The 144,179-nt window shown below is 40.4% G+C and overlaps 8 protein-coding genes and 3 non-coding genes across 20 annotated transcripts; 7 read left to right on the top strand and 4 right to left on the bottom strand.

Annotated features, from left to right (window-relative positions):
• Positions 1-42,677: 42,677 nt before the first annotated feature.
• Positions 42,678-48,915, bottom strand: arf2a (ADP-ribosylation factor 2a). Its single transcript, XM_038704189.1, has 5 exons — positions 48,789-48,915; positions 45,510-45,664; positions 45,259-45,369; positions 45,019-45,143; positions 42,678-44,675 (listed from the first exon to the last, which is right to left on the bottom strand). Exons 2-5 carry the CDS (start codon positions 45,652-45,654, stop codon positions 44,514-44,516), a joined length of 543 nt encoding a protein of 180 aa, XP_038560117.1. The 5' UTR covers positions 45,655-45,664; positions 48,789-48,915; the 3' UTR covers positions 42,678-44,513.
• Positions 48,916-50,956: 2,041 nt separating this feature from the next.
• wnt9b (wingless-type MMTV integration site family, member 9B) lies at positions 50,957-57,258 on the top strand. The gene is made up of 4 exons (XM_038704133.1): positions 50,957-51,113; positions 51,643-51,896; positions 53,624-53,889; positions 55,223-57,258. Exons 1-4 carry the CDS (start codon positions 51,028-51,030, stop codon positions 55,682-55,684), a joined length of 1,068 nt encoding a protein of 355 aa, XP_038560061.1. The 5' UTR covers positions 50,957-51,027; the 3' UTR covers positions 55,685-57,258.
• Positions 57,259-66,272: 9,014 nt separating this feature from the next.
• On the top strand, positions 66,273-69,944 carry gosr2 (golgi SNAP receptor complex member 2). The gene is made up of 6 exons (XM_038704168.1): positions 66,273-66,460; positions 66,712-66,776; positions 67,327-67,435; positions 67,978-68,110; positions 68,377-68,517; positions 69,027-69,944. The coding sequence occupies exons 1-6, from the start codon at positions 66,432-66,434 to the stop codon at positions 69,186-69,188; spliced, it is 639 nt and encodes a 212-aa protein (XP_038560096.1). The 5' UTR covers positions 66,273-66,431; the 3' UTR covers positions 69,189-69,944.
• A 645-nt stretch (positions 69,945-70,589) lies between these two features.
• gpatch8 (G patch domain containing 8) lies at positions 70,590-99,776 on the bottom strand. 8 transcript variants are annotated; one of them, XM_038704011.1, is made up of 10 exons: positions 99,623-99,667; positions 95,277-95,354; positions 91,163-91,181; positions 88,066-88,138; positions 83,423-83,464; positions 80,286-80,353; positions 77,521-77,607; positions 77,193-77,336; positions 76,921-77,051; positions 70,590-75,670 (listed from the first exon to the last, which is right to left on the bottom strand). In XM_038704011.1, the coding sequence occupies exons 6-10, from the start codon at positions 80,310-80,312 to the stop codon at positions 71,821-71,823; spliced, it is 4,239 nt and encodes a 1,412-aa protein (XP_038559939.1). In that variant the 5' UTR covers positions 80,313-80,353; positions 83,423-83,464; positions 88,066-88,138; positions 91,163-91,181; positions 95,277-95,354; positions 99,623-99,667; the 3' UTR covers positions 70,590-71,820. The 8 variants fall into 8 exon arrangements, with proteins under 8 accessions (XP_038559939.1, XP_038559930.1, XP_038559911.1 ...); XM_038704002.1 differs by adding an exon at positions 94,299-94,334 and having other exon boundaries at positions 80,286-83,464; positions 99,623-99,658; XM_038703983.1 differs by lacking the exon at positions 83,423-83,464 and adding an exon at positions 94,299-94,334 and having other exon boundaries at positions 99,623-99,658.
• Positions 99,777-104,533: 4,757 nt separating this feature from the next.
• Positions 104,534-117,245, top strand: map3k14a (mitogen-activated protein kinase kinase kinase 14a). 3 transcript variants are annotated; one of them, XM_038704065.1, is made up of 17 exons: positions 108,194-108,329; positions 108,511-108,543; positions 109,750-110,019; positions 110,103-110,184; positions 110,389-110,611; positions 110,950-111,318; positions 111,414-111,548; positions 111,637-111,766; positions 112,263-112,391; positions 113,589-113,693; positions 113,792-113,949; positions 114,046-114,196; positions 114,769-115,089; positions 115,172-115,281; positions 116,031-116,169; positions 116,277-116,377; positions 116,509-117,245. In XM_038704065.1, the coding sequence occupies exons 3-17, from the start codon at positions 109,764-109,766 to the stop codon at positions 116,668-116,670; spliced, it is 2,571 nt and encodes an 856-aa protein (XP_038559993.1). In that variant the 5' UTR covers positions 108,194-108,329; positions 108,511-108,543; positions 109,750-109,763; the 3' UTR covers positions 116,671-117,245. The 3 variants fall into 3 exon arrangements, with proteins under 3 accessions (XP_038559984.1, XP_038559975.1, XP_038559993.1); XM_038704056.1 differs by lacking the exons at positions 108,194-108,329; positions 108,511-108,543 and adding an exon at positions 104,534-104,645; XM_038704047.1 differs by lacking the exon at positions 108,511-108,543 and having other exon boundaries at positions 108,173-108,329.
• Positions 117,246-118,020: 775 nt separating this feature from the next.
• Positions 118,021-121,096, bottom strand: baxa (BCL2 associated X, apoptosis regulator a). The gene is made up of 6 exons (XM_038704178.1): positions 121,001-121,096; positions 120,263-120,311; positions 120,014-120,172; positions 119,765-119,900; positions 119,527-119,631; positions 118,021-119,408 (listed from the first exon to the last, which is right to left on the bottom strand). The coding sequence occupies exons 1-6, from the start codon at positions 121,029-121,031 to the stop codon at positions 119,304-119,306; spliced, it is 585 nt and encodes a 194-aa protein (XP_038560106.1). The 5' UTR covers positions 121,032-121,096; the 3' UTR covers positions 118,021-119,303.
• Positions 121,097-123,374: 2,278 nt separating this feature from the next.
• Positions 123,375-125,896, top strand: rps11 (ribosomal protein S11). Its single transcript, XM_038704201.1, has 5 exons — positions 123,375-123,458; positions 123,925-124,065; positions 124,281-124,356; positions 125,111-125,240; positions 125,636-125,896. The coding sequence occupies exons 1-5, from the start codon at positions 123,444-123,446 to the stop codon at positions 125,757-125,759; spliced, it is 486 nt and encodes a 161-aa protein (XP_038560129.1). The 5' UTR covers positions 123,375-123,443; the 3' UTR covers positions 125,760-125,896.
• On the top strand, positions 124,130-124,213 carry LOC119896643. Its single transcript, XR_005443261.1, has one exon. It is a non-coding gene; the product is annotated as a small nucleolar RNA SNORD35 (small nucleolar RNA).
• On the top strand, positions 124,884-124,967 carry LOC119896644. Its single transcript, XR_005443262.1, has one exon. It is a non-coding gene; the product is annotated as a small nucleolar RNA SNORD35 (small nucleolar RNA).
• On the top strand, positions 125,466-125,549 carry LOC119896645. Its single transcript, XR_005443263.1, has one exon. It is a non-coding gene; the product is annotated as a small nucleolar RNA SNORD35 (small nucleolar RNA).
• A 5,838-nt stretch (positions 125,897-131,734) lies between the features above and the next one.
• LOC119892056 (complement C1q-like protein 2) lies at positions 131,735-132,693 on the bottom strand. The gene is made up of 3 exons (XM_038704143.1): positions 132,395-132,693; positions 132,159-132,293; positions 131,735-132,067 (listed from the first exon to the last, which is right to left on the bottom strand). The coding sequence occupies exons 1-3, from the start codon at positions 132,648-132,650 to the stop codon at positions 131,781-131,783; spliced, it is 678 nt and encodes a 225-aa protein (XP_038560071.1). The 5' UTR covers positions 132,651-132,693; the 3' UTR covers positions 131,735-131,780.
• Positions 132,694-144,179: the final 11,486 nt, after the last annotated feature.

Here is a 144,179-nt window from a genome sequence, read left to right as displayed (position 1 = left end):
ACAAACCACTCCGAGATTCAGACTTCAGTGTGACAGGGTCTTAAAATTCAGATATCAGGGACTGATAGTAGGCTGGTCGATGAAGGCAAAGATGTGTTGAAACACCTAGAGTGTGCGAGAGTGACTGGTGTCTAGCTATGGGCTAAGTAAGCGGAGATCAGCCTACTGCCTAGAATTGCTCCCACACTGCAGCTAATTAACGCTGCCTTGTTTCAGTTCAACAACCTCCAAAGCTACTGTCTTCAACTGGGGCATTCTGTGAGGAGACAGCGAGAGAGAGAGAGAGAGAGACTGCAATGACAACACAGCAAAAACAAGTGTGACCTTTTGGGCCAGATCTCATTTTGACATGGCACGTAAACAGTTTGTCCCACACAGAGATACAGAGTTGGTGGAAGAGGGATAAAGCTAGTATCTCTGTGTGAGAGGGTGACTGTGGAAAAAAGCACCTGTCTCATTATACCCCGCCTTGGCTGCACAGGGCAACTCTCTACCCCGCAGGGCCGAGCTATGCTGCAGATAAGAGGAAGCCAGAAGAAACCGTTGAGCCGATAAGAACTGGTTTTAGAAAACGCAGACACTGACAAAATGGAAGGAATGAAAGAAGAAGAGCTTGACAGAAGTGCAAGGAGAAAGAGAGTTAAGAGAGCCAAGAGAGAGGATGGATGGATTCGCTGAGTAAATGGCTGTGAGCTAATCATGATGCTAACAGTAATGGATAGGCAGGGCTGTCCAGATTGTCTCATTTAAGGACACTTGAGTATCGTTTAGGTAATCTCTCTGACGCACTCACAATGGATGGGAGTCATGGAGACAAGGCAAATAGTTTTTCTTATGTGACGTAAAAAGTTGCAAGACAAAAACTTCCACCTTTGTGTTGAACTATTCTCTACAGTAGTAGTCAAAACGCCTGACCTTTGGTCTGCACCCGGATAGCTGACAATGTGAGAATGTGAAAAAGGTATAGAAATACTGAAGCCTCCATCCATCTCTGGGTGGGCTGGCCTAGAGTGAAGGCAGCAAACGAAATCAAAAGAAACTCAAAATGTGTTTCCTGAGTTTTGCCCTACTTTGATCCTCAGCTGGAGGCAGACCACCAGAATGAACATCAGTGACTTTCAACAACCTTCACTGAGATTTTCACACATATACTATCCACACACACAAAAACACCATTAGTATTGCCTTGGGTATGGTCCTTTAAATTCTGCTACACTCTTAAGCCGAGGACTGCTCCATGTCAGCACTTGCTTCTTTTGTTTCTGGTATCCCAGTCTCTCAATGACTTTGTCCCTCTTCTATGTTTTCCACTAATGTATTTTTTTATCTCTCCTCATCCCAGACAACATCTAGGTTTTGGATATACCCTCCTTCCCTCAGCACCTCTCAGAGGATCCCTCAGAGGTGTTGTTGACTGTACTGTGGCCCACACTGCAGTAATCCAGTATTATTAGGCGGCTATAACTCAGTTTTATGTGATCAGGAGCCCCACAGCCCTGGCTGCTGCACCTCTTGACAAACGACCCAAGTCAGATGTAGCATCAATGATTCAGCCACACTGAGAGACTGTGATGAGACAACTTTTTCAACCTTTTGTATTTCAGATTTTTTCCAGGCTGGGTGTTGAATATGCGTCAGTCAGTGTTCGTCGCTGTGTGGGTGAGTTTCTCCATCAGTGAAGAGTTGGTGCTGCAGAGTAACATTAACATTAAATGTGATCAGTCCGCCAGGATTTCAAAACAGACAGCAGAGCCATGTTGGGATGTTAGCTTTTTAAAATGCTACAATGTAAGACAGCAAGTGACTCCCAGTGCTGTCTGTTTATTCTGCTCTCACAGTGGGAAATTCCAAATACCTTTTCCTCTCACTTAACTAAGGGCTTCTGCAATGGCAAAAGAAGCAAGACATTCGAATGCTGCTAGTCATTGTTCGCTCCTGTATTAAGCCACAGGTAAAAAGGTCTTGGTTTTTGTTTATTAGCATTTCCTAGCCTCATGAACCTTCTCTAAGAGGTAAAACAAACAGCAGCTGTTAGGAGATTTGGAAAAAATGCAATGTACTAATACCATTTATAAACAACTGAAGCACATTATTTGATCCTGGATGCAGCATTGAGAGAATCAGTCTGTTTGTTGAAGGAGAGCAGCCTCAGAGTCTCCCTATTTGCTTCAGTTCGTCATTTTAAAAGAAGCTACGGGTTTGAACGAGTCTTAAGGAGAGACTTGTCATGATATTCTGCAGTGGGAAGAATAGTTAACTAACTGACACACAAAATATTATCTGTGCTTTATATTATCAAGGATTTGATTGATTCAGTTTTTATCAACTTTCACCAAAGACTGCCCTTTTATGCCACCACACAAACAAAATGTGTTGCAAGTTTCCTATTGCAAGAGGACTCACCACCACCACAGTTTACAATAAAGGAGGTCCCCTTGCAAGGTTGAAAAAACTATTCCACTAATAGAAAGTGAAAAGGGGGGGGGGGGAATACAAATGAGCTGCTGATTATACAACAGAGTCGCTCTAAGTAAGTGAAAAACAAACTGTTAAACTAAGAGTGTTTGCACAGCAAATGGCATTTTAAAAAGACTATTTTCACAGAGTTTTGTATGTAAAAATATACCCCATAGAAAATAGCAATTGTTACATAGGCTTCCAAATATAAACAGGGCTTTACATTAATCATGTTGCTGTATACGTCAGCAGTTCTGTGAAGCTGCCCTCACAAGGTCTATCCATCAATCCTCCGTCCCTGATGACCGACCAGTTCTATGAAGAAGAGGAGGGCAGTCTTCATCCTTCAAAAACCCACTAAACGCTTGAATAGGGATGGTCGCCCAGATAGAGCTGTCATTGTGTTATTACAGCGTAGATGAATGAAAGCATCTCTTTGCAGTTTACTGAGAGAGTTGAATTATCCATATTTGTCACAAATCCTGCACAAAACCCCAAAGATGCATTAAGGTTTATTAATTATGTGGATTTTGTTCAACAAAGGACTAAAAACACTCATCCAAATTAGCATCAATGAAGTAAAAAAAAAAAAAAAAAAAGGAGCGCAGTGTTCTGTGACGTCCTAAGCAGCTTTTTAGAGAGTGCAGGTTGGCCCCCGGCACAGTGGACGAATTAGCATTCAGCACTGGAGAACACAAAGACTCAGTCAGGTCTGAAGGAGATCCAAAGAGAGTGGGCCGGCTCTTTCAACAGCAAGCTGGACAGGACTGTGTGACATATCGATCGGCTATTGGCTACGCAGTACTGCACTGTGGGCTCCATCACCATCATGGCTACACTCTGTCACTCCCTCTTTTCAGCTGTTAATTTGTGGTACTCTGGATGTTAACATTCTGGCCTATACTCTGGCAGCCATCACATTCAAGAGGGGACCACTACATCAAACCAACGCTATGACTACAGGAATTTTAACTACAGAAGGGGGGGCTCTTCCATACTATATGTTGTTACCCTCCATCCACCTCTCCTGCTCTGTTATAATGTCATACTTACAACAAAAATCATCCTTGCCTTAGCCTACACCCTGATATTGCTGCACTATAGTATTAATATGTCCAGAGAGGGAAATTATGAGCGCTTCCCATTTAAGAGGCTTTTCGGCTTCAGCAAGCAGCTTTTTCACTGTTCTACTCAGCCTTATCAGAGCAAATTCAGACGTCCTTGCAAAAAAAAAAAAACAAGGTTCTGCTGACAATAACACACCAGAAGACATTTTTACATTGTAAAAGTGAAGTTTCTGTTCGGTCTTTGTCTGTGCAGATGTTGACTTGGATGAACTGTGCGCAGAGAAAAAGAATGTATCAGTAATGAATCCACTAATTGGCGATGTAATTGGTTGCAGTTAGAGACATCTGAATCAAACAGTAAGTTAAAATATTAGCAGTAATGAGCTGTAAAAATGTAGAATACCATATAAAAGAGGATCAAGGTTGCCACAGGGGGACAAGGGAAGGGAAGTGTCAAGATAATATAGGGGAAAATATAAAAAGGGGCATTAAACTGAACTACCACTTCTGTAGTTTGTACAAAAGCATTTCTCATTCTATTTGTCTATGAGGGCAGAAATGTGTGTTTTATAGAGGTTATTAGAGGGTTGCGCTCTCTGCTCAAACAGACAGCCCCGGGCCTACTGGGGGCCCTTGATGAAATTTAATTTGGGCTCTTCATTCCTGGCTCTGTGTCAACCATCAACACACCCACTACAGTGCATCTACAAAACATGAGTCAGTTTCACTAAAACAAAGGTTGGCTATCAAGCCAAAAAATAACACTGGAATAGGCGATGACAACAAGCAAAGTTTTTGTTCAAAAATGTCTGATTTGACCGCTGTAAAATGAGACCCGTTTTTAAATTCATTTAATCTTGTACGCCCAATTTGTTATTTTGATCAGCACAGCCTGATCTATGATTAATTTAGCTGTAACGCATTCAGCTCCTTAATCATATTTCTTTATCAATGGCTTAATGATAACCTTCAAAACTGGCATAGTGTTGAACATATCAGCATAGCATCAACATCAGGTAGTCAAAAAGGACAAGGCAAATTCAACCGCAGTTGTAACAAACCTAAACCCTGCTGACTCCAGGTGACAACAGAATTTTCCTCTTAACTAAAATAAACTCAAATCAGATACTTAAAACTTTACTTAAACTAATGGAGAAACATGTGTTTTACAATTTCATCCATGTCATCATTGTTGTAGTTTGCATACATTCATTATGCACATTTAGGTAGAAGACTGTCCTCCCGAGAAGATCGACAGCATTAGTTGTTTTGACAAATGCTCAAAACGACATTCAGTATGTTTTTACATTCAAACAAGTGACATAACCAGGAGCAAAAGAGGAAGTAAGGTGAAGTTAGCAATAAAATCCCCGCATAGGCATGAGTTGAGGGTGGACGGATGGGACAACAAAATATCGGACTTTAACACAGGCGAAGTGCTGTTGGTTTCCAACTGAACTTTTTTTTAATACATAATCGGGCTGGGGTGTCTCATCAATGCCACTAATTTGCATAATGTGCACACGCATTTCAGTCCGTTTTCTTGCCATACACTGATGCAAAAATACCTCTGCCAGTGATTATCGTACAACATATTAAATAAATCCATGTCGTAACCATTTTAGGTTTTTACTTTTCAAGTACTTAAGTAAAAATACTGATTCTCCAGTTCAGCGAAAGGGTTGACATATAGTATTTGAATTTATCTACGTGTCTATGTGTCACAGCAATCCTTTTGAATTTGAGGTCCAGTATTTTTCGGATCCCACATCTGACAGATAGGGTCTGTTATTAGCAGTGACTGGGAAATTGAACAAGTTTTATAATATGCCATTATTATCATAATTCACCTGTGTGAAAATATTAATAAGACATGCTTTTATATTTATTTTGGATAAATTAACGGTTATATTACTTGAGTACAAACAAACGATAACGTCCCGCCAATGGTGGCATCAGATCAGGAAAGGCTTCTCTGTTTCACTCCAGAGGGCAAGGACAAACTACACATTGTCTTTTAATTTGGAGGGCCTGTTGTTAGGCAGAGGTCCTCCAAATACCAGAAAAGGGTAGTGAAAAAAAAACAGAGTAAGAAATTTGATTCAGCTATACTACATGCAACCAGATGAGGGAAAGTCACAGTTTTGAAAAACAGCATCAATACCATTTATTCAGCATCTCTGAATGATACATGGAGTATCTATGTGTATTGGTGTGGACTGGCAGGTTAGGTCTGCTGTTGCAGAAAGCCATGAGGGTGGGAGGAGAGTCTGTCTCTTGAGCTGGTGGCTGGCTGAAAGTACAGCCATCTGGGAGAGAAATCTGCATACCCTCACTGCAGTAGAGTGCAGTTTGCAATTAAGAACTAACAAAAAGTTTTTCAGATTTCAGTGCTGCAGTTTTTTCTGTAACAAAATGGGCTCGATCCAAAACACAACAATCTTCTACAGGATAAAATGTCTGCTGTTTTCACTGCAGCCTTAATAGTGCCCTCCGATGACTACAGAGTCAGAGGTTAGAGGTTCACACGATCTTTGCTTTTACATTACCGTTGTACTATGAATTTGGCAGGCCAATAGAAAGGGAAGGGTTAAAAGCCAAATATTATTATTACTACTGCTGTCAAGTTGCTTAACCTACTTGTTCCAGATGCCATGGTAGACCACTGTAAACTGATTTATAGTTAATGTTCCCTGGGGAGCAATGTTTTTATGTGTGGGCCCCCATTTTGTTTGCTCTTGTACATGTGCACCAGGACGCATATACACATGCAAGCAGACAATGTGATACACATTCCAGCCATTGGTTTCACACTATTTCAGTGATCAGCAACAAACTGCTGAACTGCTAGGTCAAAGTCCAGCTGCATTATCCTTGTTGCATTTCCTGTCATCTCTCCACTGTTGGTAACAAAGGCTTAAAAGTACTCAAAAATCTACTTTTAAAAGTAGACCAGTTACATTAATCAAGTCATGGTGGGCCAGCAATCCCTGGCCTTCTCTTACCTTACATAAATCAGTGCATTCCTAATCAACACCTCTGTTGCAGGAAGTATTAAACACTAGCTTTATAGTGTATTTCTACACACACACACACACACACACACACACACACACACACTGTTGCAAAAAAAAACATACATCACAGATGTAACTAGGGTTTTGATTTCTTAAGAGTCCTTTAATGGATCTCAGATCTGTTGTGTCCCTGGGGATATATACCGATACTGTCGTAGCTACAAATAAGTTCAAGTACAATGATCATGATTTTTTGATGTTTAAGTGTTATGAACGAAGTGAACAAAATAATTTTATACAGATACACAACTGAAGCCTTATTTCAGCAAAGCAAACTCCACTGTTAACAGGTGGGTCCAGAACAAGTTATCCTGGCTTCTGACTAGGGGGATCTGTGGATTTATTACTTTAAGTCTGACCAAGCCAAGAGGAACTCCCATCCTTTACCTAAAACCCTGCATTCAGCCTTAGCCTAGCCCTGGAATCAAGATAATCATTTGAACTCCTTAAGCCTAACCACCCATACAGTGTCTTCAGTTTAATAGGGGCATCAGTGTTTTCAGTATGATGGTAAATGGTGTTTGACTTGTAAAACAAACCCCATGTTCCTGTTCCAAACTGAAACAACAAAAGGATATTACCTGTGATTTTTTCTGTTTCACAGAACAAAGCCCTAGAAAACCTTTGAAAATGAACTCCATTGTGCCTTGACATTAGCCATCAGATTTCAAAGCAGATTTTAGGATGTTTCATCAGTTTGAATCATTCAATGACAGCACAAAGAATTGTTACTTTCTTACACTGAATGCCTTTAAGACCACAATAAGTTTGCAAAAAGGTCATGTTTTCGTACCTTACTGCTATCATGACACTTTAACATGAGCAAATCTCTAGGAGCTTAAGTTTCATCATCCTTTGGCCATCTAGATCTTCAGTGAGTCAGATTTAATGAACTCCAATCAAATGCTGCTATCTATCCTGGTTAATACTCCCTGTCGAGAGTCCTCATCTGTCTCCAACACCATTGGTCTCCATGGGATTCGGCTGAACCCCGATAGGCTCGCAAATCTGACTGATTATCAAACAGGAATCCGATCCCCAGGTTGCTGCAGAGAAGATATTGCCATGGTGCTGACACCCAAGACATTCATGCACGTGATGAGGGCATCCTCAAGGATATGGAAGTACACAACAGCAGCGTGTGTCTACGTGAGAGTGTGTTTTCACCTGGAACACTAAAGCAGGTATAATCAACTCCCAATTCTTCAGGTCACAGGAAAGACTTGACATTTGCTTTGTTTGTCAGTTCTACCTGACTGCACATTAGTGTCACTGGCAGAACAAATTAGGGAGCATGCCGAGTGTGCCGAGTGTTAATAATGACTGAGCGGGGGAAATAGGCAGGGTAAAAAGACGAGACATTTAATATGGTTGGTAAGAGATGGAAAAGGAATCAAAAGAAATATTTATAAATGTGAACGTGACCGATTTAAGAAATTAAAAAAAGGATGAAGATGTGAACGGTGAGGGAAAGAACTGAGGGAAAACAGAGAGGCTAGGTCTGAGCGCGACCCCTGTCATCTGTTGACAGTCCAGAAATAGAGTGGGGTTGGGTGCCCTTGTCATCTCAACGTCACAACGTTGACAGCCCATGTAGTGAACCACACAATATAGGCTATTAGAGTGAGAATTGGACAAATGAGAGCCTGCACTTACTAAACCCAAGAAGACCCAGTTGCAACAGTCCTAAACGAAAGAAAACCAAGAAATCATACACTCCTCGCCTTACAGACTCCCCTGGCTCAGAGCTGTGATCTTATTATGTGTGTGCATGTCTGCATCTATTCCTCTACTTTCAGGGATGTCTGAGTGTGAATGTGTCAAAAGGAGGCAGGACCAGACACCCATGGAGGGGGGGGACGTCCGATCCTGTTGCCTTGCCTGACAGAGAACAGGACAAAAGCACTCCCTCCTCTTCCTCTCAATCAACCCCTCCTCTCCACCCTCCAAACACTTTCCAGCTATTGGCCTTTCCTTTTTGTGTGTCTGAGTGGTGATAATGGCAGGCTGTCCGTCACGCAAGGTCTGACCCAGATTCACTCGGTGAGTGGGGTGATGGGGATATCTCAGCTTTTCACCCATGGGACCCATCTTTCCCAATCAGAACTGCTTTCAAGACTAGGTTCAGCAGGAGAGAGCAAAGCCAAAGGCACAGTATAGGCAGCATCTTCAGCCTGTACCACTGCAGGGAAAAAGTGACTGGAGTGCGATGCAAACCAGCAGCAACCAGCTCATTAGGCTGGTAACTCACGGTAGGGTACTGACTTATTAATGGCCAGCTCCACGGAATAAAGGCTACTGAGACGTAGTTAACTTGGCTACTGGTGTGTGCCGGGCAAAAAACACTGAACTTTGTAGTCCGCAGTCAAATGTGATCCTGGATCAAAAATGCCAACCTCTATGCCAATCAGAGAGAATCTCCCGTGGCCCTGCGCACACTTGCTGCAAAGATACAGTTACAAAGGAAGGCAATGCTCTGAGACAAGGCCATGGGGAAGAAGGATACATGGAAAAAACAAGACTAAAATATATTACCACTATAGGCTGTAATGCTTATTACACACCGGTGGAGAAAATGGTTGAATGGAAATTGGAAAAATGGAGACTATGTTTAGATCCACTAGTAGGGTGAACAAATGTAACATTTGATGAGGGGTGGCGCCGGAAGAAAAGGCCTTATTGTTATGTGAATAAAGAGGTGTTGTTCACTGGCATACATAAATAAAACACAGCATCCTGTCAGGCTCAGCTCTTCATTGTTAGACTTCGACCAACTTTTGTGAGTCTAAACTCTACTGTCAGGTGCACTGATGCTAACACTATCGTATAAGTACATGTATGTATAAATACATTAAAGACCAATGAGTGCACTAGAAGCACTGCATTTTATCTTAATATCCCATCAATTCAGATCAATCTCTTACTGCATCATGCCACAACGTCCTGTTTCAACAGGAAATACATCAAGTTAAGAAGCTAAATAGGCTATGCCATTTATTTTGGCATTGGATGTTAACAGCTGGTTGGCCAAAATCACTAGAATTCATCCTCTGGGGCCAATAAATGTCTGTACTAATGTCATAGCAATCCATCCAATACATGTAGAGATATTTCAATCTGGACCAAAGTGCTGGACTGACTAACCAACTGACATTGCCATCCTGACAATCACGCCGCCAGCATGGCTAAAATGGTGGAAGGAAAGAGAGACAGTTATCTGAGAAGTGACCCTGATACAATATCTCACCATCACATGGCCACTTAACAGGGATTAACAGTTTAGTTATTAGGAGCAATGCAGGAAATAAGGAGTAAGGAGTGTGTAGGTGATGAAGAAGATTAGTGCTCAGAAAGACAAAAATTGATTGAAAGATGCCATGTCTACTCATAATTGGGGAGTTCTTAGTTTACAGAACCATGTTTATTTGAACCTCAGACATCATATATGTAATGGCAGACAAAGTTATGCAGGTAATTTAATACAGATTAGCAAAGCTAAATTTGCATCTGAGAAAACGCATTGATGGACAAACAACAAACATTTAAAAAATTACAAAATGCAGCTGCAGAGATGGGTATTGTCATGTAGAATACCAATTACAAGTACATTTTATCTAAAAAAGATCTGAGAAGAAAGATCACCAAGACAGATTCCCATATTTTTTATTCCTTAAAGAACTGAAGCCCCACCATCTTGAAGTAAGGTCCAACATCACTACACCTACAGTAAATGATTTGTTTTAGGATTTAGTCTGTTGTCAAAGCAGAGGAAGGTCCTCCTTCTTAATGGAATTCATATTGTGCTAGTAGTTGCCATTGTTTTGTCCATCTCCTGTAGTGTGCCACACACAATTGTATTTACAAACCATTACCAACCACAGGCCCTATCACTATGTACAGTAGAATTTATTCAAAACTAATATAATGCTTTTGTTCGCTTCTTTAAAAAAAAGTAATAATAGGTTTTTATGATGGAGGACAGGTCTCTCTCTCTCGCTCAGTTCGAATGCTCTCTGCCACGGAGGTACAGCCGTCCTCTCTCTCTTTCTCCCCCTCTCTGTGTCCTTCATATGTCCTTGCGTGACAGTGCAACTGCAGTGTGCTCCACTGTTTCTGTGGGAGGTATCTCTGGGATCCCAGTGTGTGGGAGAGGACTTCTGCTTGGCTCCCCATTTATCTGTCGCTTATCTCAATCATGCACACTCCTGCCATCCCTCCCACTGTCTCCCAATCTCTTGCTCTATGCTGTCACACGCAGCAAAATATCACTCTTTCATTTAGCTCTGCACTGCTTCACTTTGTTTTTCGAACAAAGGACATTCTGTCACCCAGATGATGACTGACAGGGAATTGAGGCATTTGTTACCTTAATTCCTCTCAAATCCTTTTGAAAATGAATCTTAGCTGCACTGAGAACAGGCCACAGCTACATTTGATGCCTTGGCATTGCTTTGTCATGTCACAAAAAGGATGAGTTTTAATATCACTGTGAAAGTGCTACCATCTAAGAGGCAGGCAGGTTAATGTGAGAAACCCTGTTTCCACTCTCAGGGTATCCCCTCTCATCAACTCATTCAGCTACACTTACAATGAAAATTATTTAATTTTAAATATGATGATGTTGATGATATAAGCTGCTAAAAGTGCAAGGCAAAATTCTGCTGCTCAAATCATCAAGGTTGATAATCATGATTAATAATTGTCATAATCACCATCTAACAAAATAATCATGACTCTCTCACACACACACAAACACGTGCACACACACATACACACCCTGACTTTCTTCATCACAGCTCATAGCTGCAGAGAATTTCTCCTGATTGAGAGTACTATAGTGCCAGAGCTAATTAACAGTGTTTGATTGTCTTGCCGCAGAGGTGGAAGTCATTACCATCATATTTCCCTGTATATGCAGAATATAGTGGTTAAAAGCTCTAGCAGCTGTTCCCTATGTGAATGCACTATATGTGAGCTATTGACATCTATATTCCAATCATGTTGAAAAAGTGTGGCATCAGCGCTGTAGCTGATCATAAGAAGACTGGTTGGAGAGAGGAACTGACATTTGTTCCTGACATTTAGATTTTCCTTTCTACCTGCTTATGACAGTTTTCACATTTATTATTATAATAGTAGAACGAGATACAATAGTTTCCTTACAATCGCTTCTCATTTATCAACCAGATATCTGACTCTTTACTTGAGCCAGTGTTTTTTTTTTTCCATTAACTTCAAAGTCTTTTCATCCAATGGGATGGAGCTGGCTAATTAGCCTCCCAGCCTGTACAATCCGGGCCTTTGAAAGGGAGGGAGGTAGACAGTGACTTTAAAGGGAAAGGAGGAAAACAGGAAGTTGTACATCCCTTTCCCTTTCCTTCTCTGATGATCAATCACAGCTCGGATTTCTACAGTATCTCCTCCGTTCGCCCCTACTCCAGCCTCAAACTCCTCTCGTGGACATGAAATGAGCTCCATAGCATACGCTGAAAAGCTGCCAGAACATAAAAGACCACACATGCGCGCACACACACACACACACACACACACACAGGTACGAATGCAAAGAGAATCCAAAAGCAAAAACTGTTTCACACTGCTGTGTGAAATGTTCTCTTAGGCTCCACTTGGCAGACAAAGTAGGCCTAAATGATTTATGAGAGGCAACAAAGCTGCCAAGCCAGTTGTTTGTTTTAGATAAATGCTACACAAAGCAGAAACTAACAACCTGATGATGGCAAAGAAAGAAAGATGAAAGTTTCTGGCCCTCAAAAGAAGCACCTATTTTTCCTGAGCTCCACAAAGCTGTAGGCTATGCAAACCTCAGTGCAGACAGAGGTTTCTGTAATGTAAGTGCAAAAGATTTAAAAATGGTCAATCAATCAAAATCAATCAACAGAAGTGATTTATGTCGAATTTTAAGTGGGATGAATCCCTGGTTACCTCCTTCAGCAAGATCCCTGTGTCCTCGCACCAACACCTGGCCGACTGCCCGCCCATCAGATATGAACACCTGGAAGTCCTCACCAAACATCCCCTCCCCCTGCTCTGCCAACAAACACTCTCTATCCATCCGTTCAACCTGCATAGCTTTACTCAGCTCAGCACGGCTAACTGAGTGATGCATCCCAGTAGTGTACTGTACTGTAATCTACTGTACAACACTATTTTCTCCCACAGCAACATCACGCATCAGTGATTATGTTTATAAGAGACACAAAAGTTAGAATATAGCAGAGGCCTAAATAGGATGACTTACAGGTTATACAGTGAACACACACAATAGGAGAGCTTCACTGACAGCACCTCTCACTCTTTTTCACACACACACACACGTTACTATTCAACATCTGCACTCTTCATCAGAAGCATGCTTATTCACAGTCAGGATTGGAGACGAGCGCTCGGGGCTGCAGAAGCACTTCCCTTCTCCTTGCCTCTGCACTCTCCATGTCTTTCTTTCTCTCTCCCCCCCTTGATCTCCCTCTTTCCATCTTTCTCAGTCTGAAAGGTTTCTGTGAAAGGCCCGAGATGAAAGGCTGCCCTCAATGGGAGCGTGATTGCAGAGACAGCGCTAGCGGCCCAAGGTGCTACCAGAAATGCTCACTCAGAGTCGCTCCACCCTACAAAGATGCGCGCTGCCATTGTCCACAGTTTGTGCATGTGCAACATCAGAGAGATGTTGCACATGCACAGTTTTATTACACAGATTTATTTTCCAGCAGCATGCAGACAGTATTTGTGCACAGGAAATCACAAAAGTATGAACGTCATGCCATATGGAGATGATGTAATGTGCAATGGCACACACCGGAGAAACACAATGAGATACATACCAACCACGCACAAGCAGTAAAATGTAGATATACACCTACTGCATAATACCTGGTGCTGTTATTGTCAATGTAATTAGTTTCAGCATATTCACACAAACACACTGTCAAGCATGCACACGCATTCTAAGAGATACACAAATACAACTTTTTTCTTATAATGAACCGCTTTTCTAATCTGCTAATCTACTAGCAAAATGCCTCGGGACTGGTGCAGAGAGCAGCCAGTAGGACACAAACGTCTGCTTACGTAAAGTTGAGTCCTTGGAGAGGAAGCAGGACAAACCAGACAATGGCCACTTGACTGACAAAACTGCCAAGAGGATTAGATTTTTTAGTCTGACAATGGCCAGAACTCCAGACAACAAAAATCTATATCCACCTCTCTCTGTGGCGAGTGGAAATGTTAACTTTTGTGGGCGAAATCCACAAGAAAAGCAGATTTTGAAATCAATGCGGAGCACACTGTGATCTATGTCTGTACAGCTGGCCTGCAGCTGTCAAGAGTTCAGATACTGCACAGTGTGTTTGGTACTTTGGCACAGGATTGATCATGACAGGCTTACCACAGATAACAAACAAATCATATAAATCAGGAACATTCACTTCACTGTGACTTTCACATCGGACGCTTACATCGGTGGATGTGGTAACTGTAACAAGTAGCTTTTTCAGCCACACATGGTCTCAACCAATCAGAGACGGATACTTTACAAGTGGTTCTCCTCAAGCTCATGTGAGCAGTCCAGTTCTGGATTTTCTGTGAGATATTAAAGATAAAAACTGAAATGTAGAGTGCCCCAGTAGCTCACCATATGGAGAGCGCACTAGGTATCAAGGCTAAATCTTTACCACTGTGGCCTGGGTACGAGTCATTCCCCATCTCTCTCCTGCTTTTACCATCTCTCTCTACTATCACCTTTAAATACAGCAGAAACGCCCAAAAAATAATAAAAACAACAAATATCTAAAATGTAATGATATCCTGCAGTCATATAACAGAACCGCACGGCAGCACAGAGAGTCCATGATATGTCTCGGTTATATTAATAGTGCACCCTTGTTTGTTCCATAATAAGCAAGGCTGCAGATCGATAATGCAGAGTGATGTTGCTGTAATATAACTACAAACTTACTTCTTCCAGCGTCAGGATGAATACAAAACACTGAAATGTACCAAAGATGCTACAGTGAAGTGATTCAATCCATCGGACTGCAATGAATTGACCGGCGTGCCAGATTCACAGCACATGTGTTTCTGTCATGAGACATGAGTTGTAGAGTGTAGTGAATTAGATTTCCAGAAGTGAGAGAGAAACGAGTACTCCAACACAACATGGCTACAGCAAAAGACTGTTGTCAAAAGTACAGAGGGACAATTGCTCCTCTTAATCCCAAAGATAACATGCAAACACACAGACACACATACATAACCCCTGAACCTATTCATATATTTGAGACGAAACAGAGGATTTTAAGCCCGGTTCTGCCAAATGCCTCTCTTATCTCCTATCCACCACAAATTGCCTCTTTTTTAGCTTCTGTCCAATTAAAGTGATTATGTGTCAGAAAAGGAAGCGTAATGTGATGATTATGATAATGACAGTGAAAACCAGACGTGACACTTTGTGGATGAGGCACAGGTGCAAAGCTAGACCCAGGCAGTTATATCCCATGCGGAGGATTTAGCACGCAAGAGCCAGGAATATGTTGCCGTATGGGGCAAAGAGTCATGAGATAAAGCTGACCCGTGAACTCCCAGAGACAGTAATACACACCCGATGTAAAGAGGAGATACAGGTGTGACAGCCCAATAGCTCTTAATTGCTCTTAGGCTGATTTACAACTGAAGCTGTGGGAACTGGCACCAGCGGCGTCCATTTAAGTGGTCTGCAGGGTTTGAACAGTACATGATATTTATTATGATAGTTGACCAATGTGATATTCATTTAAGCAAAACTAAGAAAGTTTGAAAGAGAGTGAACCTTACCAATGGAGCATCTGATAAAATCCACTGCTGTGGTCTTACATCACTTAATATAAAATGTCATTTCAAAATTCCTATCAAAATTTCTTAGAGCCCCAATGTGACATCTTGACGTTGCTTGTTAAATTCAACCAACAGTTTTAAACAGACCTTGAGTTATACTGTATTATTTAGGCTTATATATGCCGATATATATATATTTGAGATTTTCTAAAATCTGCTCAAGTATTTATTTATTTATTTTTTTACCTAAACACATAACATGCACAAACAGTTTTGACAGAAGAACCCCCCCCAGAAAAACTGTAACTACGATATTTTCTGAGTGGAACATTTTACATTTGAACAATTTGTCAGTGTCCTCTGGTGGACAATCTATGTCATGGTGACACTGTTTGCAAATTAATATAGATGTCATTTCTGTACTGCAATTTGTTGTCACTAATCAGGTGACATATACACAGATACGATATATCAGCAATAAATCAGAAATCACACCAGACATCAGACAGGGCTGAATGACAGGTCGGGCTATAGTCTTAAACCTGGTGATTATAAAGTGATAGTTATCGAATATGCTCATGGATGGAACCGGCAAATGTCCATCATATTGAATGATAAATGAGTAATTGATTATCAAAACATATCTATCAGTAAATGAAAACAGATTTCACAGGGCTCTATCCATGGTCTGGTCATCCAGTATGTGAATGTAGTACAACTGTAGCAAGCTCCATCTGGAGGTAATAACTTTAGCGGTAAAAATGTCACAGAAGAACGGAGATGGACACAAACCTAAATAGGCAAAAATTTGTGTGCCATGTCTAGGATGACACCACAGATCAACGACAAGCCTGCTCTGCGACACTAGTAGTGGCAGGGGTCTACCACCTCACCTGAAAAAAAAATCCTAGGGGAAACACTACCTTTGTAATAATATATGTATGTAGTTTGTTCACCAATGAGCATTGACAGGGATTATAAAATAAGATATGCCTTTATTAATCCACTGTAAGGGAAATTCATAAGGGATTACAAAAAATGTTTGATTGTGTAATTAAAACATTGACCAATATATCGTTATATAACTATAATGTTGACATCAGTCTCTGCCTCAAATAATTATCAAGCTCTCCTAGACATATATTCACTACAAATTTAGAGTGACATAAATGATTCAAAATACAACCCTGAAGCATCACTTTTGTCACAGAGAAAATCACAGTGCCTCGCTGATTTCCTTACAGGAAATATAGCACTGTATATAAACAGTGTGTTGCCTGCTTGCACATACTGCTACCTACATTCTCCGTCTTGCAGTACTGAGGTTTTTTATCTTGGTTATACCAGTAAATAGCACATTCTATGTACACTTGGCTCTAATTTCGATTCAAGTAACTGTATCAACAGCCATTTTAAACTCTTTTAGTCCACTGCTGAATTTTCACATTTTCAAACTGTTTAACATACATGGATTTCGAAGACGTTCTGGAATCAATCAATGGGATCTTTTCTTCACCATTTAAAGACACTGCAGAGATTTCAGTGCATCCTGCTGCTCAGGTGGAAAGTCCTGCAGGGCCAGTGGGCTCCAGACTATGACATAAGTACGGCCAACATTCAGAGGGGGTCATGTCAGGTGGGCGACACTCAGAGATAGGGCATTTTTGTGATGTATGAATAGGCTGGACCAGAGTGAGGATGTGGAAAAGGAACAAAGGGCCACAACAAAGCCCAGCGTGTCCCTGAACTCCTGCGTCAAACACCCACCAAGTGCAGAGGAAAGAGAAATCAATACCAACCCATGCTATGCCCAGGCAGCATCAGGTATACTCAGCCGTGAAGACGAAACAAGAAAAGGGGAGGGGGGGGGGGGGAGAGCGCAAAGGAAGAGATGAGGATAGGAAGAAAGCGATGAGGCACATTATGAAGGCCAACACTGCTCCATATTGTTATTAGACAGCTCCCTAGCCTGCCTTCACTGCACAATACTGATGTTCTTTCCACCCATGACCTTCTTAGATCTTGTTGCGCTCTCTTCCAAAACAACTCATCTTTTGTAGAGCGTCTTCAGAAATGATTAATCTATTTCAATTTGCTCTTCATATTGCTTTCAATCATGTATGCATTGTGCAAGTGTCAGAAATTACCATAACAACACACAAAGTTAGAAAGGTTAAATTAAGTCTGGAAGAAATAGGAAATTAAGAACTTGCTGCACCAGTTGGCATTTTCCATGTAGCTTCTGTTCGGAATCTGAGATGTGCAGGTGACCAACATCCCTGAGGGCTGAGTGACACCTAAAGGGCACAGCTTGGCTTCTTCCAGACATCTGCAGCATGTCTCATTAGTATTCAGCTATGAATCATTCAAACACAGCCGGCTGTCATTATCAGCAGAAGAAGGGGACTCACACACACACACACACACACACACACTCACACTTGGGGGCACAAAAAAAAAACTATACCAGAAAATGCTCAGGCACAAATCTGCACAGATATGGAGGGAAAGGGTATACCAGTGCTGAAACAAGTCATTCTGCAGAAAATTATTCGTAAAGTCATTTAAAAATGCTTAACAATCACTGGTTCCAGCTTATCCAATGTGAGGATTTGCTGCTTTCCCCCATTTTATATAACTGTAAATTGAACATCTTTGGGTGTTGAACTGTTGGTTGGACAAAAGAGTCTGAAGATATCACCTGAAATTGTGATTTTCACTACACATTGTAGACTCAGATATGGACCAACCAAAAGATACATTTGAAAATCCCAAATATATTTATTTTGGAAGAAAAAGAAGTGCAGCAAATGATCCCACACGAGAATCTAAAACCATCATGTTTAGCATTTTGGTAAAAAAATTAATTGGCTGTTTGATTCATTGACTAATCTTTGCAGCCCTTGCCTTCAGACATCTTGTTTTATCCAACCAAAACCAAATAATATTTACTTTACTGTCACTGAAGGCTAAGAAAACCAGCAAATATAGTTACATTATGGAACCAAAGAATACTGGGATTGAAAAAATATCACAATAGTAGTCAATTAATTTTCTGTCAACTGACTAATCAATTATTTGACTAATCGTTGCAGCTGTAGCTGCTGCCCTAGTATATGCCGAATAAGACTTTTACAGAGTCAGACAGTAACACACTGGAGTGCAATGAAGAAACATTGAAGAAACACACATAAAAAGATGTTTATCTGCATGCACAAGGTGAGACCTCTCTCCTACAGATCTGCATTTGCATGCTGTGCAACAACTGTTTGTGGTTAGCGTGCTTACACACCAAGCCAGACCAGACTACTAATGCAGGAAAGATCAACTTCAAATAAAGATCCTTGTCTCCATCTCTCTTCGCCTCTCTCTGTGGGTTTGTCAGAATGCACATGCTCAGTGGAGATGCAGAACTACAATAAGGCACAACTTTGTGTTCTTGGCATTTCATCGGCATACTTGACATTGACCGTCTATAGCACTGTGCTGCCAATAGACGGCCAATGATAACTCACTGCAATTTGAAAGCTAACACTGGGTAGACACAAAGCAATAAAGAGAAGTCCATAGTGGCTTCAGCAACCTTTTTCTGGCATTTTTCACAGCTGAGAAACAGAATGTCTTAAGGAAACCAGTAAAATACAAACTTCCCCCAGAGCACACGATGCATTAATAATTCTGCAGAAGCTTTGTTTCTAGTGAGTGTCAGTGAAACTTGTGAATGCTGAAGAATATGAGGGATTAATGATAGTAAAACAAGTTGATGCCCTGACGCTGACTGCATAACGTGCCAGGCATCATATACGGACAGAGAAGCAATCTTGCAGGGAATGAATACAAATAAATACATAGTAATCTTCATAAAACTTATCTCTGGCACCACCCACCCAGCACCACCCACATTTAGAAATGACATTCCTGCATTGACGGATTACTGAATGGGCCAACCGGACATAGGCCAAGGGACCTGCAAAGCGTCTCTGAGAGAGATGCAAAACATCCACAAAAGGGACACAAAATCAACACATCCATCCATCCATCCATTGTCAACCGCTTATCCTGCGTACAGGGGGCTGGAGCCAATCCCAGCTGACATCGGGCGAAAGGCGGGGTACACCCTGGACAGGTCTCCAATTCATCGCAGGGCCACACATAGACAAACAACCACTCACATCCACACCTAAGGGCAATTTTGGAGACACCAATTAACCTAGCCTTCATGTCTTTGGATGGTGGGAGGAAGCCGGAGCACCCGGAGAGAACCCACATGGACACGGGGAGAACATGCAACCTGTTGCTGTGAGGCGACAGTGCTAACTACTGCGCCACCCCAAAATCAACACAAAGAGATACAAAACAACTAAAGCCCAGCTGATAGATCAGCTGATAATAGCTCATTGCAGATATGTTGGTATGAGATGGGTATTATTAGACGCAAAACATCCACAAAGAAATGTTAAGAGTCACAAAATGCCTACTAAGAAACACAAAACGCCTAAAAAGAGACTTTTCACAAAAAACAACTAAGAGAGACCACAATGAGAAGCAAACAACCACAGGTGACACAGCTTGCTCTTGTCTAGGACGTAGGTCTTTTTACATGCTGTGTCCAGAGGTCCGTTGTATTCCTAGCAATATTTAACTCAATGAACAAATATCATAGAGGTGGAATGACAGGCAGCAACCCATCTGTGTACGCTCCTCCATCTCCAGAGCATCTGTTTGGCAGTGGGAGGGAGTGGGCCGGGCTGGATAAGCCCCGCTGCCAAGCTTCTCACTGCAGCTCTGCAGCCGTCAGTACAACATTCCCGCTGCCATGTAGAAGGTGGAACTGATGTTTTACTGTGATGGCCCTTTGGCATCCTGGAGTGCCAAGAGGAAGGAGAGAAAGCAGGACAAATAGCCAGTGCCCAGTTCCTGGCCAAGCAAAAACACATTTGCCAAATCAACATGAGCCTGAAGGAGCCACACCTACCTCTCTGCAGAGAGGAAAATAAAAGAGCTGAAGAAACACTAAAATCTTGCATTAGAACTAACTATAAAACAACAAAATAAAGGGAGGCAAGTACACATGCATTAAACATATAAACATGCACATGGGTTTCCACCAACACAGACAAAGATTGTAAAGTCAGGACTGCAGCACTTTGTTTCCAAACACTTGGAAGATCGGTTGCTTGATGTATGGCTGGCTGATACAGCATGCATGCACAATGAGGTTAATGCATCAGTGTGAAAGAACTGGTAAGTGGGGTCATTAGAGATATGCACACATTTATCACACCAGAGATAGCATGAACCTACAATGTGAGAGAGAGTTAAGGTGTGTTTTAGGGTACAAACTTAAGCAAATGCACAGGAAAAGTGACTGCAGAGTTTAAGAGCTAAGTAGCCAAGATGGCAGCCGTTGGGGGTGACAAGTGTCCAGCATTACGCACTCAACCTTTTGACCATTATGAGTACAACATCCAGGTACTGAGTGCAACTGTCAGTGTGACTGGATTTATGCACTCAAAAAAAACAAGTGTTAACTTATGTGTAAGTTATACTTATGTGTATGTGCAATGGTATGTTGATTCACTGTCTAAAACAGAGTGTTTTTTTAATGTACTGAGCATCTAGCATTTACAAAGCGTTTAACCCCAGAGCTTCCCTTCTTATTATCACGTTACCCCTCGCTGCTGGTCTGCCTTCTCTCCATACCTCCACAGCCTCAACAAGAGACTCTGTGAGTCTCTTGTTTCCTAGTAACTGTGGGAGGAATGTAGGGCTTTGTGATCGGATGTGCTTTTCTAATCAGTCAGTTGTGTGCATGCATGCATTGATTTCCAAATTATTACATATGAATGTATTGAATTATACCGTATTATATTCAGAAGTGTTACTAATATTTTGAACACAGAATTAATATCAATAAGGACAGACTAAATATTAGAAACTCCATTCAGTATAATGCAATTCAGTTCAACAGCACCACAAACTACATCCTCCAAAATGTCTGTAAAGTTGATTCAACATCTTTCTAAACAAAAACAAAAACTGATTACAACGCAGTATTGTTGTATTAGGATGCATTGTTGATAAACTGGCAACCTGTTTAATTAATTTTGCCATTTTGTAAAACAAATCTGCCAAACATTCCCTGGTTCCAGATTCTCAAATGTGAGGACTACATAATTGTAACTTCAGTCTTTGGACTGTTGGTTGGACAAAACAAGCAATGTTGGGCTCTGGGATTCAATAATTAATAAAAACAACAACAATAAAAGCCACTGATTATTAAAATAATCATTAGTTGCAGCTATAGAAAATGTTATAACACAAAATAAACAGAAACTAAACTCAAACAAAGCATCCATAGCATGACAACCTTCAGACGTCCTTGTTATAACCGACAGGCTGAGCTCAGGCTTTGGCAGTCATTACCTCTGCGTGCAGTCCTCACAGAGCTCTAGTTATTGAACAAGGTCAAACATTGGAAGGCAACTCCTTGCTGCTGAAATGATGACCACTGTGTGACTCACCACCACCAGCAACAATATCCAGGCAAACACATCCAGTTATACTCGGCACAGCCATTTTCCTCCCCCTTTCTCACCCACTACTCACTACAGTCAGAAAGCCAATCCTGACACTTTCTCTGCTCATAATCTAAGAAAATATCAGCACAGTGTTGTCCAGCCTGTCGTGCATTTCTTGCACACTGGCCATGTTTCAGAAATGCCAATGTCATCCACTATGTTAGAGCCCGTGCTTTCCCATTAATGCCTTGAAGTGCGGAGATGGATGCCACCCAGGTAATCCATCAGGAGACACAAACACACGCAGCATTAGCTGAACCAGAGGGATACAGGTCTGTCTCAGAGGAAAACAGGGCTGACCTTTTCATACTCACTGCTCTAATAGTTTATGGCAGTGGGTTTGGGCTCATCTGTGGATTTCACATGCAATGTTTATGGCAGCAGTGGTTACAGAAAATCCATCTTTTAAGCTCGGCTGGACTGCCGTAAAATGCAAGTCCATATCTGCTTCCCAGCCGGTTACAAGTCATTACATGTATATTAGTGGGCGATAAAGTGGGAATTGGTTTCCTTGTCAGGAAGGTAGCTCCTAGTGGGGAAAATGAGGAAGGAAATGAAAAGTAATCCACAAGGTTGCAGCAGGACACAGCCTTTCTTACTGCAGAGACTTGCAATGGCATGAAGAAGTGCAGCACCGAACACACACATACACACACAAACAAGGATATGGACCTACTGAAATGCATGAGTGATTTAAGAGATTCAGACTCTTACACAACTGACAGTACAGGTGATGGAGGTTTAAATGTTGACTGGGATCGAGCAAAGATGGAAATCTAAATTGCAGCCGAGCCCCGAGGCAGAGCAGGCATATTTGATGCTTCAATTCGCAAAGTGAGCAAGCTAAATCTCTCATTACAGTTTGATAAATCAACCTTTGGTATGGACGCAGTGTCAAGCAGAGAACAGGGGCAAAGAGGGAGATAGTGTAGGAGTGTATTGAGACAGAGACCAGAATGAGATGGGATATTTGGATCCAGTCAGGAGCAGAAGGAGGCTAATCTGCCCGAAATCATCAGAGCCTGCGCTGCCTGCTTTGTATTCCTGCCTGGGCATCTCGGGAATGAAAATCAGAAGTGATGGGAGGACGTAGGAGGAAACAGTTTGTGTGAGAAGAAAGAAGACCATTACTGCTTCTTCTAGCACCTCACTTACACCGCCATCCTCATTTCCTCTAATTCGTTCCCTTTTTTCCTTTCTCTCTTTCTTCTGGGGAAGTTTTAGGGAACAACTGTTTCCCTCTTTCAGGTTTCTCAGTTGCTTCACACTTAAATGTTACACAGATGCCAGAAATGAGTCTTTAGCCCAGAGGTGTCTGAAATGTAAGCTAAATGAGGTTGTCCCTAATATGAAATACACTCCAACCGACACTCAGGAGTCTACACGTTCATTAGTGATTCACCTCAACTCTCTCTGAACCTGTTTAAGCATTCACCTGACATTAAATGTTTAATAATAACCACAGAAACATGTCCACGTAACAAAACACAACCTTGCGGGAAAGAGAACAGTGCAACATGATCTGCATCTCCTATGTTTAGACTACTGCTGTCCCATGCAGAGAGGAAGCAGATGTATTTGGATCTGACACTGTGTGCCCCATTTCTACTGAATATTAAAAGCAGAGTGTCACGCTGCTATTTCAGGTACGACAAAACACCAGGTGAGGCTCAAATGGATGACTTCTTTGTTCCACAAAAAGAGATACCATTTAGTTCTAGAGGTGCACATGTTGCCTCCTTTCTTTTTGCATTCTACATTGGACAAATGATTTTAATAAACTGGAACAGGAACAAATTATGTTATACGTTCCATAACGACAAATACAAATGAGCAGCCTTTTTAATCTCAAAACAAGCCCAAAACCTTTCATAACTACACTTCTGGATACACTCAGTGCCCACTTTTTACAGGTATACCTGTAAAATCTAAGGCAATCTATATGGTAATCTATAACTATATGTCTGTTACTGAGACTGTAGTATGCAGTGGTGTTGAACGGAACTGCATTAGATTAAGAGGTGTGTCTGATATTTTGCCCACAACAATTACAAACAAGAGGGGAGAAGAATATTAGAAAAAAAGATTTCAATATAATGCAGTTCAGTACAACACCACCACTAACTACGACCTCAACAATAAAGATCTAATTGAATTAACAAAAATTGAACATTAAAATCCAGGCAGTGTGCCTAAAGAGATCCTAATATTGCCTTGGGGTTGTATTTAATTTCCCCGTCTTTACGGATGTGTGTGTGAATGAAGACAAAGCAACAGAGAAGGCAACTGATTTTTGACTGACTTGACAACTCAAAGGCTTACTTGCAATAAATAAACACAGTGATGATTGCTGTAACGTGGCTGAGGTAAAAAAAATATATATATATACACACACACACACACACACACACACACACACACACACATCACCATTAGCAACACTGTGTTAAACAAGTGTTCAACATTTTGGGAAATGTGTTTACAAGAGTTAAATGATAAGATTGATCCAACTGTCACGTCTCTGCAGTAAAGATTTAGCTGGAATCAGCAGCCGGTTAGCATAGCTTAGCCTAAGGTAGGCAGAGTTACCTTTGGACAGAGCGAGGAAACCAGTTTCCCCTTGTTTTTTAGTCTCAGTGCTAAGCTAATTTAATGGGCTGCTTTTACCTTTGAGATATGAAGGTGGCATTGATCTCTTTCTGAGCATGAAAGAAAATCAGAGCATTTCCAAAACGTCAGACCATTCCTTCAAACCACCCACATCAAGCAAAATGATTGAATTGATGATTAAAATATGATTAATATTGATTTTGGCCCCAATGGCTAAAAGTCAGATGATTCGGTTATCTCCAGTTGAGAGCCTGCATTTTGTACAGCATCCAGTGAGCTCGTGTTGGAAACATCTGTTTATTTAATTACAACAAAAATAAACTGAAAACAAAATTTACATGCACACACCCACTCTTGCAGCACAATGATCGGCAGGTTTTATAAGTTGATGTCTAAATCAGCCAAAGTACACTGTGTAAGATGTCACTATCCTGAAAATACTGATAGGCTGGGTGGGAGGGAGAGGAGAGACTTACCTATTTTACCAAAATGAAAATGCTGTCATCTACTGTGAAGTCCGTATTTCAACTTAAAATTAAAAACTATTTTCTATTGAACTGGTTTCAATTCACATTTAAGCTGAAAAACTGTTTTTAAAAAGTGTCCATTAATCACTGCAAAAGTAAACCTACTGCCTTCTGCCTACCACATTTGAATATTTACCTCATTAGCTACTTCATTTTCACAATTTGATCTGCACTGTACCAACTGTCATTAAAGCAGAAAATAGATGCTGCCATCAAATACTGTCTTGAAGTATTGCAATTACTGGCAAGGTACAATCTAACCAGCTAATAAACTTTCAAATATCCAACAAATGGAAGTTGAATTTCTGAATCCGTAATATGCCAAGATGTGTTATCTCATTATATGACAAGTTTATATGCAATGACCTTTTACATACATACAAAACCACCTACATATACGGACCTTTTCTTCTTCTTTCTCCTGCAGCAGCACAAAGTAGCTCTGTACCACTCGGCCTCTCAAACAGTCAGCAGAAAGCTACTTTTGATTTAGGGTCCATTTTGTTATGTCTCGCTACGGAACTCCTTAAAACACAACAAGTTGTTTTTATGACTCACAGGCTGGAGCTTTCAAGGAGCTTGAGACTGTGATCACTGTGGACCAACTAGAGCTATGTGAGCAGGGAAAAACTAGAGGATAATGAAGTAAATATTGGTCTCCTGGACCCACAGTGCAATCGCTTCAGGATCATGTTATACAAGCTGCTGTGGAGTCGTTTTACTGTAATTTTCGGCCCTTTTTGGAATCTAACCAACCAACTGCAGCCACCTCAGTTGTTTAAGCGAAGGATGACTTGAAGTTATACCATCTAACTTGATTTGTGTACTAACACAAACATTACCAGCCGACAGGAAGTGATTGTTCCTGATTGTAATAGACATCAGTTTGAGGAAAGGCTTTATTCATGTTTTAGTAAGTTGAAAGCTGCCATATAAATACTCTTCTAACATGTTTTTGTGTGAGAAGAACAACAGTATCCACCATTTCAGCAAGTACCCAAAAAAACAGCATATGTAATGTAACGTTCACGTGACAAAGCCCACTAGGATCATAATAACTATGACAGGAGCAAAGGAGGGAGCCATGTGACTTTACGTTAAGAAGGTTGGGGTGGATGGATGGGTCAACAAGACATCGTACTTAAACTGCTGTTTGTTTCCAGATTCCAACTGACAGTCAACATTTTTTTTTTTCCATAACCACGATCGTTCCCTTACCTTAACAAAGTACTTCATCATATGGCTGGTCGATATATTGGCATAATGAGGTATATATTAGATATCATTTCAAAAGAGATATCAAATTAGACAATACCGCTCCAATATAGTTTGATGCTGAATTAATTAATATGTTTACGTAATGTCCTTTCAGCGTTTGCTCCCTTACCACGCAGCCCCGCCCCTCCCTCTGCATCTGCACACAGCCGTCTACTCATAATTGTACATTGTAGCATTTATCAGAGAAAAATAGAGTGATTATGTTACAACTCGCGACACGGTGGATTTTTTACAAGAGCGGACCAGGTAAAGCGAAGGTGAACACACCAGCCAGATGTCATTCGTTAGCTACCATGTTGGTTTTGTTTTGATAGGCTAAGTCGTTAACACACCTCCTCAACGTGCAGCGCAGCTGCTGCTGTGAACAGAATCGCGCATAAAAAACCCCAGAAGACAAAGTTCTGTTTTTTCAGCGACTTTATACAACATAGCTTACTACTGATGGAGAAAGTCACCGGAGCATATATACAGGGAGAAAGAGACCGTAAGAAGCGGGGCACGCTGACGTGTTTGCAGCAGAGGTACGTTAGGTCTGAGTGTGAAGAGAACTGAAGGAGGCGGATTCAATAAGTGAGTGACACTTAAGATGGAGAATGAAGTATAATTAAAACTGTGAAATATGAAAATAGCTAAGTTACTACAAATAGTAAAAACATGGCTGCTAAAACTGCTGCTAATCAGTAATGTATCCAAGCATGACGTTTTTGCCTTACTATTTTAGATACATAAGTGGGAAAAATAACTTTTACATTAACATTTAACAGAGTGACCAGTGTGCTTCTAGAAAACAGAACATTATAGGACTTCCTAGCAACTGTAACTGCTCAGTATCCCTCTTTTCAATTTTCTCTGAAAAGGTCAACATTAAATTAAACTAGACTTGAATGTTTCCTCATTCTATCAGAGGCCACAAAATACAGTTCTACTGATTTTATTATAATTCATACATCCATCGGTCATAACAAGAATCTATGTGAATGGCTCGGATTATTCAGCCCATTTTGCACAGATATCAAACTCTGCCCTGCACACAAGTGTGGCAAGGAAACAAAGACTTTTGATAAATGCATGAAGTATTTAAATTCAATCATTAATGACCTTGAGAACTAACTAGTGTGCTTAATACCATGGCTGTGAGTGGCTCATCATATTGGCCACAAACCCAGGGAGTAAAAAGCACAAACCAATCGCAAAGAGTTAGATTTTTGACTTGCAACCTCAGTTGACATTAAAAATTCCCTCCTAAGTACAAAACTGGAAAAGTGCAAAAACAAAGAAAACTCTTGAATGAGATGAGAAACTGTCCGAGCTCCGAGGTTTTTCACCGAATAATTATTGAAGCATGCCTTAATCAATTTACTCCTTAAATCCAAAGATGTTGCATGTATATGATCACTCCACTGTACAGAACGTAAAGTACATATTTGCACACATGCATGCTGGTGCACATATGTGACAAGGACACTGCATGAAACTAACCTAACATAAGGACCAGCTTGCTGGTTTGAACAGAGAAGTCTGGCATTTTCCCACCCATCTCCCATCATTATGTGCTCAGCCCCTTTTATGCACTCGAGGTTGTGCCCCAGAATGTGTGCAGTCTGTATATCATGTTAATATTTTGTTTAGCACATTTACTTCAATATCAGTACAACTCTGGCAACGCTATTCCCAGCAGGGTCAATTACTTCGGAAATGCCCTCAAAACATGCAGCTCCTCTGCCATAAAACATTGCATCATCATCAGCCAATCACAAGGTGGCATTCATGGGGCTTTGTGTGGCACAGACCTAGGGAATAAGCAGGTGCATAAGTAAAAAAACAATGACTCCACAAACATACTGAGAGCCAGATGACTGCTTGCTGCTATAACAGATGCTTATAAGCTTTGAACTGAGTTTTTGGTCTTAGATAAACATTCATACCAAAAACTCTTATTACTAGCGATCTGATCAGCAGTCAAATAGACTTCAACAAAGCCAAGTATATAACGTGGTTTAATTGAGGTTGTGTCCTTGCATGTTAGATAAATAGCTGACGGGACCGTAATGACATGACCCTCTACAGCCCACCTGTCTATTGCTGCCAATATTGTCCTCTGAAACAAAAAGATGGTAAACAGACCAGCAGAGCTCAGCTGGTTTCAAAACAAAATCTATTATCCTATATTATCTGCTTTTTTTTCATTAATGCCATCTTTGTGCAGCTTATATTAGCTCTGTACTATGACGTAAATACGAATTTATTTCAGACTGAAATATAACGGAACTAAACAAAGTTAAAGTCTATCCTCCACCATCCATTTTCCTACAGCCACATTTATTGTGTCATGTTGCCGACATGTCAGTGCAAATGTCAAGACAAAATCCTCCTATATCAGAGAAAATACAGAAGGGTATTATGGCCAAGAGGTCATAAGATTACCTCATACTTTCAGTCTTAGGCCAAATGGTACTGGATACACTATGTTAACATACAAATACATCCTATTATTTTTACATTTATGCCATGTTTATGTCTTTGCCAGTATTTTCCTTTCATACAGTAACATTGCTTCAGCATGTAGTATAACAACATCTCAGTCACTGCCAGCCCCTCCTAGACACCGTTCTGGCTTTGCCTCGCTAGAGAGGATCAGCAGATAGACAGACGTGTGTTGACATAAACCTCAGCTGAACATACTAGGTATAACATAGAGGCATAAAGCTACCAGGATCTGCTGTCTTTACACAATGGCAACATCACGATAAGCATTAGCTCTCCGGCAGGCTAATACTGGACTTAATGCTTGACTCTGCTTAATCTATTCTTTACGGTTTAGTCTAGCAGTGTGAACTGGTACATCTCTAATGGGCTTATAAAGATGCTTATATACAAACACATGCTGATATAGTTGAGGTGACAGGCAGTGGTGGAGCAGTGACTAACAAGTGTAAATTATATACTTTACTGACCATATTGGTAAAACAAAGCTGATGTGTCAATTTGCTGGCTTGCTGGTGGCCTGAATGCACAGCTCAAACGTTAGCATGGTTTGTGGCAGAAGTCTTTGGCTGCATTAACTTAAATTAGTACCTCAAATTGCCACCAACAGCAATGGCAATCCTAAATACAATCCAGCTAGACATCGTTTGATTCAGCACATTAAAAACTGTTGTGAAAAAGAAATTTGTTGCTTTAACATTCAGCTGACTCAATTCGTTTTTAGAAAAAAAAAAAAGAAAAGAAAAAAAAAAAGACACCCATGGCTTAGTGTTCAGCCTAATCCATGTCAATCCCTCTAAAATAGATACTGACTACAGACAGAACTCCAAGGACAAGTTTTACAGTCATAAAGCAAAAAATCCAATAGACACACAGACATCTGGCAGGTGCAAAATGTCTCATGACACCGTAGGTTTTGTCTGCCATCACCTAAGCCTCAAATTTCCTCTGCGTTAGAAGTTTCAAATATCAACTTGGAGAAATGAGAAATGAAACTTTCCAAAGGTCATCCAGCCAAAAACTGACCAGACAAGGTGAGGGTGTCAATATTCTACACCAAACACATCTGAGAAGAAGCTCACACTTTACTATTCAACAGCTGAGCCCTTGCAATCATCCAAGTAATGACCCACCGCAAGACCTTACCATCGCAACTTACCTGTCCATCTACGCAACAACCCCTTTTTTGTCTTTTGTTCTTTAAAACTTCCACTCATTCTTTCCCCGTCTTTCATTTCTGCTATCTTTTGTCTTTATCCCCTTCTCCCCACTAGCTACCACACTGTCCCTGGGGGAGAGGCAAGCAAAGGATGAAGAGGAGGGGAATAGGAAAGGAGGGAGAAATAAGTGAGGGAGAATGACGAGTTAGAGAGGAAAAAGAAGGTGGATGAATTCCCAGAGCTGTGCTGTGCTGCCCTTTTCTCTGAAAAGTGAGCATTTGCACCTTCGCCCTCTTCTGCCCTCTTTATTTCTTGGCATCTTGAATACTTTTGCTCTGTTGCCCATCAGAAAAGCCTTTCACTCCCAGGAATTGAGTTGTTTTAACATGCCAGCTGTATTTCCCTCAATTCTTTATTACTTTAACCCCCACACCCTTTGCGCTCTTTTCATATGGTTTGTCTCTACATTTTACCCTCCCTCTTCCTGAAACACAGGTTTCAGACATGGACACAGATGAAAATCTACAGTATTCTGCATGCAGATATATACACACATACACATCTAGAGGCAAATATGCCCACCTCTCATCAGGTATCAGAGACCTTCAGTTCATTTTCAAGCATAGCATTTTCAGGCTGCAAAGCTTTCAACTGGTAATTTACCAAAGGTATTGTAAAAGAAAGTCAAATAGAGATTTAAAAAAGCCTGGAGAGAAAAATTAAGAGAGCTAGAAGCCCGAAGGGAATAGAGAGAGCATCACATGAAGGAGTTGACCCACCCAATCATCTATTTACAATACCATCCCCCATTCACTCAAAGCAAAGCTGCCTAGCCCCCTCATTAAGCTATCTTCACATGCACCAATTCTTATATTTGTTGTATCAATATCTGTATTAAGACTAACATCTTATTGTCTTTCACACACACACACCCCTAGGAGAGCTTCACTTCCAAGAGGTCATCCATCAGTTGCAACCACCACTCCAACACACACACACACACACACACACACACTTTGCACTCAACTACACACGACAAAAATCTCTCTTACTAGTCACCTCCTTCTCTCTTTCACACCACACACACACAGACTCACACCCACCGGGCACCACCTGCTTCAGTGATTGTACTTCTGCTCTACACTAGCCCCCTCCCATTTTTCACTGCTCCCACAAATGGTGCCTCCACCCAGTGTTTCCAGCTCCTCCAGCACCTCATCCTCGTATTCAACATCTCTGCAAGCCTCTCCCGAGGCGCCTCACTTCTAACCTACTACCCATTAACTCATGCTACCTTACAGCATCACTTTCCTCAAGCGATGCCATGCTCCACAACCCTCAGCCCAACCCCCATCCTTTGCTTTCACAGAGTGTGACAGGAGGGCAGCCAGCTGGTTGGAAAGCACAACATGCAGAATCAAAAGATACCTGCAACACAAGTATGCATGGAGATAGGGTTGACATGCCTTGGGATGGTGCATTGCCCATGCTGCGACACGGACCGCTGCAGCTGAAAGTGATCGCGTTTCCTGTTCCCCCTCCTCTTTTTTCCTCTCTCCTCCTCCCTCCTCCTGTCGCTTGCTTTCCGTTCTTCACTAAGCGCTGAGTCTCTCCTTCCTTGTGCCGGTCCCAGCGCTCCTATTCGCTCCTCTCCTTCTACCGTCCTCCTTCCCTTTGTTTCGCTCTAGCTTTCTCTTCCCTCCGCTGGAACCTCCTTCGCGAGATGGCTGTGGTCCACCAGCGGTGCTCCTGACAGCACTGCGCGTGTGTGACTGCGAGCACGTGTGTGTGTGTGAGAGGGAGAGCCTAAGTGTGTGTTTGTGTGTGTGTGTGTGTGTGAGAGTGAGTGAGTGAGTGAGTGAGTGAGTGAGAGAGAGGGGGGTTTACTCTTCAGCAGTATGAACCCTGGGAGACTGTGCATGCCGGTGCAGGGATGCTCAGCACACAGCTAAGAATGAAGCACAAATTTTTCTCATGATAAATTCACACTCCCTCACCCACTCTCTCTCACTTGCTCGCTTCATTCCTTATTTCCTCCCCATTACACATTATACTCTCTCTCTCACTCGCTCTCTTAAAGATACAGGCAGCACGCTGCATTGCTACACGCCTAGGGCGCATCTCATGATATGGTAATAAAGGGGAGTCCAGGGACATGGTCCTGTGTGGGGCTCAGCAGCTGAGCTAGCAGGGGGGACGAGTGGAAAAATGCTTGAAGCATCTACTGTACCAGGAATGGGGGAGGGTGGTGCTGGTGATGCGAGGAAGAGAGCGAGTAAGTGTAAGGGAGGGACAAGAGTGAACACTTGAAATATCCCCTAGTGACAACAGCAGCTAATGATGAAGCTGTGTTGGGCTTGAGGCGAGGTTGCAAATGATTGGCATGGCAACCAGAGCGCAATGGCAAGTGAGAATGATGAGAAGAACGCCACAGGAGGGCAAGCTCAGCATCGCTGTGGCCTGTGGCTCTGCCCTGCTGGATATTTGTTTGCAAGCATAAATTATTGCTCTTTTGAGTCCTGGCGACTGACACCTACACCATAGTCCAGAAGTAGGGTCCAGCATCATGTCAGCTATTCAAGAATGCCCTTGAAACACAATGGGGAAAGAATCCATACTGAAATCAATCATGTACAATACTGTATCTGATAGAGGACCAAAAGAATTCTATAAGTAGCTAAGCGAAGCAAACGGATGAAGTGAAATGAAGGACACATAATGAAGACTGGAGTGGAAACTGTCAGGTGTTGCGGATGAGAGAGATTCAGAGTACTGCTGTCAAACAGAGAGAGGCTTTAGTTGCTAATGGGTGCTGATGAATTAAGAAAGTAAGGCGAGAAGAGTGAGGGAGAGAAAGTAAAATGCCAAGAGATGGAGAGATAAAAGAGGAGGACCATGATGAGAGTGATGAATAATGTATGGACAGGCTGCACACTGGCCAGTCCGTCATGTCCAGCTGGCTCGCAGGCTCAGGGAGAGGATACATCAGCTTGTCAGCTGGCACCTGTCCACCTGAACTACAGACAAGCCAACAAAACCCTGCAACAGTACAAATGTACACATTATTTAAAGTTAAAGTAAGGGAAGTTTAAAAGACTCTTATTCTAGACATCAGTGTCTACAAACGGCTTTACAAATGGAAACATCCTTTACAAGAGTCATGAAATGCAAGAGATGGCCAATCGCAAATGCCGCAAACGCAAACGAATGCCTAGGAAAATAAAATGTCATTCTGGTTTCGGTTTGGTGTCATTAAGAGCACAAATCTGTCAATGTGCGTTAACAGAGGTGTAACTATTGTTAATGTGTGTGTGTGCAGAGGAACGAGGTCACGCTAATGTACAATGTGCTTAACTACACTGAGTGAAAGACCTAAATTAAAGCCATGCTGTCCTGGGTGCTGCTACTGGTGCTGGTCTTGAAAATGATGTTGCCCAGTTGGTAACTATTTATAGCAAAAACATTGGGATTGGAACATTTCTGAAATCAAATTAGTTTTCAAGTAGGGCTGGACAATAAAACAATAACAATAATTATCGCAATATAATTTTTTTCAATAACAATATAACAAATTTTCAATAAATATTCAATAAATGTTTGATTTTATTTCCTTGAACCATACACTAATTAGGACTTAATTTTTGTATTAAGATTTTTATTTTGTTGAGGGACTGATAAAAGCTTTTACTTAATTTTACTCACGCATATTTGTTGACAAAGATTTTATCATAATTGTTTTGAATGTTTGTGAAGTGATCCACTGTTTGGCCTGAAGTGATGACTATAAAGAAGAGTTTAAAACCACAATAACCATCAGGTTTCTTCAACTTTCACTCAGAAGCAAAAATCAGCCCTTAAACTCAAAAGAATTAACGATTTGATACTTATCGTGATAATTATCGATATCGAAAGATATGAAACTTTTTATCGTGATAACATTTTTGCCCATATCATCCAGCCCTATTTTCAAGTGGCAACAAGTCACATTTTACTTCCCTTAAAGCACATAATGACATGTCTGTATGAGGACTGATAGGCGATCAGTACCTTAATTACATCACTGATTCCATTTTAGCAGCTTGTATTCCCAAAGGCTCCAAAAAAAAGGATTGGAGGCTACGCTAGTGACAGGCCACTACTTATAAAATAGCAACTTAACAGGTGTTTGATTACATACTGCATTTAGATCTGCACTCAAATATCTGTTCAGGAACCTGATATCCCTGTGTTATCTATTCGTACTATCTTACAGCAGCACTCCAGCACACTTGCAGGAATATGGCACTCAGTCACAGTGGAAGGAGCCTTTGGCTTGGGGCTGCCTAGTTAACCATTTAAAGCCTTTTCTCTCAGAGAGACCAAAAGTGATGACGCCTTCAGGTGATCCAGGTCAACCTGTTATAGGAATGTCCCGATCTGATCCCTTAATCCAATCCTTACTACTTACATAACAGCATAAGATAACCAATGTTGATTAATAATATCTAGACACAATAAGCTGTAGCCTACTGACTCTGTAGGTTGACTTTTTCTTGTAAGTTCTTATTTCACCATTTTGATTGTACTTCATTCTCCACATTATTTTAGTGTTTTAGTGTTTATTCACTACTTGAATCTGCTCATTTCTACACACGCACACACAGCTCTGGTCTGTTAATGCAAATGCACCGGCTTGCCCCGCCTCTTTCTGTTTCTCTCTCCCTGATGTGTCCTGCTCTGCTGACTTTCTCTATCAGCAGTATGTTTTTTTAAAGTCGCTGAAAGACACAGAACTTGTCTTTTGGATTTTTCCATCCGCGATTCCGTTTTTACAACAGCAGGTTTCGCCGTATGTGCAGGAGGCTTGTAATGACATAGCCTACCGAAATGATCAAAACCAACATGGTACCGAATGACATCTGCACAGCTGTGTTCACTGTTCATTCAGCGTGCTGCAACGCTGGCTGAGATGTCAAGACACTGTAAAGGATCGGTTATGATCAGCTTTATTCTAGTGGATACTGATCCTTTAAAATATGCCTATACTGGCCCCAATACTGATACTTGGAATCTGTATTTATCTGTAATATGCTGTTATTAATAACACAAGTGGGCTGCTGACAAGAACATGTATTTTATCCCTGGCTTCTATTATTTACATGCTGCTGTGGCTTTCTCATTGGTACATTTTGTGTAATATACAGTATGTTGACGTAGAATACATCACACCAAACATGTGCACTTGGGACGTAATACGCAATGTATATGCCAATTTTAAATTTGATTCCTCCTCATATACCACCGCTGTGACTATATTTCATGTTGTAAAGCTGCACACCATACCTAAACAAAGCTGCTGCAATAGGTCTAATCAGTTATCAAGCCAAGGACATTGCACTTGTCATATTGATATAATTTCTTCCCAGACACATCAACAAGGCGCGGGACCCAACCACTGACAGGAACTCTTAACTCGCATGTGTACAAATGTGGCACATTCTCTGGTCAATAAACAGTACAGCTCTCTTATTTTAAATACTGATATATTGTACTTATTTGTTTCATATTTTTATTGTGGATTGTTCTATTTCAATTCATTTTCTGTCAATTGCAGTAGCCTACTTGCTTTTTGTTTTATATTTACTTACTATGTTTATTGTTATGCAGCAAACACAGAGGTAAATTCCTTGTATGCTACAACCTACTTCGCAAAAAAAACTATTCTGATTGCTATAAACTGCATCAGCTTACCATATTACTTTCTGATACGTTTAAGAAAACAATATTGGAGATTATGTAGTGATGATGTCATTTTTTCAATATTTCACTGAGCAGAAAGCTATTCATTGCAGAGGTGCAACTTGCTGAGTAAGTAGCTCTAGGACTTCGTGCTCTGCCACTATAAAATTACATCTGCTGCTGCCTCCTGCTGCAACTGACCATATTGCAGTGCAAATTATTAGGACGCTCAATCTAAAATACATTTTTGGTTGTCCCTAAGGAGTTAAAGGAACCAAGTTTGCCCTGGTTGTCCTCCTTACTCCTCTCCATCTCAGCTGTACGAGCTCATCGACCCAGAAACCCTTCAGCACATTCAGTGGCACAATACATCTGCCCTCGCTTCAGAGGAAACTGGCCATCTGAGGTTATTAGGTGGGGGGTGGGGAGGAATGTCAATGACTGTGATTTGGATGTAAGAAGACAGGACAACCCGGACATGCAGGAGGCAGAGGTGTTCTTTCTGTATATGAGAAACAGAAAAGGTAACTGTCATAACACATCAATCATCTTTCAACCTTCCCTTCACAACATCAAGAAACACTCCATATGCACTCACATGCACTAATGCACACAGTTGCTTAGGTCTCAAGGCAACCTTCAGAGCATTATCCAATGATACTGTACAATCAGAGCTAGTAGTGCAGCAGGTTGCATCCTCTGGGTACAAGGAGGACATGTGAGAGGCAATGTATTGGCCTAAATGTCTACAATGATGGACATTACTCCATTTCATGTCCGCTAAACCTGCAATACACAGTGAACCAAGGCTGGCCAAGCCAATTATATACCAAATATTCATCATCTAACCATGTTAAACTTTGCAGAAATACAGCAGTGTTACTGCTCCTAAAGCATGTACAGAAAACTGTTGATTAGAGTCAATGAGCCATATTCAGTCAACCAACTCACACAGTGTGATAATTAAGATCTGCTAAAACTGCTTCAGATACAGAGCCTGAAACACTGAAGAGTGAGCATCAGCTGCCCGTTGAGATAGATCAGTAAACCACCTGAGGAACAGCAGCAGGCTTAGACACATCAGCCATGCTGAATCAGAATCACTTTTATCGGCAAAGTAAACACATACAAGGCTTTGACTCCGGATTCTATTGGCTCTCAATGTACTCAGACACAGTTCCAAGTATAAAGCACTATCGTTAAAACAAGAACAACTATATCTATATTGCAGAGAAAATATTAAATTACGGAATCCATACAATGGCTGCATGCAAGACAACAAACATGTTTACATCCCTTAAGTCAGCACACATCATTACCCTCTACCAGACACCAAAGTTTGCCAATGGGCATGCCCAAGAAAACCGCAACAACTGATGGGGAAACATACTGCAAAAGCACTAAAGCCCATAACCAGTGGTGAGATATAACTAGGAAAATGTACTCAAGTTTTGAAATTCTGTACTTGTTACTTGCATTCATTTTACAACTATACATTACTGGTTGCCAAATAAAATTTTACAGAAAACTTAGGATTATTAACATTTGATCCCTTGCTGGAGATTAAACTGCCTAACAACATTCAAATTAGCTCCACCTAGACCACCAACAACATTAAAATGCTGCATGTACACACATGTATGCATCAGTACAAACAATTCAATAATATAATAATAATATATCTCTGACCAGGGCTTTTCTGCTTCAAAATCAACACCTTGACTTTTGACATTTTAAGTAAGTTACACTTTGTTACTTATATACTTTTGCTTGAATAAGATCTTGAATGCAGAGCTTCTACTGAGTATTTTTAACCTGCGGTATTGTTATTCTTACTTTATGTGCCAAACAACCACTGAAAAACAGCAACTACAAGAAATTAATTCACAATTGATATAAATGAAAGTATAAAGAAACTTACATTACAGCATAGGAGCAGAGATATTAGATATTAGTATCTGCCAGCTAGCAACTAACGTTAGCCTCATAGCTAGCTAATGTAGCCAAGCACAAGCCCGTTGTTAAAGTTAGTGTTAGCAAAAACAAATACTTACCTTAGGCCATGAGTACTCTGCCATTTGGCTTGAAGTGTGTTTGAGTCAACTGGCATGAAGAATAACCGAACTGAGCTGGGAACAAAGTTGTAAACAGAGGATGGAGCGTCCCGCCTTAACTAGACCGGCTCATCTCAAAGGGTATGTTGGATATATGTTACAGCGAGTACTATAGTACTGAATATAGGCTCAGGTGTGACTATTTCCTACTTTTGTCAAATTAATAATCCAACCTGCACACTGCAATTAGCGCACATGACATATTTCTATCCTCATGTATAGATTTCAGCTAATGGCATAATTGGTATGCTAGTGTATGTTGTAATATATTAGTACTGCTGTGTTTTTGTGCGTGTTTTGTTAAATTGGAAATAAAATGGTGAATGGACTGCATTTATATTTTTCACCTGAGTAGGTCAAAGCGTTTTATAACACCTCTCATTCAGCCATACACACACACACACACACACACACACACACACACACACACAGCGATGGCCAGTGGGACAGTAAGCCACTCATTTTTTTGTATTTAAGTAAAAATAGCAACACCTGTGAAGAAAAATACTCTGTTACAAGGAGAAGTCCTGCATTGAACATTTTACTTAAGTAAAAGTACATTAGCATCAAAATATACTCAAAGTACCAAAGTACTCATTATAGCCTACAGAATGGCAGATTTCTGAATCATATATAGCCTAGTATATTAAAATATTATTAGATTATAGTTATGGATGCATTAATATGCACTTTAATGTTGCAGCTGTTGGGGGTAAAGGTAAAGGTGGGGGTAATGTGGGTAAATTAAAAAATTAATTAAAATGTACTATGTTTTGAGAGTCCTAACTACCACAATACAATGGTGACTGAATTTATTTGGCAGAGGTTTAAATGATCTAGGGTGGTCCACACAGCATGCATCTTTCTTCAACTACAAGACTACAGATGTTGTGAAATCAAAGAGTTCTTGGCCTCAGCGTTAGTCCACTGCCAATCAATTGGACAAATCTTGTGTTTCCATGGCGATGTGAAAGGCTAGAGGTGACTTGTCTTTATAGAGAAAGGTGCAGTCACTGGTGAACTCTGTTTCCTTCAGCATGTGTGGGTGGATGGGCAGTATTTAAAATACCAACCCAGCCACAAGCACACTGCTGAGCACCTTCTGTGACTTCTGCATGCCAAGAAATGCAACTGACCATTAATGTTACACATACATGCGTTGAGCACATAGAAAATGTTGCAGTGGATAGAAGAGCCACCCCAATAAACATATTTATATTAACACACATAAAATGCACAGTCACACATGCATAGATCTACAACAATCTTTTTACACCTTTTGTTGTTTATTGGTGCTCAACATTCACATCAGGCAAAGATAAAACAGATGTGAGATGCTGGATGATGTATATGTGATTGCTTCTTCACCTACTCCCTCCTATCGTTTACACTTCATTATAATATCCTATCATTGATCTTTTAAGGTTTATCATTGATACAGCTGATCAGTGACAAACAATGATGCAGTGCCTCCACTCTCCTGGGATGGGAGTCATCAGTAGTACCTAGATCCTTTGAAAGGAACAATACAATGTAAGTACTCCGCAAAGGTCCATTAAAAATCTTACAAGAGTAAAAGTACACAAGTATTATCAGCAGATTGTGCTGAAAGTACAAGTTCTGATAAAACAAAATGGCTGATATATTATTATAAATGACATAATATATAATTAGATTGCTAATTAATTAATAATCACAAGCAGTATCCAGTACATTCCAAAATACAGTTAGGTAATTTAATCCATTGGCCCCCAAGATAAGGGTGACGATAAAAATCGGAGGGATCGTGAGACAATTAATGTTGTTGGAAAGAAATAACAATGTTCTCTATGCAAATTTAAATTCATTTTTAGGGACTTTTCTCTAATCTTTGCTTTAAATTTCTCTTTGGTGCAACAATTCACAGACATCTAAGACATGACAAGGGGCCCCAACAAGACACTGCTTTTTGTCACAAAGTCAAAAAGATTGGGGAACCACTGGTTTAATAATCAACAACAAATTGAGTTTTATAAGCTCGTCTAATTTTCTTAATGTAATATCTCAATCTTAATCAGTATCTGATTAATCTGCCAAATAAACTAGTAGAGTGAAAAAAAGTTCCGCTCTGAAATGTAGAGTAGCAGTCTAAAGCAGCTTAAAATGGAAATACTCAACCTTAAAACTGTCCTTCAGTACAGTTAAGTACTTGCCACCAAAGGAGGTCATGTAGATGTAGTAACAACGTTAGTACAAAGAGGGATGCTGACAAGTTGACATCATTGTGGGGTAAACGAAGGGTTAATGTGCTGGGAAATTAAAGTGTGATGTGACACATCAAGGTAAGATTTAAAGGATCCACAGAGAGCACTCGCCAAAGGTCAAGTGTCACGCAGTGTGTGCAATTCTACGTATCCAAGGTTTGAATTATTTAATTTCAGCTTTATTTGAGACTGAGGTACATTATGGTCGGAAAGATGGGATCTACTTCAGAGTAGGTGGTGTTGAAGCAGTGATAGTGATTCAGATCCACAACGCTGTAAGAAGATGATAATAACCTCAGCTCAACCTCAGTTACAAAGCAGGATCTTTCAAATAAAAATCAAGATTAGGTCAGCAAGCATCTTGTAATTCCAACATAAAGGGCAACCGGTAGCCGCTGAAAAAAAGAAAACCTGTATCACAGTCCATGTCTTGTCTCCTGCTCTCCCTTCTCCAAGTCTGCTCTATCGCTCTCTAAATACATAAGGTGCTGTTTCCAAGGTAACAACTCTATGGAGAATTAGCCACCTGAAATCAAGATGGAGTGGAAAAGGAGGGTGAGCAGTGGTCTGCAGGCTCTTGTCAGGAAAAGACCCTCATCTTCACTGTGTCACCATCTGTCCATCTCTGTTTCTTTAGACTATCAGTCTTCATTAACCCAATACATCATCCCACAAGCTATATCTTAGACCAGAGCCAGAGAGAGGCATGTCTCAAAATGACTCCCATTAGCGTCAGGATATGTGTTTGGTGTTTGGTGGTGAGCTGTAGCTGGAGGGATCAATTGCATCTCAATCTTGTTGTCTAACTCTCGGCCCAAAATATTCCTGTCTACATGGTCTTTTGCACATTTGCTGCAGTCCAGAGCAGGAGATCTCTCTTATAGACAGTGCACTTTGAGGCCATAAATGCCTACTTATTAGGAGATTTGAAAGTCAGACACCTTGCCAAAGTGAAATTTGGTATTAGTGTCACTATCACAAACAACAAAAGTAAAATCTAGTATTAGTAATAATATAATGTTTTAATAACAGTTTTCTGGTGTGGAGATCATCAGGTCTGTACCTGCTAATAGTGTTGTAGTACTTGAGACCGGTCTTAAGACCACTTTTTGATGGTCTTGGTCTCATCTACGTCTCGACCGCATTTGTACTCGGTCTTGTCTCAGGCTCGGATATTGAGGACTCGGGATTTCATTTCAAGACCAGTCAAGGCCGTAACTTTGGGAATATCAATAAATTGCTTTTGCATTGTCAGATTTGTTAACATCCTAACTTTGATTGAAAGTAAAACATATTGCTTCAAATGCAACCAATAATCCTAATTAACGACTGTCACCCCTCCCTGCGATGCTTACGTTCCTGCGTCTGGGCAGACATGATAGTATAGTAACACTTCCGGTGAGTAGCCTACCTTGTCTGTTTTGACTGCTTTAAGTTTTGTAGCGTAAGCGGCTCTTGTCCACTTTACTCGAGTGTATTTATAATCATGAGATTTCAGTGCCCTCCAGTGGTCGCAGTAGGAATGCAACACTACATACATTTGTCAGTTCAAAAATATGCATATTTCTCATTCTAATTGGTTACGACATTTCTTAAAAATGTATTTATATAAATTATTTATTTATTCATTTTCGAAAGTTAAATCCTTGTTTGGGAAAGTAGCTTGAGTTAAGAAATGATGGTCAAATGATCCTGTTTATTGTTTTCCATTGGTCACAAAAAGTCTACAACTCTACATTCTTCAGTGTAAAACAGATCATTATAGCTGCTGATAATTATTATTGTGCAGAGGTATCAAATATTCATATAGAAATAAGGTCAGAGGTATTAAAGAGGAAACTGATATAGAAATAAGGTCAATGTATCTGTATTACAAATACACTGGTATTAAACAATATAAAACAACATTCTGGAACAATGAGTTTAATTTATATCTCCTTTCACATACTTGGTGGTGGACAGAATATTAAAGACACCGCTGTCTCCTTTGACTGTTTTATTTGGAAAGTTTTTTACCAGTGTTTTTATAAAGGTGTGACCCACATAGACTTTATAAAAGTCAGTTACATTCCTGACTTGTGTTGATATAAGTATAATTGTTATGCATAATGTTCAACGCATCATTAGTGTGATTAACAAGACTAACATCAGGATTTGTAATTATTGATTTGCTTCTGGTGTGGAGACCAGTCTACCATCTTAACATGGTCATAGCAGAGGCGGACGTGAATGTTTTCAGTTGTTTTCAATTTTGCATTTTGCATTTCCAACAAGTTTTTATGTGTCTGCTTCTCCTGATTGACTTGGATATAAAGCATTGTTTAGTCAAGTGGCTGATGGCATCTCATACTGACCTACACACAATATTTGATTTGTCCAAGCAGAGCAGGCTTACACACAAAAAAAAAAATAATTATATATATTTTATGAAGAAATAAAATTGATTACATTCATAATTGTAAGGCATTTATTTCTCATATACCTAGAAATTCATTTTCCCCCAAAGTTAATCCAATGAAAAGGCCCGTAAAGGAGATGTACAATAGAGATCTCTTTATTATAGTGCATTTATCAGATGTTACAAGATGAGTTTAAAAAAGCGTAAAAGGTAATTAAGAAATACATATGCACATACCTTGTCATTTGTACAGAAACGATCTTGAAAATTAAAGCTTCACATCTGAACAAGGGTAGGTGGTGGATGATGTCAAGTTAAAATACTTTCTTAGAGATTTTATATACATTTGTATTTCTCGCTGTATACCAGATTAAGTCACTTATCCTATGACCTTTATAGATGCTTAGGAAATACCTTAATGTATGGACAAAGAAAGCCCAAAAGAATAGTCGATCAGTTACTCAAACTTTCCAAGAAAACACCTAAATGTCCAGTTCTAGAAAAACAAATGAAATTTACTTTAGATGTCAGTGTGATATGACCGTAATCATCTTCACTCAGTAAGGGATGTGCACAGTTCAAGATTGGTTTCATATTATTTGTAGGAGCCTTTGGGATCAATGGATGTGTGGGAAACTATTTTGTTATTGGGTTAGCAGGTGCCATTTGTATTTGCACATTTTCACTGTCTGCTGGTGTAGCGCAATGGAAAGGGTTACTGTCTATGGATTAGTTGCAAGGGCTGATGGATAAACTGCTGTGTTAACATAGACCATTGTTGTGCAAGCTGATGAGGTATACTCCAGGGGAAGCGCCCTGGCTACATGCAGGAAAAACACCATAAAGCCTAAAGCACTGAGGAAGCATTTACAGTGCTTAGTCATACAGTAAGCCAGAGAAAAACACTTCCAATTCAACTGTACCGCTTATCATCGCGCTGGCAATTTGTTCAAGAGTGTTGTGTCCTCTGGAGAACACGAGGGGACGACCTCACGCTCCGCAGGCAAATCCAAAACTGAACCAAACACAATGAGCCCTTTCTGAATCCAACCAATTGGTCCCAAGAGCATTTCACTCAAAAGACTGCACACCTGGCATGTCAGCTCATGCTAAAGTAAACCAGGTCATGCATGCATTAACAGTAAAGTAAAAAAAAAAAATACACACAATACAATAGAAAACAGACCCTAACCCAAAGAACTACATACAAGACAAGACGACCAGTAAATAAAAAGCCAGAGTGGGAGCAACTCTAGAAAGGCCTCACCATTCCAGTTGACTGGATGTAGCTGAAACCCTCACAGCACCCGAGGATACACACATTAGAAAATAAATACCATGTGTAATGGCCATGAGGGATAACGTTCAGAGGTGGGACTAAATTGAATTTAAAAACTGAATTATTTAACAAATGGGAAAACTGATCTCCAGGAACACATGCTGACTGAACCTATTCAGTGTTCACTGCAGTAATCAAAACTCACTTTCAAAAGAATGTGAATTCATTTGGGATGTCAAGTATTTTATTGTCTCAAATATGACGGTTACACTGTGGTATACTGTGTTGTGTACCTGGCTTTTAAGGGTGAATAAACAGTCATCACAAAAGCCTTAATGTTACCAGCAGAAGTTAAGACTGAATTATTGTTCATTTGTAACAAATATCCTGGACAGATAACACGCTGGGCTCAGCATCATGTGTCACTTTGTGGAGACCAGTGCAGTTGGATGAGGTGCTTGAGAGTTAACTGATCAAGGCACAGCAGGGCTGCTCCCACTCAGCTCACACACATTCATTCATCCAAAAATATTCATCCAAACACACACACATACAGTACACAGATGTAGGGGAGCACTGGCCAAAGGTCCAACACTTCAGATGAAAGAGGAAAGGAGAGGAGAGAGTGAGACCAGGACCAGTGCAGTCTCCCATCACACTGCAGACAGAGATGACAGACAGCAGATGGGGTGATGGATCATTTTGCGTTCTTTAGCTGGTTTGAAAGCCAGTCGAGACCCTCATAGAGACCATCTCCACTAGTGGCACACGTGGCTTGGATATACCAGCTACGCTGGCGCAGCGAGTGCAAACCCAGCTTGTCTGTGATCTCAGCTGCATTCATGGCATTGGGCAGGTCCTGAGAGTAGAAAACAACACTTTATTAACGAGAAGAAGAACAAGTAACTGACATTCACTGTTCAGGTTTGCACAGATTATTTTTTTAGGCCAGTTGCAATCACCAATTGGTTTTTGAATATAATTATCAGACAATACTAATATTGACTTCAATGCTGATTGAATAGTATCTGACATATAGAACAGCTGTAGCTACTAAATCTGACACTTAAGTATTTCTAGTAGCACCAGAAAAATAAATGGTCCTACATTTAAATGCTGAAATTATTGATATAGTATGAATGAAAGTTTAATATTATAATTTTGAGTGAATATGTATCACTGTTGGAAAAAACAAAAATTACCTGTTTGTTGGCAAACACAAGCAGCACAGCATCCCTCAGCTCATCCTCAGCCAGCATTCGCATCAGCTCGTCCTTTGCCTCACCAACTCGCTCCCTGTCATTACTGTCCACTACAAAGATGAGGCCTGAAAATGGAAAAGAGGTTTGTATGAAGGAATCTCCATGTCTCCAGATGTAATAGAGGATTGTACTGACCTTTGGCTAATGCATGTACAACAGACTTTGAGAAACAATGCTCACCTTGTGTGTTTTGGAAGTAATGCCTCCAGAGTGGCCTGATCTTGTCCTGACCACCGACATCCCACACTGTAAAACTGATGTTCTTGTATTCTACTGTCTCAACATTAAAACCTGCAGATGAATAGAAAAAAAAGAGAGATTAACAAGAGAAATGTCTGAGTTATCGCACAGCATGGTCGTCTTAGCAATGGCAAGATATCAGTCACTGTAGGTGTTAAGCTGTGAATTTCTCATGAAGACGCAGGACTCACCGATGGTAGGGATTGTGGTAACAATTTCTCCCAGTTTGAGCTTGTACAGGATAGTGGTCTTTCCAGCAGCATCCAGTCCCACCATCAGAATCCTCATTTCTTTCTTGCCAAACAGTTTACCAAACAGGCTAGCAAAATTCCCCATCTTGGCTCACCTGCAGAAGGAAAAACAATATTGAGTCGTCAGGTCTTGTGTGTTCACGTTCCACATTTATACACTGATGTTGTTGCCGGACCTGTCCCGGCCTATAAAGTGGAGGTGTCTCAATTAAGTTTTTGATCCCGAACCTTTGCTATTATACAATATATTATACAGTCGAACCTGATACTAATATTTACATAAATGCTGATTAAATATATCTAACAAACAACAGCTGCAGCCTCCTAAAGCTGACACATCTCATTCTTTACAAGCTACTTGATCCAAATACTGGAAGTACTCATTCAGAAATATTAACTTTATAAGCTTAAATTCTTAATATAAACCAAAGTTTAATTGGGTATGCAACTCCTGAAATTGACAGGAAGTGAACAGCTGGAGAGAAGACCAGTCCTTTGAAATATGCTAGTCTGGACCCAGCTCCGATCTTTAGGACAAGCTCGGGACATCTCTACCATAAAGCCATTCAAAACCAAGAAAGGTGTAAAATATTTCCTATTTTAATTAAAAACAAAACAAATCAGATCTTTGTTTACTTCTATTGAACAGGTTTCTGCAGCAGGGACAATATAGCTTAGAATTATCTATTTACATATCAATTTCTTTAGTAGGATAGAACAATCATTTCTAATGAGATATTTACTTAAAGGAATGCAAACTAGACTTGGATATGTGGCAGAAAATAGATGGATTAACCAATTAAAAAATTTAAGTTGTTTCTAAATGACACATTATGAGTTGATGAGCATCTTAGCTGTAGTTAGCTGCAGTGACAGTGTGAGGTCTACTGGTTCTGACAGAAGCCCCACAAAATAAAGTCTGAACAGCCTCCTGCAGCACAATGCACTGCTGCAACAAGATGTAGACAAAATGAACCATACTTGAGTAAAACCTGCACCCACTGTATCTGTCTGAAAGGTGTTTCACGTACACTGAACAGTCAGGTTAAGCTAGTTTATGACCAAGTGAGACCAGACAGGCTTTGCTTGCCATGTTTGAATGTAGAAAAACAGATTTTGTCTATAAAACCCCAGAATTGACAAATGGCTATCACAAAATTTAAAATGCCTACATGTCAGAAACATCAAGTATTTATTGTACAAATACGTTAAACTGAGAAATGAATGCTATTCACCACACTGGAGAATTTGATTGCAACTCATGTTTATCTTCATTATCAGTTAATCTGCCAATTATTTTCTCAACTAATCTTTTAACCGTTAGGTCTATAGACCATCATAAAACAAGTGAAAAATAGATTCCTATAGCCCACAGCAAGCGATGTAATCAAATGTCATGTTTTGTCACACCAACAGTCCAAAACCTATAGTAGTAAGGAACCATCAAATGTTTGGCCTATCAGTTGACATTGTTTGTAGTAGCCGACAACGAAGTTGTAACTCAACACAGTGGAAAATAGAAACCCCACCGCCAACTAGCGTTTTGCCGGTGTAATTGCAGCGCTACAGCCATAACAAAGCATAGGTATAAATTGGCTTTTAAATGTGAAGGTGAAGAGTAACAGAAATAAGCCTAGGAAGTAAAAGAGAGCACATCGTTCCAGTTCAGAAACAGCAAGTGAGTAACTACAAAAACAATGTGCTGTCGGGCAGATTGGATTCTGGACAACTGCATCTATTGTCAGTGAAGGCAGTGAGCCTGTATGATTGTTGGTTGACCCTGCAAATGCCCAGTCTAGAAAAAAAAAAGCCGACACCTGACGGGCTGACACCAAGACTTGCTGTTTACAATTGTTTTGGATAGGCAGACATTCTCTTGAAATTACACTCCACTGTGGCTGTATCAGAAAAACTGACATTACATCACACTGTCCAGTGTCCACTGTAGGGCTGCAACTAACGATTATTTTCATTATCGATTTATAGTGAAAATTCATGGCAGACCAATCGATAAAATGAACCAGAACAGACTTGGTATCAGTTTAGAAGGTGCAAAAAATAAATAAATTATATATACACACACACACATATATACATACACATACACACACACACACACACACACAAAGTGATGAATGGGTATTTTCTTAATATTTTCAGATTTTATTTTTTTTTACATCATTGATTAATCAGTTTAGTAAAACAAGCCAGATAGATGGTTGAAATTAATCAATACTTCTTGCTTAGTATTAGAATAATTTTCAATATCCATATCTTGAATCATTCATCTAGCATCAGGGTAGTATCCAGCCTCTCAGAAAAATGTACTGGTAAATAGCTCCTTTGAGTAAACAGGACTGACAGGTTTTTGTTAACGCAACAAGAAACAATGTGTTACACTAAAAAAAAAAAAATAGTATTAAAAGTCTGGTAGTGTCTAACAGATTATTTAAATCTAACGAGATAATTTTGTGAAAACACACTGCTCCATGTAAAGGTTAGGTAACCTTGTGGACTATTAGCTTAGAGCAGATACCGTCAAGTACAGCACATATCTCACTTTAGTTACCCAATACCTTCGGATAGACGTCTGGGACGCTGATATGTAACGTACATAGTCAAATAAAAAATTTTTATTTCTCTGCCGCTGTTGACTCCAACGCCCTTAAAATAAAATGCTAACGTCAACGTATATAATATCCATTTGTTGACACTTGTACTCTGAATTAAGTTGAACTGATATCACAAGGTAACGTTAAATTACCCTCGATAAAGTACTTAATCTCAGATTATTGATGAGCAAACGTAAACTATAAAGCAGGAAGAGGAGTTAACCCAAGAGCAAGCTCGTTCATGTTAGCTAGCTGGCCTAGCCAACGTATAGGAATAATAGATGAACAGTAACATTAATTAATAATGAATTAATAACCCTGTGCGTAAAATCATGACAATTACTGATAAAATCGCTGTTTAAAAGGTAGGCGGAGTTTATATTTAGAGATAAAATTACTAAAAACTTCCTGAGCAAACACAGTCGCGCTAAAGTTAAACTGCTAAGGAAACCGCTAGCGAACTTCAAGAGTCCGGCTCCGAGCTTCCACAACTTCCAGCAAGCTGTAACACTGAATACGTTAACACATTCTCGGTCTCCCTCCTTATTTTAATGAACATCATATCTATAACATACTAATGTTAAATGTTTCCTAATAATATTTGTACCTTTTCTATTGCTTCTCGAGCCTTCCTTCTGGTCCGGTTCAACAACAAAATGGCGTTTTCCGGCGTCGTCGTCTTCTTCGCCGTCGTCATCATCTTTCCTTTCATCTTCTTCTTCTTGGTAATTTATGGCGGTGACAAACGTCGAAACGCTACATTAGCGCCGCCAAATGGTATGGAGTGTGGATAGGAATTATAAACTTCGGATAGTACAGAGAAACTATAATTTTCAATCAACATAGTTCGTCAATAATGTAAATAACACTGATCTCCCGAACTTCTCAGCAAAATATTTTCAAAAACTAACATCAACAAATGTATCCCATTAAGAAGTTACAACGTATACAAGTAACAACAAAAAGTAGCTAAAAGAAAAACATCTAGTCGAGAACATTTGATTAAAGTTCAAAGGTGCTTATTCCAGGTCAGACCAGTGTTTTCGATACATCGGTCATAAAACACCTGCAGGAGGAGAGGAGAGGGAGGGAGAGAGAGTGAGACATATTTTATTAGGTGGTTTTTAATGCCTAACATCACACAACAAAGAAATGTGGGCCTGTTCCTACATAAGTCATTTGTCAGTGGGTGGAAAAACTGATCCAACATAAGATCCATCTGACAATAAAACACTGATATTAGAGAAGAAGCCTAGAGCAACTTTTATGTCCTGTCTGATCATCAGATTACATACTTGCACTCACACACAAACCTTGATTTTTTTTACATAGGCTACTGTATTAAGAATAATGTACCAAGCTTCCCCCTTCATTTGTGTGCACAGCCAAAGCCAACATATGTTTTATATGTGTAATGAAGTGTCACACTTAGGTTGGCTCTATTTCTCTATTGTCAAACGACAAAAGGTGGTCCCCAATTATTTAATATGTAGGCCTAGTAGGTGATTACAAAAGTACTACAAAATACTGATCTATCTATACTATCGAGTATATACAAAATATTTACACTGAACTCTATAGCATCTTTTCTTATCTGGATTTTGGTGGACGGAAAGTCACAGGAAAATCAGGATTAAGTTTACTTACGTAAATTACTAAATTATTCAGACAAGATATCAGAAGACTTTAGGAAATTTTGATGTGAATTTTCTGATATTTTATTAACCAAATCATTAGTCAAGAAAATAATCTGCACATAAATCAATAATGAAAATAATTTGTTTGCACCCCAGTGACAACTATATGGTGTATTCTTAATTTTACATCACCTGGGCTTTGGTCTGACTTTGGTCAGCCTTTACAAACTTTAAAGCCATAAATCCATTCATGATCCCAGATTTAATTTTTATACTGAATCCACCAGATGGGGCTCTATCCATGGTTGGTTTTTCTTTTAAGGACCAATGAATTTTGAAAGAACATGGTGATGCAGTTTGATTGGAAGAACAGGCTTTAGAGCCTTTAATTATATACTTTTTAGTTTTGTCCTTTAATCTCAGACTTCGTGTTCTTCATCCATAGAGTTCTCTTGAATGCTGTGCTTTAATTTCCAAGATTGATGGATTTATGCTGCCTAATCACAATTATTATAATGTAATAACCAAAATCTCTCTTCTTCATGGCCACAGATCCAAGCTGTTGGCTAAGGACACTTCAGAGTGAATGTATGCTGCCCTTGTGGGTTAAACTTGGGGTTTGGTAGAACTTCAAACTCTGATCATGAAACCACCATGCTGCTTTTAAAGATTCTGAATATAATTTGTAAGACTTCTTACACTATTCACACAACTCGGAAATTTATGCAAAAATAAAGTCTTATAGGAAATAGTTAGTGGATATGTAAGGAATTGAGACAGACCGACATCAAAGAAAATAATTTTTTTAATGCCCTGCCCATAAAAATGTACTCGATTTAAGTTTTGATTCCGGTGCGTTCCCACGATGGCTGGAGACCTGAACATCCTAGTGATAGGTACCCAGGTGTATTCGAGATTTCTACATCACAGCAGGTAAACCCAGTCATTTTGCAGCTCCGACCACCTGGGTGGCGTTACAGTGGGAGGGAGCCTACAGTAACAATATTGAGAGAATCCAATGAGGACGCAGCAAGACATTTAACACCCCCACTCCCAAGGGCCCTGCCTCCCAGCGGACCACTGGGCCTGGCATACTGGATTGAAAGTCTGTGTGCATGTGGGGCCCCTTAAAGAGGTGCGCCGACCCGACGGCACAGACTTTCTCCGTTGAAGAATCAGCGAGATGAAGAGCAGCGCCAACCCGGCACCATGCGCTCCAGGCTCCCACGGACCGCCTGCTTATTGCGAATCATTGCACTCTGCATCCTTCTCTCGCACACTGCAGCTTATTTTGGGTCAGCCGATTTCCTTTTTACTTCTGCCCATCACATTAATTGAGACCTTTGTTATTTTAATCCCTAGAAGAGATCATAACAACAACCTTCACAAACCGTAGCCAAATTTCGCACATGTAATTGTGCACAAACTAATGCGGTAAATTGTTATTGCGTTGTTCGTTGTTATTTGGTTAGTTTAATTTTAATTTCCGCTTTTCCTGGATTTGTTGAATTGATTTGATTTTCCTGTATATGGATTTCTGATGTTTACAGTATTGACATCAATCAAATTAAAATAATACTCAATGTTTTCGATTAAATTAAATTACAGAGAAATTAACACTTTCAGGTGCTAAGACTGAGTAAACAGCGTAAAACAAAATAACTACAGCACACAAATTCATCATTGCAACATATTTTTATTAAGTCTAATAATAATGGCGGTAGACTTATAGTTTATTTCAAAGAAAGAACATTGCATTGCCTTTGTGTACGGATTACTTACAAATGCAACTCACCTGAATATGTTTTCTCTTTCCACTCCAAGGCTGACAGGTCGGGAACCCTTGGTGTTTTTACCGGGTCCGTTTTCCAATGAACCCCCGACAGGCAAGGCCCACCTGAAGCAGTGCGAGCAGATGACTCTGACCAGGCGGCAGAAGAGACTGTGTCGCAGGGAGCCTGGTTTGGCCGAGACGCTACGGGAGTCTGTGCGCCTCAGCCTCCTGGAGTGTCGGTATCAGTTCAGAAATGAGCGCTGGAACTGCAGTTTGGACGGCCGGGGAAGTCTTCTGAAAAGAGGTAAGCCATTAATTCAGCCTATAACTTCACCGCGTTTTACAGTTTTAGTTTACCTGTTTTGGGCGCAAAGCAGCTAGTGCTGAGTTCTAACCTTGGACAACCCAGTTACTCAGTCTCATTGATCTTTATTTGCCTTTATTCTTTTTAACCTCAAGTGAGACAGGTGCATAGCTGCAGGACTTGCAGTATGCTTTACAGGTAAGCATCTGTGAGTAAGTGTAAGCATCTAAAGTGTCTCTAAGCAGGAGGTCTCTGAGCCATATCTGTCTGCATGGCCCTGAAGCTGATGGCTACATCAGTATCTCTTAAAATCAAGTAATTATCTGAGAAGCAGATATATGTGACAGCACTACAGCAGAAGAAGTGAGGAAAAAGTAGGAGAAACAAATTGTTAATCTCTAGCTCCAACTGGGGCCAAGAATGGACACAGCAACCAAATATGTCCAACTTTAATAAAATATTTACCTTGAAAGTTTTTATTAAAGGTGTGACTCATACACAGTCTGATCACAGTTACCTTTCCAATTTCTCAAATAAACATTCTTATATAAAATAATGTTAGTTATCACAGAATAGTATTACATTAACATCAATTAATTTATTATGTCTGACTCTTTAAGAATAAAATGCAAACAAAACAGTTTTTAAACTATAAATCTTTTTTCCATTAGTTGTTGCTGCCTTATGATCACACAACCTTTAAAGTAAGAACCAAATTCATCTACAATTTCCTTGATTTTACAACATAGAAATGAGCAACTACTACTACTATTTATCTGGAGAGATTGCTAAATTTGTGATAAAGCAACTGTGCTGTATGTAATTTAAAGTCACATTTACAGTCTTTCTCGCGCACGTCTAGCAACTATAATCCCAAAGCATTTGACACCAAAACACCAGGTGACACTTCTAAACTATTTTGTGTTACTTAAGATTTCTTGACATATCATGCCCCTTCATTTGTATAAAAATCCCTGAAAAAGCTTTCCAAAAGTTTTCTGGTTGAATCCTATTTCTAGGAACTGATACAACAATTGATTAGATGCACTTGGAAAAAAAGATATGCCAATACTAAATCACCATATTACATATAGCTCAAGTTCACTGCTGGTCTGCTGTGCAGTAAAAATGCTTAAGGATTCCAGGCTTTATGCATATGGATATCAGTGTGTGGGAGAACATGAACAGGTCAGCATGGAGGTAATGAGGGAGTGGAAAGCCAAGAAATGTGGTGCGGTGGAGAGTGTTCAAGCCCGTTGTTATTTTTATCTCAGGAAAGCGCCCATTCCCAGAGGAAAAGGGTGGCATGATTACTCACTTTCATCTGGGAAAATCCTTCCTAGTCAAAATAATAATTAATTGGATCAAAATATACCCTGGTGATGGCTCTGGGTGAAGCAAATAACAGTGTGTAACCAAAAGAACAGGTCAGAAGAGGATTTTTGACACAAGAAAACTTGCAAAATAATGCTGAGGTTGTCGTAAACCATGACAACGTACTGAGCTCTGTGTAAACATTCTGGCTTATAGGCTTACTCAGTGGCACAAAAGATGTTTTCATGATCGCAAACTATGAATTAATCCCTTAAACTATAAACAGTTTGCACTCACTTTTTTAATACCACAAATCGGTCTTGCATTCAAAGCTGTGTAAATTTGGCTCTGATGTACATTTAAATTTTTACACAAAGTGATTCCACCTCTCATGTCTTTTGCATCTATCCCAGCATTCAAGGAGACTGCCTTCCTGCTGGCAGTGTCCTCTGCGGCGCTGACCCATGCACTCGCCAAAGCATGCAGCTCAGGCCGAATGGAGAGGTGCACATGTGACGACTCCCCCGGCATCCAGCATCGAGAAGCGTGGCAGTGGGGGGTCTGCGGTGACAACTTGAAATATAGCACCAAGTTTCTCAAGAAGTTCCTCGGCCAAAAGAGGGTCAGCAAGGACCTGAGGGCTCAAGTCGACTCCCACAACATCAACGTTGGAATTCGGGTGAGTGGGAAAAAACAAAAACCCAAATGAATGGAGTAGAAATATTACAAATCAAATGTGCCTCTGTGAAATAGCCCCCACATCCCTTTATGGTGAAATGGCCTCCCAAGCCTAAAGGCATCAAAAGCATCATTTATACCTGAGTCACACTTAGCTCAATTAGTTGGGCTGCACTTTAACATGACAATTATACCTTTGACACACTCCAGTGCCATCAGAGGATACAGAATTGTGATCCCTACCTGCATATTTTGCACAGTGCCAGCCAGACAAACGCCCCCTTATTTGCTTCCGTCGCTGGCCTTGGTGAATAATACAGAGGCAGAGGGTGAGGCGGTGTAGCAGGGAGACAAGATGGCTGTGGGATCGTTGGAGCCAGGTGTTCTCAGGCATGATAAAGCTTGCTGTGCGGGCCTACAGAAAATTAAAGATCTCATGTCAGAGACAACGATTATAACCGTGGCCTCTTTTTAATATACGAGCGAGCATTTTTTCCCACTTACTGAATCACTGTGCTCTTCATAAATCCACCTAATGTTCATAACCACTCCTGTAGCTCACACCTAGAGCCAGAGGAAGAACTGAGGGCAACTGTCAGTGTGGCCGAGAAGAGAGCATGAGCCGGGTTAACAAAAGAGGTTGGCGCCTCCCACCCCCATCTCTCAGTAATGGTGCTCTGAAGCCCCTGAAGGGTTCATACCTGCAAAGGGAGGAACTGAGCAGAACTTTTCAACCCAGAAGTACCCTCTGGCTCCCTCTGCATGACCTGTCTGTGGCCCCCACAAGACAGCAGCCCTGAGTGATCGCGCTGTCTTCGCTGACCATCAAGCTCAGTGAACTATTAACCTACATCAGGGGCACCATCACAAGCCGCTGCTCCATATAGTTTTGGCACTTCTTGCACAGAAATTCTTATCAATGTTTTCCATGAGCAGGCATGTACAAAAAAGGGTGGAGAGATTCCACTGTCTGCACTGTTTGTCACCTATGCCTCAGGCTTTAGGGAAGAGAGACAGGAGAGAAGCAGACAGAGCTAGTTTGAACACATTCAGAAAAAAAATGGCAAGAGCTGTCCAAGTGAGAAATGTGAGGTGACTGAAATACGACATGCTGAGCAGTCCCCCTCAATCCATTATGTCAAATTTTTGACTGAGGTGGGCTAAAGGCTCACTATCTGTAGACCACCATCCCTAACCCCCTACCCACCCTCCAGGAAACTGTCTCACTCTGTCGAGATAGACCTCCCAGATAAGAGGCCAGGTAATGAATCAAACTGAAGGAACTGACATCTCTCCCTTTTCCCCTCCCTTGCTTTCCCCCCCTCCTATCTCAGGCAGTGAAGAGCGGGCTGAAAACTACCTGCAAGTGTCACGGTGTCTCCGGCTCTTGCGCCATACGGACTTGCTGGAAGCAGCTGTCTCCTTTCCATGACACTGGACGGCTGCTGAAGTATCGATATGACACCGCAGTGCGAGTGCTGAGTGTCACCAACGCAGCCACCGGGGAGACAGAGCTTGCGGGCCCCCGTCGCCACGGCCAGAGCCTCCGCACTACTGACCTGGTCTACCTGGAAGACTCCCACAGCTTCTGCAGGCCCTCTCGCTACTCCCCGGGCACAGGCGGCCGATCATGTGCCAAAGACACCAGTTGTCAGAGTCTGTGCTGCGGACGTGGTTACAACACAGCCATGCGCCTCACCAGCCTGTCCTGCCACTGCCAGGTACGCTGGTGCTGCCACGTGGAATGTCAGACATGTGTGAGAGAGGAGGAGGTCTACACCTGCAAAAACGCATAGCAAATGATGCAGTATGCAAAAAAAGAAAATGTGAGAGACAAAGAGTTCATTATTGACCTGACATACTGACATGGCTGAACTATAAGCTCCTATAGACAAAGGGAGGGATCTCACAGCGAGAGCATGTCTTTGCAGAGCACCATTCTGACCCGCATGTTATTTGGGGAGGAACATAGATTTGTAACATTATAATATTGCTGATTATTTGCTAACCATCACCGATTTGATATGCAGCAGCATACTGTAGGTGAGGATGTTTTCAAACTACTCTGCTTTTCTCTCGCTGGATGCACTGAAATGCCACTCTTCTGGGACGGAGGGAAATGAGCTCTTAAAACAGATACTGGTCTGGACTGGATGTCATCAGCAGTACGATGTCAAACCCCATCTGCAGGGGAGCTCTGACAGTGACTTTGTTGTATTGTAATTGCATTGGCCCCTTCCACTTGACTATTTATTGTATAAGTCATTGTGCCTGTTGTACTGCTGCTTTATACTTTAATCCTTCTTGCAACTGAGTGTTGCCACTGAGGCTAAAATGGCCTTAAAAGTAATCCAACTGTCTGTTTTTCTGTCTGCTGTGTTCTGTTTTCTGCTGTGGAGTAGTTCATTTCTGATTAAAAAGCACTTACGTTGCTCTTGCTACATATGATACAAAGTGTATAATTAATCATATAAGGTAGAAAAACTGTTTAGGCCTAAATATATTTTAAACTAGAATCACTGGAAGCTTTGAGGGAAGGTTGATGCCACTGATATACATTGTAACTACATGCATTAACAGGGCTATTGTGTAAAGAAACGCACTGGGTTTCAGTTGCTTTTATGGAAATGTCTATGGAAATCTCTACACAGCCTAATGTGGGCTCAACAGAACAAAGGGAAATACCAGAGGTAATAGCAAGGGAAACACCAAACATTGTCTTTGAAAAACAAAGAATGAAAAACACTTAATTTCTGAACATACCAGCCCTCCTCTTGTATTCCCTCTATTTATAGAAGCACACTCTAAGCTATTGGCTATACTTTCAAGTTTAAAATTGCCTGACTAAACCATTTGGTCTTCAAAGTCGAATTTAGCCCCATCTTTGTTCTAAACGCCTTTGAAGTGGGCTTAATCATGCTCCTTATTTTCCCAAATTGCTAATCAAAGAAATTCACGTTTCATCATGTTTACTCCCTTATCCTTACATACAAGACAACTCTTATGTGTCCATGTGTGCAGGTCAAAAGTACACTTAGGAACCAAAAGGCTTATTTTATTGGCCAGTTTATGTTTTGTTTGAGTGATTCTGAACTGCACATATTATGTGAATATAACTCATGTCAGGGCTCCAGGCGTATGACAACGTGGAATCGTAATTCTCTACCTCACTTCATCTTTTGGCAAAAATCAGTAAGATTTATGAGCTATCTAGAGTTATATCCTATCCTTTACTTTTGTATTAAAGATCATACAGTTCTTTTGAATTTGATGCTACATATCTCCAAAGGTTACTGTTTTCAAACAAATATTGTTGCATTACATTCTTATTTAAAATAAATAAGATTAATAAATGGACATAAATTTGTAAGAGCTGTGTTTGTTGTGTTTTGTTCAGTTGCCGCAGGCGGCTGCCCTCAACTGTGCTGTCACACACACACTCCACATGCAACAGGGAAGCGAGTGCAATACACCTGCCTGAAACGCTGCGCCCTGCGTCTATTGAGCAAAACCACTTCCTGCTGTTACTGCCCTGCCCTCCTTTTCATCTGAAAGGACTGTGGTCTCGATGCATCATCCTCAACCGCCCAGCGAAAGGCGAGGGGTGGGTGGGTGGAGGACACGCTTACAGGTGTTGTGCCTCTAGCGAGTACACCAAACATGATGACAATCATAATGATGATGATGACAAAGATGATGACTCAGAAGAATGCCGTCTTACAGAGCATTTGACCCCCAATTCACCATTAAAAAGTAACACTCGGCTGCCCCAGAATGAGAGCAGTTTATGTGCTATTATCCGTGAATCATAACTTTCCACTCATTTGCAAGGCATCATTGAACCAACAGTGTACAGAGGGCTATTGTGTGAGTTATTTGTAGTGTGTGTTCTGGTGCTTTTGATGTTGCTCTCTAATTACTTTGATTACACATTATTATTCCTTATTAGAACATCAACTAGAGACCCCAAGTATTGCAGTGAATTATAAGACAATTTCAATCTTTCAATCAATCTCAGAAAAGTTTTTCTAACAATTTTAATGGCCTTAAAAACCTGCACAGTGGATGTACAGAACATGGTAGTGTTGGAGCAAATTATCTCTCAGTGTGATGAGTGATGAGGCTATACTGCATGTTTAGTGCACAAGAAACAGCCACTTGTGTAACTTTTAGGAAAATCTTGCAATGAAAAAATGTGATAAAATAGGAGATGGGCCAAATGACAGGAAGTAAATAAGTATGAATAAAACGTTTTCCTTACGTAAAGAGAGAATCATTGTGCACCTGCAGAAAAAACATGCTTCTTGAAATTTTTCGTCCTAAATCTACTCAAAATCAAACATTGTCAATTATGTACAGACAAATGCGTGGAAACTTTTTTAGATTCCTAAAATGTAGTGATCAGTGCAAAAAAGGCATTTTCTTCAGTATTAAAATTCTTATCTTTCCAGAATGAAAACCATGTATGTCCAAAGTAGGTGATCATAATTATTTTTAGATAAACATATTGTGCTCCTTTATGGGTTGAGAAAATTCTCCCACTTCTAAAGTCAAATTGTCCTCATGAAAAGTTGGCATGTTTTTTACTGGACAGCAACTATATGTTTTTGTTTATCAAATAACATAATCATATTACTAATATAAACCTTTGCTCATATCAATTGCTTCAATATTAATTTCCCATACATAAACGTGTCAGCCGTCTTTCTGATGTCTGAGGTCAAACACACATATATATATATATATATGTTGAGACTACTGACTCATTATGTGAACTATTGCGGATCAATATTTAGCTTTATTTGGTATTTAAAAAAAAAAAGAAGCAATGTTCTTCTCAGCAGAGCTGTGGGATAATGAACAAAACAGAGGAGTGTGTCGCAGAGAGCAGGCTGGACCAGGGTTGAGATACTGAGGGACATAAAGGAAAAAGATGAGGATGGAGGGATGAGAAGGAATAGTTTTTGGCCCCAGGAGGCCTATCCCCTGCTGCTGCTGTTGTTGTTTTATAATGAACTCCTAAAGCCTTCATTTCCCTCACTACCCTGAGTGGAGGGGGTGCAGCGATGGGGGCTGCTGAGTCCACAGCCGGATTCGCACGCACAAGCCCTGAGGGTGGCTGCTTTGAGCAGGGTGGGGGGTTGGACGAAGCAGGGGTGCAATATGCAAGCTCCTGTGTGTGTTTGAGACAGTCCTGACAGGAGACAGGTGAGGGCACAAAGGTTTTTGCATATGTGTGTGTGCACACCTGCGGTCATTTCAGTGGGAATGATATGTGTGTGCAAGTGTGTGTTTATAGTCAGGTTTTCCTGTACGGGTGTGGGCTACAGTCGGCCTGCTGTATGCTTGAGCTGCTGAAGCTTCTGTCTGTTAGTCTGAGACACTGAATGACATAGAAATGAAGGGTGATGCTGGTGGTAACACTATCTCTTGTGTCTGCTTGGGCCTGGTTCAGGTAAAGGTTATGACGCCGGGCTGAAGATGAATTAACACGCAGGGGATTTTTTGAGATATATATTAGTTTTATGTGGCTTAGCCAAAATATATTTTCCAAAGCATCTTACATAGCTTACAGGTTTATACATCACTCATTTGTGTAAGAACAGTAGATGTTAAATGAAGCATAGAAAGCTTGGTATATACTTTGCTCAAGGACACAAAGCACAGTCCCGTCCTGTAATCGGAACCTCTGAGCCCCAGGTCAAACATCTAACCCCTACAAGACTTCCGCCTCTAAAGAGAAGGTACTTAGATAGCATCAGTGCTGGGCCTAATCCCCATGCCCTGACATGGTGCAGAGAGAAAATTAAATGATGAAGAGACTGAGGGAGAAATGGATTTTGTGCAGAAAAAGAGGGAAAGAGAGAGAGAGAGAGACATAGAGTTGTAAATACGGCATGGGGTAGGTATTTGGAATGTGAAATGACTAATGCAATTGCTCAACCCACAACAAGAACATGCACTGCCTAGAGCTATGACAAGGCTAAGTGCATACCTCTATGGGGGGGCCTAACTCAGAGGCTGGGGTGGACTGGGATGGTGGCTGAGTTCCTCACAATAGGTGACGAGACACATGGGTGTAGAGAAGGTTTATACATGTGTGATGGTCAATTGAGCAGGCGGCAGGGTTGAAATGATGGATTTTTACCTGAGGACAGAAAAAAAACATTAGAGTAGATTAGTCATAGAAAAAGAACTTTATTACAGTATGAATAGTTATAAATTCTAATACACAAAATGGTAGCAGACAAAAAAGAGAGATTTGAGTAAACTATTGCAACAAAATACTGTTGACACAGATTCTCTGCTTCCAGAGGCATCTTGTAGCGTCTACCAGAGCCAAGCCTCGAAAACCTGGAGAACACAGCTTCCTGTGTGGCACGCAGCACCTTCCTCCTCACCCTCTGTTCCAGAGCTGAAAGGACTAGTTGATTAAGCAATGAGGAGAGAATTCATCAGCATCTATCTTGATAATCAATAACAGCGAAAAACAGCTTCTGTCTTTATTTTAAGCAAAATGCCCATAATTCTTTGCTTCCAGTTTTGCACAAAATATTAATATTTACTGGTTTTCTTAGTCTTCACTGATATTCAACAAAATATTATTGGCCAGCCGCATGGCTTTAGGGACGGCATTGTTGATCAGTTGGTCAGCCCACCATTTATTTGGTCCTGACTAAAATATCAGTACTTGACACTATTTGATGCATTGCTATGAATACATTTACATTTACATTTATTCATTTGGCAGACGCTTTAATCCAAACTTACATATGAGGAACAACATACAAGCATCAACAGAGCATCAAATACAGATCTACAACTGACAATACATACTAGTAAGAGCAGCACTAAGGACTAGTAAGAGCTCATAGTTCATATCACATCAATGGGGTAAATACCTAGGGAAGGAAGTAAGAGTTAACAAAAAAAGTGCAATTAATACAAGATAATTGTAAGGGGATAGAAGAAGAAGAACACAGGAAGTGCATGTTAGAGGTTAGGAGTTAGAGGTGTTATAAGAGGAAGTGTTTTCAGAAGAGATGAGTGTTCAAGAGCTTCTTGAAGAGGGACACCCCTGCTCTGATGGCGTGTGGTAGCTCGTTCCACCATTGTGGTGTCACAGACATTCAGAGTTCCCACAGGATGAACTTACTTTGGTGAATTTTCCTCTAGTGCCATCATCAGGTCAAAATGCTGTACGTTGTGTTTGCTAACATCCTAACATGCTAACATCCTAAACTATGATGGTGAACATGGTGATCATTACACCTGCTAAACACGAGCATGTTAGCTTTATTGTTGTGAGCATGCTAGCATGCTGAGCTTAGCATTTAGCTTGAAGCATTGTTGTGCCTAAATACAGCCTCAAAAACACACTAGCATGGCTGCAGACTCTTAGTCTTATTTATTATTTTCTGATATTTTAATGGACCAAATGATGAAGTCATTAATCAAAAAACAAATAAACAGATTGATCTATAATGAAACTAATTGTTAGTTGTGACTCTACTATGTTCCTAAAGCGACTGTTGCTCGCTGTGGCCATCATTTTAGTTTAGTGGTCACATTGACAACCCTTGCTTGCAAGTTTGCTTTCTTAAACAATAGGGTGTAAAATTAACATATTCAATACGTGTTTTCAAAGACTAAAAAATTGAAAATGGTAAAAAGAGGGCTTGATCGCTAAGGATGTGACTAACTGCTGGCAGCAAGACAAAGCATAGTACAAGAGATAGGGCAGCATACTACACAAGTAATGTTTGTGAATTGATTTCACACAGTAAAGATGCCTGCACCCTTGACTGCACCTCTGTGAGCCCCCTCACTGGGAAGCTCCTGGGGGAGGCTGTTCCCATGCAGCTCCACACCTGCAGCGCTAACTGAAGGGTTTACATTGCAGCCACTGTGAAAGGACATGATAAGGCCTCATGCACCTTCATAACTGACTCCCCATGCTCAATATATGGTACTCCTCTGCCGTTCTCTCAGCTGCACATACACACACCCACACACTGACCTCCATTACAATCGAAACAAAACTTTCCCAGATCAACAATGTGTAAACACAGATAAAGGGCAGAGCTATGTGTTCTGTCAACCAGCAACATCTATAAAAAACAAGTCTGGTATGACATCTGTGATCATTTGTAATATCTACAGCCATACAATAGGTTGGATTTATTTTCATGAGTGCTCTTACTTATTAAATCATCACTGTCATTAAATGATTCAGATACACAATAATGTGCCGTCAAAATATCTTTTGAGTTCTGTAAACCGCACACTCTGGCTAACTGACACATTGGACTTGATCATGAGTGTAGTTGGGAGCGGGTGCATGACTGTGGGTAGGAAGCTGTCAGGCAGGGGAAGCCCAGTGTAGTGCTGCGTGCCATGTTGCTGTTTGTGTTCCCATTCTGGCTGAGCTGTCATCCAACCACAGGGGTGGACAGCATCTCTCATCCTCAGAGGTCTGGGTGTCACAGGTGGTATGGCCACAGGGCTGTGTGTGATTGAGTGTCAGACAGCTGTATGATAACTCTATGTTCTTTGAGGTCAGACAAAATAAAGCAGGGAAGAACAAGCACACTGGGGGATAGATTCATGAAGGGGCGCATTTGAGGAATTATTAAAAATGTGTTAAGACAAATTCAAAGCCTTGGTTCTTTGCTATAATAATAGTAAGTGTTTTTTTTGGCCATTTTGCATCTCTTTGTAGTGATTTTGTGTCTCTTTGTGGTTGTTTTGTTTTTCTTTGTAGTCATTTTGCGTCTTTATGTGGCAGTTCTGCATCTTTTTGAAGGAACTTTTGCATCTCTTTATAGTTGTTTTGCATCTCATTGCAGTCATTGTGAGTGTCTTTGGGCTGATTTTCCATCTCTGTGTGGTTGTTTTGTATCTCTTTGTAGTCATTTTGAATGGCTTTGCTGCGATTTTGCATTGTAGTAATTTTGTGTCTCTGTGTGGCTGTTGTGCATCTTTTCCCAGGCCCATTGCATTTCTTTATAGTTGGTTTGCATCTCTTTGTGGTAATTTTGCATGTCTTTGTAGTGATTTTGTGTCTCTTTGTAGGTTTGCATATCTTTGTAGTCATTTTGTGTCTCTTTGTAGCTTTGAACCTCTTTGCAGTCACTTTGCATCTCTTTGTAGTCACTTTGCATCTCTTTGTAGTCATTTTGTGTCTCTTTGTGGTCATTTTGTATCTCTTTGTAGTGATTTTGTGTCACTTAGAAGGTTTCTATCGCTTTGCATCTCTTTGTACTCATTGTGACTGTCTTTGGGGCTGATTTGCATCTCTTTGTGGCTATTTGACTGACTTTACAACTTAAAAAGGTTAACATTTACTTCATACAGAGGTTCTAAAACTAACAAGCTAAGAGGGTGGGGTTGGGGGTTGTGGTGGGCGGCTGTGCCACGCCTGGCCACTCCTCTGGCCCCACCTCTGGACCCGTTTCCCACCAGAACCCACTGAGATTCTGGGAGTTTATGAGTTTCTCCTGTCATCTCTGACAGGCCCTCATTTGCTTTCATTCAGCGTCTCATCACGGCTTCAAAGATGAGTGGATCATCTCCCTTGGGGGAGTGAGAAGATCAGCATGCCTTCAAAAAATTACTGGTATCCAAAAATTGTTGACCCAAGGCGATTTTGCTCCTCATAATTGGCTTCTTCACTCTGTCTTGGGCAATCATTGGAGAGTTATGTTGTGTTATATTGCCTGGAAAACATCATTAAGTAGGTTGTGTAAAAGTGATTCAATAACATATAATTTTCTCTAGATGAACAGAACTGTATTATTGAGGGGGTTAGTCACAGAGTACACTGAGTGCTTTCTTCACCAAACAATAACTCGGCTGCCATGTTGTCTAACCAGGACAGGGAGACTGATCCAGTGCTAAATTTTGTTAGGTTCCAGCTTGAGCCCCCAAAAGGAGCAAAGCCAGGAATTAGCATTCTTTGACAATCCAGTGAGGTGGCCACACACGCACATGCACTAATAGTATACAGCATATATTTATATATATGAGGTGTATATATATATACATATATATATACCTCAGATGGAAATATTGTACCTTTTACTCCACTACATTCATCTGACAGCTGTAGGTACTAATTACTTTTCCGATCAAGATTTTAAATGTAAACATATGAACAGTTTATAAAATTCACATTGATATAGATTAAACTAACAAGACTATACTGTATAAAGTTATTAAAACTAGTTCTCCCTTGACAACATTAAAATAGTGCTCATAGGTTTATGAATCGATAATTAAAATACTCTGAATTTTGCATGATGAGTACTTTTACTTTCGATACCATAAGTATATTTTGTTGATAATACTTTTGAATGCAGGAGTTTTATTTGTCATGGAGTATTTTACACTGTGGTGTTGCTACATTTATTTAATAAAAAATCACTATAATTTTCCACCGCTGTCGAGCATTAATAATAAGGAAATTGTAAAAACTTATAAAAAAGTTTTAAAAAGTGTTTGACATATACTTTTAACTAACAAGCAGACACAAAAACAAATGGGACCTAAGGCATAGCTTTCATGACGGAAGTAATAACTGGACAGAACCCATGAATGTGCATAAAACTATGGCAGTGACATTTAAACTACACATGTGGTCTCTCGGTCAGTTGGAGTGGCGTGATCATGCTCCACACCTGGAGTCTGGATTCCAGTTTGTGCCCGTGGTGCTCAGGTGTGGAGGAAAACCAGTAAGCTCATCTCATCCTTTCCTCAGGGCTGAAAGATAAAGGGCAGACAAAGAGAACCCCACGACCTTGAGAGAGAGAGAGAGAGAGAGAGAGAGAGAGAGGTAAACGTGCCTCATGTACTGTTTAGAAATGGTTTGAGGGGGGCCTTATTTCACCCTGTCTCTACTTCTTCTCTACTCTAAGCAACAGGTTAAAGCTGTGCACATCCAACCACTGCCCTGGGGATGTGTTATGACAACCAAAAACGGTGAACAGCTAGAGCAAGAAGTGGCATGAACAGATCTCAAGGTTCCTGATGTGGGGGTGGGTGAAAAGGACCTCTGTTGAGAAGTGTCTAGCCTGAAGATACAACCATCAACTCAAGTACCATCAGGCAGCCACGGAAAACTGTCTGGGCTGATTTCTCATTGCTGTGCTGAATGGGGTAAACAAACACAGCTATCACAGCCAAACAGGAGCTTGTCACAGCTCACTGCACTAATTAAAGGATGCTTGACTTTGCTTAGCTTGCTCCTGGTCTCATTGATTCTCCCCTCCCAGTTTAGTAGACAGCACAGCCATGGAGGGTAGGAGCAAGGTGATTGAGATGTGGTTTTGTTATGGTGCCAGGCAGCGCCCCAGGATGATTTTCCTCCCAATAAATCATCAAGGAACTATTGTGAAATTTTCTCAGCTTATTCTGGGAAATCAAATCATTCCACTTTCACACAATACTCAATTCACAAATTTCACAAACAACCTGTCTCCTTCCTCAGACATCCCCTCTGCAGTGATCTGTGACTTGTAATCTTACCTCACAGTTTGATATCATTAGTTTTGGTGTCTCTGACCGCAGGCAAGAAGGACGCCTCTAGATGGACAGACAAGAAATACTCTGACACCTATCTGTGGAAAAAGAGGATAGCCTAATAAGACCGAATCGGGTGAGCTGACAAAAGCTAGCCCCAGGACATGTTTCACAGGGTCTTTCCTGTCACATGTCTACATGTCAACAGATTATGCCATATGCTGTCAGAGCTTGTCTTGGTAGAGGAAAGGATCTCTGCTATCACAACTGTCAACTATTACGTTTAAGAGAATATCAAATATAATGGAAAACATAGCCTACAGCCTAGATTTAAATTTGGGAAGTTTAGCATCAATTGAACTGAAACCTGACTTGTCCATTCTTGGGAGTTGTGAAGCATCAAACACGATTCAGTGTCTGCATGGCATTCATTGCTAAGATTTGGTGTCCTGTTTCACCTTAGTGATGCATCACAGCATTTAGGATTTAAAACCAATAAGGACAATTCATAAAGTTTATTAAACGATGGAATTTGTATTATGTTTCTTTGCAGTTTATCTACTACTGAGCGGTATTGCCACTAGGTGGTGTTTCTTCAGCATTTATGTAAGCCAAAGATCGTTAATTGATAAACATATCATATGTCATCTTGTTTGATTAAATTAGGGTATTAACTACGGTTTTATCGACAGGTATTAACCATTTAACCGTCTTTGCCTCTCAAAAATTTTAGAGAAATAGCCGTTAGAGAGGCAAAAGCTTAAGTACATATGTGTAATTACATTTTCAGTGTTCAAAATCCGAGACAGAGTGAGCCCTCTTCATGTTTCGCCTCTCTCGGGTGACGCTGCAGAGCTTCCGCTTTCCTACTTCCGTACACAAAGGCTCGGTGATGACGTGTACACTCCAGTACCGTTAGCTAGCTAGCTAGCTAGCTTAGCTACCTGTCAGAATAAAGGCGTTTTAAAATAAAGTAACGTTACAAAGCAAAGGGAAACACATCGTTTCAACAAATCACGGAAGATGGAGTCGCTGTACCATCAGACAAACAAGTGAGTGTCTTTCATCTGAGCAAACTGCAGACTCAGCTAGCTCACAAGTGTAACGAACTAGCTAATTAACTTAATGATTTAACTTCAGCCATAACAGTTTTTACCAAACTAATGTCAGCATGTTAAGATTATTGATTAATAAAATATTAACACGGATGTTCATTTATGTTCGTAAATGTTTAAATAATTCACGGAACCGCCAGGTTGTGTTTTGGTTTTCATTCACTATCGTTATGTTTGTTCTGGATTAGGCAAATCCAGGAGGTGCAGTCTTTTATGGGCAATCTGGAGAAGACGGATCGTCAGTCAGTGCACTGTGAGTAGTGAGCTCCACCACCTCCTTTGAACTGTTTCTGAATTTCTATTCAGTACAGACTCCGTGTTATGGCTGCTCTCATATAATGGCGGTGGGGAAGTGGGGGGCTGGTGTCTAACTAGTTGGTGCCTGCCCAAGTTCTGGGCCAGGCTGGTGCCAGGGCAGGAAGAAGTGGGGTGTGTGCAGGGACAGAAGCTGGAAGGACTTCTTCTAGATAATAGTGAGAACCAGGCAGTAGACACCCCCTCCCTCCTCTTTCCTAATTATGACATCAACTTGTAACCCAGAGGAGGATGTAGCATGCTAAGCCTATCTAATGAGTGTGGGTCAGTCCACAGCTGCACTCACACTTGAGTGTATGAAGTTGGGAAAGTAATAAATCCTTTTTTCAAACAAATGTATTACATTTAGCAAGGGTTCATTTTTACCTGATCATATGGAATTGATCCAGGAGGGAAATGTGATGTAATGTTTGCCATCCTGTAATTATACCAAATTTACTGTATTTATTTTTATGTTCTTGATTTTTTGTTTTTCCTCAATCTTCAAGTGTTAGAAAATGAACTGCAGGCTAGAATCGACCAGATCTTCAATCATTTAGAACGCCTTGAGATCCTGGCCAGCAAGGAACCACCAAACCGCCGCCAGAACGCCAAATTGTGAGTTTGGAGTGAGTCAGTTGATGGTGACCCTAAAGCCCCAGAGCTGGCAGGGTGAAACATATCTCATAAAGGCACGGGGGAGGGTGTAGAAGATGAGACCCACAGCCCTGTCCTGCCTGTGGCGACGTGGCTCTATGAAAACATTTCCTCAGAAGCCTCGTCATCACCAGCATTCCTGCTGCATTGGGCAAAGATTCACTTCTGAGCTGGGTAAACAGGCCTTAGGGGACACAGTACACCTCATCCCAAGGCACTCGTCTGATCTTAGAAGAGCTCTAGTGGGGCCTGAATGAGGCTAAGGAGAGGGGGAGACTGTGAGAGAATCTAATAGTCAAGAAATGTTCTCATCAACCAGAACAATTATTAACTGTTAGAATTGCTTATAGGATGAAGTGGAATGATGCATTGTTGTAAAATATATCGAGGTAAGTGAGTGTGTGGTAAAAAAGAGAACATTTTGCACAGTTTTAGAGAGAGCTTTTGTCCACTTCATAACCAAGGTTGAACAGTTTTACTGTATTCTCTTTGCTTTCCCTCAGGCGAGTGGACCAGCTTAAGTATGACGTCCAACACCTTCGGACCGCCCTACAAAATTTCCAGCATCGACGCTATGCCAGAGAGGCCCAGGAGAGAGACAGGGAGGAACTCATGAGCCGTACCTTCACGACCAACGTAAGCCAAATGTACCTTGGTCGGGAAGTAAACTGGATAATAATGTTGCTACCAAGCTCAGGTTCGGGCTAGTGAAGTTTGCAATCACTTTATTGGGCATGAATCCAGCGTTCAGAGGTCAAAGTCTTGGATTGATAAAAATGTGGTAGTGTTCAGTGAACTTTACTCGTCTTTGTCTGGTTGACACACAAGCCAGCTCCCTGGATGCAACATGCAAATGTCTCAAGCTGATTAATGTGAAATTAAAAAGTGTTCTCGTTCAATAGGACGCCGATACCTCCATCCCCATAGATGAAACCCTACAGTTAAACTCCAGCTTGCACAACGCACACAGAGGCATGGATGACCTCCTGGGCAGCGGCGCTGGCATCCTCAACGGTCTCAGAGATCAAAGATCTACACTGAAGGTGTGTGCATATGATTTGATACAAGATCTAGAAAAGTAGCGGGCAGGCGGCCATCACTTACTTTTATTTGGTTTTCTAGAGAAAGGAACCAGTATACAAGGGTACATTCCCAGGATAGATACTGGTTTAAATTATGTTCCCTGACCCAGTTTCCAGTGTCCACATTTATCACAATAGCCTCATTGTTACTGTGTATGTGCTCAGTTAAGAGGGTGAGTCCTTATTTCCAGGGAGGAGATGGTTTTCCTGGTTTTTGCTTCAGGCCTCCTCTTATCAGGGTGTGTCTGTTGATCAGCACTCATAGCCCGGTTGTCTAGCCATGAGAAACTTCTGACGGAGCGACGCGTCAGGGAGGGTGTTGTGCACTCAACGTCTCCCAAAATCAGATGAATTAGTGTAGATAATTACAATGTTGTCATGTAATGCCTGGATTTTCCACAACCTTTTTTGTATGGCTGTTATTGCCTGATTTAACCCACAACTCTCATTACTGGTTTGGCTCTGCACAGGGGACCCATAAGAAGATGCTGGATGTGGCCAACATGTTAGGGCTGTCCAACACAGTGATGAGACTGATAGAGAGGCGAGCCACCCAAGATAAGCTCATCATGATTGGAGGCATGCTGTTGACCTGCGTCTTGTTGTTCCTGGTAATCCGATACCTGGGCTGACCACCATCCATCCACAGCCTGGTTTTTGAGCAGTTGTGGACATTTCTGCCGCACATCATCCCTCATGATATGAAAAGTGGCAGAACTGAATTTTTTGCATCAGATTTAAGTAAAGATTTTTAAAAAGAAATTGTGCCATTAAAAATTTGTTTCCCATCATTTTAATTATTTTGGGCACCTGTAAAATGGCCAAAAAAGACCTCAATTACATACAGTATTCCACTTGAAACTCTCAAGAGAGAATTGAACTTTATAATAGGTATGCTGCTTTCCTCAGATTACTGCCACACATCCCTACTCTAGTCTTTATCAAAACCACTCTGATACTGTCAGTCACTGTACCCAAATGGCATTTTAAAAATCCTACAAACTGATCTTTATACTATACTTGCCTTTGCCTCCAGTAAAAAAAACAAACTGTTTTGTTCCTCAATCTGTCATTAGTAATGTCAGTGTCATTCTGCATTGTCAAGCATGGTTCAGAGACAGAAATAATAGTGTGGAAACACTCATAATGCTCCATGTTTTATTACATTGCAAATTTAGTATTACTCCCTGGAGAATCTTTTTTTTTTGTGTGATGTTTGTGTAGCTAAGGTTATACACCAGAGATAAACAGGTTGGCAACAAGGATCAAGCTGCAATTATTCTGTAATTCTTTTACACCTTCTCTTGCATTTATGTGTGGGTTCTAGCCTCACCATGTGAGTGATTTAATTCTCTTAACAGAATAAAACATGTTTCATTTCCTTGGTATATCTTCACCAACTGATTTTTGACAAGTTAATTAGAGCTAGGGCTGGGCAATAAAACGATAATTTTCTTTGATAGAAATATAACAAATGTTTGATAATTTCATCGCAAAAATAACACTTTTCTATTATTTTTCTATTAAGATATTTATTTTGTTGAGGGAAAATGACAAAAGATTTTACTTAATTTTGCTTGTGCATAATCGTTTTATTTTTATCATTAAAATTGTTTTGAACGTTCTACCTCAGATTTGTGAAATGATAATAAAAATGACTGTCATGTTCTGACCATAAAGAATAGTTTGAAACCACAATTAACCCTCTGATTTCTTCAACTTTCACTCAGGAGCAAATCTTTAAACTTGAAAGAAATACTGATTTGACTGTTTTTACTGAATGATATATTTTTTTATTGTGATGACATTTTTGGCCATATCGCCCAGCCCTAATTACAGCTTTCCCTTAACTCTCCTGTTAACATGCATTTTGTGGATTTACTGCTTTCACAAGCCTTTTCAAGGCAACTAGGGCACCATCTAGTGTTAAATTTTAACAGTGACCTCTGCAGGGGTTGTTTGACTATCCCAGATGAAATTACCACTGAGTGAATTTCATTAACCCAACATAATACGGAGAGAAAAAAAACACATGAACTCAAGATTTTATTTGCTGAAACGTTAAGTTTTTAAAAAATACAGAGTTGCTACTGTTTGACAGGTCACTATACTTTGCCATCCCAGCTTATTTTAGCAGGGGTCCTTTAGAAACAACCTTGATAAAATACGTACGTGACCATCTTTTACCCATCTTGTCATTAATTTTTTCCCCAATGCCAGTCTCAAACCTCTAGAATGTTAATAGGTTAATCTACAGCAGTTTTATTTACAAAATTACACAAAAGCAAAACACAGCCCTTCTTCTGAAGAACATTTTGGAAAATAATTTAAAAACAGAAAAATACAATTATTGCAGTATACTACAATCTTGTTACATGATGCAAACGCACCATCTCGATGTACAGATTTCAGTGCAATTTATTCAGGTGTTCCCTCACCACAGGGAACATGAGCTTTGCCTCAGAGCATCAGGGATGTTAAAACCCCTACATCACATTTCCCCTCGCTTAGAGAGGGAGGTTCCTATGTGACAATGTTATTTCTATTTGGACACCACAGCTGTAATTTCATATGGTCATCACTGATGGGATTCTTCACATAACACACTGATATATGTACAAGTTACTGCATTACAAATTATTTGAGACCAAGGATCCAATAGAGAGCAAGTAGTCATATGACAAGATAAATAGTACTGAACAGAACTAAACTGTCTCTGAAAGTTACATTACAGAACTGGAGCTGTTCCTCTCTAGAACACCACTTTCTCATCATCCTAACATGATTCTGCTTATAGTTTCAGCCATTACATCTCTCTTTGGCTGCCAAAGTGAGCAAAACCTGTGAGAAAATTATTTTATATGGGAAACAAAAACACATCCAGTGGTTTCTTTGAATTATCATTCAAAAAGGGGTGGTGTTAATATACACCCAGCTGGTACATAAACCAATGTCTTGAGGAAGTCTCTTTAAATCTACACTGTTTTAAAAATTCAGGGCAAAACATGGAGGAAAAAAAAAAACATAAGCCAGAAGAAAATGTCAGTGTCAATTCTGAACCCGACACAAGCAGCACCACTTTGTGGCTACAACTTACTGCACTGTGTAGGTCAGTAATACGGTGGTTTAATGACAGCTTCCTGTCTCACTGCCTGCCTGTTGTCGCAAAGACTTTATCTTAAAACCCAAAACCAAGCCGGTTAGGTTAAGTCTTTCCTCTAGTAGTTGGGTGCTGGGACTACACTCCTTCACTTGCATTTTTATTCAAGAGCCATGATTAGGTGGGTGCTGGAGGTCCTGCCCTGAGAAGATTGGGTGTAGCAGTGGGTGGAGTTGGAGAGCTGCTGCTGCAGCGGCCTGTGAGGGCCGGGGTGTGAAAAGTGTGGGGTACAGGGCTGTATGTGGTACATGGTGGAGAGCTAAGGGGGTGTGGTGAAGTGCAGAAGCTGGGATAATATGTATAGGCTGACCAGAGAGAAAGGCCGTATGGTGGGCAGGAATCAACCCAGCATGTCCGAGTGAGTGTCCCAGAGAATGACCAAGGGAGTGGCCAAATTGAGACAAGGAGATGGGGGTAAGGTGGTGCTGGGGAATGTGGTGTACCTGGGCCAACTGGGCATGTGCAGGGTGTGGGTGGTGGGCATGCGCTGGGTGGATGCCCATGGCTGCAGCAGTGGCAGCATGGTGCTGCAGGATGGCGTGCTGCACTGTGGTGATTGACGTGCCGGAGGCTACAGACACAGTGGGCTGCTGAATGTGGATCTGCTGCAGGGTTGGGGGAGGGGGAGCCGGGGCCATGTTGGCTGCGGCTGCAGCAGCTGCGGCTGCGGCCGCAGCAGCAGAGGGAAACGTCTTCACCTGCTTGGCCATAAGCTGCTGTTGGATGTGTTGCTGTGCAGCCTGTTGCAGCTTGCTGTATTTCTCCATCTCCTCTGGTGTGAATGTAATGGGCTGACTCTCTAAAGGAGCCAGTCCATCCTCCTCTGCCTCCATGCCATCCTCCTCCAGGTTGGGTGGTGGATAAGATGGGTAGGCATGCATTGGTGGCTGCTGCTGCTGCATTTCTGGCATGAGGGACTCCAACATGGGATTCTGAGAGGGGTCCTGCCCAGATTCTCCTTGGTACTGGGGTATCATCATGGAAGGCTCCTGTTCAAACAATGGCCTGGGTTCTTGGTGCACCAGGACTTCTGTAGTAGGGTGCTGTGTCTCCTCTTGCACCGCTGTGCTCTGTGGGGCCTCCTCAATCTTCTGGACCAGTGGAGCTGGAGGTGGTGGTGGAGGAGGGAACTCCCTTATAGGCTCTACCAGGATAACCTCCCTCTCAGCCTCAGAGCCTTTCCCTGGTCCTGATTTCTCACCCTCATCAGGTCTGGTAAGGGGAATCAGGGGTTTCTTCCCTGCCTGCAGCTTACCAAACAGCGGCAGCATGGCTTTGTTTCCCAGGGTAGGGGGTAGTTTGGGACCAAAATAGCCCTGTGGCGGGTCCTTAATCTTAATCCCAGATTTTGTTCCTGTGGCAGAATCATCAGTGCTTTTTTTAGACTGAACCTTCTCCAACAGCTGGCGTGCAGTAAGGGTGTTTTTCTGGTCCCCTGCATCTCGGGACCCTCCTGGCCTCAGAGCCTGCGAGCTGGATGAATGGCTGTTGCGGTTAAGGCCTCGAGATGACGATGATCGTGGAGACTGAGAGCGGTAGATGCGAGAGCGGTTGAAGTCTCTGCGTTGTGCGTCACTGTCCCCTCGTCCCCTGGGAACTCGCCGGCGTGGGGAGCCTTTGGTGGAACTGGAGGTGCGGCTGGCAGAGCTGTGGCTGCGGCTGTAGCTGCGTCTCCAGGATCTTGCGCTGGTGCTGCGGCTCCAGCTACTGGAGCTCCTTGAGCTGCTCCGATGGTGCCGACGGTGCCTCTTCCTGCGGCTGTAGCTGCGTGACCGCGAGCGGGAGTCTTCTGAGGACGAAGAGGAGTACTGATGTCTCCTAGATCGTCTATGTCCTCGGCTTCCCCTCCGCTCATACTCCGAGTCTGACGAGCGTTTGGAGTGCCTCCGTCTGCGACCTGCGGTGCTGTAGTCACTGTAGCTGTCTGAGTAGCTGCGGCTACGGTGGCTGTAGGCGCTGCTGCCTGCTGAGGAGCGCTCAGAGCTGCTGGAGTAAGAGTGACTTCGGGAGGTTTGGCCCCGATGGCGCCGACGACTGCTGCCCCGCCTTTCCCCCCGCCTTGAAGAACGGCTGCAGGACCGCCTTGATTCCTCACTATGGTGACGCCGTTGTTCCCGAGGACTTGACCTATGATGACGTGAACGCTGAGCATTAGAGCCCCCTTCTTCTTCACTCTCGCTACTGGGAGGCCTACCAGGACCAGGACTCTTTTGGGCTGAAGTGGAGCAGGAGGCACTTTGAGGTGCACTGGAGTCAGTCTTTTGTCGCTTGGTGCCACTGTGCTCCTCTGAGGAGTTGGCCTTGTCTGTGCCTTTTCCGGTAGCTCCTTCCTCTGCTCCAGACCTGCAAGGCACTTCCTTTGTAGCACGTTTCCTCTTCCCCAGTTCTGCTCCTGTATTTCCTGTAGCCACTCCTCCTCCAGTTGTCAGCTGAACAGAGGAGGCAACAGTTTTTTCTTCTGACTTTGGTTTTGCTTTTTCCTTTTCATCACCTGTTGCCTCATCTTGATCTGGAGCCTTGTTTTTGCTCTTCTTCCGTTTGTGTTTTTTCTTCTTTTTGGGCTTCTCTTGCGTTACCTCAGTCTCTCCCTCTGCATCTTCTTTGGCTGCCTTTTCTTTTCCTTTGCGTTTTGAATGCTTGGCGGACTTCTTATGCTTCTTCTTTTTCTTTTTTTTCTTGGCACTACTGCTGCCTGTCACAGCCTTTTGCTCATCACCTTGTGATTGACCAGTCTCGCCCTTCGTCATTAGCTTGTCTTTGTCAGTGCTGGTCCCGGGTTTAGTGGTAGTATCTACTTCAGCTGTTGAGGTAGCCATCTCTTGTCCTTTGCCATCAGACTCTTCACAAGTCTTAGGGGACTTTACCGCTTTCCCACCACGCACCCCTTTGTTGCGGGACAGCTTGAAGTCAAAGTAGAGGGGATTACAGCTGTAAGACAGGGAAGGCTGAGCTTTTGTAAATTCGAGGAGCTCAGAGGGCCACTGCAGGGTGGTGCTCTCATCTTTGCTCAGAACTGGGAAGAAGGGACCTGTTGGGATTTTAGGACCTGAGGTGGAATCCAGAGTATCCTGTGTGCCCTCTGCTTTTTGTATAGGTGAAGTGGGTACGGTGGAAGCGGTGTCTGCTGAACATGGAGTGACATCCTCTGTATTCAATTTTGGCAATGGAGGAGTTGGCGCTGGGTCAGGGGTTGGAGAGATATTACCATGTTCTTTTTCAGTCATGGCCTCTGTTATGTTGGGTACTGTCTGTTCAGAACTGTCTTCAACCTTTTTCTCCTCCTGCCCCTCTTCCTCGTCTTCCTCTTCTTTGCTCGGACACTGATCAGTGGCTTTCATAAACAGCAAAAACTGGAAGTGAGGCTTCACCCGGCAGTGAGCTGGAGGTATATAGTGATAGTACTGAGGCTCCTGTCCAGCATACCCTTCCTCTTTTTTCATCATCATCTTCAGTTTGTTGAGAGTGGAGGCTAGAGAGGCTCCATCATCAGGCTGCTGCACCTCTTCCGTCCCTGCCACACTACTGCCGTCGCCCCCTTCACCTCCTCCTTCACCTCCCTTAGAGCTGTCTGTGCTGCAGCCAGATGTCTCTTCTTGCCCTCCAGCCTTTTCTCCCTCCTGGATCTCCTCTTCCTCCATAGCCTCCTCTCCATGATCAGCAAACACTGCTGCTGCTGTCTCCAGCTTTACTGGGGCTTTCTTGGCAAAAGAGAAAGACACACTGACTTTGGATGCACCACTAGGAGTTGGGGAGGAAGAGCTGTTCTTCCCCAAAGAAAAGCTGATGGTAGGGCCTGGCTTCGGGGAGGCTTGCTCAGTTTTATCTGCCACTGATCCTTCCAGGGCACACTCTGTCAAAGCAGTGTTCTCAGGTGTCATGTTGTCGCCATCTTCAGCATTCTCTCCATCCACAGCCACTGTGGTAGTTTTGAACATGGGCCCACTTCCTGGAGTACTGAAACACAAAAGCATGACAATGTGATGTGCGATACATGTTTCCAACTGAATACCAGATGTAACTGCAGTGAGAGTTCAACAGGATAATTACATGCTTGTTGTGTCTTTTTACATCACAAAGTGCCCAACAAGGTCCTGAAAGTCTTCAGTATCAGATTCATTTTTATAAAAAAAGCAAAAACCAAATCATTCCACGGAGGCTTGTGACGATTGGATCGCTTATCAATGATTGAAGGGATGATGAGCGATTAGTTTTTCATGTGCCGATATTAAGCGATTTTGACTAACTCACTATCAGAACTAAGATGACATAAAAACAGTCTATCTGCACCACACTGCAGTGTTTCCCATTCACTGATTTATTTGTGGTGACATGACAATATCAACACTGACCACCACATACTATATAGCCTACTATTCAATACGAGTAAAATCATAATTATTATAAAAGCACATAGAGACGCTCACAGTGGGTTTCTGTGGGAAACTGTACTGTGTATTTTACAGATGTTTCTGGTGTTTTCTCTTAACGCTAATAAGCCTTTTTTTCCCCCCATGCTGGCATTTCACTGACTGCAGCAACGTAACCTGGCGATCAGATTGCCAATTGATGATCTCAAGTAGCCATGATTAGACAATATGAAAATAGAGAAGATCGCCCAACCATAATTCAAGGAATTATGAGTCTGTTATAGCAGGGTTTTTGACATGTCTGTTATTATAATATTAAAGAGTGGTGTAACGGATCGTAGTTGATCCGTACAGATCCCTCCATGGTGAAAAACTGCTTTATTGCAGCTTTAATGTGATGTTTATTGCAGCTTCAGTAATATCTAATGCCTTCCCTTCGACGCACAGCTCTGCTCGCTCACTGGAGCAGCTCTAGTCTCTTTGCCCATCTTTGGCACAGCAGCCTTCAGTCTTGATATGCTGTTACTCGTAACCAATCAGATAGTGCTGTGGGTGGGACAGTGAGTGAGACAAGAGAGGTGACTACAGAAAGAGAGAGCAGCTACATCAGTGCCGAAGTTGGGCTTATTAACATGAATTTAATCCTAACTTTATTTTTTTCTGATCCAAAACATTTTCAGATTGGTGACTCAAAACCATGATGTAATCTGAACTGTAAATTGTGGTGTTTGTTTGACCTAACTGGTTACACTGTGGTCATTCAAAACACAACAGGCACACTAAGTTATAGATTTTGAAATCCAGCCAGCAGAGGGCACTCCAGGAATAAATTCTTACATGTCCTGTAGTTTCCTCTGCTCAGCCAGCTCATGCAGCCGGCGCAGCATCTTTTCTTGCTTCTTTCCATGTTTCCGCGAACGGGATGACACATTACGAGCAAACTCTCTCTGCTTCAGCTCTTTAAGCCTCTGCATTACACAGAAGCAAAACATTGACAACACAGGGAGAAACAAAACACATCAGGATCTCTTCTCTCCCAGAAAAAAAGAAACACTTATCTCATGTTTCTCTTCATTATGAGTGCAAGAACTTTTAATCACAACTTGTACCTGCTTGTGAGCGTGATCATAAGAGTTGATGTGGTTGTCAAACTCCTGGTGTTTGGTGTACTGTTTGTCACATAGCTCACAGTAGAAGTTGGCTCTCAGGTCTTCCAGAGCCTTTGCAATGGCTTTCTCTTTTTCCATCTGGTCCTATTTTTGATTGGAAAGACAGGAGGACATGAGTGAATCAAATTAAGAAAAAAAAATTACAGTTACTACAGTACCTGTCTTCCATTTCATCCTATTCCAGATGTATTTACCACAGCAGCTCAACTAATATAGGTTATAGAACAAACAATAATTATCAGAATAACACAAGGTTGAAGGGCCTCACCTTGTATTTTTGCCGCAGTTCTTCAGTATCCTCCTTCTCCACTTCCAGCACTCTTCTCTTCTCTGTGGCGTCCTCTGCATAGTCCAGCTAAAAAGGAGAAAACAAAACACCCCTGAATCAAAGGGAACAGTTCAAATTAATCTTACGCCATGCCATTAATACATGTGGACAAGCTGTTATACTGTTGGCACATTTGGGCTACAGGGGCTATGACTGGTCAGTTGTGTTGCTTGTAGGCATGGGCTATTACCGGTTTCAAGGTATCCCGTGGTATGAAAAAGTCAAGGTTTCAAAAACACTAAAATTTTCCGTTATACGGTTGCTGCCGTCAAAGACGTACTGTACTTTACAGGTATCCTGCAGGTTGTGTGTGGCTTAGAGAGGGTAACACGACCCCTCCCCCTCCAGTTGGTGCGAGTAGTCAGTCACCTCTGTGTAGGATGGCCGAATGAGGGGAACCCCTGAACATTTTCCCCCGTTGAAAAACACAGGAAGTAACATGACAAATATGATATCCCATCTATAGGAGTACCATCCACTACATGGCTAATTAACTAGCTAACATCAGCCAGTTTCACCCCTCACGTTACTTCATAGAGCGGGGAAGAGCAGAGTACTACGTTTCTGCGATTTAGTACAACAATTAAATTTAACTGGTATTATGTCTATATAATGGTCCTCCAGCATTGTGTAAATCACAACATTAACAAAAATAATAATAAAAATTAATGCTGGGCAACGATTAAATAAACCGATTAGATAAAATGTTTAATCGTGATTTATCGCATTAATCGCATTGTTATGCGCAAAATTGAATAATGAATTCTAAAATAGTGTATAAAATGTACTGCTATATACACAAAAATGCAATCACATGTGGTTTGCAAACATTTAAAACAAATAAGGTAAGGTGCTTTTTACCAGCAGTATTTCCTTTACACAGTAGCAATAAAATATTTCTTGCAAATCTAGCTGTATGTGTGTGTGTGTGTGTGTTAGACACGCTCACACTTTCACTCGCTCTTCTTGTGTGTGTATGTGCATCAACACTATAATAATAATTTATTTTATAGTGTTATTTGATATTATTCTTAGCAGCAGTGGTATATGTTGTTGCTTAAAAATAAAATATAGTGTTCAATGGAAAAAAGTTTCATTCAAAGATATCACATTTTAGAGCTTTTAAACGTGATACTGTGAAACCGTGATTTTGTGCTTAAGGTTATCATACCGGGTAAATCCCATGTCGGTCCATGCCTAGTTGCTCGTGTTTTCTCATATGTGTTTCTGATGCTGACAGATTGTAAAGTCCAGCTGAAATCCCGTTTAAATCACCCCAAATAAATTCTCCATCTATGTATGAATACTGGAATGGTGTCCATCAAATCATTGCAAAACTAGTGGGAGACATTATGAAACAAAAAAATGTTAATTATAAATTTGTTTCTTGATGTTTCTGATTTTTTTCTCAAAGGAGAACTGAGGAGTTATTTACCGGGCAGATATATGTGCTGCAGCAGACAAAAATTGCTTTTTCATTTCAGTTGGACTTGAGTAAGATATGATGGATTATAGGAACACATCAACACAGAAGCAAAAATCTTCCTTAAAGCGGATAAATGATCGAGCATTGAACATCAGGCATACTGGAGGAAGCAGATTTGAAGCATCTGCACCTTTGCCATTGTTACTGTATCATACTGTATTTTCTGTTAGAAATGAGGTCCAGGCTCTGCACACTGTAGTCAAGATCTTTAACAGACAGCCTGACAAACCACTTGTGTGGACTGTGCTTTGTTCACTGTCATGCTGAAGCAGCCACCACAAAGATATTACAGACAGCATATGTTATGTAGCAATGACACTTCTCTTTAGTGGACCTAACCCATACAATCAATCTTCGTCCACTGACCGATTTGCATGTGGCACCTATTCATTCGCTCGGGTATAATTCTCCTGGCATCCACAGCACTCAGATTTGTCTGTCACACTGCAAGTTGGTTATGCGTGATTGATAACGTCAGAGAATGTTTTTGCTATACATCAGTCTAATGTGGCTGAACTTTACACTCCTCCAGCTGAAACTTGGCACTGTGCATGGCGCTCTTTGGCTCATGTATGGGTTTAACTCCATGAAAATGTATTTAAAGCACCAAATTATTCTTCCAGAGACTGTCTGGAAGACAGTAGTGAGCGTTTAAACCGAAAACAGATTTAAAAAAAAATAAAGTTTCACCGTTTGGTAATCCTGTTTTGTGACCTCATGTAGCCAAGTGGCCCACAACCTTGCATCTGAACTTCTGTTTTCTCCTAGTTGTTTCCACCGAACAGTAACATAACTCACACTTCACCAGGGTGGCTCTTGAAGGGTAGAAATTTGAGTAAACTGTTCTATCTCAGTACCATGCTGAAAGCCACTGACAAATATTTGTGTTACAACATCTTAATGATCTTTATTATCATCTTTATTTTATATACCTCTCAGCAAAGATTGTCATCTTATATGTATCCTAATTTTGTTACAGCAAAGTAATATTAAATATTACAGTGGTGAGAACTCTACTAAGAACTTGTCTGATATCAAAACAAGTTCAGAGCAAACGCGTAAGAATAGCTTAAGCTATTGTTGGTCACTGTCAGTGTGTTGTGCCCTGAAGGCAACTGGCACATTTAACTGGACATTTAACTGCCCGGCGCATCTAATATATTCTCATTAATAAGAACAACATAAATAAGTAATGGGGATGAAATAAACAGCATCATACCTCCATCTCCATCCGTCCCATCCCCATGACATCATATTTGAGGATGATGGGCACAGGGTCAGTGCGACCTGAGGGAAAAGAGACAGAGAGAGGACTAGGTGAGTCTTTGAGACTGAGACGGAGGGCCAGCTCGGAGACAGCCTGCTTTTAGAGCATAGGGTGCTGGGGTTAGAGAATTTTGCCTTGAAGTGCAAAGAGACCAGAAAGCTACAGTGAACCAAACATCAGCCATTCTCACAGCTTACTGCAGCCACCAAGACCAATTTATCTAGTGTTCCTGTTAACCTGGCTGCTAATTTGCATTTTCAATCAGTCAAATTAGCTGCAATTATTGTTTTGCTGGTGAATTTAAAAGAGTAAAAGATATCAGGGTTGTTCAGCACTACAGTATGCCTTACTAGAGAAAGATAAGGTTCACTAGAAACAAGGCTATCAGCTTTAAGCCAATCCTGTTTCCATATCTATTCAGTGTAGTTGTGCCACCCACCACCCCTCCTCCACCCGTTCGATGCTGCAGTCCTGGTTAGACCAGAATGCCAAGTTTATCAAGGACGCTACAGCTTGAGGGAGAGTGTGTGAGTGTGTGTGTGTGTGTGTGTGTGTGTGTGTGTGTGTAGGGAGTTGCAACAGGCCTGCACAGCTGCTGCCACTGCTCACAGAGTGCCACTGCGACATCCTCCATGAGGGGAACAAAGCCTCCCAATATTATCTAAGGCCTATTGCATCATCTCTTTCTGAAATGTCTGCAGCCTGGATGACCCTTGAAAGCCCCTTTCACTGTCCTCAGGTCCAAATCTGTCCCCTTGTCCCAGGTCCCCTTTCTCATCATGACTGTAGCTGAATGATTAGTTTCCTCTGTCTACTTAAGCTATGTTATGTAAGCTGTGAAAAGAGCTAGATCGGAAGGAAATTAACTGTAGAAAAATAAACAAACCAAAGACAAAAAACAGAATGAAACATTAAAGATATAAAATATTTAAAAATCAAAACTACTTTGGAGATTGACACGGAATTGCTTAATCCACTCATAATCAGCCAAACAAAGCAGAGAGAAGGACAGAGTAAAATTAAAAAAGGACACAAGCACTGAACTACAGCAGAGTGACGTCACAGGCCAGGTATCGCCATGGTGACAGTGCAAGGGATGGGGATACTTACCTGGTAAAACATGGGTATGGGTGGGTGGGGGTGGGGGGGGGGGGGGGCAGACAGACAGATAGACATGGGGATCTCAACACAAAAGGAAAATAAAGAATTTGGACTAGTCTGCTGCTCCTGTTGCCAGCCAGATACAAGATACAATAATCAATCTTACTGATAGTGATTATCAATTCAGTTTGGTTTCAGTTTTTTTCCCTCCCGCATATTCAAGTTAGTTTTTTTTTTCATGAATCAAATTTCTATGTATACCATTGGGCGTATGGAATAACGACAAGCACCGGGGTTAGAAATGTACAATCAAAGTGTCATTGTTATATCTGTGCCAAGTAGGCCAGGCGGTTTAAATTTCACCCAAATTTGACTAAAAATGAAGGACTTTCTCAAATTATCCACTGTCCTGTGAAAGTAATACTGTGAGCCAAAAAGAGCATGTATAATGTATTAAAAAGGGGCTATATGTAGTTTTTTAAATGAAATTAATCACTTTTTAATTGCCTATTTGTAAAAGGGTTATAACCTCACATAAAAATGAATCATTCGCCTGTAAGCTGGTTCCTATGTGAAGAAATCTGATTGTATTTTCTACAAAATCCATTGGCTTAGGCAGTGATGTTCATGTGCACTCCTGAGCCTCTTGCCTATTGATTCTGAACTCAACAGTGACAACACCGCAGGCGACACCTAAAAACGACAGGCTCCCAAGCACAACACAGACTCCCAACAAAAATTCCATGCAGGGATAAAAAAACAACAAAAAGGTTTTATGGGCTGAAGGCCGTCAGGCCAAACTAGAATCAGATCCACATCGGGCGGAAACACAGGTCAAACCTGACCCTGAGTTGACTTCTAATCCTGTTAGACAGGTACGCTGCGGATCACGTGAAATATATTGGGATTGTGTGTTTTAGTTGGCTCAAGTTAGCTAACGCCGACATATTATCATGACGGCTATATGCAATCAATGAAACAATGTCATGCAACAAGCTTGGATTAGTTTAACATCAAGCTGATAAAAATATTACGTAACGTGGGAGTTTACCTGAGTTTCCCGCATTTTGTGTGATGCTGTCTCCAGGGTGTCGGCCTCTGTTTTGGCTCACTCACCTCACCGCTAAAGGCCACTAAAAAACTACACATGGCCCCTTTAAATGCAACTGCATTTTAAGGCTTGGACTGAATTTATTGCTTTAATCGGGGCTGCTTCCTGGCACATTATTACCTTTCTGGACAGAGGAAGGTAAGAACATTATTGGAAGTAAATATCTGTGTCATTCCCGTGCTTTCCTTGAGTAATTTAGTCATCACAGCCCAATGACATTAATTCTGAAATCATAGATGCATGGGCATTGTAACATATAATGGCCTGCCTTGACTCTCCACTGCAGTGTCTGGCAGCTGGGTGGGCTTTTATCTAAAAACGTAACACTGATTGCATGATTTGAAAGAGCTTTTTCCACTGAGGAACTGAGAAGAGGACTGATTATGTGATATCTGGATCACAAGACTATCTATTGACAGACATGTTCACACTCTAGAGAAGTGAAACCAAAAAAGGGGTTAGTCTGTTAGCCAGCCACTGCAGTGGTCTGTCTGAATTGAGTCACAAGCCAGGCCCAGAATTAAAGATTAATGAACAATTACAGTCATCCCAAACTATCACCAATCTTTAAACACAGTGACAATACTTCGACATTACCCATTCCAGTGGGGAAAAAAAAGGACCAGACAAAAACAATGTGCATCTAAATCACAGGGTGTAAATCACAAGGTTTAAAAAAACTGAAAACAAACAAAATGACAATGTTCTAAGAGTAATACATATGCATGATAATATACAAGCAGCAGAATGACGACTAATACAGAGAGAATTGAAAGCCTATGTAGCATTGGTGCTCTGATGAGAGGAAAACAAAAAATGGGAGAAATTAAAATAAAATAAAAAAAACAATTCAATTGGGGGATAAAATAACATTTACCACTAAGTTTACCATCAGCACAACATGGGCAGGATCAAATCGCTGTAAAAAAGAAACACCAATTGGTTAAGCAGGAAGATTGAGGCACATAGAGAAGGGAGGGTGGGGTTGGGAGTGTGGTTGTGGGGTGTAGGTTTATTACCAGAGGGGCATCAGTGTGTCACCCCCACCCCCCTCATCCCTTCACTCAGGGCTAGGTGCTTACAGGGATTTTCGCTCACCACTCTCTCCCAACCACTCGTCCCAGTCCCCAGGCCCCTAGCCTGGCGTCTTGCTCCCTCAACCAGAATATTCCCCAAACGTACCAAACTACCTAAAAACTTAAAAGCCCTGCAAACCCTCACTTTTTATCTTCACAGAGTGGAAACTAATTTATTTGAAACCCCATCAGATAAGTACTTTTGAGGAGCTGTACTGGGTGAGGGAATCATTAAACAAACAGCGTCTGATGGAATATTAACTCTGACAGGTAAAAGGAAGTGCATCGTCTAACAAAAGTTGTGAATCTACTTTTGGAGTGTCTGGTATGGGGAAATGATTTTGCCTTTTATTTAAAATATTTCTTTTAACATGTGGTCAAATATCTAGTCTGACATGATGCCTCTAGGGATGACCACCATTTTCCCCCTTTGAGCTTTTTTGCCTTGTCAGCCCAGTTAGCAAATCTCCCTGAGATTCTTTCATTTCCTCACTAGCCTACAGCCAGCCAGCTTGTTTTGGGATGTGCTTAACCCCGGAACAAGTGAACACATGACACATAAAATGTACCTGAGGAAAGAGCCAGCAAGGCTTTGAGCAGTGCTTAGAGCAGGTTCTGCATTGCTATGCAGCAGCGGTTTTTACCAAAGTACACTTAAAATTGTGAACTGTGCGCCTGTCTGGAGTGTTACATTTCACTCCATCATGTGAAAGTGGTAGTTCAGTGTGTTACCTCCAACACTGCTTAAAGCCCCAGGTGAGTGTGACAGTTTGAGGCAGGCAGGAGTGCACCTCTGGGACAAACATGCTGTGCAGGAGGGGCAAATAAACAGGGGGAGGACGGGAGCACGTAACCATGGGGAAAGAGACATTCGGGGTGTAGAAGGGTGGTGAGGTTTTCCCTGTAAGTTGACTCTATGGCCCGGTCAGTAACATACGCACACATATCTCAGTCCCACGTAATGGCCACACACATACACACAAGTTTCACAGGTTTGGAGGTAGAAACAGGCAAACAAGCAGAGGGGGAAAACTTGTCTACTCTGCAAGCCATTCAAAGTCTGAGCCGTAGTTACAGCCAATCAGATACCCGTGAGCAGCAACGGAAACTCAAAGAGAAAAAAAAATCTAACATACGTGGAGATGATGATTCTAAGGGATGTGATGAAATCATGGCTTCCTAAATCTATCTTGATTTCAAATGGATTTTTGTTCTTTGTTCAAATCGAAGCACTTTTCACTTGCAGATTGAAATAAAGGTTTAGTGATTATGAAGCAAAGAGGAGGAAGCTGACAGAGGCCATTAGCCTACGGTACACTGTAAAAAGGGGTGTTACATTGAGGTCAACTGCAGAGTGGGAGAAAAAAACACCCACACACACACACCCACAAACACCCATACACACACACACACACACACACACACACATACAGAGGGGATCCAACAAACCTTACCTAAAAAGGGGCAAAAAGGACAAAAGAAGAATAAGAACAAAGTCAATACAGTGAAAAACTTAAAAAGGGGACACAATGCTTTCACTTCAAAATTCAAAACCTTCTCTTCTGGCAAGGAGGACAGTTAAGGAGAGGAAGATTATAATAATTATCCAGCAGGCTTCAATGTGATGCAAGGGTGCAATTGTGTTGTGAGCCTACTCCTAATGTGCATTAGCAAATTTGAACAGAGATAGTGGGCTCCACCACTGGGCCATTAATTCCTACACAACAACTGGACACACTTTGCCGCAGTCTCATCTGCCCACAAAGCAAGGTGCTTACATAACCACACATCAGTGGTGCCAGCGGCAGAAACAAGAGCACAGTCAGCCCCTGCAACTTGTTCTCTCCTCCACACAAAGCACGCATCCTTATCACATAATATAGATCGCTATTCAGATGTTCAAAGCCAGATAGCAATAAACAATGACGGACACCAAATGCTAAACTGATGTGTTGTTTCTCTCCATACCCTTGTCAGCCTGCCCAGAATGAAACCGCTTCCTTGTCTACTCTGGTCCCTGGACATTGTCAGGCCGACAATAACTATGTGGCAACACATGAAAAAAAGCCATATATGTACACGAACAAGAGGTGCTAGGGCCGGCACGACACAGCCACAATCAACATTTAATGTCTAAATGTCAGACCATAACATATCATGGCTCTTCAATCAGATTAAAACCAATGTGAGCAGATATAAATAATATGGATATAATGTGAGCATATATAAATAAAGATACAAGTGATTTACCTGCATGTAAGACTATTTCCACACTACACAATTAAATCTGATGACACACTTTATATGTGAAAATTACTTCTCAGACCACACTAAAACACTATAACAATAGAAAACAGGATAAACTTCTTCTTACTCTTACTTTTTTGGTCAGGTAATAACAAAATTCTTTAACATAGCCATCATCTGGGAAAGTAAGGACACATGCAGCCTGGTTACTCTGCTTAATCTCAGCAGGTTAAACCTCTTGTTTTGCGAACACCTGCTCCAAATGAGCATGTAGTACTGTACTGTATGTTTCAACACAGTAATGCAAACAATTCAGGAATTCTCATAGACATAATTTTTGGTGTCTAGTATCTGAAATAATGCACAGAAAACTGAAATATCATTATCAAAACCATTAATACAAGGAAAGCATGGATTTTTTAATAATCTAACTATGCCGCCTACAAATCAAATTAAGGAGTCTGAACACAGGTAACTCTATTTACATGTAATTTAAGTGACTCACTTTGGTAGCTGTGCTACATGTAAGGCTGTAACCTGTTTATAATTTGGGCATGTGCTGAAGACTCGATTTTGCAGAGTGAGTGGTGTTTCCCATTAAAATGCTAATACTGAGCACATGTTACTGCTGGGTTTACAGGGAGAGCAATGCACTTGAGTTGCAATTGAGCAAGACAGGAAGAAATGACTTAATGAGAGATTTAGAAATGAAACAGGTAGATCTGTGGTTAAAATGGTCTGAGAGGATAGAAAAGAACATAGTGGAGGAGGCAGGGAAAACTAAATGCTAAAATTAAAATTATATGGAGACTGCAAAGACTCAATGGCCTGCCAGTGATGACATCACTCATGGACAATGCTATCCACATTATCCTCTTTGGAGAAAGTGCAGGCAAGGGTGAGGCAATGAAAACAGAGATAAAGCAAGAAAGAGAGAGAGAAGAAAGATACTGATAAAGAGAAGAAAGAGGGTGAAGAGACAGGAAGAGGTTCAGTGGAAACATGCCAGGTCTCTGCACCACTGCCTCCGAGCCAATGGGCCTATGAGAACAGCAGGGCTGAGCTAATAAAGTGCTGACGTTAGCCAAGACCAACCCACACACTCAGCTCTGTTCAGCCTGCTCCCTCTTACAGCAAGTCAAAATCAGCTACGCCATCCAATTACAGCTGTCTCCAGAATGTAAACCTATTTAATGCAGCTTTCTAGTCAAAAGCTTTCTACATCTTACAGAATGAATTCAATGTGCAGAGCTTACGGAGCATTTTCATGGTACAACTTTCACTACACTCAAGAGACGATCCTCAGTCTTAAAATAAAAGAGAAAACTTTTAGTGCACATGACCTTTTGTTAATAAAATAGATTTTCAAAAGAGTGAATGTTACACAGACTATAGAGATTTATATCAACATTGTGAATTTAGTAAAACCTTAAGACATAATCGAAACAGACTCAAACAAATCCAGACCGTCTAGTGTACCTTAGTTCTGGATTGAGTGCAATTTCATTTCCACAGGGGCCTGGTCCCAGACAAGGCCTAAGAAACGTCTTCTATTTTGCATGAGGCAGCCATGTTGGATACAGTACTGGCTAACATGTTGGTTTGCGTTTCCAGAATCAACCATCATCACTTATCACTGCCCAGAAAGAAAATAAACGGGTTCAGAGAAAGATCTGGTGAAGGTACAAGATATACATGCTGGCACATCAGCAATCCACGTTCAAGTACATATCCACTTAAGCATAAGCTGGTTGGCTAAAACAACTGGGTGTGAACAAAACTGTATTCAATTAAACTGTGATTTCTAAGAGGGAATTATTCGGAATTGCTAAACTAAATGCGTCACTGTAAGACAAAGAAACACTTCACTTCCATCTCCCAACCCTGAGGATCTCTTCCCTGACTCTTAAAATCCTTTACAAGGCCTCTGGAAAATTCTCCTCGCTCTTCCAAGTTCAAAAGAACAGCAGCACGAGAGCGACAGGAACAACTGGAATGACGTTTGTTTAAATGAAAATCCATTTACCAAGCAACAGACACAAAAGGAGAGATCAGAGAAAAAAATGTGAAGATAACAGAAAATTTGCTGATACAAAAAAAACCCTGGAAATACAAGGGGAAAGAAAAAGACAGTGGGTTGTGGCCCAGTACCACCAGCATTCATTGATCATAGGTGTACAGAGGAGTGAGTCCTTACCCTGCATGGTTTTGCCAAGGCCTTGCCCCAACTTCCAGCCATGTTTCTGAAGCAGCCGGTGCCCGATGTTATCCTAGCAGAGAGAAGACAGGAGAAAAAAACCAAAAATATTCCAATAATAAGAGAAGCTTTTCCCTGTGGGCACTGATCAAAAAACAAACAAACAAAACAAAATAAAACACTCAGATCACGCTATCATCATCAGCACAACCACCACCACCACCATCATCATCATCATCATCATTATCGTCATCCACATCACCTACAGCGTGTAACATCAGTGTCTTCCAGCACAAGGAGTGGTAAGGTTGGGGGTGGGGGGTTAGAGGGTGGGAGACTGAGCGGAAGGGTAGGTTTTCCACTATGATGAATACATGAGGCTATGTGTTGCCTGTAAACTGCAGGATACCGTCCTAGCTAGGAATGCAGATTAAAAACCTTTTTCTAAAAAGGCAGAGAAATTGGGCATGACCATTTCTATTTTTTTTGGATGATAAAAGATAACACATCAAATCACATCCACTAACTGATAATTTAAGGGGAGGAGGGAGAGGGCAATATATGTATCACACGCATACATATATGAACCACTACAAGAGCAAGATCTTAGTACACAAAGAAAAGTGACACAGAACAGGTATGGAAATCTTGCATTAACAAAACAAAGACCAGAAACTCCAAGCTTGCTGTGATTCTGTAACCATGACAAGGGAAGCACCATGAAACATATGCAGCTGTCACAAAAATATAGCGAGAGGAAGAGACAGACGTGGAGCTAGTGGGCCTTGGATTACCATTACAAGGCCCAGGGTGGACAGAATATTCACGTGTGAGGGGATATGTGGGTGTGCAGGTGAAGAGAGGGAGACATCATGTGCATGTAAGATATACTAGAAATAACTATTGTGCATGTTTTTGGACACCTCCACCATCTCTGGTCTGTTATCAGTGGCCTGGTCCTACCCACGTTCACACTTTTGATTTTAAACTATTAGTATTAAACACACATTTACGCTCTTAGCATGCCTCATCATTGTCATAGATATCATTAGTATTCATAAACTACAAAACATACTTTACAAACTAGATGGCTTTCACCCAACTGCAAGGCTGTTTTTAGGTGTACAACAAGAGAGAGTGAGACATTTTTCACACTGGATCCAAAAAGTGTGCAAATACAGTGAGGCCATCCACTTTAAAGTATTAATTAATTTTCTTTTAATACTAATGATTGCTATGACAAAGTATTTAAACACAATACATGTGGACAAGATCAGGCAACTGATAATGAATCAAAGAGGCTAAAGAAGAGTGCAAGAATATACACACCAGGAATTCCTAGCACACTCTGGGGCCAAATGTGAAAGTCTGAGACTGTTATATCACTAGTATGGGTCAGCAAGAAAACAAAAACATTAAGTGAAATGCAAGACCGTCCCACCACTACACACTACAGTACATCCTCAGGCACAAATAAACAGGAAATAATGAGATTTCTTAATAAGCAGTGTTTTTCTGTTGTGATTATAACTATTCCAAGCTTGTCTAACATTCACCAGAGTGCTGCATTCTACCAAAAACATACAAACCAAACAAAAAGGATATTTATAATCACAAAGAGATTGACATCAACTTTCACAAACAGAAAGTGAAGGGGTTGGAACAAAACAGCATGCAGCTTTTTGTTAAAGAGTTTTAACAAAAAGGATCGTCGGTGTGTTAGTAGCGCACTGTTAATGGTACACAAACAGAGAGGTGGGGCGGGCTGGGGTTGGAGGGTGGGTTAACAAAACTCCAATTGTGTTAGTCTCAGGTGGATCAGGCACAGAGAGGAAGGTGATGGCTCAACAGGGCTCAATTAATTCTCTTTGGCAAAAGAGCGGGTCAGGACAGAGGGCAGAACACAGCAGGCTGAGCCATGGTGTAGGTGAGATTCTAGGGTGGTGTAGGTGAGCTGGGCTTGTATGGGTTAGTGCATGTGAAGGGGAGTGGTAGTCACACACAGCACACACTGCATCTCCGCCCACAAGGTCTCATTTGGGATACATTTGGCGTAATCTTTTTGTCAACCACTGTTGGTATTTCAGAGCAAACTGTTGGCCTTCCTTTGCCCTATTTAGTACTTCTGGGGACAAAAAATCATTTGTAAAAAAAAAAAAAAAAAACCTGTGAAACACCACTTCACTGTCATGATGACTAGAAAAGATTTATCCAAAACATCTGGCTGATGTTTGCCTCGAATACCCACGAGAGAGGCTGAGCTGCCTCACTTCCTGTTTCTGTTAGGGTTTGGTATTTTTTCCCCTCCATTTCATGGATGTATGAGCTGTGCTTACTCTATGTGACTGTCAGATCCCTTCAACTTTGAGATGAGATAGGAGAGGAATCTGTGCTGGGCCTCACATGGTGGGAAGAGAATTGGTGACAGCCTGTCTGTATCAACTCATCACTAAGACCTTAAAGGCTACATTAACATGCTGTCACTGTGTATACGATGTTGCTGCCTGGCAGTTCCCAGGACATGTCATAAACTACGCAGAATTAGAAGCTGTATGTCTGAAAGAGTGTGTTGCCTCCTCTCTGGTGGACAGCATGTCCTCTGACTTCATTGTGAAAGAAAACACTGCAGAATTTGCTGCAGTGAACGCCTCCCCTCCAGCCGACATTGGATATGCTTCTGTCCCTTGCTGCAGTATTATGGTGCAATAACACTCTATACATGAACATTTATATTGATTTGAGGGGTTAGCTGATCTATTAAACCAAAGAAAATAAAATGAACCTAAAATATCCACCTAAGAAATACTCTTGCTCTGCCTCTACACAATCCCTGTTTGCTGATTTTGTTTATTTTTCATCAAAAAAGTTACAAACCTTTTAAATTTGATTTATTTTCTACTAGGGCAGGTTGGATGAGGCACCAGTCACTAATAAAAAGATTAGTTCAAAATGGGCACAGCAAAGGTCGGAGATGAGGCGCAGGCTGCGTGTTGAACACCAGATGAGTGCACCAAAAGAATAGACAGACAGACGGATGAAAGCAACGACGGCGAGTCCAACAGCAGTGCAAGTGGAGTGAAGGCATTTCCATACGAACCTGGCTTTAAAATACTGGGCTGTCAAAAAAACAGTCACACGTGACACAACGTAAGAAACCGGCCAAACGCTTTCAACTGCAATTCTGCTAGCTTCTCTAGTTCTTAAAAATGCAAATCTCTCTCTGCTTTTAAACAAACACAACACTGTACAAACAGAAAAGGTAGGCATGTCAATAAATCGACCAACTGACTGTTAATACAGGAGAAAGAAAATTAGAAAATGTTATCCAAACAAAAGAAATCTACAAGAGGGGGTGTTTTTAAAAGTGTGCACTGTGCTGTCATTGGCACAATGCATGGCAAAAGATATAGGTGAGGGAAGTGATATGCAGGGGACCCCACCTAGAGACCTCAGAGTACTTGGGAATCTTTTTGCTTCTGTCTATGCAGCCATTTAGATGTTTACAGTATTGATATGTTTGTGTGTCCCTGCCACTAAATTGTTCTGCTTCAGATTACCAAGGGGGATGTACCACGGAACAAGCACATTAATCCGCAAAGGTGACTAAACCCACATTAACCAAAACTACGCCTCTTGCATGTTCTGAAAGAAAATGGAAGAGACCCTTTAGTGAACGCTCTTGCAGAAAGTAAGTTGCTGCAGTTACTCATCATCCTCTCTCGTGTCCCTGAGGAATGTCAGTTGGCAAGTGCTGGTGGTGGACAGGGACTGTTTCCTGCTGCTCCACATAAACTCTTACAGTCCCTGTGTGTTTGGTGCTCTGTACATTCCTGGTCAGTCTCAGCTACTGCAGGTGTGACTAAATAGAAACAACTGTCTCAGTGCATCAAGAGCCAAACAACCTAAACAGAAGGCTCCTGCTTCCCAGTGAATGGAGGCAAGTGTAGGTGTGTCAGATTGAACGTTAAGGGATTAAATCTTTCATTAACTAAGTGAGATGGGAAAATGACAGAAGCACAGTCCAATTAATAAAAATGTTTAAACATAATAATTTAAAAATACATACTTACCTCATAATTCTGAAGGCCCAATTCATCAACTGGAAGTTTATCGTTAAAAACTCTGAAGGGCAAAGTCTGAAGGCGTTCCCAACGTCTTTCAACAGAGACTGACACTGACATTCCCACTGATTGTGAGGTAAGGTGGTCACACTCGTTTACTGACAAGTGCTTATGGTTATTTTTTATCTCCTCTTTTTACTCCATTGCAGACTGAAAACATCTGAAGGGCCTCAGCAATGACATTGGACCCATCACCCTGCTGCTCACTGGGTAAAGAATGGTGCTAAATAAAGAGCTTGCCGTAGAAAATGTTGGTCGGGATTTTAAAAGGATTGGGTTTGACCTTTTTTTTGTGTTCTTCCTTCCCCTTACTATGTGGCAGAAGTCTAACAGTTAACAGTGACACAGAGCGGTGTCAAAAAATGTCTGGCTGTACTGCAAAAAACTACGCACCTTATAATTCAGTTCCTGGTGACACTAATACCCACTAAATGTAACCAGTCCTTATAGGCCTTTGTAACTGCATCAGAGATAATTAGTAGTGTTTTCAACGTGGATAAAAAGAAGTACACTGTCTTACAATAATCTTCCTAAGGCCTGTGTGTTTCTTAGATTTCCAGTGTGTATGTGTGGTTTCTGTGGCTCTGAGGCAGCCCGCTGCATATCGCTCTGGGACAGGGTCAGGTAAGAGAGGGGAGGACGGAGGGTGGGTTGGAGGGACTGGAAAGGGGAAGGAGGCGTGGGAGGACTGAGTCTGGGAGGAAAATTGTAGTAGTAATTAGGACAGAGTGTTGAGAGAAAATAGTACTGAATGCTACCAAGTTAACACATGCAATGCAAAAACAATGTTAGAGAGAAAGAGCAAAGACCAAAGGGGAAAGACAGAAAGAGAAAAAAGATCCCAATAAAGTACCACAGACCTCTAGCTGCCTATAGATCACACACAATTAAGTGGCAGGGGAGGGGCTCCGAGTAGCTGGGCCGAAGCTTTTAGTAACCGCAACACATTTGGTCAACAGCTAGAAATCCTACCACCTAAAACGTATGCACTACGGAGGCAGGGACATACCTGTGAACCTAACAACATGGCTACATACTCTATGTTAGTCTACGTGGAGACCATTTTGAGGCTAAGCAGGAGTAGGTATGTTTCTTTTTGTCTTCTGTTGATACTGGCTAGTGTGTTGGTACATTTTTTCAAACAAGAACTGTGTAATTTGCTATGTGAAAATGTCTCCATATCATCTAAAATGATCTTCAGGATTAACAGTTGGTGGCAAACTTTCATGGTTACTTGCCTGTGGATAAAAAGTCCGCCACCTTCATCATGGGCCATGCACTTTCCAAAGACAATATGTCAGGGGTGCAAATGTTACTACTGGTGACTAAATGACAGCTGACGGCACTTGTGATGTGAGAAGAACTGCGTGATGCTGCAGCGCGGCCCTCAGCGCCCCTCCACAAATAATAGCGCAGGAGTAAAGGAGCCACTCAAGCCAGGTAAGCAGGCCACCTCTCTCATATTCCTTTCTCCCTCTCCACCACCTACACACGGTGGGGTGTTTGTGTGCCTGTGAGAAAGTACGTAATACATAGAACTCAACCAGGATATAAAATTTTAATGTTCTCATTTCACTAGATCCTAACTATGGAAATCACACGTTCAGGCTACAAATATGATGATACACTGTGAAAATTATGAACAAACTTATGTCAATTGTGTTTTTCTATTTTTAAGGACAGACAGCAAGGACAACGAATTTTCTCCTGCCGCTGATCTGATTGGGTCACAAAGCATGTTGGTAATGTAGAGGAGAGGAGACCCGACACTGTGTACATAAGAGGAGTTTGGGCCTGCTCACCACAGTGCTTCAGAGACAGAAGAGGGGATGGAGAGAGTGGGAAAGACAGAAAGAAGAGAGCTGCCTGCGCTATTATCTATGTGCCTCTTCAGCGAAAAATGCAGTCCCAGTTGCACAAGCACCATGCCAGCACAGAATGACAGAGGGTACTGTACACCGAATCACTGTGTAGTAGGGAGGGAGCGAGAGAGGTAGAGAGAAAATAGATGCAGAGTGTGACAGTAGTGAGAGAGAGAGAGAAAGACAGTCAGAGAAGCGTTACAAGGACCCTAAAGATAGGAGTAAGAAAGCAGAGCGTGCAAATACAAACCAGGTCATTGCTGCTTAGCTAATAGGGGCCAATTCGCTGCAGGAGAGAAATGTCGAACACCCCAAGTTGTGTACAATAAGATAACTGTCCTATAGACATAAACACTATACACTAACACATAATTTCTAAAGCTACACAGGAACACACTCTCTCAAACACAAATGTAGCCATTCACACCATCTAATGTGCACTCTCTTGTTTCCTAAATGGAGCGGAATAAGCACTGCCCACTTTTAATTAACAGACAACTCTGAGCCACTGTCAAAATAATCAGATATAAAAATTGTAAACTTTAATCAGACTGTTTTTAAATCCTAATCTGCCCGGCAACAGGTGTTTATTATGTTTGTTCTTGTATAAGAGGGTTTTAAATTTATGATCACACCCCTCTGAATACATTTCAAATAACACATTGGTTGAATAGGTGGCTCACCAATGGATCATAGAAATATAACAAAACTGCAAGGCTCTGTATAGAAACCTCACTGAAAGTAGTTATAACTAGTATCAAGAATAAAACCTGCTTATTACCAAATATGGAATTTCATCTGAATGAGTTTAAAATGGATGAACAGCTAGACTATTCACAAAACAGCCATTAATGACAGTGCTTTATCCACTCCATGCTTTCAGAGTCATCTCATAGTGCTAAGATGACTAACAATGACTAATGGGAGACTGATACAAAAATCAAATGTTTATCTGTAGCAGGAAGATCTATATACATAATCATTTTAACTGTCATACAGAAAATGGAGTACGCAGAGGGCATGGGAAGTGGAAGGGACTTAAAGGGTATTAATGGACATGAGGCAAGTGATTCTACAGGTTAGGTGGCATGTGTGTTCAAGAAAACACTGGATGCATCTACATGGACAGAATGACTGGAGTAAAAAGGTGTGGTTCTTATTCCTCCCTGGACCAATCATCCACTCTCACAGCTGGTCCAATGGTGCGGGATGACAGATGCAGCCTTACCGATTCGATGGGCTTGTCCAGGGACGCCTGCTCCAGCTCCAACTGTCCCTCTTCATACTGGTCAAAGTGATTCCCACCCTAAATGACACACATTTAAAAGCTTATTTTAGAAATATATAATTTAGTCCTGCTTGATAGGTGGCAGAGCTGAAACAATTAATCAGTTGACAGAAAAATAATCAGTATTGGTTAAGGATTTTCTGCTTTTCTCTGCCTTATGTTACAGTAAACAAAAATATCTGTGGGTATTTTGAGCATTGGTTGGACATAAAAAGCAATTTAAAGACATGTGGAAATTTGTAATGAACATTTTTCAGAATTTTCTGACATTTTAAAGAACAAAAACGATTAATAAAATAATCAGCACATTAATATATATTAAAAATATGTCGTTGCAGCACATATTGGTAGTAATCACACAAAGAGTTCCTGAAGAAAGATCCAACACTTGTTTAAACCCCATCAAAATTAGCATTTTAAAACATGACACTGACTGAGTTTATTTTAATCTGAGAAGGCGGTACAAGGAGGCATGCCTGCTGCTGTAATTTGCACTGAATTATAGTCAAATCACATAGAAGAGAAGGACTGGAAAAAGTTGTAGTGGCTATATTACCCAGAGCACAAGATAGCATGATCATCAAGAACCAAACTGAAGTCAGTATCTCAACCAGTGCCGGAATGATACAGATGTGATCAACCAATACATCCATAAACTAGATGTGTGCAAAAAACATGCATTACATAAATATACCATTGACTGTAAATAAAGACATATTTATGTATATACAATATATTGAAAACATACAGTGAAACATCTCCATAAATTGCAGCACATATGCTAAACAGAATCCAGAGGATAAAAATAAACACTTGCTAAGTTTATTTAAAGCCACGATTAAAAATTGACTTGACATACTTAATTTCTATCTCTTTATTTCTTGTTAAATTTATTACAGCAGTGTCAGCAGTGAAGAAAGACTTTCTCCTCAGGCTATTTGTTGTTTGAATTACAAGCATATCTTTACTTATTCAAATTGGGCATTTATGTTTAAGTCCATGCCCTGGGTGGGACAGAGAGTGAGTAATGGGCTCGCTACCTCAACCAAATGGAGTGTGTTTATAGAGCAGTTTCTGTCCTGAGACAGCTGGCTTCCTCTCTTTAGCAGCAGAGGAGAAAAGGTCGTGTTTGTGAGTCCGTTTTCTCCTGATGTTTACACAAGCAGAAAACTGAAAGATTCCAAAAATAGTCCATGTTATTATATTATTTTTCTAGCTGCTTGCAGCTACTAGAAGTAGGGCATGTATAGACAACTACATCTAACACAACTGCACACAAAATATATCACAGAGTGAGTTTTTCATTCATCTTTGCTGTAAAAAGACAATGCTAACATTTGCTGGGCCATGCAAGAGGCTTTATCCCCCACATTCTCTGGGGGAATGCGGTTTTGCAGAGATAAGAAATTGCTCAAATCGGCACACAATAATGAGGTGATATGATGCCACACTTAATTCAGATCAAACAGGACCACTCATGAGCATAAGTGAAGATGTAGAGGTTGGGCAAAGGACTTATTTACGAACAAATCGATGGCTCCCTGCTCTGCCCACACAACATCTCTCCTCCTCCTGACTTTGTGCTCAGACCACTTAATGTGCTATCAGCATGGCCCCCACACACCGCAGTGACTTCTTATTTTAATTTCTGCTTGCTTCCTCAACACCCTAGCTCTGGAACACAAACTGCCCAGCAATGCTGCACAGAAATGACACATTCACTTAGTCCTCTGATATACATTAAAAGAGTAAATTACCATTTGTTCTACAACATTGGAATGGATGCAAATGGATGCGAGAGTGCTACTGCTGGCCAGCTCTGTGGACGCTCATAAACTGCCTCGTGTGTTTCTGCAACACAAGCTTAGCAGCATGCTAGATTTTCTACAACAATGCAAATCAATAAAGCAGACAGAGCTGTCGGTGACTGGTTGTGCTTTAGATATTAGATAGACCATCTGTGGGTGTTTACTGCGCTGTGTTGCTTGGCAGCAGGCTTTAATCTATGGAGTCAGAGAGAAACTTTCTGAATACTGAGCATATGAACGCCTTCCCAGCAGATCTCGCAAACAGAGCTCCACTGTGCTGAGCCAGAGCTGCCCCTCAACTGACTCATTCAGACCACACAGCAATTCACCTCTTACTGACAAAACAGCAGAATACGGAGTTCCCACTGGACACTGAAACAGTGGGTATAGATGGAAATACACAAGCAATTCACAAACTGTTTCTTATACACATGTGTAAACTTTTAATGGGTTTCATAGCATGTCCGGTACTTCACCTACTTCGTCACATCATTCATCATCTACAGTAAATAGCTGAATACATCCAAAACAAACAGCTAAAGCAATTGCAGCAATGTTTAAGATTATTCTCTCCGATAGCAAAAGGTCCCATATTTCATGAACCAAAAAGCCTTTAAGTCGAACTTCGCTTGCTTCACTGTCCTTGTTCAAAAACAGAACAAAATGCTGTCAGCAATATGTAAGGAAGAGTGGCCGGGTTGTACTTCAAATTATTCATGCAAGCCCTTTTCTCTGACCCTGGACATCAATGTTTATACAGCAACTTTCCTCTTCCTTCACAAACCACTGGGAAAAAGCACACAAGGTCACACAGATGAGAAAATGCACCAAATTTGGTCACCAAATATCTTTACTATCTAGTAATTATCCTCACATTCATAGTGACGTATATGGTTTATAAAATAACATGATGATGACACCACAACCTTTCTTACTGGAGAATGATGACGTATGAAAGGAAAAATGTTTTGAAAATGTTAGATAAATGACACCTGTGCTGCATAACTAAGCACATGCATTAAGAAACAGCCTCCATTCAATCCCACAACTCTTGAGTGAAGTTTGAACCTAGCTTTATTTGATAAAACCACTCCAAATTACTGCAAAACACTGTACTGCAGATATTAAGAAGAGAGGGATTGAGACACATTAACTTGCTTCTGAGACAACATGTGCAGCAGAATGACATCTGGTAAAACCATTACTTAAAACTGTATGGCTTGTACCTGCAGATCAGCCAGTAACAAGTATGTCAAAGAATTAAAAACTTGTTAGGTGGCTTAAAAATATGGTGGGATACAAAGTATGACTAATGCTTGGGAGAGAAGGAAGATTATAACGCCATATGAGGGATTACAAAGAAAATAAGTGTGATGAATGATTGATAAAAAAAAACTACAAATATGGATTAATCTTATTTTCTAGTCTGGTCAGTAATGTTGTGTTTGGCTTCTACTGGGTGTGGTCTTTGATCACTGATAGGCAAGTGAAAGACAAACAGCTCATCTATGGGTTATGAAATTCAGCAACTCAGCTCTGGCACTAATGTTGCAAATATACAACCTGAAACATTGTCATGTCGCAAAAAATGTTATTAATGTGATGTAGGGACAGATTTATTGGTATTACTAATGAATAGCTTCACACAGCTGAAGCAAAATAAGAACCCCTTGTTACCATCTTGTGCGTCCATCCTACTTTTGTTTCCAGTGAAGAATTAATTTAATTCGCATTACAGAAACAAACAAAATCAAGTGAAGTAAATCTGTCTGGCAACGTCACAACCACAACAACGAGCTTATTCACGCTTTTATAAGGAGGAAATTCAGCAAATGACATGTTGTTTATCTGAAATCTATCGATAACTACTCTACTTCAAACGCATTTAAATAAACAGATATTTAGAGGTAATTTCATGTAATATCATTAAATGACTGGACCAACAGATAGCTGACTGTAACTCGGTTAATTTCAACGTGCTAACTAGCGTCATTGGTTGTATTCTAGTTATCAAAATGATACAGCCATTTCTTGCTAGTGCTAATATTGCCCAATGTGCGTACGCGTTAGCTATCTGCTAGCTAGCTATGCATCGTTAGCATATGTCGATAAATAACCAGTCTACCCAAGGTCACTAACAAGCTAGTTGGACTTCACTAGCTATTATTGTTGCATGGTTAAGATGCTTGCGTGGTACTGTGCTTAATGTTACAGCTCAAAACCAACAATAGGAGTCAAATTTAGCACGCAGCCAAACGTCAGGGAAGTTAAATTCAAAAGAGACGCAGTGCACTAGCCTTATTCACTAGTGTTAGCTTGGTTAGCTTGCAGTGCTAGCAAGCGATATCTACACCGAAATGCACGATGCAGTTTGTAATAATTCTTAGCCGTCCGTGACGATTTATTCCGTATTTGTATGATAAAACATCTAGACATTGTAAAATATATGCACTCCGTCAATTGTCTAACATGGATTACCTGGAAATCACGGTCTTCGTTGAACCTAGAAAATCTGTCGGCCATTTTCTTCACACAGCAGCAGCTTCTCTGCTCGCTCCGTCTGTGTCCGACAGAAGCGCGCTGTAGTGGTGCTGTGCACTTCGCAAACGATTCGGTCCTTGTGAGTTGACCTTACACAACAATTTCCACCAAGATGTTACAGCGTTACCTTTGGGAATTTAGTTAAGCCACCTTGATGCTGTAATGTATGTAGATAACATGTATCAGCATATTTCACTTTACACAAAGCTTTGTTTACTGTGCTGACAAAACTGCAGTTTTGTAGTAAAAATTATGGATGTAGCCAAGACTGGATTACACACTAACGTTATTCCACAAAAGTATCTATTTCACTTGATTTCAATTGTGAAATTAATTGAAAACGTGCACCAGTAAAGCATATCACTGATGCATTATTAGTTAATCATGTGGTCCTGTCTTGTTGAGGGGCAATGTTTCACAATGTAGTTTTAAGTCCTTTATTATTGTATTGTGTTTATGTTGTGCTCATATTTATTCAAATGCTGGTATTAAAATAAGGCCAAATGTATGGCCTAAGTTAAGATAAGTAAACCCAACACAATATAAATACTTAATTACAAGTAAAGGTCCTGCATTCAAAATGTCACAATAGCATTAGCTAAATGTACTCAAAAGTAAAAGTTGCCTATTCGCTTGTCAGAATGGGCCCTGTCAGTGTTATATCAGTAGCCTATAGGCTATTAGTATTATTATTGATGCATAAAGGTGCTCATTTTAAATGCTTTATAAACTTTTGGGTAGCTAAATCTATAGTACAGCATCATGTTTTAATTTCATACACTAATCATGTGTTTTGTTGTAATATCTTGATCTGAAAAGTAACTAGTAACTGTTGAGTACAAAGTACAGTATTTCCATCTGAAATGTAATGGAGTAGAAGTATAAATACTCAGCTTGAGTATAGTACTTGAGTAAATGCACATAAATTACATTTCACTGCTGCTCAAATTACAACAAAGTAACTGACAGGTCTATAACTTGGTGACAGGTGGTATCGTATTATTCTAGCATTTTATTAAATTATTTCATACTATTGACCATATGAAACAGTAAACATCAATAAAGATTTTGATATATAGATCTGGTTGGTGTCTGTGTCATATAATGAAGTACCAGTGTGGAGTCTGTTGTGTGCACTAAAATTGTACTTCAATGGTACTTCATAAATTGTATACACAATGCATAGTGGATGAAAAGTAGGGGGTGGGGAGTCAGTGTAAAAGGATTTAATTTAATCTGGCTATGGATGTATGCATCATAATACAATGGAAATAGTTATTTATGGATAATAAGAGATAGGCATTTTTGCAACAGCCTAAGAACATTTGTAGTGTACATGCTACTGATGACATATTTGCTTGTTTGGTGTGCTTTCCTGAAAAAGTGGGCAGGGGGTCAGGAGGTTTGAAATTTTCTCACACTAGGGCAGCACAATGAGTGAGTTTGTTGTTCATCGGGGAATCCTGCCCCATCATTTCTTTAGGCCAAATGAGTTCAAATGTGCCTAATCAAAACGGGAGACAGATTTTGATAACTGGTCAAACTGGGGGACGAGTCGAGTAGCTGTGATGGTATGACTACAAGAGAATGATTTCCCTTAGTATCAGATCTGTTGTTTCCATATTTTCTCCTCCAAACAAATGCTTGCCAGGAACAAATGGCAGAGTGTTTTCTGCTCGTGTACTTGCTTTGTTCAAACAAAATACTTCCTTAGTTTGATTTGAGAATCTCTTGGCTTTTGTTCACACAAGTGTAATGACAGGAAGCTATCCAGAGATTTTTTTGGTATTGAAAAAAACGGAAACTATCCTCTTTGTTCTCTATTCACACATGACACAGACTTAGAACACATAGCACATTTCTGGATGAAGCTGCTTAAACAACTTTCAGCAGTGGAGAAAGAAGTATTCAGATTATTTACTTAAGCAAAAGTAGCAATATTGCCGTAAAAAATACTAAAAAGTCCTTAAGTCACTTACTTAATGTATCTAAGTAAGTAAGTACTTATAATGCGGAGTGAAAACTGTCATTATGTGATGTTGTTATGTTATTGGATCAATATTGATGTATTATATGTAAACTGAACTTTAATGTTGTCGTTGGTCAAGGTGGAGTATTAATGGATCATATTTTACAAACTGATCATGTGTTCAGTTTGTAAAATCTTCATTTGTATTAACTATAACTCTTAAATAAATGTAGTGAAAAGTAGAACATTTCTGTTTGAGATGTGGTGAAGTCGAAGCATTAAGTAGCATTAAATGGAAATACTGAACTAAAGTACAAGTACCTCAAAATTGAGTAAATGTACTTAGTTACTTTCAGCCGCTAACTTTCAGTATGTCCATATTGATGTAAGAAACAGAGATCTATTTCAGTCCAGTGTTTATGCAACTCTTGTCAACATTGATGGACTAAGTAAAGGCAGGTTAAAACCAGGTCATTGTCATACTTTGTCTATGTATATTTTTTGTTCATATTTTGTTGAGATTTGCAAATTTGCACAATTTAGTCACATCTTACTTCAAAATCACAGGATATGAACATCAGTCCTAAACTCAACAATTGAATGAAAAACACCAAAATTGCTAATTAATTAAATTGTAATATAATATTACATTACATTATATGTAATGTAATATAATTACCTTAGCTTGCTGCCTATAACGTTAAATGTAAATGTAGTTAATGATATCAGTACGTGTGTTGAAGCCATAAACTGAAGCAGAAAAGCCTTTACCCAGTAGTTTATGACTCCATCTTGTGGTGAATCTGTGTCAATACAGATGACAAAACTACAGTACTTTAAAAATCGTTATCATTAGCCAATAAGAACAGGAAGAAAACAACACCTGAAAAATGGAAGACAATCAGGAGGATGGAAAATTGGACGGAAAACAAAAAATAGAACATTAATAAAGCATGTTTCTGCAAATTATTTGAGCACTGTTACTTGAAAAGTATCTTCAGTTTTCACACCTTATGATAATTTCCTTCTCTTTTTCTTCAGAAAAATTATTCCATATACAAAAAAACATGGCTTTGAATTTTCACATATTACAAAAAGGACCAAGTGCATATCAAAAGATAGGGAAAAACAAACAAACAAAAAAGGAGAGAAAAGGAAATTAAATAAAAAGGAAAAGGCTAGGGCTTTTTAATCAAATCATATTCTGCTATAACACTAAAAAGTCTCTTTGCATTTTTCGATTGCATGACATTAAGGGCTTTTGTAAAGGAAGAAAACTCGTTATGAAATACACAAAACTTAGGTTTCACTTTCAAAAACTTGGATTTGTGAATATAAATTTTCCCAAGAATGACAATGTTATTAATCAGAAAGTCGTCTTTGTTGTTGTCCCTGACACAACCATGTCCTTCAGAGAAAAGCTCTTGAGATGGAAAACCTTTGGGTAAAGCCAGTTTCCAACAGATTGGCAACGTAACTGTGGCGGGGGAGCGGGGCTCTCCTTATTAGCTAGGCTCCTCCTTACATGCTGTTTTGAAGGTGTGTCTACGACATTGACAGCGTTGTGTTGGGCAGATTTGTGCAGCAGTGTTTATGATACCAATCATTCAGTTCACAGACGGGTCTGTTGTCCGTGTTTGCGAGAGAGAGCGACCGAGTGAGAGGATGTGCGGAGCGAATGTGCGCTCGCGGCGCAGAGCTGCAATCAAGAACGGTTTTAAAATGAGTCGCCAAATTTACCTGGGCGCCTGTTAATCTACCTGGGCGGCCCGCCCAAGTAAAGCCTATGTATGGGAAACACTGTATTAAGCCATAAGGCTTTAGAATATATACAATGGAAAAATAAATGAACAGTAGTTTCATTGTCATAACAAAATACACAATTATTGGTTTCTATTCCAAAACGCTGCCGTAACAGTCACTGAATGGATACACACCATTTAAAAATTGATGTATTATATGTAAACTCCTTGTTGGTCAAGGTGGAGTATTAATGGATCATATTTTACAAACTGATCATGTGTTCAGTTTGTAAAATCTTCATTTGTATTAACTATAACTCTTAAATAAATGTAGTGAAAAGTAGAACATTTCTGTTTGAGATGTGGTGAAGTCGAAGCATTAAGTAGCATTAAATGGAAATACTGAACTAAAGTACAAGTACCTCAAAATTGAGTAAATGTACTTAGTTACTTTCAGCCGCTAACTTTCAGTATGTCCATATTGATGTAAGAAACAGAGATCTATTTCAGTCCAGTGTTTATGCAACTGTTGTCAACATTGATGGACTAAGTAAAGGCAGGTTAAAACCAGGTCATTGTCATACTTTGTCTATGTATATTTTTTGTTCATATTTTGTTGAGATTAGCAAATTTGCTCAATTTAGTCACATCTTACTTCAAAATCACAGGATATGAACATCAGTCCTAAACTCAACAATTGAATGAAAAACACCAAAAGACACCAATTGCTAATTAATTAAATTGTAATATAATATTATATTACATTATAAGTAAAATGTACAAAATGTACAAAATGTATTTCTTTGGCTTTGGGAAAAATAGGGAATTTTAAATATTTGGTTCGTAACGAGTGAATAGTACATTTCGAGTTGAATTGGGAATGAGTTTCTGAAGGATATTGTAGGGTATGGGAACCATAGACTGTATATAAAAATATGGGAACTCATCGCATAAAAAACTGGCGCATGCAGGAAGTTTAGCCATTTCAACTTCAAAATAAAAGCTTTATCGGCACTTACTAAAAATGCATCTATATTACTAGAGCGCAAGCTGCAACAAAAAAATATCAAAACATTACATTACTAATAATATTAACGCCAAGCCTATTTTTTATCTTGTTATTTTGAATACCATTATAGTAATATTAAGGGAAGCTTATATCTACTTTGACAGAAATAACCGGAAGCCATCATTCTAGCTAGAAACCGATCTGATCACCATCGGCCGACGCCTTCTAATTGAAAGCTCGGTAAGTAAAGAGTCTACTGTACATATTATTTCTCATTAAATTAAATAGTTTAGCTAGTGACACAGGTGTCCGACCTAAGTCGTTTCTTCGCTCTTTTGAGGCAGCTTTTTTATATCCAAAAGTTCGACTTCTCAACGAATGGGAAAAACATGTCGGTGAGTGTGGCTACAAGGAAGTTATTGTTTTCAGTACAGGGAGAGCGCGTACACACTCGAAGAAGAATAACACAGCTAACGGTGATATATGATATATTTATATGGTTATATGTTGCCAATTTATTGACAATAGCTAAAAACAACAAAGGTCGGCCCAATAAAATGTAGGCTGCTGTTACTGTAAGTTTGGTCAGGACGTTACAGATCACCAAACTTTTTCAAAACCGCACATACGCCTGTTGAAGCCAGATGTCTGTGATTAAAACAACTGTTGCACTCCAGCTTGTACGTTTTCCAGTGCTAACGTTACTAGCTGAAGATAAACCAATTGGCCTATTAAAATCTGAAAATAATGCAAGTAGATACAAACAGTACATTCTTAGCTCCAAGTTACACATGCAACACGTAAGAAAACAAGAAAAAGGTGTGATTTTTCATATGTTTAGCTTTACTAATTACTAATTGTACCTACTTTTCCGGCTATCATGTTCCGGTACGCTATCATGTTAATTTCATGTTGTCCAATATTATAATATTTGTTGTTATGCCATTATCAGATCATATCTGCCTGATTGGTATATTTAACAGTAAACCATTATTAGTTCATGTCTACCAGATTTATATTGTAGTTCGTCACACTTGACATTAACTGCATAAGTTTAGTCCTAGTTCTGCTGCTTCTCACACATTGCACAAATGCATGCATCCATTCTTGGCCCAGAGTCAAACTCCTGGCATGCATTTACAGCTAAGCAATGGTGGCCTGGGTCCATCATTGAATAACAAAACCAATGGTGTCCTATTCTCCTTTCCTCTGCAACATAGAGAGAAAGTGAAAGTGGAGAAAAGACATTATATAAAGTCTGTTCACTACATACAAAGTAGGCTGCCACTCCTGTGCACTCCTATACCATAGAGTAATGGTAATAGAGTAATTCACTGCATAGCTATATTAGACTACGGTGTAGTCTAACATAGTATACAATATGTAAAATACATGCCAGATTACAAGTTATACATGACTGAAATTACACCAGTGTTACAGTTTAGAATTTCACCATCATTCATGTAATTTGGTGTTAAAATATGTGAATTATTCCAATTAGTGTGTTTCTGATTTTGTCATTTGTCTTAATATCCTGGCATTTACAATAGTGATATTGGAGGGGGATACATGCTTTTTGATGAATTTTCAAGTTATTATGTTGAATGAATGGCTGCAACTAATGATTATTTTCATTATAAGTTATAAGACCATTGTTTTCAAAGTTCAAGGTGACGTCTTCAAATGTCTTGTTTTGTTTGACAACAGTTCATAGCCCAAATATATATTCAGTTTACAATGATATAAAACAGATAATTGTCAAGGGAATTGATTATTTCAAATATCGACAATTAATGCACAGAACGTGATCAGTTGAATGGAAATTGGTAGAAAACGTTGGAAACAGAGGACTCTACAAAATGTGTGCACCCAAGTGAATATTGTTTTTTTACTGTCGGGACACACATTTCTTCATTTCAGCTAATAATGATGAAGTAACAGTGAAAAGGGAAGTGACACAGAGAGGTGTGACTGGTCAGTCTGAGTGCAACTTTAAGTCATATGGTGTCTTAAACACTATGGACAAAGTAGTCAAAGACTGGGACATTTTCCTGAGAAGCAGCCGATGTTCCTTGCTTGGCTGTATGTTCTCTGTGGCCGACTTCAGAGTGAGTCCCTTTTCCCCATCCTTACTAAAGGCATTGGAATTTCATTAATCTGTGTGGGTGTACAGCAGAAGTTGGCTCAATATAGCTACTGACTGTATGTGGAGTTAATCTCAGGATTTCTCTGCAACATTAGAATACAATAAATTGTTCAACTTCATATTTAAGACTTAAGGTTATTGTGTGTTATGAGTTTATTAGGTACCCATGTCCAATCTCATGTAATCCAATGCAATAGCCCATAATAATTGCTATCTCTGTGAATGAAGCTTGCAGTTGTTCAGTTCCTGTTGACACTGTCAGAGAGGTGTAGGTTCAGCGTGATTGTAAATTTCAAGGCAGTAGTTAGTGATTGTATTGTATTGCATTTAGAACTGAAACAACTGATTATGATCTCCAAAGAACATTCTTTGACGTTATGTAATTTTAAGTTGAATATCTTTTTTCTTTCAGACAAAATAAGCTATTTGTAGACATTACTTTGGACTTTAGGAGCTGTAATTAATGATTATTTTCGTTACTGGGTATCATTCTCTCAATTAATCTATTAATTAATTAGTCTTTACTTTAGAATGCCAGCAAGTTCATCACAATTTCTCACAGCCCGAAAAAAAATCATATTTGAGAAACTTTAAAAATGACTTGATTGCTTAATGAATGATTAAGCATTAATCAGAGTAATTTCAGATTAATTTCCTGTTGATCGATTAGTCATTTCAGTGCTAGGCCAAACCACCATAATTGAGGAAATGATCAATGACAATAATTGTTAGTTGCATCCCTAACAGCATTATCTTAGTTTTATATGTTGTTTGTGATTTGAGACCATTTCTTGGCTATGGTTCATGGCGGAGCCTCTCAAATGGTATTCTGAATTTCCTGTGTTCTGAAAGGAAGAGCAAGCGAGATTCTTTCAGATAGCCAGATAAAACACCTCACATTTCAAGTGACAGCTCATATGCTCGCTCCAAATTCTCTTGCTCGCAAATATTTTCTACAAGATACAATTAATATCAGATCCCATTTTGACAGACAGACGTTTGGTCTGTATTGTTGTTGTTCTTTTTCAACATATAATGGAGAGTGTGTGGGCGTGTGACATGACATGTGTCATATATATGTTAGTTGGCCACAGGGCACATGCTCATTAGGATGTCAGAGGACTTGAAAGGTCACAAAATGCCGACATTTCATTTAGTTTTGTGGGTTCGTGCAGAAGGTCAGAAACTCATCCCAAATTACAGTTAACAACATGCTCATAGTGATGTGACAGTTCTGTGGTGTTTTTGACTTTATTAAATTCAAATTCAAATCAGCTTTATTGGCATGAATATATAACAACAATATTGCCATTAGCAAACATTTATTTGTCCATATTCTACTTTTAATTTGTTTTTGATGCTATGCTGTAAAGATTACAGCCATTGTTAATTCTTTTCAGAGTAAAACCTGAGTATATCTGACTAGGCGTAGGCCACGGAGATCTGGTGTTCTGCTTCATCAAAAGTATAACCAAACTTGTTATCCTTTAATCTAGTCAGAGGGAAGCGCAGTAAGTTGGTGGGAGAGGAGGGAGGGGGAATATGGGGAAGTGGAGAAGCATTTCCCATAAGTCATTGTCAGCCCGCTCCTCCCCCCCAGTTGGCTGAGAGCCAGCATCATGCAGAGCACTGAGCAGAGCCGGAGCTGAGACATTACTGAGAATCAGGGCATGGAGGACGAGGCAGACCACAGCACCTAGTTTTACTAATGTAGTTGACAGTCTATTCAGAGCGGCTACACGAGAGAGAGAGAGAGCAGTCCAGACTGGCATCTTTCGGTACGTGTACGCACCCCTGGGCCTCACACATACAGAGTTGTTTTTGTGGTTGTGTTTATTGCAGTGGGTTTTTCTCCATTTCCTTTCCACGTATATTCATTGGGGTGTGGTGTGCTGCAGTGCTTTCAGCACCGGTGTGGCGTCTTAAGAAGGAAGTGACAGTTGAATTGCTTTGTTCTAGATAATCTTGCAGTGCATGAAGTCGGCACATAAGGTAATGTCGCTACTAAACTTAAATAGCTTTTATTGAAATTTGACTACTGTTTGATGTAAGTTTACTTTAGTATTACTTGTGTTAGTAACTTGTTAGTATTGTCAATATGCAAAAATGGCTCTGGAACGTTTTTGGCAGCCATGCGATTATTTTAACATCTCAGGATTAATCCTGGTGCAACCTCTATCAAGAATGTATATGTGCAGTTAGCTGAGTGACAGGGAGAAGCTTCGGTTAAGTGTCATGGACACACTGACGCAACATGCTGCAACTCAGTTCTAAGTCTGAACCTTTTGAAACTGCATTTAATGCATAGAACCAGTGCTGAGAGGAAAATGACTGTGGCAATTTTACAGTTATATATTTTGTGACAATTATAACCCCCAAGCCATCGGCAGTCAATTGTTCAAATCTTTATTGGAAATTCAGCTCGGCTGTGCCTAATGTGCTGTAGTTACACTTCCTCTGACTGAAACAGAGGACTTGCATTCAACGACACAGTTGCAACTGTCAAAACAAGGCCAGGGTTGCGTTTCCTGTCTCATCTGCCCACCGCAAACTTTCAGAGTTTCAGTTTATTTCAGTTTGTTTCAGGTCAAGTGATCATTGTGATCCTGAACTTGCTTGACAAAGTCAAATATGTTAACCTTTAGCTAAGCTATAAAGAAGCTGATTAATACATAACTACAGTACAAAGTCTGTCATTGTTGCATTGAAGAGAGTGTATATTTCTTTTGACAGAAGTAAACATTTCATCTTAAGTTGAGTCAAGTTTATGAGCTCTCTGCTACAATTGGTGATCCCGAAAATAACAGAATGAAATATTTGTCAGTCAGGCTAAAATAAACACATAAAACATTGAGAACTCAATTAATCAAATGAAAAAGAAAGTTAGGGATTAGTAGAACATTTAACTTGAAAATGAGACATTTATTTGGTTATAAACGTCTTTTCATTTTGAAAAGTCTCATCAATGAAACACAGCCATCATGTCTTCAGTCAACTCTAAAAACATATCTGATCAGTTTCTTTCAGAGACACAAATTGAGAATTGAGGGTTTCCACCAAGATTTCAGAAAAGAGGTTCATGCGCATGTGATCAGTTTTTATACAAATAATACTTATTTGACATTAATGTTGTTATTTGGACAATTGGAAAGAAAGCACTTTTACTTATCAGTCAGTTATGATGTTCTCTCTTTCCAGATCCAGCAGATGAAATGGCTGTGAGGCAAAGGATTTTTAACTCAACATCACCGTTCTCCGGGTCATCCCAGTCTGAGCTGAAGGGGTCATACCCGGCATGCTCAGCTTCAGACCAGGAGACGGAGGATGAGGAAGAGGAGGGGAAGGACTTCAAAATGGACTACATAGCCTGTTTAAACCCTTTAATAAATAAACTCCTGACACGTGGGACTGCAGAGCAAGTGGGAGAAATGCCATTGAAGACATCAACCTTCATTGCCCAAGCTGAATGTAATTATGTCTTTTTGATAAAAAAAGAATCACATAACTGTGCATGGACAGATAATCTAACATGAACACTGTGCTCTCCTCAGGTGAAACCCAGGACTCCCAAGAATTCAGTCCATCCGGTTTTGAACGTTCCTTTGTTCCCTCCCCTAACTGCTTCACCAGCAGGTATGACATTACCATGACATACACACGACATTGTTTCTGCATTTCACACTTCATTTTCTCAGTATGAAAATTGCAATGAGATAACTCCTGTTATTAATTGGCGCTATATAAATAAATTTGAATTGAATATTTGTTCACAAAGGCTATACTGAATTGTTTAATGCCATGTCTGGAATTTACATTGTTGCCGTACTTCTGCTTCAGTCTTTCCTCAGAGCACAACAATGTGGCGTGCCCGACCACAGCCTCCATCCAGGAGCCAAACAGTTCATCAGCACAGTTCTCCCCAAGAAAGAAAACCAGGAAGAGACAGAAGCGCAAGGGGAAGAAAAAACTGGAGAAGAAGAAAGAGAAGCAGCGACTCAGACATCGAATGCGCTCTGGTGTTCCTGAGCAGGAGAGTGGAAGTTCTTTGGTCCAGATCCTGGTAAGAACATCTTCACATCTCTTTGAGTCTTGCATGTGAAATAGCTATTCACACTGCCATTAAGAAGTAGGCTGGTACATAGTATACTCTTGTATCCTTAAACGAACTGAGCGTGCTTGCAGTGTTTTCTTTGTGAGTCATCTTCTAGTATAAATTGCCACATTCTTTGGTAGAGGCTCGATCTCTAGACATTTCTGTGCAAACATTCAGTGGAAGTGAATCACTGAATTCAGACAAAGCTGCCTCTCATGGCCTTAAATGATTAACCCCTAAACAAACTCACCTGAGAATGTAAACATCAGTCTGATCAATCCTGCTTTTTTGGTTGTCTCCTGTAGGAGGAGTCGTCTCTTACTTCTTGCTGTAGCAGCATTGAAAGCACAGAAGAGCAGGACAGAGGGCCGTCTCTCTACAGCAGACCGATCTACAACACAGTCTCCAGCTGCTCTCCTCTGAACTGGAGGGATGAGGTCTGCGGCCCCCTCTCCACTTTCCATTCCTATGGGCAGGACAGCGACTCAGACTCCCTCAGCAGTCTGGGAGACTGTTCGCTGGCCCTTGCTGGCCTCAGGGGCAGCGTTAGTCAGGGGGACCCGTGCTACGCACACCCCTTTTTCAAAGAGGTGGAGTGTGATGCAAGAGAAGAGGAAGATGAGTTCTCAGGAGCTGATTCTATCAGCAATGAGGGAATAATCTTTTATAACGACGTACGTTCTGCTTTACGTCAGTCTACTTCCTGTCTTCTGTCTTGGTTTAAAATGTGGTTCCACCAAACTAACTTGTTTCTCTCTTATTCTATCAGAAAATCCAGCCTGTGGACTCTGAATACAAGGAAGGAAGAGAGTATGTCCTCTCACATTTCATCAAGGAAGGCTCCTATGGTGAAGTACACAGTGCTAAAGATGTCAACACAGGCTTCAAATTTGCTGTCAAAAAGGTAACTCCATCCCCTCCAGTTTTTTCCACTGCCTGGTTTCAAAGTGTGCTCTGATTGCTGACTCTTTTGTCCATGCTTTTCCTCACAGATCGCCTTGAAGAGGTTCAGCAGTGAGGAGGTGGGTGCGTGGAGTGCCCTCAGATCTCCTCGTGTGGTGGAACTCTTTGGAGTGGTCAGAGAGGGGCCCAATGTTTTCCTTTTCATGGACCAAAAATCTGGTAAACAAGCGTCACTTGTGCCTTTCTCTCTCTCTCTCTCTCTCACACACACACACACACACACACACACACACACACACACACACACACACACACACACACACACACACACACACACACTTTGTCAGTACTTAATGCTGCTGCTGTTTAGATCGAGGGTTATACTTGAAGTTGTTTAGGTGAGATGTGATCATGTTAAGAGCAAACACATGTACAGTAGGTGCAACATTAGGATAATAAAGATTACATAAATACGGATGTGATTAGTGTCGGGATGTGGAAGTGGGTGGTTCTGGGGTGCCAGAAATGACTGTTGGAGCTTCCTTGAAGTTATGGTCCAACTCAGACTAAACATCTGTGGTGGGATGTGCCTGTTTGATAAACACAATGACATATCTCACACTTTTCAAATTCCAGGCCATAATAGAAGGAATCAGAAATGTGTATTAGTAAATATTAATGTGGTCTTTATGCTGGTCCTTACCTGTTATTCCAGGCTCCCTGGGCCAGCTGTTAGTGGACCGCGGACGGCTGCCAGAGGACCTAAGTCTCCACTACCACTTGCAAGTCTCAACTGCTCTGGAGTACTTGGGGAAGAAAAAAGTTGTGCATCTAGACATTAAAGGTATGTTATATATGAAGGATGTTTTGCCAATTTCTTTTTCACATATTTAAATGTTTACTAATGCTCAAATATCATCTGTGTTATACTAAAAAGTAAAAACACAAATGGTGACACCAACTGATTTGAACTCTTGAATGTGTATTTTTTAGCCACAATTAAGGGGCAATAACTAAAGTCATAACTAAAATACACAGTTTTATAAAGACAACACACTAAGTGTACCCTCATATTAACCATCATCGTTAGTTTATTCGAGACAAGCAATCAAAAGTATTTGAGTAACAAATCTTTTATTGTCTAATGCAACAGAAAAACATTTTCTGATTTCTGAATTATCTAAGTTATGAATGTAAATGTCGGCCCATAAGCACTTTCAGGATGAATTTTACAGCAGTAAACTGACAGATCAAAGTAACAGTAATAACAGTAAAACTAAATGTGTCAGCTTGACTTCTACTTGTTGTGGTAACTAGTGGAAAACAAAAACATACAGAGAAAGTCAGATTTCAAATTAGTTCTCATCAGAGGATTTTGTCTTTGTGCAGCTGTTGTGTGGAACACAAGTGTCATAGATACACAGATCAAGCACCTGTGTTGTGAAACCAGACTACCAGAAGACAGGCTGGGAATTTCCCACAGTGTGACTCACGCTGCTTTTTAGAAACGGCGCATGTGCACAGAATCAGGAGTTAAGAAAGGGAGAACGAAACAGAGAGGGGGGATGGGACGAGGCAAGCAGGAAGTAGATAGAGACAAAAGTGAGAGAAAATAAAGTACAGATCGAGACAGTTAAGACCAAATAAAGGCAGAAGATGAAAATAAAATGGAAAAACGAATATCAAAAAGAAGGAAAGAGAAAAACTGGAAGGAAACTAAGTTAGAGGAAGAGCAAAAACAGACCTAAGCTTATGGACAAACAGCATGATTATGCTGTTGCAGCTCAGACGCCACCTGGTGTCTGTCAGGAAAAGCAAGGCATTCATTCCACATTAAAGTGTTTTCTACAGCAGCTGTCCCCCTATGACCTCATATTTCCCTTTTATTTTGCTCCTTTGACTGTTTTCTGTCTGTGCAGCTGCCCTGTTTCTAATTATGTAATCCATAAACTATACTGCGCAAGTCATGGAAATCAACCAGGTGCCATTGAGAGAACTGGGGAATGTCAAGATTAATGCAGTGGATTATTATTTCCCACAGCTGACAATGTGTTGCTGTCGGAGGACGGTAGAGACACTTTCCTATGTGACTTTGGACATGCAGAGAGACTCGACAATCAGGGACTGAGCCTGAGTGGGTCCAAAGGTAAATACTGTGCAACTTTAGCGATTCACTTAAATAGATGGGAAATTTGTCCACTTCCATGTCTTAATTCATTGTTTTCCTGATGTAATTCAATGCAGATCTGAAGGGTTCAGAGACCCACATGGCCCCTGAGATTGTAAAAGTTGAACCCCGTGGAGCCAAAGCAGATGTGTGGAGCAGCTGCTGTATGTTACTTCACATGCTCAATGGCTGTCAACCTTGGACAAGATACTACACCTGTAGACTTTACCTGAAGGTATACTTCACAGCAACACACAGATTCTACACCCTGCTGTTTCCTCGCAGATGTTGAGTCTGCTCTTCACAGCATACCTTTTCGTGATGGTTACAGATTGCTAACGAGCCTCCGCCTGTGAGAGAGATCCCACCTGACTGTAGCCCTCTCACAGCTGAAGTTATCAAGGCGGGACTTCAGAAGGATCCAGTAAAGAGAGCATCAGCATCTGACCTCAAGGAAAAAACTGCCAGAGCTCTGAAAGAAGGTAACTGTATATGTACTGCACTTTTTTTGTTCATATCATTGCGAGTATTTCATCCAGGGGCATAGGTTTGGTTTCAGATGGTTTAAATCAAATGAGCAAATAAATTATTTTAATGCTATGTAAACCTCTGGAATGTAATCCCTTTTTCCTTTGAAGAGACCTGATAACTTTCTGATTAATAATGTTGTATTTGCATATTTACTACAAAAGACCTGTGCTTTACTGTTTTGCCTTAGACTTATGTCCAACATCTTTTAGGGCAACATTAACTGTAATTAAAAATATGAATGATTTTTTACCTGGAAAAAGGTAGTTTGCAGTACCTTTTTACAGCCCTGAGTAGTGTCTGCTGCCCCAACAGCCTTCACCAATAAGGTGGGGGATGGCCTGTATGTAGCCTGAGAGGCAAAATGGAGGGCAAAAGTTCAGAGAGCGGCATTAAGAAAATCAACCTGAGAATATAAAAGAGAGGGGGACATGTCCCTCCTATCCTCCAGTTGAAATTACCCCCTCGGAGGCACCATCATTTACATCTTGTAAAGACTTGATGTGTTGTGTTTGTGTATTTGCAGTGGGAGGACTCACCAGCTCAGTGAAGGGACCCTACACAGAGCCCCTGTATATTGCCAACAAACCTCCTGACTCCCTGCAACTTATCACTAGCAGCTTTGACTATGAGGATGAGGGGGAACATCAAGACTTTGTTGAAAAAGTGATCACAGCAGGGAGGAAGATGAAGGAAGTGGACGATGACAATGAAGAGGAGGCTTATTCCAATGAGTCAAAGCAAGGATCACCTTTCTGTCCACAAATGCCGATCTCTGAGTCAAACCACAAGAGGGTCAACAAGATGACCACTGTTTCTGAACTTGAGCTACGGAAACTGGAGCGAGGTGAGGTTTCTGTCAGCGCTCTGCTTATTTTTCTTGTGTTAAATGTTTGAACTCCACTCATTATTCACCTGCGTGTTTTCAGATTTCTACCTAAGCAGTCTGTCCCAGCTTCATCCCGCTGAGATGCAGGAGCAGCTATTGTCTTGTCTCAGCAGCGACCCTTATTCCAACTGGGAACCATGGGACAAAAAGGTAACCCAAAATTTGCAATTGGGTGCATCTTTAATTTACCTCAAACCATGCAGAAGGCTAACATTTGGAGTCTGATTGAAAGGTGGTAAATAAGGATCTGAGTTATCAACCAAGTCATCACTTCGTCTAATCATCGTGGTGCTACAGATGGATCCAAAAATGTTTTGCTGATACATCTCGATTTTTAAAACCATGTAGCAATCATGATGACATCATTATGATTTATTTCAGCTGTGCACTTAATCTGCATGAAAGTAATTAAATAAGGAGAGATTAATTAGAAGTGTAAAAGAATATTTATTGAGGTGTGATGTGAAACATCTCCATTTAAGCATAGAACTATATGAAGAGAGGAGGTGATGAAGGACAGGAATAAAGGCTGAAAGATCTTCCTAGCTTCAGTCTAGACCTAACCTTTTGTCTAAAACCAGTGCCAACCACTGACACCCACTCTTGCACATTACAGATAGTTATAAGCAAACTTTGTGTAGCCATCAAAGACATCTAGAAAAAACATTTGAAACAAGTTTGTTAAGGTCTGCCAAGTGTTTTTGTTGAAAACCTGTAGAAGTCATAACAGAAAAAGAATTTTTGTATTCTGTGTAAAAGGTTCAATAAATGTGACCTGTCCAAATACTTGAAGTTCCAAAATAGGGTCCATTAAACAAAGTGTTTCATTGGGGTTCATTAATTTTTGGTGAAAGTATTAACAGTTTGGCTTGTGTTGCTCTTTAAAATTGTTATTCCAGGATTCTGGCCGCTGGTCCCTGAGCTTGGGAGACGACTACAGCTCTGGTGTCTACTCTTACAACAGTCAGCCCGATGTACAGGTTTTCAGCATTGATTTGCTGAGCCACACACAGCTACCGCCACCCTGCTGCTTTGAAGGTGAGATAAAACCTCTCTTTTTTCAAACTATTTAATGTACTACCAAACATCACACATGATATAAATTGCCCTTACACACGCATCTCTCTGCTCTGTGATTGGCACAGGGGTGGATGTCTGCATCAGAGATTTCAACAGGAGAAGCATCCGCATCAGAGAGACGCGGCGTGTGAAGGTGGGCCACATCGCCACTGGAATCAGTGATCAGGTGAGGGCCAGCACACGCTCATGTGTCAAAACAGCTATTCATGTTAGTCTGTTAAAGTGTTTGTAAAGAGTGAGATTACACTAGTTTAAGGCCTATGTGTGTCCCTTTTTTTTTTTTTTTTTTTTTTAAAGATCTCTGAGAGGGTTTTCACCTTGGAAACCCAGCAGGGCCAGCAGGTTGCTCATGATGAGGAGGTGCAGGAGTCCGGTTTGGAGCTCTGCTGTGTTCCTGCTCCAGACTTCAGCTCTGCCTGGAGGTGGAGGATCAGGGAAGGAGTGCTGGAGACGAGATAGAGACCACAGCTCTCCTTCCATCGGCCGCAATGTTATCTTAACCGCTGTACATGTGGTCGTCTGTTGAATTGTCTCAATGTGAGAGGGTCCATGTTTTCATGAATGGTTTAAATGAATCTAAACCAGAACTGCCGTTTTTTTAGCAAACATGTTTTAAATGCAATGATGTTGCCGTTGTGTAGCTTTCTGTCTGTAAAGTGCTTGTTACTCTGTCAAAGCACTGAGCTTTTTTGGCTGCTCTGTTGCAGCTTTTCTTATTGCATATTTACATTGAGTCATTGAACAGTATTTGAAACTGTGTAAAGTGTGTGACACACCATTGGTCTCACTAATGTCCAGTCTGTAATACTATATTGGTTAATTAGTTCACAAGTCCACACAGTGAGTATAAACATTTCTACTGTATTTTAATAACTATATCTGGGATTTGCTTTGTCTCTCAAGAACATTGACATTTTTCTAGGTTATAAATGTAAAAAATACAAACACAATTTTAATCTGTTTACACTGCGAGCTATATCTTAAAACCAAAATTATGCCCAGCAAAAAATAAAGTCACTTGGTTGTCATGTTCATTAAGTCCTATTTGTGTTCCCACTTGTGGGAGGGCTGAAAAGATGGAGATGTCAGTCATCTGCCAAAGTTCAGAGCAAGACAAGTACTGGCTAGATTCTCATTATATTTGGTACATTAGTCCACAGAGAATGATATGTATTGATCTGATGAACCTCTGAACTTCCCTGTGTTGCCACCATGAAATTATAAAAAAAATAGTCTTACTTTAAATGACTGCAACGCCTGGATTTCCACGACATTTGTAGAGGATATTCTTGAGCCATAAAGGTCGTCGCTCAGTGATTCTAGTGATCCAACCTTTCCCTCAGTACTGTCCTCAGGCCACATTTACTACTTGTGCACAACCAATATCAATTTTTAACTAAAGAGATTACCACTACATTTAGTAAGCATATTTATGACCCCCAAAAGTTTAAGCCCTTTCCACTTTGGAGTCTCAAAAAAATCAGCATCTTCACTACCAGATTGTCATGTTATCTGCTGAGCGCATATTTACCTTATTTAAACTTTATATACTGTCCTTCAATACCTCCTACAAGACAGTTTGTATGTTTTACCCTAGTACTGTTAATGCAGTTAAACTGGAGGAGTTTGATGCTAAGGTATAGAATTTACCATGTTCACCATCTTCGTGTGTTAGCGTGGCAACCAAAGAGCCGTGCCACCCACATGGCTACAAATCACAAGTATGTAAAAATGAGTTAATTTTTTTTGGTATCCTGCTATAAGCCTGTATATAAACCTTATTCCCATAAAACTTATACATAGCCACAGTAAGAGTTAAAAGATTTATTTTCCATATTACAACTTACAAGATCACTGCAAAAAGATTTTCAGGGAGACTGGAAACTAATTTCAATTTTACAAATGTGATAGAAAAAAGGTGAAAATTTGAGATTATCAAAGTGATTTCTTAATAAGAAAAAACACCAAGGCACTGACAAACAAGAAAAAATGTATAAAAAAAACATTTTGTGTAGGTAAGATTGCAGTTTGAATTACTTACGTAAAAATACAGTACTTTGAATATGTGTGAAGTGAGGTAAGCATCTGTGAGCAATCCAGCCCCTTCTGTGTCTGCAACGGGACATCATCCACAGACCACAAGAAACACAGGTTCATGACAACCGGTTCAATACAGAAATCAGACAACATTTTCTTTTAAGTGGGATCCACATTAAGGTCACACTGCTGGCCAAAATGCCCAAAGGCAGCATGTGATTACATGTTACACAAGACAGGGCTTTAGATTCAGTTTACTGAGATCATGTGACTTTTTTTCAACACGATGATTCATGTTGAACGTAAACATAACTTTGTACAGCTACTGTGGCACTTTCAATATTCACTGAAATAAGGTTGAGCTGTGCGTTCGAGCGGATAAATTATTTGGGGGTTTTGAGCCCAAATATTATTTGAGGAGTACTTTTTCTTCATCTATATTATTTTGGTAAATTTAACCAGTGTTTGCCAAAAGATTTCTTTTTAACTCAATGGGATGTGACCACCCTCCAAAACGTTCATTGCCAGCAAATAGATAGATTTACACCAGTAAATGCTCACAAATACATATAAAGATGGGTTCTCTAGAATGTTAACACCATGTTGAGATGAATGGAGAGAGTGGGAAGATCAGAAAAGCAATCTGAGTGGAACAAAAATAAAATGACATTGATAATAATGTGGAAAGTAAACTCTTAACAAGTGTTCTGTCCATATATTTTTTAGAGCAGACAGCAGAATGCAGTGACTTTAAAAAAAATCTGTACCAAGTACAAAATAAATTACTTAAAATGCATTCCCTGTTCCAAGTCTGACAAAATTTCCAACCCCACTCCCCCTAATGTTGCACAGCTCACATCCTCAGTGGCATAGGGATCATGAGTGCATTCGTCTAACTCCCAATCCTTGGAAATGAACGGGAGAAAGAAACAAAGAGTGGCTCCTGTGTCCAAATACAATCTCTTCCTGATCTCGCTCAGTAGTTCTTTAATGTTCTTGTTCCTCTCCCCATTTCCCTCAGACGTAGTTCCTCCCATTTTTCACCTGTTTGCTCTTCATGAACCAATTCTCTGAATGACTATAACAGTGGTGAGAACACCAGCCAAGAAAACCCCCACTGTCTGCCATGTGGGTGTGCCAAAGTAGGAACGAATACCCTCCTAGAAGTTGTAAACAACAGACACAAATATTAGCATGTGTCATGCCAGAAATCAGGAGCAGAAGTGCAACTACTAAAAAATGATGAATTTGAAGTGCACTTGTTACGTAGCTACTTACCCAGCCACCTTGCTCCCGGATCCAGTTGATCACATTTTCCCGCAGGTAATCCAAAGTCCAGTTGATGATTGTTCTGATGATATCAGGAACTTTGGTCACTAGAGCCTGAGAAGGTTTGAACAGGAGATGCTTCAGATGTAAGGTATTTCCTATTGAATCATAACGCCACCATACAGATATGTCTTACTTTGTTTTGTTTTTATAAAAAGGTTAGGTACAACAGAGTCTCTTTACTCACTTTGATGACAAGTCGACAGGCAAAGTAGAACAGTGCAACCACCCTGCCCCAGTTGAATTTCCCATCTGAAAAGATCTCAATGGCAACCTTAACGAACATCTCTTTTGTGGGACTGAGTGAAGAGTTGTTTATCATACTGCAAAACAACATTATGAAATTAGGGACAAGCCAATTATACAGTTATTACCAGTTAAACTGTGTAATTCATAATATCTTAGGCCGGGAATTTGATATAACTGACACACAGACCTTTGGAGCTCTGCATTGCTATCCAGCTCATCTCCAATCTGCTGGAGGCACTGGGCAAGCTTCTTGTGGTTTGGGTCACACAGCTCTCTTCCATCCAGCTGATCCCTGGTTACAGCAGTATGGCTGTCTCCATACCGCTGAACCCGCTGATAAATGAAACTACACAGGGAGACACAGATAGTAATAAGTATGATCCAACTCTTTACCCAGTCAAATAATATATAGCTCAACTGAATATTATATACTCACTCTTTTAATAAATCAGCTCCTACTTCCAGTATCTTATCTGTAGTATTTCCTGAAAGACAAAGGTCAGTACTCATCATCCAAATACAAATAAATCAATAAATTAGTTTATATTTCAGAATGTTTCACTGTAATGTCACTTTAATCTCAATCACTAAACTCACACTTTACTATGAGCTGAATTAAATTAGCCACATTTAAAATTACTCATAAGAAAGCATACGTTGTCGATTATACGTTTATAATCTTATATTTCCTCCTATGCTTCACTCATTTTACCTGCTGTGTTTAAATGTAAAATTACCTTGTGAGAGACATTTACAGTATACAAAAGTCAGCACATAAGCCCCACAGTCTGTTAGTTGTTAGTTAAGTGAATTAGGCTAAATAATTTTACCGAAGTTGTTGCTGTGGCCAACTTGAACTAGCTTTAACTTTACATTTTCAAGGTGAAACAACGTAACGTTAATCCGCTGATATCTGTTTCGGTTTTGTTCTTACACATTTTTCTAACTCACTCATGTATAGCTATTTATGCTAGCTAACCGAGTTAACGTTCAGGGTTAGCTTTCCTGCTAAACTCAGTTCAGCTAATGTTACTGCTAGCAAGCAAACACGCAAGAACAACTAAACAATAGCAAATTGTTATAGTGTCATATTATCTATGTCTACCACAATGTTGGTGAAACTGTCAAAGTGAATTTAATTTTAATACTATTGTTGAATATAGCAAGGAGCTACCTTGATCGCCTCCTCCCGGGTGTGATGCCATCTTGTTGTTTGGTCGTGGCTGCTTCCGCACCGCACAAACACATACGACAACATTTGTTCATGGTTTTCCCCCCACCCGGTTTTCGACACCTCTGCCTCTGATTGGCTAGTACACACAGCGGCAGCGGACTAACGTGATGACGTAATATCATGACGTTAAAGTGAAGGTGAGATCACCACCTATTGACCAATGCTTTGTGACCTTTTTATATACAGTCTATGGCTGCGTTCAAGTCTTTTCTTGCTTAGGAAGGTTACTAACTGAGTGAAGAGAACCGGAAGTATTTCTGTGGCAGCCACGATAAGAGCTGTTCGAATTCTCTAAAAAATAAGGAAAGGTGCCTCAATGTTTCCTTTAATATCTCCTTTAGCATAGGGTACACCGGACCATCCTTTATGAAAGGAAAGGAGAGAATGCCGTCCCACAATTCCTTGCGGCGGCAACATTTAAAGAGGCGCACGTTCTCAAACTAAAGACCCTTGCAATACAGACGCACATTATGATACTTTAATAAGACTCACAATTATCTTCTTTCTTTTGGCTTTTTTGTAATCTAATACTGTATCAACACCGTGTTATGTTTCGGGTTGTTGAAATAAGCCATTACGTGTTTTCTACAATAAAAAAAAAATCACCAACCATGACGGGTTAAAGGATTGATCACCATGTAAGTTACCATTGGCTAATAAGCCTTTTCTCTCTTATGCCATAACATGCTAATATGCATATATCTTAAACCGTCAACAATAACTGAGACCCATGCGAGCTGTTACTAGTCTTGTAACATGATCAAAGTGAGGATAATGTTGCAGCAGGCTACACGCCTCAGGTTATGTACTGCAGCCTTCAGCAAATTAATACTTCAGTCACAGATGCTGACACACTCGCCTTAATAAAGGCAAAGATTAAGCTGGATAACCTCTTCTGTAGGCGTTTCCCACCCACTGATTTATTTGTGGCGGCCTGCCACATTATCAACGCTGATTTTCGATTGATTTTTTTACTATTTAAAATGGGTAAAATCGTATTTGATGACAGAGCTCCGCGCAGTGCATATATTCTCTCATCATCTCCTCTCGCCCCGTCGCTCCCTCTCTCTCTCTCTCTCTCTCTCGGCACAGTTACGCTGTGGGAAACACTGTATTTACATACAATTGAGATTCATGTTGATAAATACGCCTATGGGTGGGCAGGAGGGTGAGTGTGAGCAAGCATTCTTGATGTGACAACCCTGTCCATTATTTAGTGACTGGTAGGCTACCATATCTGCCTTTTTGCTATCTTGGTTATGAAGTAATATATTCCACCGTGTTGTCCACCTTTAGATGGCCTGCATTACAACAACATGGGGCGCAGTGTCAAAGATGCGCTTTTTGTAGTCCATCTTCGGAATGTTGTAGTTTTATCACGGCAAGCCACGTCAGTAACATCCGCCGTCGCATAATTACGTCGCTTAGAAAAGAGCAGTCGGATTCTCTGAGCCCCGCGGCCCGCTTTTCCTAAGTACTTATGGATTCTCCTTTACATCTTTCCTCGACCTCATGACGTTTTCCGTCGAGGTCAAGGAAAGGAGATTTTTTTTTTGACAGCCTATGTTTGACACTTGAATAGTCACGTCGAGGGATTTCTTTATCAACCCCTGTTTTTCCAGCTTTGATACCTGTGAAACAAATTTAAGTGTTATATAATATAATTATACAATAATAACATCAACATGATAGTCAGTGTACCTCATGAATGGTATCATGGTATTCAATGGAAAATAAACTTTACCATATAAATATCTGTTGTCGAATATGTTGGGAGAAGTATCATTTAATATTCTGCATAAATACTATGGTCAAATTTTTTCTTTCTTCCGGATCATTGACACTAGTTGCTCTTTTTGTTTAACCCTGAAGTTTAACCCTGAAACAACTGTGGATTTGTTTTGGACTTGTGTCCCTATTGAAAATTTCTGGTCAGATGTTTTTGTATTTACACAAGTATTCTTTAATGAGTTGTATTTCTCTTTCTTTTAAATACATTATTTTGGGGCGTTTTTGTAAACAAGAAGGAGAATGTAATTTTTACATTTGACTGATTCTATATTCATAAGTGTAGACTATTATGTCCTGTTTTCAAACTTGTCCTTTCAATATTTTAGAAAGTATTACTTTTTTTTTTCTTTCTGATTGTATGTTCTTACCGTCCGTCGTCTGTGGACGAGGCTTTGGGAGAGCTCGCACTGCGAATAAACAATGAAGGATGTGTTTACACTATTATATCTATCAGTTGGTGAAGTTAATGAAACAATTAAAAAACGTGTTTTTCTTTTGAGCCTCGCCTTTTCATAAACGTCATTTCCCGTGCCTCGCTGTCTTCCGTCCGTCGCGCGCATTCATAGGCCTCTTTACGACTCGGCTGGCAAAGATGGCGGATGCACAAGTACGTTCAGGAAAACGGCGTGGTGAATTTAAATCGATATTTTTACATCTAAATGAGCACATTTGTCAGAGTTTATTGAGTATGTAGTATTTATATTCCCTTTATACACGGCCCTGGGCCCTTTCAATTCACATCCAGGCCTTTTTATCTGATATTTGTTGCCGTTCTGCATACCCTCGTGTAACGTTGAACTAGCCGGAATGCTAATTCTGTTAGCTTTGCCTGCTACCGGTTAACTCTCTAGTTTAACAGTGATTGCTTTGTCTAAACTGCAAGAGGTAACGATTCCCATCAACGTATTTCCCCCTATAAATTGTTAAACGATAAATTGGTTTGTCCTTCGTCTCCGTTATAAGAGGAAGTTGGTCTATAAGTAGGTGGCTAGGCCGGGTGGTGTTGAGTGGCTTCACATTGCTTGGTTGTATGTGTTGCACGGCCTTAACGCGCTGATCTCCTTGTTCCACAGACCGAGAGGGCTTATCAGAAACAGCCCACGATCTTCCAGAACAAGAAGCGTGTTCTTGTCGCAGATGGTGGCAAGGAAGTCAAGGAAAAGCTCCCCCGCTACCACAAGAGTGTCGGGTTGGGCTTCAAAACCCCAAGAGAGGTAACGTAACTTGAAACGTCCAGACAAGTATCCGAACTAATGTATACAGCTGTTCTTTTTTAGCTGCAAATGATGTCTTTCTCACGATGGTCTTCCAAGCCCCTAGGGTTCTGACGATAGTGCCTTTTGGCAATGCTGATGCAGTCATAAGTTAGAAAATTACCTAATTTCATGGCTGGGCAATGACACTAATAGTAATTTTTGGTTTTGACCAGGCTATTGAAGGCACTTACATTGACAAGAAATGCCCCTTCACCGGAAATGTCTCCATCCGTGGCCGTATCCTCTCTGGTCAGTATAACACCTCACAGTATATGAAACACTACCACACTGGCTTGGGATGCTAAAGTTGTTTGCACATGAATTGTCTGACATTGATCACACTGCTGTAATATAATGAACAGCACAAATTGACCTATCAATACTCAAAAGCATACAGAACTGCAATATGATTATTGATGCAATCATCTTGCACTTGATCCAGAAATAGTGTGGAAACAGATGCACAAAATGATGAAGTACTTTGGTAGACCATGCAGTGGATGTTTAGTTTTACTTGGTATACAGTTAAAGACTTCATGTCTGGAGATGCAGTTAGTGGTTTAATTCCAGTACTACAAGAGATATAATGCCCAATCTGGTTCTGTTAGTATAGATGCCATAAGTTTTTTGCTCGGTTGGGCACAACATGAGCAACTTTCCTGACTGCAAATCAACATATCCTTGTTACAGATTCAGGTGAAGCAACCCAGACCCCAGCCAGTGTATTTAGAGGCCACCAAATCTGTATTGATCTCCCCCATTTCTTGTCACAATCCTGCAAATGATGTTTTTCTCACGATGGTCTTCCAAGCCCTCAGGGCTCTGACGATAATGCCTTATGGCAATACTGATGTAGCGGAGTGACAATTATTTAACCCCCCCCCCCCCCAAAATGATCAATTTCTTAAGGCCTTCTGGTGTTTTCTCCTGTGATTTGAGTGTTCAATGTCCTAGAAGACTGAACAAGCCTCTAAAATTAATCCTTTTTTTGTGTGATCTATAGGTGTGGTGACCAAAATGAAGATGCAGAGGACCATCGTTATCAGACGTGACTACCTGCATTACATCCGCAAGTACAACCGCTTTGAGAAAAGGCACAAGAACATCTCTGTCCATCTCTCACCTTGCTTCAGGTACTACACCTCATTTAATGTTTACGGTTCAGGTCTGGAAAATAGTGCAGTAATCTGTTCCCCTCAGCCAAATTTGAAATCTGTTTGGGTTTTTTTGGTTTTTTTAAATTATAACTAATGCATATGACTTTTCTCTCCTAAGAACAATGTAATTGTTGTAATACAGTTCTGGTGTCTAAATGTCCAAGTAAAGTTTTTGATCTAGCCAAAAAGTACATAATTTGCTGCAAATGATGTCTTTCTCACGATGGTCTTCCAAGCTCAGGAAGCTCTGACGACACTGCCTATGGCAAACGCTGATGCAGCTTTCCCCTCCTGTACAAATGTTAAGTGCTTGGACAGAGGTACCCCAACCACATGTTAATATCTATCTTGGTTGTGATGTTTTTCTGCAGAGACGTCACAGTTGGAGACATTGTGACTGTTGGGGAGTGCCGACCGCTCAGCAAGACCGTGAGGTTCAACGTCCTCAAAGTAACAAAGGCTGCTGGAGCCAAGAAGCAGTTCCAGAAGTTTTAGTTGAACAAGAAGGCTGCTGTTGGCTAACTTGTCTCACTGTCAAATAAAGAAAATCTTGTTTAATTTGCCTTTTCTGCTATTTGTCTTGTCATCCTCTTTGGACCTGGAACTAAACAATACATGACATAATCAGCTCAGCTACCTCTGGTTTTTGTGTTCTTTCTGTTCATAGATGAAATCGAGATAATTTTAAATGTCAAATTAAGACTTGCAGAAAGAGGGCATATTCTGAGCATTTAAAGAATGAATCAGGAAATGTCATTGTAGTAGAGAAATTGGTAATATCTAATGAGGCACTTCAGCAATTTTTTTTTTTCTCAACAGTAATGTAAATATTTAAATGTAAAACTGCATGGTAAGCTTAACAGTAAACCCATTTGAAACTGCATTTGTTTTCTCTTTAAGATAGTGGTCTAATGTTCCTTGGGAAGTAAACTGATTATTTCTAAACGATAGTATTTCTTTGCTCATGGAGTCCAGTAAAAGAAGCCAGTAGAGATGTGACAGTTGGGCTAAATTAGGAACTTTTTTCCCCTTGTTGCTTGACCTCCTGTTCCCTCCAAGCAATTGTCGGTCTCTACTGCCATTTAAAAAAAAAAAAAAAGTCCCCAAGTTAATCAGTAAGTCCAAGCATAAGTAGCATTATGCCCAGAACTTGGAAGAAATGACAAATATCCTTCTCACCCATCTTCCACCTTGACATACTGAGTCCATAAGAAATGTAAATTTTTAAATTATGATGGGATTAAGGATGTGAAGGCTTAGATTAGATGGACCATTGTGGAAAAAGACTGGTAACTAGCAAATTGGGGTAAAAAATAACCGTTCTCTCTCCTGATATATCTCAAGCAATACAGAAAACAACATTTGTCACGTAAAGGTAATTCACATAAAATTTTGTGTTGTTTGGAGCATGTGGAATTTACAGCATGTACAAGATACTGAGCACCACACTCATTCTCTGAGGCCAGCAGGAAAGATTGGGGCCAACCCCTTCCCACCCGGGACACATTTCACAACCTCCCCTCTGGCAGGAGGCTGCGGTCCATCAGGACCAAAACCTCACACCACATGGACAGCTTCTTCCCGTCTGCAGCTGGCCTCATCAACAAGGCCAAGGACCCCCACGGACACTCACTCTCTTGCCCCCCAAACCTCCCCCTTTTACAGTACACACTGTTAATGTTTGCACAACATATCAGGTTTTTTATGCACATGTAAATAGTAAATGCCATATTGCACATAGTAAATGATTCTTCTATAACTTTTAGATTTTGTCAATTTCATATCTTTATAGGCCTATATTATGCCAATTGTTACGCACCTAGTCAGCAAAGCAAATTCCGTGTGTGTGTAAAAACTACTTGGCAAAAAAACTGTTTCTGATTCTGATTCACATCTCAGAAACAGACATTTTGACAGAACTACACCTTTTGAAATCTATGCAAGACAAGATGACATACAGAGGTGACTGGAGTGCGCACTAAAATTGAAGAACCAGATACAGGATATATATATATGTATATATATCCTGTATCTGGTTCTTCAACAAAATATTGTTTCATATACACTACCGTTCAAAAGTTTGGGGTCACCCAAACAATTTTGTGTTTTCCTGAAAAGTCACACTTATTCACCACCATACGTTGTGAAATGAATAGAAAATGGAGTCAAGACATTGACAAGGTTAGAAATAATGATTTGTATTTGAAATAAGATCTTTTTTACATCAAACTTTGCTTTCGTCAAAGAATCCTCCATTTGCAGCAATTACAGCATTGCAGACCTTTGGCATTCTAGCTGTTAATTTGTTGAGGTAATCTGGAGAAATTGCACCCCACGCTTCCAGAAGCAGCTCCCACAAGTTGGACTGGTTGGATGGGCACTTCTTGCGTACCATACGGTCAAGCTGCTCCCACAACAGCTCAATGGGGTTCAGATCTGGTGACTGCGCTGGCCACTCCATTACCGATAGAATACCAGCTGCCTGCTTCTGCTCTAAATAGTTCTTGCACAATTTGGAGGTGTGTTTAGGGTCATTGTCCTGTTGTAGGATGAAATTGGCTCCAATCAAGCGCTGTCCACTGGGTATGGCATGGCGTTGCAAAATGGAGTGATAGCCTTCCTTATTCAGAATCTCTTTTACCCTGTACAAATCTCCCACCTTACCAGCACCAAAGCAACCCCAGACCATCATATTACCTCCACCATGCTTAACAGATGGCGTCAGGCATTCTTCCAGCATCTTTTCATTTGTTCTGCGTCTCACAAACGTTCTTCTTTGTGATCCAAACACCTCAAACTTGGATTCATCCGTCCACAACACTTTTTTCCAGTCTTCCTCTGTCCAATGTCTGTGTTCTTTTGCCCATCTTAATCTTTTTCTTTTATTGGCCAGTCTCAGATATGGCTTTTTCTTTGCCACTCTGCCCTGAAGCCCAGAATCCCGCAGCCGCCTCTTCACTGTAGATGTTGACACTGGTGTTTTGCGGGTACTATTTAATGAAGATGCCAGTTGGGGACCTGTGAGGCGTCCGTTTCTCAAACTAGAGACTCTAATGTACTTATCTTCTTGCTCAGTTGTGCAACGCGGCCTCCCACTTCTTTTTCTACTCTGGTTAGAGCCTGTTTGTGCTGTCCTCTGAAGGGAGTAGTACACACCGTTGTAGGAAATCTTCAATTTCTTAGCAATGTCTCGCATGGAATAGCCTTCATTTCTAAGAACAAGAATAGACTGTCAAGTTTCAGATGAAAGTTCTGTTTTTCTGGCCATTTTGAGCGTTTAATTGACCCCACAAATGTGATGCTCCAGAAACTCAATCTACTCAAAGGAAGGTCAGTTTTGTAGCTTCTGTAACGACCTAAACTGTTTTCAGATGTGTGAACATGATTGCACAAGGGTTTTCTAATCATCAATTAGCCTTCTGAGCCAATGAGCAAACACATTGTACCATTAGAACACTGGAGTGATAGTTGCTGGAAATGGGCCTCTATACACCTATGTAGATATTGCACCAAAAACCAGACATTTGCAGCTAGAATAGTCATTTACCACATTAGCAATGTATAGAGTGTATTTCTTCAAAGTTAAGACTAGTTTAAAGTTATCTTCATTGAAAAGTACAGTGCTTTTCCTTCAAAAATAAGGACATTTCAATGTGACCCCAAACTTTTGAACGGTAGTGTATATATATATATATATATATATATATATGAAACAATATTTTGTTTTCTCAGTAGAAAACTGGACATATATTCATATATGTAGAGTATATTGGTAGGAGGCTGCACGCTGGATCCACAGCAAGAATGTCCTGGTTTCAGTGTTTCAGTTCGGATTAACACTCAATTTGCTATTATAAATACATGGTGTTGTAGTATACCTTGATATTTAATTACTTTTTGAGGATATCAGCAAACCTTTGCACAGCAGCGCCTCCTACTGTTTCACAAATTCACAACCTGATTTTCCCATAAAAGAAATATGTCCAGCGGATGGCAACATATAATATATATTGAAATTTGACTCTAACACTAAGAGATGAATCAGGAGCTACTTTTTTCTAGTTTACCTTCAACTGGTTTAAAACAGCCTCTATCCCCAGGAGAATAAAATGAATCAGGTATAACTCCTCAACACAAACCCTATATGCATATTTCTGGCCTCTTTCAATGGGTCAGAATAAGAAAACCATTTTAAGTAAACCTTTTTATTAGGGGAGTAAGGAGACACAATATTGGGTTCACGAGATTGAGAGGAGACAAGATTTTTAAAAAATACACTACTTTTTCATAAAATCTTTATGCTGAATTGTATGAAGTTTTTGAGCATTAAACACCTAATTCTGGTGAATTCTTCTGCACCAATTTATGGTGGGATTTTTTTTTTATTTGTGTAAAGGGAAACATAGAATTCAGGTGGCAGGTGTGACAATTGAAGATGTAAAAATATAACAGAATAGGCTAATGCAGTAAGGCTCTCAGACATTTTGTGGTGCTTTCAGATACTTCATGTTTCTCCTGTGGGTCAACTTTTCTCATGTAATGTCATCCCTGCTGTCAGTACAAATGCAGACATGATTCAGTCTTCCCTGCACTTTTGTTTCTTTGTTTGGGGAAGTAACCTCTTTATATGTGCATGTGATACTTTTTCATCATGATAAATTAATTCAATGAAATTCAACTTCTGGACTCTCCTGTGTTTCAGCAGGTTTTCTGCTCATGTTAAAAACTTTCTGCACATTCAAAATCTATCCCACATATTTGTGTTCTCTGACATGTGACAAAAGAGTTGCATTACTATGAGAATTCGTAATATTTTTGTGGCTTCATTTTCTTTTAAAGTTGAAAGCCTCATGTAGTAGGCTACAAAAGTGAGACAGTGTCTGTGAAGAGGGTGTAGATGATTGGTACTAAAGTTGCCTGGTATGAATTCTAAATTTTAAGGCAATATCACCGTTATAACCAAGATCCTGCAGATAATAATTCAACTGAATGTCTTCTCCTACACCTCAAGTACAACTGTAACTCTACATTTGATAAAAAGAAACTAAAATACAACATTTATGATTTATTTATATATTTATAATTTATAAAAGTATACCCAGGCAATCTCTGTGTTTGCTATTTATATGTTGACATTCACGTGAGTCTTTCTTCAAAACACACACACGTGTTACACATAACATTAATCTCCCCAAAACACTGAAGTATTAATAAATACAATGAATATTGATAAATGTTCCTATGACCGAAGAACTCCATTTTATACAGACAGATAACTTCAGAATAAAAGGTCCCCCAGATATAAAATTACTCATCTCAGTGAGTATTCTTGTTTTTGGGTGTCAGCACTACGAGCCAGCCACACGATGGCGAAAAAGACCATGTGACAGAATGGAACATTGGGGTGCCGTTCACTTCAGTCCCAGAGGGGCAGTCAAAGTGATACATCCTATCATACATGCTTCATAAAGTGTATCACCTATTTTGCATAGTCAAGGAAGGAGAGGAGGGCTCTGCAGCAGGTGATTAAAACTGCTCAGAAGATCCTTGGTAACCATCTAGCGAGCATCAGTGATGTCTATGATGTGAGGTGCCTACGCAGAGCCCAAAGGATACTAGAGGACAGTACACACCCCAGCCACAGCCTGTTCACCCTGCCCTTCTGGGAAGAGACATAGAAGTTTCTGCTGCCTCAACACCAGACTGCAGAGCAGATTTTTTCCTCCAAGCAATGAGACTTTTCAACTCAAATTCATCCTCAGCACTGCTCTGTTGAATATAGTTTATTTCTGTCTACCATTTTATGATTGTAGCAGAAGGGAGTTACAATGATTTCACTTTACAACCTGTTGTGACAAATAAACCTACCTTCTACCTTCTGAAATATCTATTTTGCTAATCACTGTCATGTCCTATGGTGGAGTCAGAGTTACTGATGCACATGCTCTTATTTTGTGTAGTATACATAGGAAGTAGGCTTGTCATTGTGGAAATACTAGTCTGATAGTGGTCTGAGTTTACAGTTGACTGAAAGTTTGCCATAGATGGCAAAGCTTTACTTAAATTACTTAGATGGTCAGTAGCTTTACTTAAAACTGTAGGAAGTTATGCTCAACATGTCTGTTGCACAACAAGACATGTCAAAAGGGAAGATGTAGATGTTGTAGATGACATAGATGTCATCAATTTTCGTATTACAGATGTTTCATTAAGGTTATTACCCTCTAGAAAGCTTTGGCAAAATTGGCCCAGAGGACCCACTGACCTACTCAGCTGAATTATTGTTCAAGGGTAATTCTGTGTATGCAAACAAAAACAATAATGCTGATCCACAAAACCTCACAGGCACCAGTATTTTTATATTATTTTATACATTTAATTTTCTATTGTGTTTTTTCAAACACACAGGCATTTTACCTTCAATAAAAACAACATTATGAGATGAAAATAGAGATGCACGTGCAAACATGGGCATTGTGCAAAGCTTAATATTTATTTTGATACACAGTTGATGAATCATATGATGAAGAGCAGAAAACCACTGAAGGTGTTGTAGTTCATGGCATCATCATAGACCACCCTGTTTGCTTGGAGCTCCACGTACACGTTGTCTCCCACCTCAAGGGGAATGACCACAGCGTTGCTGCCCATGTCATGGCTATCAGACCCTGCAGTGTCCCAGACAGATGTTAGCCGTTCACTGTTCTTCATGAGGCTCACAACAGAGTTGGGAACAGGATTGAGGTTGTTGAACATGGAGAATCGAAAGAAGTACATTCCTTTGACCACTGCTGTGAAAATACCTGCCAAAATGAGGATAATTGTTTAAATTTTACGAGTTCTTATTTGTCTTTTTCTCTCTCTGTGTCTCTTTCTCTCTCTAGTATACACTACCTGTTGAAGGATTGTAGCTATTGCCAGTGTTGGAGAAGACCCTCTTATACTGCAGTGGGGCAGCAGTGGTGAAAGGTCCAATATCTCCAAAGCCAGATTCCCTGAGAGCTGCAGAAAAGGCCACCTGAGGTGTCCCTGAGAGCATCACATTACCACAAACACATCAGAGGTAAGAATTTATAAAGCAAAGGATTATTTCCCATTATTATATCCCATGAAAAAAGTTGCTCTGTTACCTCCAGTCAGGCTCCGCAGCTCCAGGACTTCTTTTTCAGTGTTTAGCAACTTATCCTCCAGGAGTGTTATTTTGTCCGCCATGTTAGTGACTTTCTCTCCCACTGCTCCCAGGTTTTGAGTGATGGAGGTGAGACAGCAGGTGTCACAGCAGCTGGTTGATCCTGAGCACTGACTGACTTTATCATTGTTTTCATTAACTTGGATTTCACATACACAGCAGCTGAATGTTAGAATCAGGACTACAATCTTCTTCATCCTTGTGGTTTTGAAGTCTCTGCTTCTATGCACTCTTTCTCTGTCAAACTTCCCCCTTTTATACTTCATCTGACATTGCGCAAAACAAAAAAACACCAGCTTCAGGAAACACCCATTTTAAAAACTGTCATCTTTATTGAGGTCTTAGTTGAGCTAGTTGGGAAAACAAAAAACTTCAGCAAATGATTAATAATAGTCATACATTGTGTTAATATAGAACATTTTACTGTAAGGCAAAGTTTACAAAGTGCTTTACAGGCCTGAAGTTGTAAATCTTTGCATAAATCAAGTCCAAAGAGGTGTTTAAAAGATGATACTAATTCAAAGGGCATTCTGCATTTTGTTACCCATGCCCCATAAATGACTCCACTCTGGTTAACAAGGAACTAAAATATCTATAGCTACACACAGTTACAATAGAAGCCTTGTCATACTTTGTAGATAAGGTAAAAATAATAGGCAATCATTTTAGGGATTCTTAAATTGTTGAGACAGTCTGTAATGATAAATTGTCTTTTACAAAGAAGGTTAAGTAAAGTCACATTATAATGATTCCCTCTTTTCCACTATATGTTGATGCTACAGTATATGTTAAGTAATCTAATCTTCAGTTTATTTTGTTTCCTAATGTGGCTTGTGTTGCTTAAATTGTGTATCTGTGATACTTGTTTTCATTTGTTTGATTGCCCATGGGCTCATATGCTACTGTATGTTCAGACAGTGTTATTAATCTAAATAATCATCTAAATAATGTGCATTTTTTCATTTTAAATTGCCAATAAAGAATTATTTTATCTAATCAAACTCAATACATTATTTTGAGGCAGAAACATTTTTGCTTTTGCTAATACTTTTTGGAAACTTTCACAATGAATTTGTATGATTCATTTTGCTGAGTCCCTTTCTGTAAGGCCATTAGTTTATGATCGCTGACTGTCTGCTTGACAAATAAAAACAGATGTTTCGTGGGTATTGATTTTACTTTTTTATGAAGAGACTTAGGGTAAATATCTTTACTTCAATGGTCAGTGCCTTAAATGCCTCCCATACATTTTTAATTATTTAAGGCTATCTTGGTAAATATTACATGTACTGGCTTAATAGTCATTAAAATATTTCCATTTTCTGAGCTGATTGCCCCCATTACTGAGGGTGTCAAGGTCCGACAGTAATGTGACACTAATTTAATCTCAGCAGCAATGAAGTAAAGATAAACAAGTGGGAGTTTGGCAAACTCAACATGTGTTTCTAAAGAAGTGCACAATGCAGAATTTTACAGTATTATCACAGCTATGAATAGGCTGGGAACTGAAAACAAACAGAAACGTGATTCATCAACTCAGTTATTTTGAACATAATCCTGATGCTCTACTTTCTGTATCAGCAACTTTGAAGGAATTTAAATTTTTGATTATAGTCTGCTAGACATGGTGTTCACCTACTTAGGTGAAGAGGAGTAGGGATCATCATCAGAGAAACAAGATGATTAATCACTGTGTTATCCCACGGGCTTCAGCATCACTCTGATGATGCTGTGGCCATTGGAAGACATGACCTCCTTCCCTTTTACAGTTTTTTCAGACACTATTGAGTTGATGATGCTCAATAGTGTCTGAGATCCAAATAAACATGCAAATATATGCGCTCAACAAGCCTTGGATCTAAGTGTATTCATGTCTTGTCTGCTTCAGCTGAGTCAGTTGCATGTGTCCTTATTTGTGCTTGAAAAGATGACAGCTTTTCTGTATGGGAATCAGTGAGCACCCCCCTCCTCCTCCACCCACCCACCTCTATTCAGTCTGGCCTTCTGTCCTCTCAGTGCCATGGCACCGGCATCACTATTAACATAATGATGCTATAGATGTTTCTTTCCCAATGCTTCAGTGAATGTGGACCATATGGTGATGACGTAAAGAGGAGAAAGTGGTTAATGTGAGCTCAGCCGTGTAAGTAGTTCCATCATTTAATGATTAGCAGAGTAAGCAGCCATCATCCGAACGTTTGTTTTGAAACAACCAAAAATTTTCCCCAATTACAGTTTTCACTTTTGTTTTTGTTGTGCTAACAAAAATCCCAGCTCCCCACCCATGGCTACAATGTTTACCTAAACAGCAGTGTCTCAGCTTCTAACCACAAATTGTCCTTTTTCGTACAGGGGCTTTCCCAGCTCCCTCTCTCTATAGGCGCAGACACTACAGGAGGGTGGGAGGGCCTCAGGATGTTCTCTGAATAACAGGCCCTCTCATGAGCAGACACCCCAGGGAGCAAGACAGCCCAGCAGGCCACCCAGCCCACATGAGTGCATACATGCTCCCACAGAGTGTTTGTTGGAGGGCAGAGGTCTGATCCCTCAAAAAGTCTGAGCAACCATAATAAACCCAAGCTGATAGTGTTAAACTGTGATGAATATGTGCTGTGAGAGAAGTATGTTAGTGTAGCCGCTGGTTATCCGCTAATCTCAGTCTCTTTTTGTTGAACATTTGACAAGATAAGAAACTCAAGATACAACCATTTAAACCAATTATTAAGCTGAATAAACCTGTTAGTGGTCTTGAGAAAGTTGGAATAAAATCAAACAACAAAACAAACAAAATGCATCTTTTCATGGTCTTTACATTTTATTTTGTAACACTAGTGACCAGGCAATAAAACAAATATTTGGCTCAAGTCTTTACTGACACAGTGGCATTGCCTTACACACATCTTGCAAACCGCATGGTTTCTTTATGCTATTTATGACCCTTTGATTTTATTCCATCTCAAATAAAAGTCGCCTGCTGGAAAGATTCTTGGTTTAATTGCATGTTGTCATGGATCGATTGATTGATATCTTTATTTTGAACATGTAAATAAAATTAAGAAAATAATCAACGAAACAAAAAATTGTGGTAAAAAACAAATGAACTACAAAGTAAAACTCCATACTTTCCAGTACTTAAAAACCTCTATTTACATGTGCAAAAAGGAGGTAGGAAGAAGTAAAACTTATGTACTCCTACCCCTTTATACCCTTTCTACCATATTTAAGGAAATAACTACAAAATAATAAGTCTACAGAGATAATAAATCTTTAATCAATGAAAATATATATTCAAAAGTTCTATTCACATACAGATATTACCCATACACAATATTTATACATACTACAAATTATTCAATATAAGTCCAGGTTACTATTAGCACTGTGTTTCTCTGTACCTCTGGAATATAATTTCTTTATAACATCTTTTTAAAATGGAATATGTTTGGACATTGCTTTAATTCATTATTTAGTTTATTCCACAACTTAACACCACTGACAGATAAACAGTTTCCGAGTAGTTTGAAAACTGGGTGTTTTAAAATTTGACTTTCCCCTTAAGTTGTAGCCCCCCTCTCTTTCAGAAAACCTTTTCTGTATATTGCCAGGCAATAAATTGTTTCTCGCCTTGAACATAATTACTGCTGTTTGAAATTCAACTAGATCAAATAGTTTTAATGCTTTAGATTGTGAAAATAATGAGTTGGTGTGTTCCAAATATCCAGTGTTATGAATTATTCTCATTGCTCTTTTTTGAAGTATAAATAACTATTGCAATGAATTTTGATATGTGTTAGTCCAAACCTCTACACATTAATTTAAATACAGTAACACCAGTGAACAATACAAAATGTGGAGCGATCTGTAATCTAGAATGTACTTAGCTTTAGCCAGAACTGAAATACTTCTAGACAGTTTTGTTTGGATATGTTTTACGTGAGATTTCCAGCAAATCTTGTCGTCTATAATCACTCCAAGGTATTTCATTTCATATACTCTTTCTATATTAACACCCTCGATCTGTAACTGAACTTGATTGATTGATTTACAATTGCCAAATATCATGAATTTAGTTTTGCTCAAATTTAATGACAACTTATTTGTGTCAAACCACTGTTTTATTTTTCTGAATTCTGAAGTGATTAAGTCCAGGAGTTGCTGTAAATTCTGACCAGAGCTAAAGACGTATGTCTGACGTCTGCAAATAATACAAATTTGAGTAGATCAGATACTTTACATATGTTGTTTATGTAGAGGATAAATAATTTTATCATAGATCTTCTGATACAAATGATGAGGGAATACATTTCTTGCATTTCTTGCAGCATTTATTCAAACAACACACACAGCCTCACATCTTGAAAGACGAGTCCCATGTAATTCTCCAGGTGGAGATGTCAGTTTCAGTGATGGAGAAGCCAGACTCTTCCCTGGTCTGCTTATTAACTCTCAATTTTCCATCTGGAGGCATCACCAAAAGGTGAAGGTGAAGAGTGTAGATTGAGATTTATTGCGCCATCCGTCACAGGCCGACGACCCACCCAGGCCAGCAAGGTCAGAGATGGCCTTCTGTGTATATACGCAAACACTGGAAAAATCCAGTAAAGGGAAGGGGGGGGGGGGAAACAAGATTTATATGGATACTCTGGGTGGATGTCTCTTCGTCTGTCGTCTTTTGAACTGTCTCACTTCACATTCCCCCAGTTTGCCAACATGTTTATCCAGTGTCATGGTGCGTACTTGCAGTCATGCTTACTTGTGTATCTAATGGTGGGGATGTTAGCTCAGAGGGTCAGCCCAATGAGGTTAATGGCCACTATAAAAACACAGACCTTCTGGTGGCCCAGCAGGAGGTTTGGTCAGGAGGGGGGTTGTATAGTCCCATCCTGGACCCTTGTTCTGGGTTGTTCAGAGGCTGTCAGCAGCATCCAAACTGTTTTCCAGCAGAACAGCAGCAGTAGACCTGATGGGCTGAACAGATGGAGGCCATGTTATATCAAGAGCAGCAGATAAAGCCCTTCATCCTCTGGTCTGTTCAGTCCACAACAGGCCTCATCTTAGGTTGTCCATTCATCTTTCTCTCACTGTATATTGACTAGAGTGAATAGATTGATTGATTGACTGACTGAGTAGTCAGATCTTTTACTTTAGTAAAAGTAGCAAAACCACAGTCTAGAAATGCTCTTACAAATCATGCATTCAGAATTTTACTTAAGTATTAGTCTCAAAATATACTTAAAGTATCAAAATTATTATTATATAATTATAGGTATTGGTGAAAAACTATGACAGCATCACAGTTGCATCTGATAAAGGTGGGACTCATTTTAACTACATGATTTACGGCTGGGTAGTGAATTCTATAATGACACATATTAATTGCACCTGTTTTTTAATAAAGTTTGACTGACTTATCTGACTGTTTTGTTTCGCTTAATGCGCCTTATAGTCCGGTGCGCTTTATATATGAAAAAAGTTCGAAAATAGACCATTCATTGACAGTGCGCCTTATAATCCAGTGCGCCCTATAGTGCGGAAAATACGGTAAATAAAATATACCATTGCCTCTGAAATGTGGTGGAGTAGAATTATAAAGTAACGCAAAACGGAGTTAGTCAAGTACAGGTGCCCGAACATTTTACTTAAGTACATGTGCTCTGTCTTTCCACCACTACTGAATGTTTCATTTATTTAACAGGTACAGTATTTGTTTAAATGCAGTAAGAGTGGCATTCATTCATTATTAATAAATGCACAATTATATGATTTAACTTTTATATCAGTGGAGGTTTCACAGAGATTTGAGAGATTTGACTCTTAACTAGTAATTTCTAACAGATCCCTGTGATCTGACAACTTAGTTTTCATGAAAGTATAAATTCCTTCATTCTGTAAATAATAAGCCATCATAAGAAACCTTTAAGATTACTATAATTCTTTGTACAATTCATTCCATGTCTAAAGAGGTGGATAAAGATAAAATGTGACTGTACAACCAATCTTTATTATTTTGAGATGTCCTACACTGTTGTTACCACAGGATTTCTTCTGCAATATAATATGAAAGCATTAAACCCATCGCTATCCAGCATCTCACTGCTGAGTGCACAACAGGAACCCTGTGGGCTCCACTTAGGGTCAGTGTGGGGTCACTCTGCACATCTGGACATGTCATCAGCGCTCCAGATCTGCACAAAGACAGCCAATGTCCAAATGACCAAAAGACAGACTGGTGTCTGACATCATCCCAGTAAAGAAATATGTGCCATTGCGTTCAGTCACAAACAAATGGTCGTGTGTGTGTGAGCTGCAAACTCTACTTCCAAACATATTAAATGTGGTTTGGTGTTTGGGTTGTGTTAAAGTCACTGAAAGTAGATATGGTGGATAATGAGCATGTCAAGATCTATTACTTTTGGGTTAGAGGTTCTGGTCACAGTTATCAGTCTCTGATATCTGCAACAGCACTGTGAGCTGCTTAACTGATTTTAAGTGATTTAACAGATGTGGCTCCTGCTCTTCACTCGCACACACCTTTGATGTTGTTACGATTGCAGAAGTGTGACTGTTATCAAAACATTGGTTATCTAGACTGCTGATTTGCATTTACACGAGTGGAAACAATCTGTCAAGTTTGGAACCTGCTGGTTGATTCATGCAGAACTCCATTGAGGTATTGATTACAAAACCCTGATTGATCTTTGCTCACCTAGCCTGTGTGGTAAGCCGAGAGCCTTGCAACACATCCTAGATTTACACGACAGCTCCTAATTCAATATTCTCATGTTCACGTCCTGCCTCTCACACAGACTGCATGTCTGGCATGTGCGATTGCAGTGGGCATCTCCAATTTTACACCATGTTGTCAGATCAAAGTAGGGGGCAGGCGCTGGCAGGTCAAAGGACAGATAGCTGTGTGCAGCAGGGCTCTTGGGTCATGTGTGAACCATCCAGCATGGCTGTCATCAGAGCATCCCTGGGGTGTGCTCTCGCTGACTGATGGTCTCACACTGGAGCCCCGAAACCTACAATCCAGACAACAAGCAGGATCTGGACTGAGCTATTTTCATTGCTTCATGGTTGATACCAGGTGACTTGGGTCTGTACATTTATATACTCAGACAAGCTCTGTTTTAGCAAAAATATTTTAAACCACAACATATAAACCAGATACTTGTTAATAAAGGGAAAAACCAACAAAGAATTACGGCGCAAATACCAGAAGTTTCAGTCTTTTGTTTGGAAGGGTTTCTTGCATTCTTTGAGCTTGTGTTTGAGGCTGTAACAAAGACACTGTAAAGTGTTACACTTCCCTCTATAAAATGTAACAGGAGAAACTCAAAGCAACGCCCCACAGCAACAGTTTGTGCTGCTATTGAGCGATTCCTCTCCAGCAGGAGGAATTCACCCTGGCAGATGGCGGGGCCGAGGCCCCCGAGGCCCCAGGCAATGCTACACCCTGGGACCCGGATACCTAATCGTGCCCTGTTGAGCCTCTCACCTGCTGCTCTGCCGCTCACAATGTTATCTCATCTCCCTGACCTATTGTGGCTCCCATCGGTGATAATGACAGTTAAGAGACCCACGCAGCGCCGGAGCAGAGGCTTGTTCTGTCCCTGGAGAGAGGCAGGATCATGGGAAACCTCAATCGATCTCTCCATCTTCCCTCCTCTGGTGGATCTCATTTCTTATCGCGTCCTGCAAACAGTCTGTGTTGTTTGTGTTTAAGGCACAGATTGCTTTGATTTTTCAGCAAAGCTATTCCTTGAGTTTTATAAAACTTTAGGTATGGTCAGTCACTCTACCACTTGGCCCTTTTACATTGAATGTAAAGAGGAAGTAACTCTGAGAGCAGAGGACTTTGTGTATTAGCTGCTGAACTGACTGCAGAGCAAAGCAGTGCTATGTAAAATCTGACTCAAATATCTACCATCTAAATTGACTTGTTTGAATTTTTTTAATGTTTTGTGGTTATACAAAAAGGATAATGGGAGAACATTTCCACTCTTTCACCCTGTCTCTCCGTATGAGTTCATAAACTGTCAGACCATAAATTTGCTGCCTTTGGTAACCACAGTTTGTTGCATTTTGAAAACCCCTCGCAACCTACTTAACCAAACCACAGCGTTGTGGAGAATCTTGTTGTTGTTATTGTTGTCGTCTTGTTTCTTGATCTGTTGCTCTACCACTGTAATTTTCACTTAGTCATTTTCCCTGAGAAAACACCATCCAGTTTCTGTGTGACCTGGGTTCCCACCATCTCAGTCAAATATTGTCACAGTGGCCCAGTTCTCACTGAGCTGCGCTGGTTCATTAATTAGACTTTCATTGCTTTAACTTGATGGTGCAGCTTTTAATCAGCCAGAGTAAAAGCTTACAGTATTAATGAAAATTACCTGCTTTGTCAAAAATAACAAAAATGCTTTTTTAAACAGGGTTCATCCATTTTATGAAGCTCTCGCAGTACCCTGTTGTTCAACATATCCTCAGAAACTCACACCTGCATTTGGAGCCATTCGGGTAAAATGTTGGTGCTTTGGTGCTTTGGAAATATTGTCTTGTAATAAGGAGCAGAGATAATAATGGACAACATAATCAGTTAGGTAGGCTCAGTACACTACCATACCAGCATGGTGTCTCACCTGAAAAATAGGGTAAGCGATTCTAATCAACTGCATGTTTTTTTGTCAGATTCAGTGAATATCTCCTCACGGTTTGCTAGCTGTCTGTTCTGTATGTGTGTGCGCTGATATCCAAAGCTGGGAATCAAACCCAGATCTCACACACCAAAGACATGTGTCTTGTCCACAGCACCATCACCAGCCATGGGCTCTGTAAATGGGAAACAAATAAGGTGGCCCAACCCCTGCCGCACAGCACTATTCCAGCCATGGAATAATTAGTTTGCCAAGATATGCTGCTGTTGTGATGTTAGCTATAGTAGCAAGAGAGCTGTGAGAATCATTGTTTGGAGCTGTTGTGCTGGCTCTGGAACCGTCTCGTTTTAGGTTGGCAACAGTAACTTGAGGGACAGTTTGCTAACCCACAACTTAGCTAACATTTGTTACATTAATTTCTGTAATCTTGCACACTCTATGTCATGGTATTTGTCATGGAACTGGATTTCTCCAGAATTTTTCTATCTTGGCTTCTGCTGCTTCAGTTTTGATAATCTTTCAATCTTTCTCTTGTGAGTTCCCCATCTTTAATGGAGTATTTCAGCAATTTGGTATTGCATCCCCATAAAGTTGGGGAACTCACAAGAGAAAGATTGAAAGATTATCAAAACTGAAGCAGCAGAAGCCAAGATAGTCAAGCTCCAAAAACACTGGATCATACAGTTCCCATAAAGCTATTCAAAGCATCAGATGCTCCTTTCCTTCTCAATGCGCACTTCTGTCAAATGGAACACCTACAGTTTATAATGCCTTTTCATTAAAATTTGAGGTCTCAAGCCTTACCCAAGACAACTGTGACCACATTATCCGGGTAATTTTTGGAAAGCTCTCTTTCAGAACCACAGAGAAAACCATAAAACTGATTTTGCAAGCTGATCAGTTAACTGCTGTGGAATGCCTCTTTTTCTAATGAAGTAAAACTTTTGCATGTTGGTGGAAAGCTCTGGCTGTTGCTGTCTCTACATGTGATAAAAGATGTATAGGGTATCATACTTGTAGCTTAGTAACCCTGACAATCTAGTTAAATGAGGATGTATTTCAAACCCTGTTGTGCTTGTATACAGCAAACATAAAGGGAAGGAAGTGAAGGGTGTTTCACTATAATCTGTTTCATTACCAGTTTCTATATGAAGAGAAAAAAAGAGGATCTTCTTGCCTCTGTCGATTGCAGCTGAAGAGAGAACAAAAGAGATCAAATTGAAGGAGCACACCCAATCACTGTCTGTGCAACATAAACTATTTTCCCTTTGTGGTCATACAATCAACATAACCAAGAGAAAGGAAATGGCAGTTCTTTACATCCCAGACAATGTAAAGAGAAACAGTGTGTTCGGTTCTCACCAAGAGAACAGAACACACAGAAGGATATGAGTCTATGAGCCTTTGTTGAGTGCACAAATCTCACAGTTTAACATCATGGCAGACTTTTGGTTTTAATGTATGACATTTGCGATTCAGGAAATCTGGAAGATATTTTGTGCCTTTCCAGTTTGGCAGAACAACACACTCTAAATTAAATGAACATATGTGTAATGTTTAAAATCTGCCTATAATCATGAGACTATAGATATTTTTCAGTTTGGACGAGGCTCAAATGCAGGCTCAGCCAAACACAGAGAACAAAAACTGTTGATGTCTGTAAATACCACAACTTTTCTACCGATAGAAAAAGGGGAAATGGATTTTGGTGACAGACATCCCACATCTAAAGTGGATGTTCATCTTTATCACAAGTAACAATGTAAGAAAGCTCACAGTTCTCTTCAGAAAGTTATTGATGTAGACTGGTTCATTTATAGACATAACATTTCTGTTTTGGAGGTATTTTCTTCTTGAGGATACATGCAGTGAAGGGTGTTAAAAGTCGCAGATTAGAAGTCAGAATACAAAAACTTAGGACTTATCTAAATGGTGTCTTTGCGTGAAAAATGGAAATGGACTTTTTTAAATATCCATTCATATAGAGATCATGACCTCCGTGTCCTCGATGGAAGTTATGGTCCTGGCTGACATGCCTTTTCTGCAGCCCCCCACCCCGAAAGACAGAGAGGAGGTTTCACTATGAGAGAAGCCCAAGTTACACAGCTGATAACCTTGTGCCATTGTGTGCCTGGCTGCCAGAACATCTATGTTTCACAGCCCTATGTAAAACATGATGGAGATAACAGCAAATCCCAACATTCTCTGAAAGAAAAATAACAAATCTACATTTTTCCACCACTAAAGCAAACACCAAACATCCTTATCTTAAGATAAATTGCATCTGTAAGACCACCACAATTCAAAGAGAGGAAATTCTGATGTTTTGTAATGTTATGCCTCTGGGGACAAAATGGCATTTTTTTAACTTATATAAAAATATACTTTGTTAAAAGAGAGAGAAGGCCAAGATGTGTATGTGTTTACACACTTAATGCACTCCAGTTATAGAAAATCCAAATGGCCTATTAACTTCGTCTAAACCAGTTCATCAGTTATATACAGCTAATTCCAGCAGAACACTGTTATTTTGCTGATTTGAATGCTTCCCATTGAGGGATAGGGTTATTAGTATTGCAGTTTGCTGCAAAAAGCCTGCAGCTTCCAACAAAAGCTGTTCTAATGACTACTGACTTAAGACATGTGATAAGCAACTAACAAAACTAAAACGGCATACGGATTGATCCTTTTTATTATCTGTTACATATCCTGCAACGACCAGCAAGGGCGATAATTCCTGCATCAGCGGGGCCTGAGGAGGAAGGTCATAGGTGCTGCAGTTGGACCCTTTTGATCTGATCTGCCACTAGAAATGAATTTAATGTTAATTTGACTAATTTTCATTTCTTGAGTTTTGCTTATTGCCATGTTGTGCACTAAAGTTTTAGATTGCACACTGGATCTGCTAGAGAGACTGAGGTGATTTCCATGACAATCCTCTTGTTACAGCTGACCAACTGTCCAAACTCAGAGAATCAGTGTATCGTTGCAGTAATGACAACAAATTGCCTCAACATCGGTATGTGACAACACTGAAGTAATAGAAGGATTCCCTTTCATCAAACCCGTATC

This window comes from Micropterus salmoides, unplaced genomic scaffold (assembly GCF_014851395.1).
Source record: "Micropterus salmoides isolate LMB-PRFRI ecotype aquatic unplaced genomic scaffold, ASM1485139v1 Ms_hic_scaffold_10, whole genome shotgun sequence".
Taxonomy (NCBI): Eukaryota; Metazoa; Chordata; class Actinopteri; order Centrarchiformes; family Centrarchidae; genus Micropterus; species Micropterus salmoides.
The sequence above is the reverse complement of the archived record's forward strand: the minus strand, read 5'-3'. Positions and strand labels throughout refer to the sequence as shown.

Bases quoted from the DNA above. Each gene is read 5' to 3' on its own strand.
- map3k14a (XM_038704056.1), top strand. From the start codon at position 109,764: ATGGCTGTGAGGCAAAGGATTTTTAACTCAACATCACCGTTCTCCGGG. The intron at 110,612-110,949 runs GTAAGAACATCT...TGTCTCCTGTAG, and splicing joins GTTCTTTGGTCCAGATCCTG to GAGGAGTCGTCTCTTACTTC. The intron at 112,392-113,588 runs GTATGTTATATA...TATTTCCCACAG, and splicing joins TGTGCATCTAGACATTAAAG to CTGACAATGTGTTGCTGTCG.
- LOC119892056 (XM_038704143.1), bottom strand. From the start codon at position 132,650: ATGAAGAAGATTGTAGTCCTGATTCTAACATTCAGCTGCTGTGTATGT. The intron at 132,294-132,394 runs GTAACAGAGCAA...TGATGCTCTCAG, and splicing joins GCTGCGGAGCCTGACTGGAG to GGACACCTCAGGTGGCCTTT. The intron at 132,068-132,158 runs GTAGTGTATACT...TCATTTTGGCAG, and splicing joins TAGCTACAATCCTTCAACAG to GTATTTTCACAGCAGTGGTC.
- arf2a (XM_038704189.1), bottom strand. From the start codon at position 45,654: ATGGGGAATTTTGCTAGCCTGTTTGGTAAACTGTTTGGCAAGAAAGAA. The intron at 45,370-45,509 runs GTGAGTCCTGCG...ATTCATCTGCAG, and splicing joins TACCACAATCCCTACCATCG to GTTTTAATGTTGAGACAGTA. The intron at 45,144-45,258 runs GTGAGCATTGTT...TTCCATTTTCAG, and splicing joins TTACTTCCAAAACACACAAG to GCCTCATCTTTGTAGTGGAC.
- gpatch8 (XM_038703969.1), bottom strand. From the start codon at position 99,667: ATGGCCGACAGATTTTCTAGGTTCAACGAAGACCGTGATTTCCAG. The intron at 95,355-99,622 runs GTAATCCATGTT...TGTGTCATTTAG, and splicing joins ACGAAGACCGTGATTTCCAG to GGTGGGAATCACTTTGACCA. The intron at 77,337-77,520 runs GTGAGGCCCTTC...AATCAAAAATAG, and splicing joins AACTGCGGCAAAAATACAAG to GACCAGATGGAAAAAGAGAA.
- gosr2 (XM_038704168.1), top strand. From the start codon at position 66,432: ATGGAGTCGCTGTACCATCAGACAAACAA. The intron at 66,777-67,326 runs GTGAGTAGTGAG...TCAATCTTCAAG, and splicing joins GGATCGTCAGTCAGTGCACT to TGTTAGAAAATGAACTGCAG. The intron at 68,111-68,376 runs GTAAGCCAAATG...CTCGTTCAATAG, and splicing joins GCCGTACCTTCACGACCAAC to GACGCCGATACCTCCATCCC.
- rps11 (XM_038704201.1), top strand. The intron at 124,066-124,280 runs GTAACGTAACTT...GGTTTTGACCAG, and splicing joins GCTTCAAAACCCCAAGAGAG to GCTATTGAAGGCACTTACAT. The intron at 125,241-125,635 runs GTACTACACCTC...GTTTTTCTGCAG, and splicing joins CATCTCTCACCTTGCTTCAG to AGACGTCACAGTTGGAGACA.
- baxa (XM_038704178.1), bottom strand. From the start codon at position 121,031: ATGGCATCACACCCGGGAGGAGGCGATCAAG. The intron at 119,901-120,013 runs GTCTGTGTGTCA...GTTGTTTTGCAG, and splicing joins AGCAATGCAGAGCTCCAAAG to TATGATAAACAACTCTTCAC. The intron at 119,632-119,764 runs GTGAGTAAAGAG...AAACCTTCTCAG, and splicing joins CCTGTCGACTTGTCATCAAA to GCTCTAGTGACCAAAGTTCC.
- wnt9b (XM_038704133.1), top strand. From the start codon at position 51,028: ATGCGCTCCAGGCTCCCACGGACCGCCTGCTTATTGCGAATCATTGCA. The intron at 51,114-51,642 runs GTCAGCCGATTT...TTCCACTCCAAG, and splicing joins CACACTGCAGCTTATTTTGG to GCTGACAGGTCGGGAACCCT. The intron at 53,890-55,222 runs GTGAGTGGGAAA...CTCCTATCTCAG, and splicing joins ACATCAACGTTGGAATTCGG to GCAGTGAAGAGCGGGCTGAA.